Raw genomic sequence first — 144,179 nt, 5'->3', positions numbered from 1 at the left:
TCTCTGCAGGTGAATTGAAGGGACAAAAACTTTGCTTGGACAAATAAATCTTTCCAAACTGTCATGGAAGAGCTAAACAAAAAAGACGGATTCAGCTTTGGCCCCCAGCATCAAGGAGAAATGACGTAATTTCTTAATAAATGGTGAGCCCACAAGAAAAGGCCTACCTTTGCAGCAGTTAACTCAGCAAAGAAACAGTCTGTCCCTCTTCTCCCTTCAAGGATTAGTTATTTCAGAGGTTAATTGTCCTAAGGATTTATTGATCCAACAGCTGAAAGAAAAAAACAAGTAAACATTTCTGCCTGGGAAAAGACAGTATTTTTCGTAGTTGAGAAGCACTCTTAGCTGGCTGCTGCTGTGATCTATATCCTGTGGCTATTTAAAATCAAGGACAAGATTTTCCTTTTCGTCACTGGTGTGTTCACATAGTGTCTCATGACACAGAGCAGCCACTGAGGGGATGCTGTGCTTTAGTTGCTGGTGTGTTTCAAGGCATGGCCCAGCAGTGGGAAGCTTTGGAGCGTGGTGTGGTGGACACAAGGTTAAGTTCACACTGCTTCGTGACATTCTCCAGGTCTGACAGAGCACATATCTGGGCAGATGTGTGGCAGGTCTTGGCCAGGTGGGAGTTCTGAAGAGCTGGCCCTGGGATTCTCACATTTGCCTGGCTCTGTGCAGGCACCATGAATCCCAGTGGGAATAAGGCAAGCGAGCATCACACACCACCATCACAGCTAAAGTGGCAAATACCTTCTCATAAAATAGAAACAAGCAATTTTACCTTGTCCTCTTGTCAGGTTAATTTCAGACAGCTCTACCTAAAATTCTACTTCCTCTCTTTTATGCAGTCATTTCATATATTTCTTTGGGGGAAAATATTCCTAATACATTACAGGACATTTGCCTTTTTTCCACAATTATTTGGAAAATGTTTTTCTATGTTTATTCCTTTTGTGGAAAGTTTCTTGACTAATGATTTGGGCTGGGAGATGACAATTTGTGTTTTAAGGCCTTCATGCTTCTTCATCTCACTATTTTCCTTCCAATGGGCTCTACAAATCACAACTGCCCACCCTTCCTTATGAGGGTTTTTGATTATGTTTTAATTGCCAGAGGATTATCTAGGTAGGAATAGATTGACTCACACCATTGAAGACTTTTTCCACTCTTCAGGCTGTAACATTCAGGTAGTTCAGTCCCAGCCAGGAGGTTCAAACTGTAGCTAGGTGCCCTCTTTTCCAGGCTGTATAGGATCTGTACTCATTCTGGGACATGTCAGAGTCTGCATCACTAAACAGCTTCTCACCAGAGTAAAGTGATGCTCACCTCCACCTATGCTCATGCATCTGGTCCTCTGCCTTTGGAACTTGTGTGTTCAATTCTCCTCTCTGAGAATGCAGATCAGAGATCTTCCTCTTCCATTTCTTAGGTTTCTGCTGGACATCTGTCCTGGTTTAGGGCAAATTTGGGAGAAAACCTCTGAATAGGGTCCCTCTAGAAAGCAAATTCAGTCAGCACCTCCCCCAACTGGTTTGGGAAAAGATTTCCTTAGAGAAAAGTGGAAAAAACTGTTTGTTTAAGAGAAATTGAATAATATTAAACAATGAAACCTCTTGCTGTTCTAAGAGATGGCACATCCAGAAAGGTCCTTGTCCTGGGGTGCTGCTTGGCTCGCTCAGGTTCTCATCAGTCCCTCCAATGCTGGAAAGTGCCAAGGCCCAGGCCTCGATGGACCACAGGTGTGAGCTCCCAGGGTTTGTCTGAGTTTTCAATCCAGAGCAGGTTTGAACAGATCCAAGGGAAAAAACAGTCTGGGGAATTTCCCTGCCTCTGCTAGTTAAAAAAACTAAAGGCAAAGGAGGGCTCTGTCCCGCTGTCTGTCCATGCTGCAGACAGCACAGTCCAGGAGCAGGATGCAGGGAGTGAGTGCTGTTTCTCAACACAAACTGCAGCTTCTTCTTCCCACCCTTCACTCTCAGAGCCAGTCTTAAGTATGCAGAACTTAATATGTAACATAAACAAAGTGACTGGGGATACAAGCATCACAAAGTCACCCCATGACAACATCCTAACTTGCCCAAAGTGTCTCTGCACGAGCAGGGAGGGGCTGGAGTCCTAACTGCACCATTGTGCTGTGCTCCAGCAGGGAGGAGGAGATAAGCTGTTTAAGGGATTGGGCTACTACAAACTTGCTTCCTCTCTGAGCAAATTGGGCCAACTTGGGCTGTTCAAGCACATGCTGCATCTCTTGCTGCCCTGATCTGTATTGCCTGCATTCAGCCTCTGTGGTGATGTCATGAATTAGACCCAAATGCTGTTTGACAGCCACAAGGCTGAAAATAAAAATGCAGTAATAACGGCAGTACTTTGTTACAGCACTGTACACAGTATCTGGCACTGTGTTTGTCGTGGAGGATGATTGCAAAGAAATGTAAGAAGTTAGGATGGGTAATAATTTACAGGAGTGTCCTTCCCTGGCTCACATTATACCTCACGAAACAACCAGAAAGCACAAAGGGGAGGGATAGTGGAGGGTCTTTTACTCTGCATGCTTGGCTGAGCCTCAGACAGGGTGAGAGAGATCATGGCTGCATTGTCAGGGAGTTCAGTGAGAAGACCCTGTTGGCTCTGAATTTGCTAGTTCAAGGCCATGCATGTGTTGACAGGGTGCTGAGCTGAGCCCAAGCGAATACTCCTTGGCTGAGAAGAGAAGCCCATGTGTGTGTCAGGCTGATAAAGCCACTCATCCTGCTGCAAGTGTGTCTGCATAACAGCATGCTCTCCCACGGAGGGACAGTCCCCCTGAGCACTGTGCTCCGCTGGGCTCTGCCCCCACTTCAAACTGACTTGGGAAAGGGACAATTTGCTTGCTGTGAAAGGGTGGCTGCAAAGCTTTCTTTCTCCCACCTGATGCCCATTTAAACTGTCAGATCTATTACAGCTGTGAAGGGGTTGTACCTTGGCACATCTACACCCTTATTTCTCATAAGCATTGCTAATTCAAGGAATTCTGGAGGTGTTTATGGATGGCTGAACACCACAGAGCACTCTGAAGGGTCTCACAGTCATTGGACAAAATCCATGCTCTGCACAGCACATTCACAGAAATTCAGAACACCCTTTCTATTAGATGTGTTTTAAAAATCCTAGAGGAATGACCACACAAGGTATCTGAGAATCACAGTTTAACTGTTCCTTTAGTCCCACATCTGCAGTTCTACAAAGCTCAAGGCTTGGCTGGCTGAATGCTGCTGTGTAGCACCCAAAGTCTGTATTTTCTGGTATCATGAAAGGGGGTGTTGATCAAAATAAGATATTGACTTGGCACTGAAGATGTTAGATTAGGCTTTCACCTGAGCTCTGTGAACCTTGCAGTACATCTAGACCAATGCAGTGTGAGCAGGGCCTACAGCCAGTGGCTCTCAGGGTGCTGATGTCACTCAGATCTACCTGCTGGTCACAGAGTTAAATTCTACATATAGACTGTATGTCATCCGTCTATGAATCTTCTTTTCTAAATATCATCAGCGGGCCCAGCCCATCCAATCTTGGTGCTGAAATGGCCTTTTTTGTGCCGAAGTACTGAGCACTAAGGCTGGAGAACCCCAGCTGTTGTGTCCCAATAACATCAAACGTGCTTTTACCATTACATGTTCATCAAGAACAACAGCCACATTCACCTCAAAGCTAGGAGTGTCATCTCAGCCAGGCCATTGCTTCTGAAGTCTTCACTGGCAAAGGGAGAAGCTGTTTTGTGGGTTCATGCAGAAGCATGAGGAGGTGCAGTGCTGTTATGCCTCATATCACTATGCTGCATACAAAGAATTAGAAATGTACCTGACAACACTTAGCCATGGCAGGCAAAATGCCTGTGCCTTTGCTGTCCAGAGGTGCAGCATGGAAATAAAGCTTTTCTTGATGTGCTCAGCCATAGGAATGTTTTCCAGGTAGGCATGTTTCCTCAGCATTATATATAATTATTATAATTATATAATTATATATAATTATATTATATATATATATAACCAGGTGATTATAAAAATATCCCTTGGAAACCAAAGGGTCTCGGCAGGGATTTCGGCTGGTGGATTTTGCGGGAACTGGAAGCGTTTCCCTCGTGGTTTTTGCTGTCGCTCCCAGAAGAATGTGCATGCTTTCCGAGCGCGGCGGGCCGGGCGCTGTCCGTGGTGCTGTCCGGCGGCGGCGCGGGGGTGCCCGGGTGGGAGGGGTGAGCGCCTGGGCACGCTTGAGAGCGCGCAGGTGTGAGAGTGAGAGAGAGTACAGGGGCGTGCAGACTGCTCCTGCTGGTGGTGATGTGTTAGATGCATCATGGAATCACAGAATGGGTCGGGCTGGAAGGGACCTGAAAGATCATTTAGCTGCAAACACCTTGCCATGGGTGGGGATGCCTCCTGCTAGACTGAATTGCTCCAAGGTGCATCCATCCTGGCCTTGGACACTGACAGGGATGGAACATTCACAACTTCTTTAGTAAAACTGGTCCAGTGGCTCACCAATCTCCTTTTTATGATAAAATTTAAAAATTGTATCATTTTAACATGATTACACACAGTCAGGATCTCAGTTCAACAGTCACAAGTTCTTTAGAGGTCTGCAGTTTTCAAACCTTTCACAAGACAGATAAATCAGTATGGACCAGGGGAAACTGTATGAGTTAGTATTGTCTTCATATCCCTTTACTTCCCCTGCTAGAAATACCACACAGAGACCATTTTAAGAAATTGAAATATTTCAGAAACTTTTGAGTGATTCTGCTGATTATTTTTTTTTTCTCTGCTTGATTCTGGTAGAGAGCAGGATGTGTCCCATTAGTTATTGTAGTATTTCTGTCATATGATAGTAATGCTGCTGTTTATTTTGACTCTTCCTTTAAAAAAACACCCCTTTTTGCTACAGTCTGCCAAGCTTGATTCTTTCATGTGCTTATGGGAATAGACACCTCTGCCACTTGCAGCCCAGATATGGAAATTAATATTTAATATTTCTGGGGTACCAGAGAAATCAGTAAAATTGTTGGGCAAAAGCTGTCTTGCAGATGATGAGATATGTCCCATTGCTTCATTTCTGAGCAGCATTTCTTTTGATGCTCATCAGGTAGAAAACTATTCTGGATCTATTCAAGAGGCATGACCTCTTCATTCTGTCATGTTCTGCTGGTGGCAGGTACCTCTTGATGCTCATTCTCTCTTATAGTAGGTAAGCTGTGAAGAATACCATTTAGCCCAGAAGGCTTTTCACTGGCAGCAGAATAATGCTCCCCATTGTTAGAATATACAAATGTGGGTTTGAAATTCCATCCCTCCTTGGGGTGGTGGGATGGTTCTTTGTGCAGACCTCATGATTCACAATGTTCCTTTGCAACTCGCCCCAGGCAGCAGAGTTACCCAAATGCAATCCCAGCTAAGCCTCAGTGGAGAGGCCCAAACCTTTTTCTGTGTCTCTCTCCACGCGTGTTGATGGGGTCCTATGGTACCAAATCCTTTCCCAGGTTCTTAGAGTAAGGAATGTGACAGAACCACTAGGGGCTATTTTGGCTCACAGGATGCCCACAGCAGCTGCTCCAGCTCTGGCCAGCTCTGGAGCACCACAGAGGCAGCTGCTTTGCACTCACTGAGTATCTGGGGGATGTTTTTTCCATTGCCTCGTGCTCTTGGTTTGAACCTTTCAGTGTCTGTAGGCTGACCTTTGTGTACTTACCCTCCTCTTACTGCAGTGAAAGGAACAAGTAGTTCTTGCCCCTTTGTTTCAGAGAGCAGTTCATTGTCCACTCTGTTTTCTAACACAAAATAAATAAGGAAATAATTTCATCATTACTTGTTAGTTTGGCTGTTTTTTAATAGGGATGTAGGGCAGCTGCACGGAGCTTTGAGAGTTTCCTTAGAAAACCCCAGGCCTTAAATAACAGAAGCAAACTCTTGGAGAGGGTAGAGAATGACAATGTACTTCTCCCTCTGTTTGGCAGGACTGGCAAATGGATATATAATGTGTTTCCTGATCATAAGGAATTCTGTCCTGTGATCAATTATTCTTTAATGACATCACTTTAATAATATGTCATCTTGAATTTGTGACACTGTTGGGCAACACAAATGACCAGTGAGGGGGATTTGGCCTGTGTCAGTGAACAGCATCTGCTCAGCCCCATGCCTGCAGAAATGCCTGAGGGAAGGTGTGAGTTTAACTTTGTTCCCTTCCTCAGCAGATTCCTGTTTCTAGGCCGAAAACAAGTACAGGATGTAAGGAAAATCATAAACAACTGAAAAATCCATTCTGATTTACAATTTAATTCAGTTGGGTTTTGTTTTTGTTGGAAAACCAGAAAAAAAACTACCAAAACAAAAGAACGACAAAAAGTCCCAGCCCTTCTAGGATCCCTGAATGCAGGAAAGGTATTAATTTAGCTACTTACCTGGCCCATTGCCTAGAAACCTCACACTCCAGTGTTTTCTTCTCCACCACCACCACATCACAAAATGGGTGATTATCCTTACTTTACCGATGGAATCTGAAATAAAAGGAGGCAAACTGTAGGGTCAAATTGCAGGCCAAGGCCTCATCTACTTGGCTTTTCCAGCTTGCCTTTCACTATAACACACCTCAGTTTATGCCAACAGGACTCTCTTAGCTTCCTCCTTTTCCCCTTCCAGCTGCAACTTTTGTCAAAGTTTAGTAATCAGGGTATGAAAGGTAAATAAGGCTTTCCACCAAAGATCTCTGTCGAGATAAATGCCTTTCCATGAATCAGACTGACATCAGGAAAACAGCTGAAGACACATTCTGAAGCCTCAGCCCCACAGGATCGTTAGGAATATTACTGTCCCGACCTAATGAGCTACCACTGATCCTAAACAATGTCTAGGACAAAAGACTAGAGGGGGATTGGCTCCCCTCACCCTGCTGCCTGCAGACTTCTGACAACCCATTAAGGTTATAGCTATTCAGCTCTGTTCAGACAGCCCTTTTTTTCTTCTTTTTTTTCCCCCTAACAACTCCCAGCTAATGAGCAGACAGCGTTACTTTTATTTTGTGCAGGGAATGTATGGCTAAATAGGTGTCTGTGCATGGCTCTGGAAATTGGAACGAGATGAGGAAAGCAGAGGAAGAGAGACTGGAGGTCTTTTAGAAATGTCCCCATCGCCTTCATCTGTCAGGCAGAGACCCTTGGCTGAGGAGTCGTCCCCGCAGGGATGGGTTAGGATTTGAGGCTGAGGCTGTGACATCGGGCTAGCAGAGAGACAGCAGCCCAGTCCTGCTGATCCCTGGTTTTGCAGAAATGGGCAGGGGAGGCAAAGCCAAAAGGCATCTTGGCATGTGCCGTCGGCTCTAGACGCTCCTTGGACGCTGCCCTTGCCGTGCGCCTCCATCTACTTTTACTATAAAAATTGCCGAAGGTGCCACTCTCCCTGTGCCTGCCCACCCCCACTCCCTTTCCCTCGTACTTTGCTAAAGTGATTGGAGTTGCCCTCTTCCTTTTGCGCCTTCCCACCTCCTTCAAGCTCCCTCTTCAGCGACAAGCAGCATCACTAATTGCTTTTTAGGGTCTCTTTTCTGCTCTCTGTTCAAAATTCATGGGGCATTCCCTGGCCCCATTATGCTCCTTTCTGAACCTTTTCAGCTTCTTTTACAAACTTAGCACTTTCTGTGCTTCTCTTAGCCTTTGCAAAAAAAAAAAAAAAAAAAAAAAAATTTGGATTTTTTTTTTAGCAAGCAGGCCCCCTCCCTCTGCAGCCCCCCCTCCCTGCCAGAAAAGCACACGCACGGGCCCACCTCCCATTGAATGGTGGGCTTTGTGCAGGGAATTTCCGGAACACAGCCCAGGGCTGGAGGAGCAGTGTGAGTGGAGGGGCTTTGGGCAAGGAGCCTCCCTAAGCCCACCCCATTACCACGGTCACTGTTTGCCCATGGCTCTCTAAAAGGACTATTGTTGCCTGTTGCCAGGTATTCCCTAGCAACACTTAAGCCAAGCTGCCTCCTCTATTTATGGCAGAAACTTTTCAATGGTCTCCAAAACACGTGCTTGTCAACTTCAGAGAATACCTTCAAACAGACACAGAGGGGGAAAAAATAATCCCAAGCACTTGCTTTAGTTGAAATATGTGTGTTGGGGGTGTTTTTCGATTTCTTGTCATTTACCTTGGATCAGAAACCCAAACAATCGCAATTTGAAAAAAAAAATCCCTCCCCATCACCTTCTCCCAGCCCCAGTTCCCTGCACTGCTGAGCCTTTCCACTGGCAGGTGGGTGGGGGTCATTTATTAGATGGATGAGCTTTTGCTACACTTTGAATCTTTTTGCACAAAAGATTGCTTCATTATTTTAAGACAGATTTTCATTTCTTTGTGTGTGCCAGAGCCCTAACAAGAGCCACCATACTTCTTGTGTTGTCTAGCAGCAAATGACCAATTACCAAGGGGGATGTAGGGTGGGAAGGGGGTCACTAATATACCTGTACAGCATAGACATGGCACCAGCAAGTCACACCACCAAAGGGTTGAGGTAATCCCGTGAGGTGGACGCACACACCTGTGGATTTATTTCAGGAATTGCATATTCCTATGCTTGCATATCTGCAGTCATTTTGTCAGCTACTGACAGTCAGTGGTTCAGTCAAGTTCAAAGAGAGAACCAAGCTGCTGCATCTCCAAAAAGCTGCATACATATTTTGGTGATCAAGTGTAATGATGTGAGAGAAAAGCTTTTTACAGCAAGTCTCACTTGATAGAAATAGTCTTTGTTCCTTGTGTGATGTCATACAAAGAGTTCCAGCATAAATTGGTGTCTTTGCTTCTGTCACATTACTTGCAGATTGTTACTGCTAAAAAGCACTGAAGTCATTGTCACTTTTGGGAAAACCTTATCCAATAACCAGGAAATGTAAGTAAGGCCAAGGTTTACAATGACAGCTGAAGCAATGTGGCACCCAACTCATCCCGAATTTCAAGGACCATGAGCACCTCTGAGCTACCCACCCACGTATCCATGAAAGCAGTGGCTGCACTCCCAGTGCCATGGAGGACAACACACTGGTGCACTGTCAGCACCATGTCTGGAGTAATAATCTGAACTTTTCCCATCTGCAAATTCACATTGTGTTTCCTGACATGTCCTTTAAAGCTTCAGTATGTTAACATGTCATCCTGGGCCTGGGACCTTTTTCTTAGCCATACCCTCCACGCTGCTGTGGTGGCCCCAAGAGCTGAGCTTTCCAGAGCCATGCAGGAGGGCAGCCTGAGGCAGCTGCCTGTGGTGGGAGCACCATGGAGGCCTTCAGAGCTGAAGCAAAGCCCCAGGAGTGAGATGGGAATTGACAGGGAAATGCTGTGCTGCTGTTTGCTGCTCTCTCTCCCCAATAGATGGCCAGGGTCAAAGTTGCCTTTCTTGTTCTGAGCAAGAATCTGAAAATATTGCATAGATGTGACTCATTTTGTATATGACTTTGGGTTGTGACTCTCTGATGAGCAGTGTCAGGTTTTTAGAAAGATTAGAGCACATGACTATATGGTAGTTCTCTTTTATGACCTATAAGTACGGAAGCTACTCAGTCAATGAGAATGCATACTTACTCCAAAATTACATGTGGATTTTATGATAATACATCTTTTCCTAGACGTGTCTGCCAGTGTCTCTGCAGAGAAGTGAAATATACTATACCATCTATCTGCACTGGTGCTTCTGCATCTGCTGTGGAATAGCTCCTGCTCTCAGCTCAACCTTCAAAACTCAGTTTTGTTTCTGTTTCATAGAAGTACTGTAATTAGAAGATGCTAGATTTCCTCTGTTAACATATTCCCCTGAGGAGTTTGACATTACAGTGAATGTAAATGGTTTCATGAAGTGCAAGATTAGGGCTGTTTAAATAATTGTTGTAATTGGAAATATGTGTATTATTATGTCTCAAGATGTTTTAGATTAAATTAATGAAGTTCACATCTGGAAGAGCAGATATTAACCCTTTCTGTGTTTCTGATCCTTTATCTAGGTAATCTGAAGCTCAGATTTCTGGTCCAGCCCCTATAACACAACTGTTCTTAGCTTTGAGAAATACTGTGTTTTAACCCTTGATATTTATTCTATTAATGTCTGGATTACACTGCTTGTCTTAGAGCAAATACATCAAAACCTACCAGCTTGGTCTGTGGAAAGTCTGTCCCATAGTTCCTATTAAACCCAATGGAGTACACAAGACATAATAGAAATTTCTGCCTTGCCCTGCATTTAGTTAGCAATTATATGGCAAAATATTTCAGAAGGCCAAGATTTTTATTTCTGGAGCATTCACTGTTGTCCTACTGCATGACTAGAGGCAGTGTAGGAAAGAGGCATTCATGTTCCTTCTCCAAGTCTCTCCTAAGTTCTTTAGCCCTATGACCCCATTTAACCTATCTGTAGCACATAAAGGTGCTCAAATAACTTTAAAAAAGGCATGGAGAAAGGGATTCTCTATAGAGGGACTGATCACTCAATACTTTCTTTTTGTTTAAAAGGGTTAACTTCTAGCTCCTGCCTTTGCAACTGGCTGACATGCATCCTAAATGTGATTCTGTAAGCTGGGAAAAAAATTATGGTTCCCAAGTGAACAGAGGGATACAACAACTCTGGGCAAGCTGTTCTGTGGACAGGCTTACCTAGGAATAGCTGTGGTCATCCCTGCTTGCCTGTCTCAAATGATACAATTTTCACTTTAAAAGCAACCCATAAAAATGGTGTTTGCAATTGTCAGCCACTGTTTGCCAATGGCCAGCACAACTGTCTGTTACACCCATTTTGAATAAATGATCTACTAGCTGAGATAGTCACTGTGTGTTAGTTTGGAAACTACTCATTGATATATATGCCAGTGCTTGAAGTGATTCTGGGTGATTCTGGGGCAGATTTCTCAGCTTCTGATGGAATTCAGTTTTCTTGTCTCACTGACATGTGTAAAATTGCACACTTGTCCACATTCTTGAGGGTACAAAATTTCCTTTCATTAAAGGAGAAGTATGACTTAAGTTGTTCTCAGATTCCAAAACACATCAGTTTGCACCTTGAAGACTCCTGTAAAAGTTTCTAACTTCCCTAAGACTTAAATCCCAGCACTTGAACTCTGGCCCTCCAGGAATACTGAGCCATCATTGAAGACCACAGACTTTCCTTCTGAAGCATCTGGACTACAAAAAGATGCCATGAGCAAAGCTCATGCTTATTTCTCCTCTGTCCGTATACAAGTCATTCTTGGAATATAAGGTGTGTCTTTTGCATACCCAGACACCGTGGTCTTCAGCCACCCAGACCTCTGGAAACTCCATCCAGTTCACCTTTGAGCAACAGTTCAAATTAAGGTAACTAAAGAAACAGAAAGGGTGAGAGGTGTGAAATAAGGTTGAGGTCATCACACTGCTCAGCAGGCAGTTGGCTATCTCACAGGAAGCACATCCCACGTCTCTAACAGTTGGTTCCAGTAGAAAAGCCAAGGACATGGCTGTAGTGAAGACACTGTGTCCCTCTTAATGCCATCCTATACAGAGGATGGTGAAGGTCTGATGCCAGTGGGGACCCTTACCTTATTCCCATCCAAGTTATTCATATGGATGTGAACATCCCGAGGAAGCAACCAAAGATGCTTCTAAATTTGAATTTTTTGTTGATTTTTTCATCTTTCTCAGAATCACCTGTGGGCTCCCAGATGAAATATTTCCTCTGTATAGGCCTGCTCTGACCCTATTTTTATTGTATGGAAATTGCATACTTTTGTTGCCTCCTGACTTCAGTGAAGTCAAAGGAGTCCCAAACAGACTTGGAGACACCATCTACCTGAGACGACAGTCACTGATTTTCAGAGGCACAGGCAAGGCTGAGAGCCAGAGGCCGTGGTATGCTGAGAGTGAAAGGGCTCCCTGCTGCTGCCTTTGCTTCATCCCCTGACTCAGGAGGGTGGTTGTCTCACACAGGCCAATGATCCCACTGCAGCAGCCTTTTACCTCTCTGAGGCAGTATCTTCCAGCTAACAGTGGTCTCTGTCCTGCCTAACCCCTACTTTGGGGCTGATTAACCACAGACTAGAAGAGCATCACTAAAAGGTTGTTGACCCTCATCTAGTCCAATCCTTTGCCCTGAAGGCAGTGTCAGCTACACAACCATTCAGAGATTAATAGACTTATATGCACAGCAACACTATCATGGCTGTACAGCAGTCTGCTCACAGCTAATTTTATTTATTTATGTACATATTTGAGGCAAAGATTAGTTTAAAACCTATAAAACGGTAGGGCATCCACAGTGCATAGCTGTGGGTTGACTCTTGGCATAAGGATGAAATTCTGGATAAAGAGAGGGTAAATGCTGCTTTGCTTGCTTACATTCGTAGCTGGATGTTTCTTACTCCTCTCCCCTATCAGTAGGAAAGGAATGAGAAACTGTAACTGCTCTGAGTCTTCAAGCTGCATATTGTATTTTTCTTGGTTTTGTTACAGTGTTAAAAATGTGGGGTTTTTTTTAACAGGTGTTCTCTAACACTTTGGGCTCTGAGGTTTGTTACCTACAGTGGAATCTAAAAGGCCTTCTTCCCAAAGGATTGGGGACTTCTCTGTCTTCACTCTGGACATAAAGTAAACCCCGATTAATTTGCTTAAGCCTGGATGCAGAGAATCACTTACACTTGTACTTAAATCTGGGACCATGAAGCCTCTCTGCATTCAGGGTCTCAGGGCATTATGTACTGGACTAGGACACAAAGTTCTTTGTGGGACTCGGTGTTGTTATGAGGCTTCAATATTAGCACAGTGTTTAAAGCTCCCAATCACTTTAATAATAATAATAATAATAATAAAAACAACTGCAACAGTAGCAATAGCATGGACATGGATGGACATAGGTGCATGGACATGCTATATTGCCCCTCTAGTTCTCAATCCCTCTTGCCCACAAAAAAGACAGACAGAAACTAAAACTAGATGAATTATTAAACTGTATGTGACTGCAACCCAGCTAATATGAGAACTCTTTTGGTCATGGCGGAATTATTTGGGCTTCATGTAATAACTAACAATAGAAACAGGAACATATTTATATTATCCTAAAATTATTTTTTGGAAGATAACTTATGTCTGAAAGACAGACTCCATTAGTAGTTGTCTTCACTTTTCCTTTCTATATTTACTTTTATTCAAAACAACCTTATAAACAGAAGCTAGATTTTCCAAAATCATTATTATCAAGACCCATGCTTTGAAAAAAAAGTTTGTAGAGCAGTTTTCTACAGACAATTTTTAACTGGATACAGATCCAGTTGAAGTCTATAAATAAATCCCATAGCCTATTTCTGAAACTGAAACGGAGACAAAGCTTTCACTTCAAAATCTGCTTAGATTTTCAGATTTCATTTATAGCATGGGTTTCCAAAGATTAACTTTTTTGCTTTCAAACTGCATTAATAGCATTAGGCATCAATTAATCAGATTCAAAATTTGGAAACAAAGAAAGTATTTTGTCTGTATAATCACTGAGAGGCCATATACCAGGATCTTTTCTTACCAGCCTTTTTAATGATTATTTCAGTCCAGGTTTTTCTTTTTTTTTAAAGGAACCGCTAAAATCTAGGCTTTGAATTTTGTAAATGAGCCCGCTGCCCAACGCACTTCTCAGCAAGATAAGGGCAGAATGGCATTTGCAGAAATGTTTAGCTATCTCTCTAACAATCCTGCTTGGTTGTGGGCCCCTTGGTAACAGCTTGGCAAATCTGCAAAAGGAATGCGGCTATATAGTTTGTGTGTGGATTGTTGAGTCATTATAGCCTCCAAATTGCACAGCAGATCATTAATCATAGGCCAAGATAGGCAATCACTGCAGAAACCTGATGAAAAGGCTCCAGAATAATGCCTGCTAAATCATGTTTAACATGCAGACCTTGCCTGCGCAGATATGGAAAGGGGGAGGTAAGGAAAAAAAATTATTCCCCTTTTAGGAAAGAAAACTTCTACTTATCTTTGATTTGCATTCAGCCCTCCCTCAATAGTCCTTAAGCCTGTTATTTAATTCATTTTGGTGCCAGGTCCCATCACAAAGCGAAAACCCTAACCAGGACCTATGCAGTCTATGACCTCCAAACCCCCTGTCTTTTCTTGTCAGTTCTATGTCATTTGTGCAGTTGAACTCCACCAATTTGAAATGCTGACCTCTTCCATAGACAACCTTATTCTCCTTGAGTGAAAGAAAGGGCCAAGGCCTACAAACCACTCAAGCGAGAGATGGCAAGAAAAGAGAAAAGTGGTTGACTCGTAAATCAATTTCCACAGCCCACCCAAAACCCACATGAACAATAACAATGGTATTTTTTAAAAGTTGTGCTGTTGTGGTTTTCTTAATTGAGCTTATTCTTTTTAGAAAAATTTTTGAGCAAAGCAAAATTGTTTGTTCAGGGTGGAAAATTAGGCCAGATCTTGCTCCCCATCCACTTCAGACCAGGGTATATTTATATCAAACCTCCTTTCCCACCTGTCATCTGCACAAAAAAGGAGCATAGCCTCACAACAGGTCTTTGTCTGCACTGGAAGAGGTGGCAATATCTAAAGAAAGGGAAACATTTGGGGCATAAATATGTCTGTGCAGCACCAGTATGCAGGCAGAGCGATGGTACCTGTCTTTGTGCCACACAGCCTGCCCACATGGAGATAGCTGTGCAGCTCTGTCTTTGGGTCCTGCCAGCCCCAAGTGTGTGTCTGTGGCCTGTCCCAAGCCCCTGGTGTCCTGTGAACAAGAAGAACATGCACATGTAAGGGCTGCATCAAACCAAGTGCACGCACTGCCGGTACAGACACACAGGCGGGCGTGCAGGCAAAGAAGCCATCGAGAAATCTACCACCACACAGTGAAGCAAAGTTTTAAAGACCCATATTACACTCCCTGGGGGTCTGATTCTGCCTGTGTTGCTCTCTCAGGAAGGTTTCCTACTCCTCAGGTGGTCTCATTGGATTCAATAGCTGTATCTTTGAAGAGCAGATGCAGAAATTGCCTGGAGCATACCATGCCCCAGGCCCCCATCCCCATTAGCATCTTTACGCTTTTCAGAGGCCTGAATCTGGCTGTGCTGTTTCTTACTGCATAGTCACATCTCTGGGTTTAAGTCTGGGACAGCCTTAAAAGAGCATTTCTCATCTTCTCAGAGGAAAATAGACCCTCTTCCCTTCCAGACCTTCATTTCTCAGTCCTGCCCTCCCAAGATCATAATCTTCTGTAGCATGGGATGACTTGTTAGTGTCTCAGCAGAGGCAGATCCAGCCCTTAGGCTGAACATAACAAATTAATCTTTTAAATTTTCTCATTGATTTGGTTTAGTTTTATATATATCCAAAGCTTAGAGTCACTTACAGCATGTTTATGGCATGGCAGAAAAAAAGATCTCTGGGAGGAATTAAATACAGTATCACTGCCTTGGCTCCTCACATCTTTGAGCTGCACTACACTGAAGGTAGCATCACCATGTGCTTCCCTTTTGTTATTTTTTTCCTTCTACCTCTGGCATTGACCCTTTCTGTGCTATTCAAACCTTCCCTTCAGCCTCGCTTTCTTGAAACAGAGTGATGGTACTTTATGATCTGAACATTCTTGATACCTTACAAGCAAAATATAGTGTGATGTGTTGTTATGAAGGTTGGAAAGTTACTCCATCAGAAAAGAAATACCTACAATGACAGACTAACTCCTCCAAGGAACCTGGCCTATTGCATTGGATTTTCCCAAAATTTCTGTGAAAATGCTGGTGGGATGTGGTCAATGGGAGGAATTCCTCATCTGGGAGAGCAGATGCTCCGAAGGAATCTGCCTGTGGAGCCTGCTCAGCCAACATGCCCCCATCAGGTCTGTGCCTGCTTGCCCTGGGGCTTACCAGCTCCGAGCCCTTGGGCAGAAGGGAGATTTGGAGCTGTTTATCCCACTTGACCCTCCATACAGATGACCTTCCATCATCTGGGGCCAGCTAATGCTAAGCAGTAAATTAAATTCAGTGGCATGCTGTCTCAGTTCTCAATGGCGTTTTAGTGCGAGTGTCGGAGCCCATAGAGCAGGGCTCATTACACGCTGCTGCAGCAGCTGGAGCTGGGGGGTGTCAAGCTCATTACCTTTTATAATATGCCCACCGATGGAGCTAGGTGTGCTCTAGATGGATTTGTCAGAGGCCAGCACTTTTGTCTGGGAGTGAAGCATTGCGTTAATCTGACAGGCAAGGCTCCACATTATGCAAAAGGAAGAATTCAACAGGAAACAGATGCGTGTGGATAAAAATTAATCAATGTTTTTGCAACCTGCACCTCTGAATGCAGCATCTGTAGCAGTAGGAAGAATTTATTCTCTCCTTCCTCAAATCTTTTCCTCAGCAAACCAAAGCTTATGGTAAGCAGTTTGCAAAATTTGACTTCAGTTCTGTGAAATCCTTATGTGTTACTGAAGTTTTCAGCAATAATATTGTTGACTTTCTTTGTCAGCCTTGTCATGCCCAACAATTCAGAGATGATTTTGTTCCTGGATTTTTGAAGTAATTCACCAAAATCTTTATTTTACTGCTCTTATTACTATTCTGGCATACACTTCCGTTCCAAGCTTACCTTCCAACAGTGTTTTGTTTGGAATGCATTACAACATGTTTCAGTAGTCAATGTGCGTTCACCTAATTTGTTATACTCCAGAAAAAAATATGACATGTCTGTAAGGAAGAGAAAAAGGCAAAATCGATGAAGATAACTGGTGGTGCCCAGACTCCCTGGATAGATAAGGCATATCTTGGATCCATTCATTAAAATCTAGATCTTTGGGGGGAAAGAACCTCAGATGTATAACAACGAAGTCAGAAGTAAGAGGGCCTGCAGAGAGTCCCTTGCTGTGGCTGCTGTTCATACGGCACCTCAGCAGAGAGCTGAACTGGAAAATTTGAGTGTAACGCATTTTTCATTGCAGACTGTCTTCCTGGGAGCTTTGTTTCTTAAGATTTTTAAGGATAAAAAGCTCTTTCTGAAATTCTGAGCTCATTAGTACTTATTGATTACAGCCACTGGGTTACTGATGGTGTACAATGTCTCTACTAGAGGAGTAAGAAAAGTTTACAGAGCTAGGAGGAGGTGAGCTCAAGGGAATGCACTGACATTGTACACCTTGTCCTTCCAGTGCCCCCTGATTCACATTTCTCACATCCCTGTTAGAAGAGGTGGGCTGCTGTATCATAGAGGGGAATTTTACACAGGCCCAACACTGGGGCAGACCATTTTAATTTCCTGTTTTCTTAGAGAGGGAGATGGCAAGGATATCTGTGAGTGGTCTCAATTACAGCAGCAGCAGCTAGCAGGAATGCAGCATGCATTTAACAGTGGTGTTAATAAGGCACATGCTCCTGGTTGTGTCTCACACAAGTAGTTGCTCAGCCCCTGCTTCTTTTCATGCTGTGGTGTCATCTGGCACAGCTAGATCCTTGTTTGGGTTATTTAATTGCTTCTTTGCCTGCCTTATGCAAACTCCATTTGTAGCTGGGCTTTTGGGCACTCGGACTCATGACTGCACTGCATTTAGTAAGCACTCTACTCTGTCTGTAGCAGTATTTCACACAGTCACCCAGTGACTTTATTCAGTTTGCTGGTCCCCAAAGTTATTGTCACTCTGCATCATTTACCAATGCAATTTTCACAAACAAAATTAGTCATTGCAATGTATAGGTGTATGGAAGCTGTCCCACTCTGGAAGAATTCATTAAAATTCCCATAATAGTCTCCTTGTCAGGACTCTTGCCTGCTGTCTGGGAAGTATTTCAACAAGTCTGTCCTACTGTTGTGTTAATTAAACATTGTTCTATTTATAAATGCTCTGTTGGTCAGTAACAGCTCCCCACACAGAGAGAGAGGCTTAGTGGTAACTAAAAGTGAAGTGCCAAGAAGACGGGGGTTGGCCATGCAGGGAAGCCAAGGGACAACCCAGACTGAGCAAAGTGCCCCTCTTGGATCTGTCATTGTCACCTGCCCTGGGGCTGCAGTGGTCTTCTGACATTTAACTTGGAGTAGGGGAGGAGGGAAGGAGGTTTGCTCACTGCTTTCTCCAGGAGCTATTTATTTCTGTTTGTCTGTACATTGTAATTTCTTCATAGTGATTGCCACAGGGTCTTGGAGAAGGTGAAAATATATTGAAAATACGCCTGCCTTCAGAAAGAGACCAAGTAGCTGAATTAAGGATAAAGCCATTATCCTCCTGTGTTTGTTTCACACTCCTGAAAGTCCTCTCTACAAGCTTTTCTGCTTGCACAAACACATCTCTACTGACATATACATGAACACAAGAAGAGGGACCTGCAAGAGCCCTGGGGTGCTGCTGGCTGCTATGGAATAGTCTGGGGCTGGCAGTGCCTGGTGTCAGGAGGATCTTCTCAGCATTGCTCTTTCTATATGCTCCTATTTTACACATCAGAACCCTGCCCTGTGCTGTACACAGCACTGCAGTTTGCTGGAGCCCCCTCTCCCTGTCATGATTTCTGTGACTTTCCACCACAGCATCTTACACTGCATCCTCTGACACTGCAGGTTCATGCCATCCTCCTTTCTGCACTTGTAGAAACAATTGTCAGCATGTGTACCCAGCATTTTTTTCTACAGGATTGCTGGCCTCAGAGGCAGAAGTTGGCCACCATCCTCACCAGTAAGTCCCTAAGGGGCAGAAGCCAAATCTTGGTGAAGACCAGGGGGATTTGGGATTCAGGTAGGTAGTACCTGTTATTAGATATTTCTGAAGGCTTCATCTGTGCTTTCTTCTTGGTTTCCTGGTCTCCTTCCAACCCACAGTTGTTCTCAATATACAGTGCTAGTGAGAGATGTGGGAGTGCCTACATGAAGATGTTTGCAAATGGGTATTTACCCTGGAAGCCGGTTCAAGCATAACTCTTAATCTCCCAGATATGAGAAGTGGGAGGTCAAAGAGGTAGAAGAAAAGGAAGCAAAAAATTGAGAGCAGAAAGTATAAAGTTCTGCCAGGCCCATCCATGGATATACATCTGTCTAGAACCTTAATTGGCTGCTGAATTCCAACTTCAAATCATCGAGCATGCAAAATCTGTGAGAACCACTTGAAGCTCTGGAGCTCATCTGAGCAGCAACACAGTCGGGAAGAGGTGGAAGTATGGAGGTTGTGCCTCTTTGGTTTTTGTTTTTTTTTTCAATACCTCCTGCTTGACAGGATAGTTACTGAAATTGTCCTTCCTAAGTCAGGGCTCATAACTAGGAAGGCCCACATGACGTGCATTAGAGCAACCTAAAATGAGGTTTGCTGTGAAACATAAAACAAGATGAAGTAAAATGTGTCCCACTGCCTGTTGTTCCAGACTTCTGGATCAGCTGCTCCAAATGGAGTCTGTATGGCACAGAGGAATATATACACGTTTATATGTGCAAGTAAAGGAAACTGCAAGTAAAATCTTGGGTCTTTAAAGAATGCCCTTCATCTGAAAGTCTCAAAGGGCTGGTTATTAGTGGGTAAAGTGACCCTTTGCTTGTAAACCAACAGTCTAATACTTTTCCATTTATTCTCTTAAAGCTAGAGATATCCCACAGAGACACAGTAGTGCATGTAGGCAGGACTGTAGGTTTTGTGTCAGTTGGTCCTACCATCATTTGCTGCTGCATCCCCTGAGAAGCAAAAGCAAAGATCTCCTGCACAGAGAGAGACTAAAGTAGGTCCTTAAATGTGACTGCCATTTGAGAGGCGGGCTGGCTTCCTGCCCTGCTCAGGGAAACCTCCATGACCCTCTTGCAGGGTGGGGAACCTCTCTGTGCTGTTGCCCAGGCTGTGTTTGTCCTGGATGTGATGCAGGACTTCGCTCTCCAGCACTGTCAGGCGGGTGCCTTTCAGGAGCACTGTGTTCGCATCTACAAGTACACACATGAATTATTGTTTACTCAATAACAAATCAAACAAATTCTTTCCTATTCAGAGCAGACCACAATGATAAAGAGAGCTGATTTCCACTATTATGAGTACCGATTGATGTCTTCCCTTCTCTTGACTGTCTTTATTTCACATACAGGTGGCTTTTCTTTTTCTTTTTTTCTTTTTCATTTGAATATGTCATCACCACTTAATTAGCAATGCGTTGTTACCTGAAAGTAAAAACAAACCTATCTTAGGCCATATGGCAGGGTTTTAATCTGCACTGTCACGGTATAATCATGTCGAAATGGCTTCCTTGTTCAGTCAAAACTGCATTTCACACTTTACTAATATGGGACTTTTCCTTTCCTGTTCCAGACTAATATAGCCCTACCAGTCCAGCAAGTGCAAATTAAAATAGCTCCAAGCTGTGACCAGCAGCAGGAGGGGAGAGTGAGCAAGAGTGTGGTGTGACTGATGGGGAGGGAGGAGGACCCCATCCCAGAACTGGAACCCGTACTCTTTCTGTGATCTGCTTCTGTGAAATTGGACCAAATGAGTTTGAGCTGCATTTAGGAAGACAATTGCCTCCCCTAGAGCAAAGGCCTGGATTATGCCACTGGGGCTAGTTGCAGGGGGTCTTTGTGACATTTACCTTTCCTTCCCCTGTGCTATTGGGAATATATAGAAGCAGAAAGCAAGAAAGCTACATGTTTGTGCAAAGCAGCAGTGACCAGCAGAAACTTTGCAACTGACTGCTGTAGCTGTTTACAGGGTCTAAGAGAAGATTGAAATACATAGTTTGGTGGGTGACATTTTCAAAGGAATTATACTCCTAAGCAATTTACAGGTAACATATTGGACAACGCATGGATATTTACTCTGATGTTTTAGGATACGTAGCTGTCCTTTTCTGGGTAGTAGACAAAGACCAAAAACTGCACTGAATCCTGCTTGCAGTGGGATGAAAGGAAACACAGGTTGTTTGTTTCCCAGAAAAACGAAGCAGATTATTAGTGTGCATGGGCTCTTCCCACAGCACCTTGCACAAAGCAGGGTCTGGGTCAGAGGCCCCCTTGCTCTTGCCAGTTTTCTCATGTTCTCCCAATGCTGCATATCCCCAGGCATCTGTGAGGAGCTACTTATGATCTCTGTTTAGCACTTGCAGATCTCAGGTTAAAATGGATTAGTCAGGACAAAGTCATAGCCAGCAATGAATCTAGATAGCTTCAGTCCATAATCAACGCCCTTAGCTTCCCATGCCTGCATTTTAACCCATATTACGCCTCTGTAATTAGAATAGTAGGTAATAGGTATCCAGATAAAGGGAGAAAAAGTATCTCTTGAAACTTCTCCCCTCTCCTACCAGTTGCTTGTATTTCTCCAGGACAGAAGTGTCAGAGCCAGTGAAAGTCCCAGTGCCCTGCGAGGCTTTTTTTTCCGTGTACATCCTACAAGGGACATATCTGGCTCCAAAGGAGATCCCTGCCTTCTCTGAAGGACACCAGCAAGTAGTACCATTTCACCTGGATGTACTGTGCTGCTCCAGGGTATGTATGGGATGGAGGGCTGGGGTGCCTGTCCCCAAGGTTAGAGTTTCCTCCCCACAGGATGTATAGGAATCACACATGTCTCTAACTATGGACAATCTGATGTCTTTCACATGCTGTCTGAACTGTGTTGCTGAATCCCTTTAGAGATATAATCCCTGGAACACCTCAGATTGGATGATCGGAGGTACTCCTTTGCTTCACTCACTTTGTATATTGCTGGAATTTCATTTTTTTCAACCCCCATATGAATACTACAATGCATAGCAGCAATCTCCCCCATTCTATCCCACCCAGCAGAAGGCTGAATAGAGAAGCTGCTCAGTGCTGATCTGCTCCTTATCAGTTATTAACATATACATGTATTTGCAATGAGACAACAAAGGCAACAAGGGCAAAAGAAAAAAAAAGGAATTTAAGTGATGGTCTGAGGTTTTGCTCACAGTAAGAGATGAACCAGAGCTCTCTTGTTATTTAAATGACCGGTAAAACTCTGTGCTTTGGCCAGGAAAGTCAAAGTCTAGATGTTCACTTACAGAAATCAGCATCAGTGCAGGGGAAGATTTAAATATTTTAGTGTCCTTGTCAGTAGGTATTTAACTAGGGAAAAGGACTCAAGCATATGGGTAGTTGATCTGTCTAGTTAAAACTGTACATTTGAAACACATTTTCCTAAAAAATTCTAAAGAGTAAGACAGCTCTGGTGCTATACATAAGCACAGCTCTGACATGAAGTCCTTCAGCCCAGCTGCAGGTTGGCTGCACCATGCATCTGCACAGTTACAGACATGGAAGCTCAGAAATGAGGCTGGAGGGAGAAGAAAGCAGAAAGTTGTAACAGCTCTGCTGGGCTGCTGTTTCACCAGGTACCTCGTGCTTTACAGGAAAGGGCTGAAGGTGTAAAGGGATGGTGTGAGTGCGTGCGCATGTGTGTGTATGTGTGTGCAGTGGTCCTGAGAACAAATCTAATTCTGGAGCATGAAACAGAAGGATGAATATCAAGAGAGAACATCCAGCTGCAGGTCATTTCCCCTTCTTTTTCCAGCTTTTGGATGAACTGCAAAGCCGAGGGGGACTGTTAACTGCCTGGGCCTGTCCATTTGTCTCTCTCTCTTTACTTCTCTGTCTCTAGCCCCGCCTCTCTCTCCCTCCTGCAGCTCCGGAGGGTGGAGGTGCGATTCGCTATGCCCGTTTTTTATTTCCAGCACGCTTGACAGGCTGGGCGAGGAAGGCGTTAATGTTTTCTGACAGGCCCCCTCTAATTGTTGGAGCTTTTCTTCTCTGCCTTTTCTGTGAAATTCTGACTTAGGCGAGCAGCATAACAAAATGCTCTGGCATTGAAATGTGCGCTTGCACTATACTGGGCTCGGGGAAACAGCATTATTCATGAAGATTTTCAGCTGTTTTTGTCTTTTAACTAACCTTTGAGTTTGATCAGAGGCTAGCCGGGCTCCCTTTCTCAAAAGGCGGTCTTGGCAACCCGACAATGGAGCCAAACTGTTTTCCCTGTTAAAGAGATAACTATGCCGTTGAGTTGGTACATGGGGGAAATTAATCTTCAGGCGCATACAAATGATAGCTTTACCTCGGTCTGCAATCGCCTGCATGGGATTATTAATAGGACGGGGGTTAGGAGCAGGAGAAACTCAGACTGGGGCAGGGAACTTAAAAAAAAGAGAAAATTCGCAACCCCAAGCCCATCATCCCTTTTGATTGTATAAAGCCTGCGATTGATTCTTCACCACTTGCCTTTTGCAGCAGGAATTAGCCCCGCATTGTGCGGCCTGACACGCTAAGAACTCGCTCGCTTGGGAGCTGGAAGTTGCTGCGCTCTGGGACGAACCGGGAGGGGGGACGGGGCGGGATGCCACCGTGGGGGCGCTTCTCCCCTCTCCCCTTTCCAAGAGGCGAGGAGCAGGGAGACGCAGAAATCTCCCCACACTTCAAGTCGAGCTAATCCCTGAATGCACTGAGTAATACGCGCTGCATTACGGAGCGGCGAGCCAGGGCGTCCCGTGTGTGCCCCCCTCCCCCGTTCCACTCCCGGCCGCGCCCGCCTTTCCTTGGGCAGGTGCCCGCTCCCCTCGCGTGCTGCCGGCCGCAGCCGCCGGCGGGCCGGGGCAGCGCGGAGCGGCGCGGGGCGGGCAGCGCGGGCGGGCGGGCGGGCGGCAGCTGCGGCGGGCGCCCGCCGCCCCCGAGCCCCGCGGGCCCCCGCCGAGCCGCCGCCGCCGGGATAAAGGCTGAGGCACGACACGCGCGGGGACAGCGCTGCCCGCTGCCTGCCCGGCCCCCGCAGCCCCCCCGCCTGCCCCTGCGAGCCCGCACACAAAAGGCAGGACCTGCGCCGTGGGGAGGGGCAGGAAAGAAAAGGGAAGAAGGAGGGGGAACAAACAAACAAATTAAAAAGGAAAAAAAAAAAATAAAAAAGGGAAAAGGAAAAAGAGAGAGAGGGAAAAAAAAAAAAAAAAAAGGATTTTTAGAGCAGGGCTCCCCAAAAGCCAGTGCTAGCGGAGCTGGGTGCGGGCCGGCGCCTCTCTCTGAGGGGAAGGTGAGAGAAGGGCTGGGGACAAGAGGAGGCTCAAAGGGGCCCCACATCCCTTCCCGGGGACAGGGCCTGGGGGGCTTCCCACTCCGTTCTTACCCGTGCGGGAGGGGTGGAGGGCGCGGAGGCTCCGCGGGACCGGCCCTGCTCCAGCGTGCGGGAAAAAGTTTGGGCATGAGATGGCATCACGGGGGCGGGGGGCAGCGGCCGAGCAGGAATGGGGAAGTGAGGGTAAACCCCACGGCGCGGGGAGGCTCCCCCGGCCCCCGCCCGGCTCGGCGGATCCCGCGGGCCGTGGTGTGGGGAGGCGGGGGCAGCGCTGCCCACCTCCGCGGGCCTCGCCTGCTACCCGAGGGTCTTGGCTTGGAGGAGGGCACACACTCTGCCAGAGGCATTTGTCACCGGGACGCTATTCCTGCGTTACAATAAATAAACACACAGGTAGATAAATTAATAAATCCGTGGCCAAGCGACCTTCGTCTGCACGCATATCCCCTCTCTGCTCCTCTTCCCCCACCCCCCACCAAATCCTGAGTAGTTCTAAAACTTATACTGCGCCCAAAGAAGTCCCTGATTTATGGAGTTTACTAATGCTAACTGAATACTGTCTGTCAGGCAGCGCTGAAAGGCTCTCCGCGCTAATACAAGAAAAGGCTTTGTGTTGCTAAGCGATTAGAGCAGATGTAATGAGATTTACCCCAATCCTGCTTTGCCCTTTCCCTATCTTCAGTAAAATTGTGTGTGTGTGTTTTCTTTCTTTCTTTCTTTCTGGAGGGGGCTGAGGGGAAAAGGGAGGGAGGAGGTGGTGAATTTCTGAGCCTGTCTTATACATTGTAGCGAACAACAGCGTAACTTTGCCTTTAGTTTAATGAGTCTGGATATTTACTATTCAGAAGTGAGCAAAAAAGAACACCTGTCTACACAAGGAAGAGAAATTTCGCCTTTGTAACAGAATGAAACATTATCCTAATGTTATATTCATAGCTATAAATTACTCGCTACACTTTCTTTGCATACCTTATCTGTACACTTGCAAAAGTGGGTAAATAAAAAGGGAGATGCTGTAAAGGGACAGCGGATGGCGGCATATAACGGTTATTATTTTCATAACTAAACATTAGTTCCACGAGCGGTTAAAACAATGAGTGTTTGTGCTAAAGTAATGAGGGATTTCATGACCCCAGCGTGTCCCGTCCTCCCGTCCCGTCCTCCCCCTCCCCTCCCCCTCCCCCCGCGATTAAATCACGTATTGATCATTTCAGGGCGTGGGGGGAGGAGGCGAAGGGCCAAACGTGTGTATACTTTTAAAGCAATGCAGGAAGGACTGTGCATTGACATACACACGTATAAACGTTCATGTGTGCATATATATGCTTATATATTTAACTAGCTCTAGTTACACACACACACACAGAGGGAAAATTCCGGGCTCCTCCACCGAAGTTTTTTTCCTCTTCTTTCTTAAAAATAGCGCATCCCTCGCAACTCGACGGCACATTTGTAGCGGAGTGGACTAGTTTTTTTTTTTTTTTCTTTGTAACTCCGTACGGCACACTGGCTCTCCCCGGTCTTTGTTGGTTTTCTTTTTTTTTTCTTTTTTTTTTTTTTTTTAAATGCATTTTGAGCTTTGCTTTCCGCTTGGCTTGGTGCACGCAAACTGAATTTGCAAGTGATGCAGGAGCCAGGCGAAAAGAAGGCGAATTCTGGTCACGTCCTTGCTAACTGACAACAAGCAGGCTAGCCAAAAAAAAAAAAAAAAAAAAAAAAAAAGCGGAGAATAGGGGGAAGAGTCCAATTTCTTTTTGAGTCTTGGTAATTGGCTACTTTTACAGGCAGATCACGCTATTTAGGCAGAATAACAAGTTTGGAAAGACTAATACCTCTACGCTTCCACCGATTTCTACTACTTCATTTATTTATTTAATTTTATCTCCCTTCTCCTCTCGCTTCCCGTCTTCTCTGCGAGGGTTTTATTTCCCCAGCCAGTGTGTTCGCAGAGGCAGCACAGCGCCCCGTGTTTTGGGTGGCGGCGGCTGTGCCATCCCCCGTGTTTTCCTGCCCCGTTGGGTCAGAGGCGCGGAGGAGGACAGGGTCACACCGCCGAAACGCAGGATGGAGCGCCCTCTTTTTTTAAGACTTGGGCTTTTGGGGGAATTCTCTAATGTGCAGTGATTTCAGGAAGGACAATGCAATCATTAATAATCCCCTCGCCTTTTGATTTGGATACACATTTGCAACACAGAAGGGCAAGAAAACAATGGTGATAGGGCTAGATCTTTGCATTTTTATATAGAGATAAAGATATATATGTTACATCCATCAGATACAAACACTTCATATGCAACTTAGCTCCGGTATAACATCGGTTAACATTCTGTCCTTACATTCATCGTTGCCAATGGCAGAAAGAAAAAAAAAATTGCATGCGGTAGGCAGCTGATCATTTTAATTAAAAAAAAGTTTTATTATGAAACTAGATTGTATAAAATAGGGTTATACAGGACCTTTGTAAGTTTGTAATAAAACAGTAAGAAAAGGCAGTGGTGTGTGTGGGGGGGGGTGTTTGTTGCTTGTCTGGTTTTTCTTTTTTTTTCCTTTTTTTTTCCTTTTTCTCCCAAAAGGCAGCATATGAAAACAAATAGCTACCGTTTTGCGTTTGGACAATAGCTGCATAAACTTTGTTCACTTTGAACATTGTTTAATGACATTATTAATACATTAACGAAGTTTCTATAAAGTAAGACACATTGGTGCTAAAGTACATCTGGAGGAAATCCAAGTCCTTTACAAAACCACATACAAAAATGGCAATTGTAAGGTAACGTTGACTACGAGTCTAAACATGAGGAGGTAATAAGCATTACATATTAAAAAAAGTATCAAGATATACACATTTTAAACCATTTGTACAAAACCTCTATAAATCTCTCTCTCTCTTATGTACAAAAATAGCTTAATATATCCCCAACCGGGTTAGGATAGATACAAATAGATTTTCTCATCATAAAAAAATTCACAAAAAAAAAGATTGGAAGCATTCTATGATGGAAACAAGAGGAAAAGCTTGGATCGAGGGGAGGGAGAGGCACGGGGAGATGGGGGGTTGACGGGGATCCAGGGACTTCTTTGAGTACAGCATAGCTTAACTTCAGCATCTCCACAGACATCGGGAAACTAACTTTGTCCACAGGTGATGAACGCCAGTGTCTGAAGGGCCGCGGCGGCGGCGAGGTGCGAAGATGGGCCGCCTCTCTGCTGAGGAGGAGGAAGAAGAGGAAGAGCTCCTCCGTCGGCCGAGGAGCGCAGCGCCCTTTCCCGCTTCCCGGGGCTCCCCCGCCGGACACACCCGCTCCTCCGGGGCGCAGTCCGTGGCAGTGCGACGGAGTGCAAAGGCCGGCCGGTCTCCGGGGCCGGGGCCGACCGCCCCGACCGCCCCCGCGGCGCGCAGCGCTGTGCCCGCCCGCCGAGAGACGTGCCCGCACCGCCCTCCGACGGCAGGGGAGCTGGAACGCAACAGGTTCTTTTTCTGCGTGGATTTTTGTCTTTCTGTGTGTGACCTGTTTTTATGTGGGTGGTTTTTTTTTGGTTTTTGTTTGTTTGTTTCTTTTCCCTTTTGCAACTGTCCTGTAACAATAAAAGAGAGAAGAGATGAGAGCTGCGCCGGGAGCAGTGCCGGGAGTCGGGCCGCAGAGCCGCTCGTAAGTACCGCGGGACAAGCGGCGCCCGCCCGAGGGGCAGCCCCGGCTGCGCCCCCTGCCCCGGCGGCTGCGGCCCCGCCGCCCCGCGTCCGTCCCGCCGCTATCCCCCCCGGCCTTCCCCGGGCCTCCGTGGCGCCTACCCACCTGCCGGGAGGGCGGCCGGCCTTCAGAACCAGCTTGTGAAGTCTAGAAGCTCCTGCTCCTCGGGGCTGAGCGGGTCGTAGGAGCCCTCGTCGGAGGAGTAGGAGGAGACGGGGGAGCCCGCCATGGAGTTCATGTCGTGGGAGTAGCTGGGCGAGATGGTGGGCGAGAGGACGCCTGCCTGGAAGGCGGCGCTGACGGCGTCATGCTCGTCGAGCAGCTGCTGCAGGGCGCGGATGTACTCGACGGCGGAGCGGAGCGTCTCCACCTTGCTCATCTTCTTGTTGGCAGCGCCGTTGGGGACGTGCTCCCGCAGCGTGGCGAAGCCCAGGTTCACCAGCTTCACCCGGTTGCGCTCCCGCTCGTTGCGCCGCGCCACGGCGGCCGGCTGCTGCTGCGGCAGGCTGTACCCGAAGCCGCTGAAGTTGAGCCTCCTCTTGCAGCGCATCAGCTCCGGCGAGGCCGAGCGCTGCCGCTTGGCCGCCCGCGGCGCCGAGGGCTTGCCGCCCGGGGAGGGCTGTCCGCCCGCCGGGCTCAGCTGCGGCGGTGGCGCTCCCGGGGGCGGCCCCGGAGGGGCGGCGGCGGCGGCCCCCGCCGCGGCGAAGAAGCACGCCGGCTGCAGGAAGGGCGGCTGCCCGGCGGCGCTGGACATCCTGGCGGGGCTGCCGCTGGCCATGGGCGAGGGGGAGCCCTGCGAGGCGGGGGCGCCCGAGTGACGGTCGGTCCCCGTCCCCCCACCACCACCACAAAAAAAAAAACCAACAAACAAACAAACAAACAAAAAAAAAAAGAGAAAGAAAAAATAGAAAAAGAGAAAAAGAAAAAACTTGCCCGTTCAATTTAAAATTAAAAAAAAAAAATAAAAATAATGAGCTAGGCAACAGACGACAGGGGAAAGGGGAAGCGGAGACTAACGGGAGCGGACGGCAGAGCCGGGCGGGCGGCGGGGACGGCGGGCGGCTCTGCCCGCCCCCCTCCCTCTCGCCCTCCGTGCGGCGGCCGCGGGGAGGCTCGTGGCGCTCGCGTGTGCGCAGGCTGCTTTGCAAAGCCCCTTTTGCAAAAAAGTGGCTGAGGATTGTGTCTCTTATAAGGGGCGGACGGGGCTCGCCCCCCCTTCTCCTACACACACACGCACACACACACACACACACGCACACAGAGACAAACCTCCCCCCGCCACCCCCCGCGCTCACACACACGCACACCCTGCACCTTGCGCTTTCCACGCTCCCCAGCTTTGCCGGCCGCGATGCGCGGAGCGCCGCCGCCTTTTCAGCGCGGGACACGCACACCCACACAGACAGACAGACAGACACGCACACACGAACACACACACACGCACACACACACGCACACGCACACACACACGCGCACACACACACACACACGAGCCCCCACGCCCCCCGCCGCACACGCGCTGGCGGCCGCGCGGCCCCGCCTCCCCCCGCCGCCCCCGCCCCGCGCGCCGCCCCCGCCGCTCGCGGGTTTGTTGTCGCAAGTGCGTGCGCCCGGCGCGTGCCGCGCTCCCGGCCCTGAGCAAACACCCGCGCCGGGGCGCCGCGCGGGCCGGGGGCGGGGCGGGGGCGCCGGGCGTGGGCGCCGCGGGGGGGGGGGGGGGGGGGCGCGGCGCAGGGGCGGGAAAGCGTGAGGGAGAAAGGGAAAGGGGGGAGCCCTGGCCGCCGAGGGGTGTCCGAGGCGGGGTGCGGAGCCGGCTGAGGGAGAGGCAGCGGGTGGCTCCCGGCGGAGCCCCCGGGTGTGCGGGGCATCCCCTGCTGGGGCCACCTCAGCGGCATCTGCCGGGGTTTGGAGGGGAGGGAGAGCCGCGCTGCGGGATGTGTAGGCACGGAGATGTCCCGTGGCGTGGGCAGGCAAAGCGGTGCTCGCCCGCGGGAGGAGTGCCCTTGCTATTGCGAGATGCGGCGCGTTCGGGGAAACTTCGTGTGCGGGACATCGGCTCCTCCTTGTCCCTAGAGAGCACCGGGATGCCTGGTATCGCTCCCTTCGCTCACCGAGTGCTGCCAGGCTGAACTCCGTGAGTGTCCGAGCCCCACCGCCGGAGGCTGTCGTCTCCGCCCGCTTCCAGCGGCCGGAGCCGCGTGTGCCCGGCGCCGCGCACGCCCCGGACGGGCTGATGGCTCTATTAGCCAGCGACAACGGCGGGTGAGCCGCGCTGGGTGATAGGAGGAGGGCGGCTGAGAGCAGAGCAGGGTAGAGGCTTCTCGGGAGAAGTCACCTCGAATTACCCTTCTGGAATGTTGAGCACCACAGGGTGAGCCTGTCAGGAGAGAAAGGACAAGCCGCTCTTGGGCACGTCCCACGCGCACGGTCCAGCACGGGGAGGGAGGAGGCTTGCCTCATAAAGTAAGGGTGTTTCGGGCACAGTTGGCAGGTGTGGGGTCAGCCCGCCGTTCACTGCCAGATCCCATTTCCCAGGTCACACAGTCTGCTTGCTGGGCCCGGGGAAGCCACAGACCCCCTGCTCCTCCTGCAGCACCCTGCAAAGTGAAAGTATGTCACCGGCTTTCCAAGCAAGCAATGACATTGGCCTGTAACTGGGGAGTCAGGATAGACGTGGACTATTTTTCAGGGGAAATTATCACTGCTCCCAGGTGAAGTCTCACTTGTGGTTCAGGACCAAATGAGGAAAAGGAGCACTGAGGTGCTGAGAGTTTGAGGCTGGTGTGCCTTGGGGTCACACTGACCCTTGGGGCTGCAAGGGTGAAGGCAGCCTGGGGAGTCATGGACAGGCTCAGCACTGGGAGAATGCTGATCAGGGCATTCTGTCCCTGTCCTCCTGCCTTTCAGAGATCCATGTATTTCTGAAATCTTTAGCACATTTTCTGCCTTCTACTCTGTCTCATTTCCACTTCTCTCTGCACCTTTCCCCCCTGTAAACTCAGATGTGTGTGCTCTCTAACCCACTAAAAAGAGCACAGCCATGGTACCACAACCTTGCCATGGTGATATGTCCCTAGAAAGTCCCTGGCAGGTGGCTTTAATCCCTTATATGAGTACCAGCTCCAAAAGCTTCCAAAGCATGGAAGGAGGGGACCTGCACAGTCCATGTTAAAGTTTCAGTGGAAATGACTGCAAAAGTAATCCCTGTGCTGTTGTTGACCTCGATTACAGCAGCCTGGAGCTGCAGAAATCACTTCTCATCTGCCCCTGGATCTCTGACCCTGGCTGTGTGTGTGAGTTTAAGAAGTGCTAATCAGAAACATAGGACAGGAGAGCCTCAATGTGCACCTGCTAGCTAGAATTTTTATGATTTTTTAACATGTCAGCTTTAAAGGTGCGTGTGATGAAAAATGTGAAGTAGTTCCGTGTGGTCATATTTATTCTGGGGCCTCTTCACTGATCGCTGACCTGTTTCTGACTTCTAGCCTACTGGGAAGGGAGAAATCACATGGGAAATGTTTTAACTTATTTTATCCACTCCTGGGCACAACAGCCAGACCCTAGCAGGATAAAATGTTTGCTTGTACTTCCTGTTTGGGGAACTCTCCATGTTCAGTACCAGGTCTCCTGGATGGTTTTTTCAACATCCCTTGTCTGATGTCAGAACAGACTGCACTGGAAGCAGTTCTTGCATCACCAGCTCTGCATTGTGACTTTGGGAAGCGCAAAAAGAAATATCAAAGTAATTGCAGCCCTGTAAACTATATATATATATATATATATATTTTTTTTTTTTTTTTAACAGAGTAATTCTTCTTGGAGCAGCCCACTTCCAGAACTGGTATAGAAACACCGTATAGGGACATTCCTGCCCTTTTTCCTGGAAGAGGCAGAATGAGATTGGAGTTTCTGGGTCCCTTCTTCTCTGGTTTCAGAGGGCTCTTAAAAAGGCAAAGCCTGTGAGTCCCAGAGGTCACCGAGTGTAACTCACATAAATGTGCCTCTGTGGCCCTGTGGCCATTTGGCTACCCTGGGTCATGGTATGTGTTTGTGTGGGGGGATGGATGAGGGGGTCAGAGCCTTTTCCTCCCTTGTCTCTTTCTTCCCACTGCCAGTGGGAAACAAACTCACCCATCACGTCTGAGGTAATTCCAATCTCAGCAGCTCCTCTGGGTGCTCACTGCACAGAGTAAGGGCTCTGGGGCTGTGCTCACTGCATAGAGTAAGGGACCAGATTCCTAGATAATAAATATCATTCCAAGGTCCCCTGCCTTCACACACTCCTATGCACAGTCCTGCACCTGCGCCTTAAATTTCTTAATTCTAATATAATGATAAATTGTCCTTGCTCTTTTCATTTGCCACTTTTATTTCTGACTTATTTATTTATTTATTAATCTTGAACTGTCGTTGTTTTCTAGTGACATTTTGTGTGCTTAAATTGTAGCCACACTCATGAGATCTTTTGAAGTCCTTGCTTTTTTTTTTTTTTTTTAAAAAAAAACAAACTCTGGTATGCTTTTTTTTTTTTTTTTCCTAGACACTTCTTTTCTGTTTTAAAGGCCATTTACGTTATGATTAAATGCTGTCTTGGAAAAGCAGAACGAAAGTCGTTAATCTATATAGATCTTCAAAGAATTGATACATTCGGGACTTCTGTAGGATTTGTTACACTCCATTTTGTTACAGTAGGCAGCTCGTCTGGATTTGGGCACATGTGTTTCTCTCCCTCCCCTCGCCCTCCCCCTCGCCTTTCCAGCTTCCCCCCCAAGAGTGAAAATAAAGTAAAAGGTCTTTCATGGTAAACAAAACCAGCTTATTCTCCACATAGAACACATGAATAGCTGGAAAAAAAAACTTACAATAAATGGTGCATTTTTTTCTCTGCTGGGTATAGCATTCAAGATCAGTCCAGTATTCAAGAAGCAGTCCATTTTTTGCTCAGCAAGAGAGTTTAGAAAAGAAGCGTGGGGTCTATTCAAGGATCTTTTCCCCCTTCACAATTGCTGGGCTTTATGAAACCTATCTTCCATGCCTTGTCAGAGTATTTCTGGGGACCAATTAGTGCTTTGTTGCAAGGCTTCTTTGCTGAATCTTTGAGCAGCAAGAAAAAGCTCTCTTGAGTCTCCCCTTATTTTGACTATTTCAGTCATTACTCAGTGTAATAATTAATATGACAACTGGACGCTGAAGTTTGTATAGAAACACCTCGGCTGCAGGAGAGAGCGTGCAGTGGGTGGTAACAAGCTACAGATCAGACCGAGAAGCCACACACACAAGGAAGGGGGAAAAAAGAGAGGGAGAGAGAATAATGAATGAAAAGAAAGAGAGAAAGAATAAAGATAAATAAATAGTTGGTGCGGCCTGAAGAAACATAATACAGACTTGTAAAGAAAAAAAAAAGGCACTTAGAATGGAGTGGGGCAGGGGGGGCCATCAACCCCAGAGAGGTAAACTTATTTTGAAGCCGTTTCCATGTGAATATAATTTTCAAAATTTGCTACTTTCAGAAGTCAGAAAAGTGATTTTCTCCTGAAAAGGCAAGATGTTCCTTCGGATAAATAATTTTTATGGACCGTTTTGTTTGAACTTTTGCATTCTTGATAAAGTCTAATGCCTCTTCCTAAGCATCCCTTTATGAAAATAAGAACTGAACCATGAAACTTTATTCTTGAGTAATTGTTGCCCATCCTGCCCAGGGTGGAGAAGGCTGGTTATCCGGAAAGCAAGTTCGAGTTTTCTTGGTGTTGTATCATCTAAGAGAGGAATAAAGCCTGTGCCCCAATGAAGAATTAAAAATGACGTTTGATCAGGGACACTTCTGAATTCTCCTCGAATGGCGTCTTGGGATAAACACTCATCACTTTGCAGACATTTCTTGGGCTGCCAATTAGTGCATAATAAATAATTAGAAGTTTTAAGCATATTAGATACAGCTCATGCTAATGAGCTACATCAGGTCTTGTGCTAACCTGAAGTGACAGTTTGCATATAGGGCTAAAAAAAAAAAAAAAAAGAAGAAAGAAAAAAACCCCCAAAACAAAACAAAAACCCAAAACCAAACCAGCCACCGAAGCAGCTTTTCCCCCGCGGTCCCGTCCCGCTCGCCCCTCCGCAGCTCCCGCGGGTCCAGCCGGGCGGTGCCGCCCGCTCTCCCCTGCTCTCCTCGCCCGCCGGGTGGCCCCATTGTGCGGCCACGAGTTGTGCGTCCGTCACAGCCCCGGGGGATAAATCACACCGAGCTGCCCTCCCGCACACCCCCCAGCGCCGCTTTTTGGAGAGCCGAATTTCTTGGGCGGGAGGTGGTTTGTTCCCGGCCCCTCCGAGGCGGTGGTCCCTGGCAGGAGGGGCAGGAGAGGGTTTGGGTGATGCCTGCGCAGGCTGGGAAGCGGATCCCCCTCTGGTCCCGGCGAGGGCAGGCAGGGGGGGACAGGGATCCCCGCTCCCGCCAGCCGCCTCTGCCGTGAGGACACAGTGCCACCTCCCGGCCACCCGCGCCCAGCAGTGAAGGAGCCAGGGAAATCCGGGGAGGGATTGTAGCCTTGAGGTGTCAGGGAGCCCGGCTCTGCAGTGAGAGGGGATACGGCTGCGCGGCTTTGCCCGCACGATGCAGAGGGAAGTGCGAGGAAGTGCTGCTTGTTTGGGGTGTAAACGAGAGCTACAGCATCCTGAGACCTCTGGTAAATGCACACACGATATTGATAAGGGAGATGTGCCCCTGACATGCGCACACACACAAACTACCTAAGATACTCATGAATCCTCATCTGGAAACTTTTTCCACAAGCTTCTCTTTTCACTAGAAAATCCCCCTTCCACTGCTCACTGCTCCGTCACTGCTCCCTCATATGCACTGGGACATCCTGGACCAGCAGGGAAGGCAGGGAGCCGCCGGCCAAGGATAGGCCCAGTGTCCTGGCAGGAGAAGGGACATCCTCACCCAGACACAAAGACTCACAGCTCCAGGGAAGCTGCCACTCTGCAAATGGGCACCAAAGAGCAGTCTGAAGAGCAGCCAAAGTCCACGGCCCCTTGAACTCGCATCATGCCGGCCAGGGGAAACTGCCAACTTCAGTGCAAAGAGCTCTGTGAGCTGTGGCTGAGAGCACAGCCAGAAAGGACTACACGTGGTGTGTGCATACACAAAGAAAGTGCGTTTTGGAGGGAGAACACATGTTTTTAGGCAAAGGCAAGGTGGGATATCAGTGCATATTTCAACCATATCAATGGTTGAAAGGAGAGAGAGTGCATGATGCTGCAGCAGAAGTCAGGACTAACAGACTTAAAGCCGAGGTGCTCACACCGGCTCGGGAATCAGGCACATGAGGGAACCTGAAACACAAGTGGGAAAACCTGTTTGGCAGTGTCACTGCAGGGGGATGAACGCATGCTTGGCACGCTGAAGTAGTACTTCAAAGAGGACAGGGAAGCTCCAGCAGTTTGGACTCTGAAAGGGCCCAAGGTAACAGCTGCTGATTCAACTGCATATTCCTAGAGTAACATCACTGGGCCCACACATACTCACACACCCCCGTGTACCACTTCGCTCCAAAACAAGAGAATTTGGGAATTCCTCCTGGCAAGATGGAGCTTTGTTTCCTCCAGCCAGTACCTTTTGTGACCAGGCAGCCTCTGACAGTGCAGACTGATTAAACAGTAAACTGGTGGCAATACACTGGTGGTATTATTATGATTGTGTAACAACGGGGTTAAGAGATAGTCTTGCAAAATAAATACAAAAAGCAGGGGGTAGGAGGCAAAATAGATAATGACAAAGATTTGGCATGAGCAGTATTTTGGGTATTTGATATTTCACTTTGTCTTGCCACTACCATTGGGTAGAGGGTGAACAGGTATAAGAAAAGGGATGGAGAAAGGGAAGGAACAAAGACCCAAAGCATGTAAAAGCCACAAAGAAGTCAAAGAGATATAAAAGACTAGTGTAAAGAGAAGGAATGAGGAAAGAAAGAGGAAGGCACAAACAGAGGAAAGAATAGTTTATCTCACTGAAAAATACATCAGGTGGCAAGGCATGGTGTGTGGGGAAAGTAAACAAGACTAATTCCTGGAGTCTGTCTTGTCCTGCACATGGGCTCTAATCAGAGTTGTCACCATTCTCATCTCATTGTTGTTTTTTTTTTTCCCAATGTAGCCTTCATGTATCTGTGTCATGGATAGGGCTGTGCCTTGTGCTGCACAAACATAGGACACAAAATACTGGCTATTTAATGAATTCACTGGCTGAGTAGTTAAAAAAACAGTAGTTTTTCTACTCCTGGCAATTGCTGAGGATACTTTCTCCTACTGCTCTGTCTTTCCTTGCCCCATCCTACTGTCATATGAGCAGTGTCCAGTGTGTTTAGTGTGCATCATATTTGGCTATCTTGACCTGCCAGTCCATAACACAGGCTTGCTGATCACTTCAGAAATAATTTTCTGTTCCTACAGGCAGTTTCAGGATGCACAAAGAAGCAGCTCTTCTGAAAAAGGTATGTATTTGTACCCAAAGCACTGAGTTACTGCAGATGCATATTATATACTTGATAATTTCAGTGGGATGAATTCTGACTCCACAGTCATGGGGTCCAACACAGATTTGGACTGAGAACCATGGAAATGGCTCCACTCAGTTTCCCCACTGTAAGGCTGCTGGGTTTTTTGCATATGAACAATTTACAGTAAGTCTTTGCTAGTGTTCACCACTAGCAAAGGTGTGTGTAGTAGAGCTTCCCTCAAGGACAAAATAACTGTAAAGAGAATTTGTCTTCATCATGAAAATACAGCAAGATTACCCACCTTGGCACAATTTGTCTCTGTAAGACTTCACCTTCCCAAATAGAAAGATAGATACTTGCCTAGTTGCTTCATTTTTTCACCTGCCTTCTGATACTGGGCTACAGTTTTCTAATTTCCTTTACCCCCTTTGGTGATTCTTATTAAGCCAAATCTGGGCTCTTCCATATCAGTACTGTACTCACCTGAAATAATTTATATGTCCCACCCTGTTCCCCTTGTGCTGACACCATATGCACAAAAACACATCTTCAGTTCTTCCATATCTTCCAGTCCTGGAGCTCTCACCTACTCTTTCTCGCTCCTTTTCCTCCTTTACCTTCTTTCCTTTCCCCATGCTCAGGCTCATATTCCAGTGTGAGGTTCATGCAGCTAACTCCTAATTCATGTTTCCCTTGTACTGGGTGTCTCACTCCAGTGTCTGGTGAGCGGGGTGGTGGCTGCTGCTCTCTGACCTCTTTGGAAGCAGTCCCAGAGGCCCCTATTAAAGGACAAATCCCTCAGCTGCTGTGCCTTGCCAGAGCCTTCCATGGCTGATGTTTGACATCCAAAGAACACATCCTGGAGAATGTCTGATGTCTGTCCAAGGGAAGTGACTCCGATGGGAAACCCACCTGAGGCTGAACACGCAGCTGCAGTGGGAAGGAACGGGCCCGAGGCTGAACTGAAAACGATGTGTTGACGTGAAAAAATGAAAACAGCTGATGTTGATCAGGAGGAGGAAGGCTGTTAATTCAGAGCATGCTGCTCCTCCACGTTGGGTGCAGATAGAAACAATCTGCTGTAGGGCTGCTGCAGGCAGGCGTGGGGCTCACGGGATGGCCAACGTGGAGCGGCTGCTTCGTGTGCCAGGGGTGGGTGGGGGGGGGTGTGCAGGGAGAACGCCCCCTTGGCACGCTGTCCAGGGGAGGGAGCTGGGAAAGGGGGTGGTTTCGCCTTGCTTGCTCCACTTTAAATACCTTTGACCAGATTTCTGGCCACTGCAGTTAGGTCTGAAGGCTTCACCTGCTGTATTGAAGGGGCCTCCTGGTGTGGGCATTGCTGGCTTCTGCAACATGGACTCACAGCACTGCAAAATGAATGGTGACTCTTTCCTGGTAAGTGAGGGGGTCTGTGCCTGCTTTTTGTAGAGGTGGAGGGATGTCCTGCCTCAGTCCTGCACTCCTATGCTTGTCCTCCACTCTCTGAGAGGCAGTGTGACCCAAGAGGGGAAGAATCAAGGTGGCCTCTTGTGATGCTTTGCCATACCTGAACAGTTTTGGCAGCCCCCATACTCGTCTGCTGTTAATTGTGCTCACAAAAGGGCAGTGAGAATGCAAACAAACATTGCAACAGTATCCTTGCATACATGGCAAAAAAACAAAGCATCAGAAAAGACCAGAAGCTTACTGGAGGTCTTAAATGTGTGTGATGTAAGAAAGCTGTCTTATTTTGTTAAAGGAAAACAGATGAAGTTATGTGTTCTTCTGGTGGAGCTTTTTGTTAAATTTTGGGACTCTCTTGTCCTCTTTTTAAATGTTTAGTGACTGACTTTGAACTCTTTACTTTGGGAAATACAGGAAAGACCTGAAGTTCATGCCTTTGAATACAGGCACTGATGTTACTGCAGGGGCAAGTGATGTAACCTGAGGCCAGCATGGTTACTTATTAGGACAAAATTCTGCACTTGTGTGTCCTATGCAATGCTGCTGAAGCTAGAGACAAGCTGCATCAGATATGCAAAAAAAGGGGCTTCTATTTTTTTATAAGAGCAGAGATGCCTCTATTCCTACTGCTTTGTGTGCTGAGGCTGACTGAACTCCCACAATATTTCTCTAGGGTCTCACCTTGCTGCTTAGCCAAGCTGTGTAATTGCTTGGTTCCAATGAACTGCAGTGATCAGCATTTAAATGCTTAAGAAATCTGACTTGGAAAGTAGTTCCATGTTCACAAGTAACTTAGAAATCTTTTAATTTGAAATATTCCTGCCCCCTCCCCCATGTTGCATATCTAGTAAGTTTGAAATGTACAGCAGACTGGTGAAAATTTTTAATCCTGGAAATTACAGGAAAAGCTTTCTCTGGCTTTATCAGTGTTGGAATTCACTCTAAAGGGCTTTAGCTAAATATCTCAGCAATGGATTAGAAGGCTGATAAGATTGTGTTATTGACCCCTAATACTGCCACCTGTGTCAGAATGGCAATACCAGTCTATGTGCAAAGTGGCTAACTAAAATGCAGGCTTGTTGTGAGGTAAATTGCATCTACATAACACTTTCTTTGAGCTTGTATTAGGTCCAGGGATGGTTGTTCATGCTCATTAACTAGTTATTATTTTATTTCCTGGAAAAAAACAGAGCTGGAAGAAAATTAGAGATGAATTTACTGCACACTATAAATCACATACACGTATCAAAGAAACAATGTTTCTACACAATAAAATTATTTCTTCAACTCTGAATCATAATCACAATAGTAACAGAAGGGTAGAACTATCCCAAAGCTGCAATTCCTCCGTGTATGCTGAGGAATGAGAAGTTAAAGTCCAAAATAAGAATGGAAAAACTGATCAACAGTTAAAATACGCATAAGTACTACAAAAAGCTCAACAATAATGTGAGTTGGCTGTGTTTTTGCTGCTATCACCTCCAGTGCATGTGTTGAGGTTTATTGTCTGCAGTGTGTATTGATGCAGGCTGCCTCCTTATATACTGACGAGAACTGGGTACCATGAAAACAATCATTTTAGTCTTCTCCCCCTTTGCAATTAAAGATGTCACCTCTGTGACAGCCTCAGGCATGGACTGATGCTTGTTAAAAGGCCTTCCAGGGAACTGAGTGCATATGCAGATGTGCAAGAAGTTAAGCAAGTATGAGGCTGTTTACAGCACTAGTGCCTACTCCCTACTACAGTGTGCCTTTCTCTTGAGCACCAATATAAATCAATTTACAAGAATGGGAAAATGACTGAGGACAGATTGAAAGCAGCTGATCTCAACAAATCAAGGCTAGTGACCAATAAGTTTTGAAAGGTTTTTTTAAGGCTTTTTTGTACAAAGAGATCAGAATCATCAGAATTACCTTGCAGGACTTCAACTTTGCATTATATCCCTTGCAAGTATCCAAACCACAAATTCTTCATTTGTCACACACATTCAAGTCAAGCTGTCATATAAATTGGTCCTCACAGCATGACTTGGCAAGAATATGTTAAATATATAACTGCATGATTTTTAGAGCAGTTTCATTGCAGACAGTGAAAACCAAAATCTCGATCCATTGAACAGACAGTGGTGGAGCCAGTTCTGTCCTTAAGATCAGTTTTGGCTGTGGTGGGTGAAAACAGAAGGAAAAATCAATGCATGGACAGTATTTGAGATGACAGTTTTGGTCACGCTAACATAAAATTTCAGTACTACAGACATTTGTTTTGACTTTTGCCAGACTCCTGTCATCGTTTTCCCTTGTGGTTGCTTGAGGTGTAAATGGGTTTCATTAGCCAGCTGACACATCACTTCCAGCTGCTTTTCCTCTTGGTCCTCCCCATGTAGGAGCTGGGCTGACTCCCTGGCTGGATGAGGACTCAGGAGACACACAGATGCTGCAGGAAGTGTCACAACTGAACAGGTGGCAATCTTCCTTCTGGTGCATAAAGCCAGCACTTCTACTACAGTTCCCACTAGAGGTCCCTCATAAAACTGGAAGACATTTGGAAAACCTTTTCAGCCTCTGGAAACAGAGCTGGGTAGAAAAATGTGTGGCCAGTCTGTTAGCAGCTTCCTTGGAGATGGCTTGAAGAATCAGCATTATTTACTTTACAAAAGAAGGCAGCTCTTCATAGCTCTGCCTCAGGAAATGTAGGCCCACCAAGAACTTTATGGCTTCAGGGCAGCTGGGTTTGATTATTAATTTGTCTTCTGAAAAGGCTATCTCTACTGAGGACAATATTTGGGAACTGGGACTCTTTTTACTCTGATTTATATGTTTAATTGTGCAATAGCCATAATGAGGGCAAGCTCTGCCCAGAAATACAGATCTTTATAAGGAATATTTGAATGAGTACCTTGAATCAAGGTTTAGCCCAGGACTTGTTACACCAGGACTCATCTGTGTTGCAGATGTCTGGTGTGATCTTTGAAATGCCAACCACAAGCAATTTGTCCAAGGCCAGTAAATGTTTTTTTTTTTTAAATTAAATAAACAAGCAAATGAGATATTAATGTGGCCTCCAAAAATTTTTGGTGGTTGTGCATCAAATTTACTCTGATATCAGGAAAATTAAGTACCATGCCAAGTACCCAGCTTTTAAGATCTGCCTCTACTCCAGGGCTCAGTTTAATCTTTCTGAAGTGGTAAAATAGCTCTTCCCTGCTTAACAGGGCTTTTGTGAAAAGAAACACATGTAAAGACATGCAAAGACATTCTAGTAATCAGAACTGTGAAAATAACAGAAATAAACCTTTGAGAGTACTGGAAATTTCCTTTTGGAATTTGCACAGCAGAAAATCAATAAGAAAAAGGGAACAAATATAAATGAAAACACATCTTGCCCTAATTGAATCCTTACTCATTATGGGAATTAGGGAAGATCTAACTGTTTGCTTGAATAATTTTCTTTTTTTTTTTCCCTTTGGTTTTCTTTGCTTGATGTTATTTTGTTTTAAAATCACCTTCCATCCTTCCTGTGACTACCCCTCTCTCCTGGGGGTACCTGGAAGGTACAAGCAGAACTGAAGGGAAACAGATCGTGGTCTGCATCTCTGCACAGAGCACATCTACATTACTCTGCTTAACCCTGAGTGCTGACGGAAGGGAAGCCTGAGGGAAGGACTTTGCACTGTAGCTGAAACTGAAGTGCAGTAATATTTTCAGTCTTCCCTGAGGGGTGAAGTGAGGCAAGGATGGTATTAGGCTTATTTGCGTGTTCTTTTTGACTACCTTGCTCTCATGAGGGCTCCAGTTTGAAGGAAGGGATTTGTGTCTCTACCACCATAAATCAGAGCAGCCCCCAGCTGCTCTGCTTCTCACAGCAACGGTTGCCTTGATTCCCACTTAGAGCTGTTTTACACCCTCTTTACATCACTGGTGCTGTGCAAGAGGGAAATGGAGAAAGGCAAAACTGACTCCTAGGGTGAATGGTAGTAATTTTTGTTTGTGTATTTTTTTTCTTTCCTTTCAGGAATCTAGGTACATTGAAGACTCCCCCAATAAAAATGGTGTGATTTCTTTGATTTTCTCTCTGAAAGAAGAAGTTGGGGCACTGGCTAAAGTCCTGCGCACATTTGAGGTAAAGATTTTCCTTGAGGTCTTTACAATTTTGCATTGCAACCACATTTTCTCGGGGTCTTGGAGATTTGGTGTGTGATTCTATTTCATTGCTATTACAGGGGAAAGCAGCTTGCATTTCTTTTCTGGGCTTAAAATCCCTTAAAGTCTTGGAGAAGAGGTAGCTTTTTTAAACTAAAACCTCTACTTTTAACAGACACAAGGGTGGGAAAAAATGCATTTTTTCCACTTAAGAGGGAAATATTTAATTATAACTGCTGTAGTAAGAGGTAGGAGTAAGTTGGGCTGTAAGACTAAGATTGACTTAAAACAAAATAATTTGCCTTATAACTTGTAAGGCAAATATAATCTGCATGTGAGCCATGTGACTCACAATGCACATTGCACAAGGTAATTCTGCTGGGGGCAGCTCTTAGCTCTTGTCTACCTCAATAAATCTGATATAAAAATTTCTACCATCTCCCACTTTCAGTACTTCTACAGAGTGGGTAGGGGGTGCCTACAGAACGGCATAAAATGACAATGTTTTTTTTTACACCAGTGGGACTCAGTAACTTATGCTGGGTGATTTGAAAAGCTTTAGGGAAAAAAAGGAGCCATTTACCTTTCAGGACATTGTGTGCCTATTTATTCTTGCAGAAATATGTCCAGATGTCATGAATATTGTTTGAAAAGCACGAAACCCTTGCAATTCAGGATGGTTGTGTTGCAACACACACAACTGTGTACTCTGTGCTCCCAAGCAAATACACTTTTATATTGGTTCTGTGGCTTTTTTTTTTTTTTTTGCGTAATAATTGTGCCTGAAAACAGAAATTTCTTTCTAAAAAGTTGTGGCCTGCATATTTTCCATTCTTAAATTGAATTTACCAGGAAATGAAAGGTTATGTGTTATGGGTACAAAAGAAAAATAGGCCATATTTAATTCACTAAGATAAAAGGAAATTCACACCAACAACAGAAGAGCAAGTCTGAATCTACGAGCTGACCAGTAAAGTCCTGCAAAATGTCCATATGTCAGTGATGTGCATGTCTGTAAGTGAATTAATGAGACCAGATATTCTCTCATTAAATGCATTGCTGTCTACTAACTAAATTGCTGCCAGCTCTAAAGAAAAAAAATTTAGAGGAGCTAGTACAGGAAAGAGAGAAGTAACCAGTTTTTGGATGTGACTTTTCTTGCCCCAAAGCAGATACCTAAACTAGGCCATCTGAGTCATGTTTTTTCCCAGTGACCCTGATTGCAGCTGGGAGGCTGGGACTCGGTTTTCCATCCCAACAAAGCCAATTCTTTCTGTGCTAAATTGCAGCCTGCTCCAGCATCAGGACTTGACAAGAGACCTGGTGGAGCTGCTCTTATATTAGTTTTACATTTGGCATTGCAGTGGGGAAATGGATGGGTGGGTGGATGGGATTTAATGGTACGACAGCAGCTCCTCAGGGCTGTTGTTAGCAAATTCATGGTGTGAATCAGCTGCCTTTGGGCTGTTGTAACTCCATTCCAAGAACTGCACAGAGGTGTAAGTCTCACATACGTGCCCAGATGAGATAACCTTCCCCCCTTTTCCACCTGGGCCATAGCTATGGTGCCTCAGAGAAACAGACTTTGTGCCCAGTGACATCCACAGCACAGACAGGGAAAGTGGCGATATACAGGTGAAGAGTGGAAACACACAGAAAGAACTTCAGGGAATTGTTTTGTCTTGTACTCCTTCACTGCCTAATAACATTAACTGTGAGATGCTACAGGAGTTAGCTCAGATTCTCTGTGGGTGGGCTCCTTGGGCAGGGAGATACCCAGCCTTGTCCCCTGGTTTGTGTCATCATCTTGTTGCCGGCTTGTGGAAATGCGGTGGGTTTGTCTCAGAGGGGCCCCACAGGAGGAGATGTGAGGATGACTGCTCCAGCTGTCATTGACTCACACAGCCACATGCAGAAGGAAAAGAGAAAACTGACAAGCCACAAATAGGATCAGACTGTTTCCAGGAGCAGCTGTGGTGCTGCAATTATTGACTTTGTGGAGGGGGTCCACACCTTGTGCAGCTGCTGGTGCTGATGGCCACGTGTTGCATGTCTGTAAACTTTCTGCTCCTTGTTGAGGCTGGGAGCTGCCCAGACTCTTGGCACCTCCCTGGGCACTCATGCATGGGAACGCAGGGAGTGAGCGCAGCTCAACCCTCTCCTCCCAGCTTGGATTTGGGAGTGATTAAGGGACACTGCCTCCAGGAGTGGCTTTGACAATTTTTCCTATTTTCTAGACAGTCTGTAAAACTAGTCTGGAATATGATGGGGAGAGGAGGAGTGTTGAACGAGCTGTAAATATAAAAGACTTGAAAATTTGCCCTCTCTCCCAGGGAAGGAATCATGGAAGCAAGATCCAGGCTGAGTCATAGGGAATTAAGGAGATATCTAAAGAAAGGAGACATCGTGAGCTGCCATCAGCACACAGGATGTCTTTCTGTAGAGAAGGTTTCTGTATGAACCTGGGAAGGTTTATCCTCTTTGGTTTAAGAACTGAAAAAAAAAAAAAAATTGTTACTCTGGGAATGTTGTTCAGCCACTCTTGAGTCCCTTCCTGGGATGCACATCCTGCCCATGTCCCACTCCTGTGCTGGGGTGAAACTGCTCAGATTTAGCCCCTGTCACAGCTTGTTCTCCATGGGCAGCAAGAGCCCAAAAGGTGTGCTCTAGGCTGGGTCTACCCCTGGAAATGATGAGGTCCAAGACTTCTGGCTCATCAAGCATTGTGGCAGGTAGAATCTCTACTCACCCACAGAGCAAACCACCCAGGAAAGGAATTGGTGTCTAGACACGGCCCAGATGGAAGGGTTAAGACCCCATTACGGGAGCCAGGATGGACTGAAGGCAGGGGAGCCTCCCCCAGGTAGGTGGAAGCTCAAGGCTAGAGACTACAGAGTGTTCATGGCACAGAATTATGTCCTCTGAGACAGCAAGTTTAAGAGAATTTCAATGTGTTTTGTGGAAAAAAATAATGTTTGTCCTACTCAAACATCCCTCAGGTTGCTCATGCAGTTGGCAGAGTACTGCATGCTCTCACATTTGTTTTTTGCTCAAAGACCCAAACTCTAGTCTTCTGTTCATGTCCCAGTTGCACACAAGTATGTGGCTACAGTGACAACTTTTGTTTTTCCTGTCCAGCTTGAAAGTTTTTTTCTTGATCTCCTCAATGAACTCAGCTCTTTTTTTCTGTTGGATTTATGTCCAAAAAATATGTGATTAATTCCAATTTTTTCTCACGTTTACTCAGGAAGACTCATGTGAACACCAGACCTCAGTAGGATTCTAAGCTTTTCTGATCCCTGGCTCTTGTTCCTTCTCTCTCCTTAGAAAATCTTTGTCTGACTGCATGAATCTGTTCCTCCTGGACTGCTCTATGCCACTGCTGGCAGTACAGCCCCTACAGCCACTTCTTCACCTGTCCTGTGGAGAGATGTGTCCACAGGGCCAGATTCACACTGTGATGTGCTGTAAAGTGCTAGCAGCTCAATCATGCTCAGCAATAAGCAGATTGCTAAAACTGATTCCACTTTGCTTCTGCGCTGACTGCTCTGTTTGTATATTGGGATGTGGCTGACATTCACTTTTTGCTTGTCAAACCCAATTGTTTTGTACTTGAAAAGTCCCTTTGTTACCTCTGTCCTCATTGCAGGCTTGAGGGTGGCTGTAGGGACAGCACAAACCCACTAGCAGGGTCTTCACACCGACTTCATTTTAATGGGATCTGCTGTACTCTGAGGTACTCCTTGGTGCAGCCCTGTGCTGTTTGTGTTGTAGAAGATGACAGCTAGGTAGCCAAAAATAGAATAAATACCTTCATCTAAAACAGAACAGCACACATGAGTAAAATATCATGCTTAAAATCAGGAAGACAGAACAGTCATCGTGAAATTTGTTTCTTTTTTTGATTCACTGGACACATCAAATATGTTCTGAATATAAGCTGAGGAGAAAAAAAAGGAGAAATCTTCTAGGTTTTTATCAAAACTGAAAAAGCAAAACTGAGCACTTTGACCCAAGTGTTACACGTAGTAGAAATATTTGTTTCTCTCTAGTGATAAAAGCTTATTGAAATTGAGGTAGCATTTTAAACAACAAAGTTCATTCTGAAAGAAAAAAAAAAAGAAGAAAAACTCACATTGTTCCTCCTCAAAGACTGCCTTTTCTGTAGTTAAATTCATCATTAAAAAGATCAGAAATAAGGATTTTCATATAAAAAAGGATTGCCTTCGGTTTCAGTTGTGGATTTTCCACATAAATTTGTGAATATGCTGATCTTTTCTGAAGTTCTTTTTTTGATGAATTTACAAGTAGTAAATCATCAGCTCTTTTAGGTGGCAAACATTGGGATACATTAAAAGCTTGCTCAACCCATTGTCAGAGAGCAGCCTTCTATCTTTTCCTCACTGATTGGACCTTCTCAGATACAGAGCCGGACTTCAGTGAAAGGCACGGCCATCAATGGGTAGGGCTCTAGCTCAAAAGCAAAAAAAAAAAAAAAGTTGATTTGCACTAAGTACTCCTGCTCCCAGAGTAAGTTACTGTCCCATGGGGATAAGTTCCTGCTCCTGGAAGGATGGGATGGGAGTAAGAGGCTGTACTAAAGGAGACCTGGCACTTTCAGAGTCAGCAGAGGTAACTGCTCTGCTTCTGTTTAGGAACTTTATTCTGCAAGAAGTCCTACGTGACTGTTATCACTTTGTCCCCTACCTTTGGAAGGTATTGGCTCTGTGGTGGTTGTTTCCAAATCAGGGGAAGAAAACAGTCACTTTGGCCAGGGGGTGTGTTGGGAGTGCCTACAGCGATAGGTGAACAGGCCAGGCTTGCCTCTACCACAAGATTGTTTTTTCATTACACTGTACATATGCACAGTGATGATCATTTCATTACACTCTTCCAAATCCACATCCTTGGTCTTATCCCTCCTTTTCCCACAGCCATAAGAATGAGACTTCTTGATCTAAAGAACAAGCATGTGTTTAAAGAGAGGAGTGTCCTCTTCACAGGTACTTATGTAATGTCACATGCTGTCACGTTTTTGGTTTGTCCTGCTCCACGTGTTTTGTAGCAGATTCTGCTGCAAGCCTCATACGGAATTTCAGGGCTGGAGTAGACGTGCTGTGTGATGGACACCAGGGGCTGCTCCAGGCCAGCTGCCCTCTCATGCTCTTTGCTGGCAGTGACCTCTTCTAGGACACTTTTCCTCCAGGAGTTTGGAAAGAAGACCCTAGCAGCTAGGAAGCACTGTCTCCAGATGAGAAACAGGCTCTTGGACAGTAAAGCTGAATCAAATGGCTGTCTTTGCCTTTGCTTTGAGAATCCATGGCTGAAGGCACCACTGTAACTTTCTAAGTCCTCTGATACATGAAAATTAAACACTGAGTTTATACTTGTGCTTCTGAAAGTGTCCTCCCTCATGAAACCCTGAACTATACCATGGCAAAGATTAAAAGAACACGTAATCTCTTTTTCTTTGGTACCAGAAAGTGCAAGTAAAATCTTTCTTTTGGGAGATTTTTTACCCAAATTCTCACTTAAAGTTTATTAGTTGCACCATAGTGTGGTCAAAAGTTCGTCATTTGGTAACAGTGTGGGGTCTCCTGATGAAGCCAAACTTAATTGACAACAGTCATGAAAACAAACTGCAGCTGGATTTCACAGCTGTAATTAGTTTGAGAACCAGCTATAGGAGCATTTAGCAATTAGTGAACAGAAGGATGAGTGAGTTTCAGGGGAAGTAGTAACTCAAAATACTTTCAGAAGATATCTGTCCCTACTGAAAGCTTCCCTGTGTAGCTATGAACACCCAACTTTCCTTTTCCAGTGACCAGGCCATTAAACAGAGGGTGGGACTAAATTCTCTTGGCAGTGACCTCAGTGAGACTGCCAGTGTGGTGCAACACCAGTCTGCTTTTCTCTTGCTGGTGTGGGCAGCTGTAGCATAGGTGGTACTCAGTAAAGATGGAATAACTGGAATAACCTGGGCAAGGGGCTGGAGCTGCTTCACAGACTCTGAAAGGGAGCCAAGGCTGAAATCCAGCACTGTGAGGTAAGGCAGGAAAGGACATGGGCAATCTCCTCCCTGCATCCACCATTGTTTCTGTTTTAAATTGATATTTGTATCTCTGCCCCCTTCTAACTCGGTTAGAACTAATTCGAACTTGATTTTGGAGCTGCAAGAACGTCTTGAGACTTCCTTCTCTAATGGGAAGTGATAGAGGTAGAGTTAATTTGGGTGTTAAAATAACAAAAGCTGAGTTTTCCACCCCTAGGAGTGAGGGTTTTAAGAAAAAAAAAACCCTACAGCAGACACATGGTTGTATGACAGGATGTGTCCATAGGGGAGAGACTCAACCTCTCCCATGGTCACAAACCTGAAGAGAAGAAGTCCCAACCAGCTCTCCAAGTTCCTTGCAGCTGCAATGGGTGGTGGGATGAATTCAGCAAAGACATGTCTAATCTCACTCCATGGGCTCATCTGATTCCCACCAGCTCTAAAATAGGAAGGGCAGAAGAGATCCATGTTCATAATTCAGGTGGCAATCCAGCCACAAATATGTGACAGTTGATGTCTTCCAAAGGTGTTAGAAGTTAGGTTCCATCAACAAAAAATAGCTCATAAAAATGGAACAATTTTTATTAGCTGACTTTTGAAGACATACATTGTCAAGAGGTCAATCTCTACTTAAAAACAGAGATTGAAAACTGCTTAAAATGTAGAACTAAACCAAAAAAATACCTCTATTCTCCTTTCTCAGGTAACTATTTGTCTCCAGAAGTTGGAGCTTTAAAGAAAACATCAGCTATTGGGAGAAAAGTGATGCAATAGCAAGATTTGGCAACATCAAGGATACAAAAAACTCCCGAACAATGTGAAACTATGAAGATTAAACACTAGATGGAGTAGTTGGACTAGAATGAAATTGAGACTTGTATTGTAAAGCAACTCTAGTAACAGAGCCACTGTAAATATTTTGAAATCAAGGGTTTAGTAGCAAGGCACAGCACGCAATAACATTTCTCCAGGAGTGCCAGTTCAGGGAATTGGACATATGCTGCTGGATTCTTGCTCTTAAAACAGTCACCAGAAGGGTTCTCCCTTCAGTTTCTCTGCTGTGAAGTTCTGAAGTCTCAGCACAAACAGGTAACAGGTTGGCTCTGCACATTGCTGTGCTGAGTGGCAGATATCCCTCAAATAAACAGCAAAGCAGCTTGATACTCTGTGGGAAGGTGTTCTGCTTCTCTCAGGTGGAAGAAAGGAGGGAACTCTCTTTGTGGGCTCCTTCCTCCATCTACTTTCCCCCCCCCCTTTGTCTCACAGTCTTAGGTTGTGATAGTTTGAGAGGTATTGGTACTCCTGCTGCCTTAAGCGTGTCTCGTGCCCACCCTGCAGTTTGTCTCTTCATTCCCAGCCCCTGCATCATTCCATTCATTTTGGGGGCATTGCTGTCTGTGCAGCTGCTCACTGAGCCCAGCTCGAGAGCTGGTACAGTAGAATAATCACCTGATCAAAAAACAAAAGGATATAGTTTAAGGAGCTTTCAGCCCAGAGAAGAGAAGGTGCTGGAGTGATCTTATTGTGGTCCTCAAGTACTCAGAGGGGTCCTATAAGAAAGAAAGATGGGGACAGAGTTTTAGCAAGGCCTTTTGTGATGGCACATGGGATAATGGTTTTAAACTAAAAAGTGTAGATCCAGAGTAGGCATAAGGAAGTAAACTTTTAGGATGAGGATGCTGAGACACTGCAAAAGCAAAGCAGCTCCCTGTGCCTGCTGTCTGTCAGGAGCTCCCAGTGCCTCACCACACGGATGGGACAATGTGCAGTCTGTTTGGGAAATGGCTTTGGAGGCCTAAAACAAACTGTCCCTGGGGCCAAGGACAGTGCTGCCCATTCTCCCCCAAGAACAGCATCTCTCGAGAGCAGCAGTTGGTGAATGTGCTTTTGACCTTTTCAACTTATTGTATTGGTATCTAGCCAAACAGTTTGAGTTCATCTGTAGTGTGCAATGCTCAGGGAACAGAGTAATGACATATATGTTTCCTACCAAGGAATAAACTGCCTTTTGTGGAGGAGTAAATCAGTCCTTTGCTGCTGTTTGCCAGATGCCCTCCAGCGCTGTGCAAGCACTGAGAGGAGCAAAGAAAACCCTAAAGAGGCTTAGAAAGAGGGATGTACAGTTAAAAATCTTCCCTTTTTCTTCCTTGTAGGTCAAAAGTAGATCCTCACAGTGTTACTTTGTGGAAGAAATCCTGACCCCACTGTAGCAGGAGATTAGACATTGACACCAGCAGGGCCATCCCTTTACCTCATGGAGTTTGGAGTAATCTTTAGCTTGAAAGACAAAAACCAAAAGTTTCTCCAGGGATGCTGATCACCATGTGTCAGCCCCTCTTGACTCTTCTGTGGGTAATGATTCTATGATTCTGTGGCTTCAGGCCAGGCCCGGCCCAGATTTCTTCCAGAGATTTGTGTACTCCTCCCAGGGGACAGAAGTCCAGACCTGGCTATGGCATGCTGTGTCTGCAGCACCAGTGTGAGTGACAGGAAGGTCAGGTGGCAAAATCAACGCCCACAGAAACCTGTTTGAAAGGTTTTTCTCAAAAAAAAGAAAAAAACTAGTGGTTTCATATTCAAATTATAGTGCTCAGTAAAACATTTGAGTTCAGTTAACAGGGGTAGACTTTTCTTTTGGACTTTCTGTTTTTGTTTTGTTTTGTGTTTGTTTTCCTGAATTTTTTGTTCAAATGCTTTCTTGCAGTTGCAACTTACACATCAACATGGCAGCATGTCTGAGGTCAGGCTCCCACTGACTATAGTCGTGAATGCTACAGGTGCCAATGGTCTCTTTCTTCAGAGCTAGGAGACCCTGCTGATGGTTAGCAAAGATATTTGGTGAGACAGAGCTTGAATTTCTGAGATAAAATCCTTTTCTGTGAGGGTGATTAGGCTCATGAGCAGTTTTTCAGAGAGACTGAAGAGTCTCAAAACTTGACTGGACATAGCCCTGGGCAATCTGCTCAGGCAACCTGAGCAGATTATTGTACTTGCTGATCTCCAGAGGTCCCATTCAACATCACCAACTCTGTGGTTTATAACATCAACTTTTTATTTGTACAAATGTAGGCTGCCTTTTTTGGTGCAGATCCATGTTTCCCTTTGGATCTTTGCCCAACAGCTGCTCACAGCACTGGAAACTGTGCAGGTGGCCTTGCAGGTGACTGTGCAGAGGTTTGGCAGAAGCTTATCTCACCAGGGTGCCCAGCTGCCTGCTCATCTAGTCTTCTGTCAAGATGCTCATCAAGACAGCATTCAGTTTCCCATAAGAGGGTGCTCTGCAGGTGGAATGCCTCCTTCCTGTGTTGAACCTGGGGAAATGTCTCTGCCAACACAGACAAGCTCTCATTATGTGCTTGAGGTACTGGAGTTGCCATTTACAATAGAAAGCCTGTTTACAACTTATATTCTGCTTCCACCTTCCTCTAAGCCTTCAGTAGTGCCTAGTGTTTGTGATGGTGCTCTGTACAAGGGTGACTCCCACATATTTCTCATTCTTCCTTTCTATTTCTTTCTCTGTTGTGAAAGTCCTCAAGTCCAGTGGATGCTTTTGAGTTATTTGGATGGTACAGTATGGTTTGTTGACTGACACATGTATTTATTCAGTCTTTGTCTTATTCCTTCCCCCAAGAACTGTGGGATCAAAATTTCTCCCTCTTATAGGAAAAAGGTATAAACTTGACCCACATTGAGTCCCGACCTTCCCGTCTCAACAAAGATGAGTATGAATTCTTCATTAACTTGGAAGGCAAGAATGTCCCAGCACTGGACAAGATCATCAAGTCCTTGAGAAGTGATATTGGAGCAACAGTCCATGAGCTTTCACGAACAAAGAAGAAGGACACTGGTAAGGATATGCTGACAAGGTTAACATTGACACAGGCTATTTATGTTGCATACTGAAATTACTTTTTTTTTTCCCTGTAGTAAAGGAGATCCTCTTGGGTCTTTATGATTACATTTCTCTCTCTCTGCTTTTTTTATACTATAAGTTTTTCATTTGGAGATTTTACGTCAGTGTAAATTTTTGCCACGATTCTGACTACAAATCAGAAATGGGAAACTAGGAAGGCTTCACCACCCACTTTGGTGGGAACAGGACTATCTTGCTATTACTGTAAGAAATCCCAGGGAGGTCAGTTGCAGTTCTGCCTTCAGAGGGAAATAAGGAAAGATTTTGTGAGTTGTTCATGCTCCTAATTCTCAGAGATTTGCTGGAGTCGAGGCTGCTTGGTGCACTGGTGGCTGCTCAGCAGATAGTCTGAGACAGACTTAAATGCCTTTTCAGATAACAGATGTGATTTTAATAGGATTTCAGACTTTAAATACTTTAGGTCTGGATCTTCCTCTTCCTTCCTAGGAACAACATGAAAGGACATTAATACCTTCTTGAGATCAGTTCTCGTAATCCTTTTACCGTTTCCTTTGTGTCCTACCCATGACATTACACTTGAAGATGAAAAAGAAGAAGGCAGATTCTCTTTGGAGTCAGTTTTCTCCATTCATAGACAAAGGGACAAAAGGTTGATTAGGTGATTTATGATCATGTCAGATTGAAGAGATTCACTTTTGGGGGCTTTTTTATTTTCAGAAGAAAGATGGAGGACCTACTAGGGCTTAACATTAATTTTCTAGTTACTATGAAGAAGTTAATAATAAATTTTACTAAATAATAAAGTTGCCTATAAACATATGCCAGAATCAGACAGAGATACAGCTCTAAATATCATTGTGGAAAGTCTTGCATGTGAAATTCTGACCTCACAGAAGTCAAAACTCCTGTGGTCAGCTGTAGGATTAGGATTTTACTGCATGTTACTGTGTTGATCAAAGGAGTTTTTGAGCTAGATTATCCTGTCAGTGCTTCAAAAAGGGACTTGATCCTCTTCTGTCTGAGAGGATAACTTGTATTTGTTTGTTAGTTTCAGAAATAGTATAAAATGGGAACAATTTATTACTGAGGAGAGAGAGGAAGATTGATATTTCTTTTTTCCCTTTCTCTTTTTTTTTTTTTTTTTTTAAATTTCAGCTCCTCTCATGAGTAATAAGGGTCCAGTCCAGTCAAACTGAAATCCCTAAAGGACCATATTTTGAAAGGTCAAACAAGCCCTGCTTAGGGGATGAACTGTGGGTGGCAAATCCTGGGCAGAGGCAGCTACAAGGGCAGTGTGAGATGGGAGCAGCCCGCTCTGTAGGAAGTGTGGTGAGATGCTGTCCTTTATCAGCGATGGCATTAACAAATAACAGCCTTTGTGCTGCATTTTAGGCCAGCTTGTCTTTCAAATGTATTCTCCTGGCAAATCTGGTCATAGTCCACAGACGTGCTTATGTGAAATCTTATTCCCAAAACACAGAACAAGAGCACTATGCCTCCAGGGAGCAAAATCTCAGACAGATGGTTTATGGGGATGTTGCCACATTAGTCTCAGTGGGCAGGTAAAGGCTGGGAAGGTTTTACTTCCAGAGGCAGTCTGGAATCCCAGGGGACTTATTCTTTTACTGCTGCCTAAGATGCTCTTATTTCTTCCCTGCTAAAGATTTTGCTCCTGCTCATGATTTGAGGAAGAAAAACTGTATTTTTCTGTTTCCTGTGGGAAGTACACAGTCCCATTCTTGGGGCACTGCTTTGTGGGCACTCAGAGGAAACTTCTTTGTTCTGCCTCTTCTATATAGCTCAGTGTTAAACACTGTGTGTATGTGTTTTCTTGGGCTAGGGATAAAGGAATGGCTTCTTTTTTCTTTTTTCTTTTTTTTTTTTTTTTTTGGGTCACTTTAGCTGCTTTTAGTAGTTTTTCTCCACTAAATGCAAAATTTAATTGACACATTTAAATATCAGTTTTGATGATACAGTTACACAGTTACAAATATCAGATTTGGATCACCAGTGAAATTTTAGGTGAGAGTAGGCCAGCAAAGTGCTCTAAATCCAAATGTAGCTTTAGAACTTCAGATGAGAAGGACAGCCAGTTCCTGGGCCAAAAGCTCTTTGTGTAGATGGAAAGATTTGTTGTAAAATCACAGTGCATCACTTAATGTCTCTTTGTGAAAAACAAGATGGGTGTCTGCAGTCTACTTGGAGCCCATGAATAAAAGTAATTAAATATTATTCTGTTGCAGCATTAGGGATATGCAGACAATTTATTGCATTTCTGAAGCAAGCTGGGAGCTGAGGATCTGTAGGGGCCTTGTTTGCTAGACCCTGAGGCTGGCCAGAGCATTTGAGACTGTTTAAAAAAGGGCTAAACCTGGGCCTTGAACTGTTATAAATTGCATAGACCTGTCTTTGACCCTCCTCACAATGGTCCAAGTGGAGGATTCTGCAGAAATCCTCGCTGCCCCTGCTTTGCTGCCTCTCATATAAATGGCTTATTAGCATTCTGCTCAGCATTTGACCCCACGGTAATTTGGTCACCACTTGGGTGTCCAGCACCATCCCATAAATGCTGCTGCTTCACTTACAGACAAATCAATATTTATTACTGATCAGCCCACGTTTGCTCCTCAGACCTTCACAGAGGGCCAGTGTTGCAAGAGCTCGTCCTGGCAATTCATTAATGGCTGTGCAGACAGACAGCGAGTCTGGCAAACAGGCGGGAGGAGGATGTTGCAAACAAAATATGGGATAGATTTAGCCGGGGGTAATTTGATTTGATCTTTTGAATAGTGTCTGGGAGGGCTGGGGACAGCATCCTGGCACATCGCATCTAGGCAGAAGACCCACCAGTAGCCTTTTTTCACCCTGGACCTCGATGTGAGGGCTGTATGGACTTCATGAAGTGTTTGCCCCAGAACTGTGTTCAAAGTTGTTGATTCTTGCTTCCTTAAGAGCTGAGAAAGCTCAGGACTTTCCAGGACCCAACTTAACAACTTATGCTGGTGCAAGCAGCACTAAGTCTCCTTGGGATTTCCCTTTCACTGCCCACCACTTTCATCCAACTCTGCAAGCTCAGAGCTGCTCTTGTTCAGCTGCTGCTGGTGCTTGGGTAGGCAGGATCAGGACTGCATGCCAGGAAGATGAGTTGCTGCTCCTGTGTAGGGGAAAAGCAAGTCACCCATCTCCACACCCAGGCCTGACACCACAGCAGCCTGGAGTCAGTTTTTCCTCGAGTCTTTAATGAGGTCTGCACCAAGTACTAAGGCAATCTTGAGAATAAAATATTTAATGAAAGTAAGTCAGTATGGAAGGTAAGTCAGCAATGGTTCAAATCCTGCCCAGTGAGACCTCTCTTATTCAGGCCAGCAAAGCCCTGCAGACATCACTGCTGAAATCCAGTGCAGACTTCAGCCCCCACCAATTTTCTACACAGCCTGGACCCTTCAGGTCATGGTGCATCCCTGAGAAGGATGGTTTTCTCTACAGCACTGACAAATCCTTTGCTGTGGGGCTGCCAGGCAGCTTTTTCTTCCCCAGTGCCTAACACAAAACCATTCACCAGTGTGCCTAACCCCAGGCTGGTAGTGGGGAGTCTGAAGCACAGTGAACCAATTCCCCACCATCACACTAAGCTCAGTGATACAGCCAAGAGATAAACCCAGATAGAAAATGGGCAGGACATGGTGTAAGTAGTAACCATGGATCAAATGGATCTCTATGGATCAAACACACCTTTTTTTTACTCCCCACTGTGTCTAGTTTAAGTGAAGGGGTTGGAGGTGCAGGAAACTTTCTCACAGAGAGGGGAGAGAAAGTTTCTCGAGAAGCCAAGAGCTGTTTCTCGAGCGGCACATGTAGCAGCAGAGAAACCCATTTGGAGACCTTCCCGGGTCTGCTGCTGCCATCTAGTGACTTGCTCAGGTCTGGTTTTTCGGGCAAAGAGAAGCCTGCGCATCCCGAAGAGGGTGCAGACCAAATCCCGATTCTGCTGGGCGGGAGAAGGCAAGGCCGGGGGTACCGCAGAGCCCCGCTGCGGGTGCCTGCATCCCGGCAAGCTCCGGCATCCCGGCATCTTCCTGGCCAGCAGCCAGTTTTCCTGCTGGAAACAAACGTGAGGGCTCCCGGCATGGAGCCAGGCTGGAGATGGGACAGCAGTCAGGGGAGTGGGCTCTCTCTCCCTCTCTCTGCGTGGGGCTGAGCAGCGGCCCCCCAAAGCGAGCCCTGTAGAGCCGCCGTTGCTGCTCCAGCGCCCCGGTGCAGGTGCCCCGCAGAAACCCATTGCTGTGAGCACGGCTGGATAGTCCTGGAGACAGAGATCCTCTCATGCTGTAGGTGGTCCATCAAGTCTGGGGTGAGCCCCATCACCGAGGCAAGGCAGAGAACTCATTCAGCAGCTGCTGGCGGAGGAGCAGGTTCACTTGGCACAGCCCCCAAAATAAGATGGGGAGGTAAGGCCCAGCATGGGCACTCCCAGCTGAGCAGAGAGCCACGGAGAGGAATCAGCTGTTTTCCAAGCACTGGCTGAGCAAACAACACCCATTAGTACAAGAAAGTTTCAATGAATTGCAAACTTTTTACTGATAGAGGCTGCCCCTGTTCAGTATTGAATTGCTGTGAAGATGCTTGACTTACTCTTGTCTTATCTCAACACATTGCATCTGGAAATCCCTGTGATTCTTCTTTGTCCTTCACCTGATGTCCTTCTGTAACCAGAGGGTCACATGGGCATTACACTCTGTGTGGCCAACGCAGTCCCTTCTCACATGCTTGCTGTGCCCGAGACGGTGCGCATAGGATATGAGTTACAAGGCAGTAGAGAACCAGACTAAGGCAGTTAATCAAGTTAATGCATTATTGTGTAATGACTGCAGTGATGTGACACTAGTCTGAGGTATTAGGACGCAATTTATCGTTTTGTTTCAGAATTCTAGCTCAAGTGGGTCTTAGAGTGCTTCAGGCAGTCCAAAAATTCTTTATCCTTATTGTAGGGTTTCTTGTTGTTCCTTTGAAAGGGATGATTCTGGCTTATTGTGAAAATTTTCTGCATTTTGATAAGCCAAGAGACCAGAAGTAATAAACAGAAAATCATAAACATTACAAGCTAGCTCTGCACCAAGGGTCAGATGCTCTTGATGCTCTGTATTCTTCCAACAGTGTAAAACAATCACAAACTCAAGCCAATTTCTTTGGTTTGTTCTTGTTTCCTACTATGGGGAAAAGGATTGAAAGAATTTAGCCCCTTGCCTATGGTTCTTTATATATATGATGAAAAGATGAAAATGTCAGAAGGCAGCCCAAAATCAAGTAACAAAGAAGGATACCAGTCTATATTTATTTTCTGTTTTGCAGTACCATGGTTCCCAAGAAGTATCCAGGAGCTGGACAGATTTGCCAATCAGATCCTAAGCTATGGAGCAGAACTGGATGCTGATCATCCTGTAAGAATTATTTTTAGCATTTTTTTCTAATTATTGGCACTGATGTTTCTCTCATTTATATGTGCTTTCTTTAGTACAGATCTAGTAGACTGAATCTCACACGGTACAAGAAGGCTGCCACATTTCTAGGGTTATAATCAGCCCAATCCCTGGTTATGGAATAAATCTGAAATAATCAAAGGCTGCAGTAATTGAGCAAATGCCAGGAGATCTTAAAAGTTGTTGTGGTTTTCAGAGCACAGGGCCACTGCAGGGACACATCTGGTCTTCCCAGGAGGCTCTGATGTAGTAGTGATTTCAGGCTCACTTTATGTATCACTAACAAGAAAAAGAAGCAACATATCATAGCCCAGAGAAAGAAAGACTTTTTTCATCCTTGATTATGTACACATGACTTAGCTCAGTGTATTGTTATGTGGATGCTAAATCTCACACGGTACTTTTATGGTGAAATGCAACAAAAGAAAAGGTTCTTGGTTCAAAAAGTTTGTGGTTTAAATGGTAGCATCAGAAAGTTTTTTTCATTGACTTAGCTGATAAAAAAATTTGTTTTGTGGTTTTTTGGTTGTTCAGATACAAGAATATTTTCTGCCTCTATTCCCTCTCCAACCAAACAACAACTTATTTTCATTTGTCAAAACATGCTGAGTTCCATGCAGTGCACCAGAAATTGCTGCTATTAGTTTAATTGAGATAGGGTGATTATAAATAAATTACATGCAGCGCACCAAAAATTGCTGCTATTAGTTTAATTGAGATGGGGTGATTAGTTATTCACTACCTATTGCTTAATTCGAGATGTGTTATGTACCATGTACAATGATTCATGATGTTCACTGTGGTCATATGAAAGGCAGAATGAAAGGAGGTACACTGAGCCAATGGCCCCCTTGTGTGTCGTGCCGGAATAGACCAAGATTGTATGTGAAAAAAGAGCCAGAAGAAAAGAAAAAAATATATAAAAAGGAATGAAGCATCTCTCCTCCAGTTCCTAGAATTAGTTAGTGAGCACTTGTGCCTTAATAAAGAAAGCCAGCTGCTGGGGTAAATAGGCGTGACGGTCCATAAAGTGCAGAAAAAGAGAAATTAAAGCAGACTGTGTTTCTGGTAGCTAAGTGATGCATGGAATTTAATAACAGTGACCTCCATGACAGGTTAATCTTGAACAGTGCATTTTTTTCAGCAATAGGTTATCTTTTTTTGATTCACACCCTTGAATTTACACTCCACTTCAGCTGCCTCCTGTACTTGGTTGTGTTTTATGGCCCCTCAGTCCAGTTGTGCCATTCAGCACTAAGAGAAATGTTTATGGACTGCTGCAGCACCCAGGAGCTGTTCCAATTTGTCCTGCAGAAGGGCATCCTGGCTTGGAAGGAGGATGTTTCTGCACTCCAGCTGGTGAAGGCACTCCTGGTCCTGAGGATCTTTTAGTCTAAACAGCAGGCACACTGGGATAGAAGAATGGTTATCCCAGATGAAGATTTAGAGGTTTTATTTCTTATCCTTGGGTTTGTTGCTAATTAGCTGCAAAGGTCAAGCTCCCAGCCACAAGGTCTATTAGACAGTCTTTGTAGTCATTAATTGTCTTCAAATGGTTGAATTGAATGAATGAAACCATACAAATATGGTTTTTTGGCCTGCTAAATGGCTACTGATCCTCCAGCAGTTGGAAAATGAGCACTTTTAAGCGTGGTTCATGCTGAAAATCTGCCTAAAAGGTCCGATCGAGCCGATGTTTGTGTTTCTAATGTGTTTTGATTCTGCTCCTCTATAGCAGCCCAGCTGTGCCAGGGACAGCAGCAAGCTTCACAGGAAACCAGAAGGGAATGGTTATCCAAGCACTGATAATTCTGGGTTGCTCTTGCCAGGAGCACCTCATTGTTGCTGTAAAGGAACAGTTTACCTGTATTATAGGAAATGAGAAAACAAAAGGGCTTGGGGGACGAAGCTGTGGCTGAGTGGCAGCTCCGGTGGCTCTGCAGCCCGGGAGGGAGCGGTGCCCTGCGGGAGTGGAGCCTGGCAGAGCGGAGGCAGCTTTCCCACCCACCTTGCTGCGCTTGGATGCACCAGCCACACCCGAGGGTGCTCTCTGGGAGGAAGGCTCTTCACCTTTAGGTGAAGGGCCGACCGTGGGCTGACCGTGGCTGTTTCTCTTCAGGGGTTCAAAGATCCCGTGTACCGGGCCCGGAGGAAGGAGTTTGCAGATATCGCCTACAACTACAGACAGTGAGTGCCCACGGCATGGGCAGAAAGCAAGCCCTCATCTCCTGCCCTCTCCTAGGCTGCTCACCCTGATGGCTAGCCCTGCTTTTCCACAAGCATCCTCCTGCTGTTGGCTTTTCCCTGCCATGTGTTTAAATCTTCCTGTTCGTGCATTTATCCCCAAATCGCAGCAAAACAAAACGAAATTGTTCCAGGCACACGTTCAGAGGAGAAATCTCCCTTCTCTCCCCACAACACCCTTCTTTCCCAGCTTTGTTCCCTAATTGAGCAGCAGACTGTTGCTACTACAAAGACCTGAGCATTGAATAAATCTGGTATTCCCTATTAAACTGGGGCTGAAGGAGGAGTGCCTATCATTAACATTAAAGCAGGATCTGCATACACTATTAAAATAATGAGTAGCTTATGGTTCTGCTGCTAATCCTGTGTCTGTTACCCTACTTTTATCATGCCTAATCCAGCTGCAATCAGCAATTTAGGCTTTCATTTCCCAAGAAAAATAAATTAATAGAGATGATAAATTCAGTCAGAACAGGCTTATTTGATTGCTTTCAATGATCAGATCTGAAGGAGAAAAAAAAAATGTTCCCAGAGACACGTGTATAGGTCAATACTATTGGGCCTGATTCTTGCTGGACTAGTTAAAAGCTGTGTTTGTAAAGAAAAAATTAACATATATTGTAAATTTTGGGCTATGCTTTGCACAGGATCAAAAGATAGCCCCTGATCCAAAGAGCTAATAATGTAATCAAAAAATGAGAGACAAAATTGGACTGGTAGGTGGAAAGTACAAAGTGTCAGGTGAAAAAAGTCAGAAATCCAGTTTATAGCTAGAAAATTTGGATAAGATTTGGTGTCTAGATGTGAACAGATCTAATGTCCATTCTTTGATATCCCACAGAAGATACAGAGAAGTGGGCAGGCAGAGAGGCACAACCAAAGTTATCAGGCTTCACTGAAAAAGCAAGGGTTCTTAAGTTGTGAAGGTGCTACACAGCTGCAACAGTGAGATGGGTCAGTGCTTGGTTGTGTTGTATTCTTCCTAACATTAATTTAATCCTTTTCTGTATCCCTTCTTTTGCATCTTTTTTGTTCTCTTCCTTTGCGCTGTTTGTCTCTACTTCGCCTTCACTTTTTTGCCTCCTCTCGTGATAGATTTACCCACTGTTTTTGTTGAATGTTTAGTTTCCCTGACTTCTCTTTTCTTTGCTTTTAGCTTGCCTTTTCCCTCTGCCTTACTTTGCTTCTGGCCCCATTGACCCTAGAATTTTTTTTTAATTGAAATTTGAAAGGTTTTTAAGCCAGAGCTTCCCCCTGTATCCCTGGAAAGTGGTTGAGGATTATTTAGGAGTGTTGTAGGAACAAAAAATCCCCCAGCAATCTTCATAATTCAAGGTGTTTAAAGCTCCACAGATCAAGGAGAACTAATATAGAGAGACAGAAAGTGATGGTTCTCCAGAGGAGCTGCCCTGAGGCTCAAGAAAAAAATGAGGGAGTGGGAGATGGTGGGGTGTCATCAAGAATTTTACAATGGATCTTTGGAGCTTGGAAAGCTTCAGAGTTATTCTAGCAGTGCTGTTAACCCTATTAAGTTACTTAAACCCCTTTGATTTTTCAAAGCTGCTGGATTCACCTATGACCTTAACATTATTGCTAAGAAGTTGGTTATTCACAGGAGGCCAAACAGCCCTGCTAGTGATGTACAACTCCTGTTAGCTTCAACTAAGCACATGGAGGCCTGAGGGTGGGATTTAATTCATAAGTACTCCTTACAATTATAAAGTCCAACTGGCTGAAGTCTGTGCCTCTTATGGCACAGAGAACAGATCAGAATTTCTCTGCCACTGCAACAGTTTTATGGAGCTGATGGTTTCATGTTTTTACAAAAATAATTAATATAATGCTCACTAGAGCAAGTAAAACAGCTCCTTCATATCTAGAAGGAAAATAAATTGAAATCAACAGCCAGCAAGTATTTTAGAAGAATGCCTTTAAAAGCCAAAAATCACTGATTTATTTTTAACACAATAATGCAAGGAGCATTGTCTAAAGGCCATTATCTCAGCCAAGATCAGTAGAGTCCTTTCCAGCCAGTGCCTAGGGATAAGTGAGGCTCCTTTTGCACCTGCGTGGCAGCCCAAAAGTATCTCCCCTCCTGCACCAGCAGCTCCTCGCCAGCCCTAGTAAAGCTGCAACATGAAGAACATTTACATGTTTTGTAAATGGCAAGTGGGAAAGGACAAAGAGCATGATGTTGATGGAATAGGACATTTTCTGTGGCTGCTATTGAGGGTATCCATTTTCTTTCTAGTGGCCAACCTATTCCTCGTGTCACCTATACAGAAGAAGAAAAGAAAACTTGGGGCACTGTCTTCAGGGAGCTGAAGAGTCTGTATCCAACTCATGCTTGCTATGAACACAACCACGTGTTCCCACTGCTGGAGAAGTACTGTGGCTACAGGGAGGACAATATTCCCCAGCTTGAAGATGTTTCAAATTTCTTGCAGAGTAAGTTCGAAGCACCTAAAAGAACCAAATGGAATGAAAGGGCTCAACCATCAGTGGGGGGTGGTGCTTCCAGAGAAGGAAAAACAATCCCTGATTTTTCGAAGGTTCCCTATGATGTTTGGGTGCATCACTTAGCCTGTGTCCCAGGTCCTTCTCTAATGCTTCCAGGGGTACAATGGGACAGATGCTCAGATACTGTGCTGGTGGTATACCTGGGCAGAAAATTGCCTGCAATTAAACTCTATTTAACATAAGGAGATTAAAACTAAAAAACAAAACCAACCATCAGCAAATTTTTCCTGCTGTGAGGAGTCTGGAGAAGGATAAATCAAACATATCAGCTGTTTTTAAGATGCTGTCTCTCTGTCCCTTCAGGCTGCACTGGCTTTCGGCTGCGCCCTGTTGCAGGCTTGCTCTCCTCTCGGGATTTCCTGGCTGGGCTGGCGTTCCGAGTGTTCCACTCTACGCAGTACATCCGCCACGGCTCCAAGCCCATGTACACCCCAGAGCCGTAAGTACTCTGGCACACGAAGGGTGTAAAGCTGGAGCACACCAGAAGCAGGGTCAGTCCAACTGGGAATAACTGAGAGGGACTCTGCAGCACTCCTGGGAGCAGATTTAAGGGAGAGCAGCCAAGGCACTGCTCTCTTCTGAAAACACATATGGAGTGTTTCTAGTCTGTTCAACAGTCTGCATCCACTTCTGCAAGTTCTCCTGGGGCAGATGAGATCATTTTGCTAGTGAAGGCTTGCTTGTGTGGTGGCTGGGATGCAAGAGAGCAGTGTACAAGGGCATTTAGCTAAGCTACTAGCACTCAAGTAGTGCAGCAAGGACTCAACCTGTTGCAAGCAAGCTTCTGGCAGTAAGATAGGAGAAGCCCAGACCATTTAACCCATCTCTTTTTCATTTTTGGAGTGTTTCTCTCTGTCCCTGTCCATTGTCCTTTTCCACTTGCCATTTTTAAAACAGATTGCTTATTGTGCTTCATATTGTTGCAATTCCTCCTTGTTTTTTTGCTTCCTACTTTCCACAAACTCTTTTCCCTTTTTTTTTTTTCTGTTTTTGATTCTTCTTGTTTTCCTTCCTCCTTACCCCATTGTCATCATGCCAGGCTGAAACATCTTCCACAGACTTGGCCTTTTTTGGACATCTTACCCCTTTCCCATCTCACCAAATCACTTCCCTGTATTTGAAAAAGTCTAGCAGTCCCTGCTGCTGAGGGATGTATGACACAAAAAATACAAAACCCCTGGGATTTGCATGCCTTTCCATCACAAGAAAAGCTTCAGAGCAAAATGTTTTCCTGTGAATGATATCTGCTTTGTAGGAGCAAATGCACTGCACTCTTGACTGTGTGCTGGCTCTAGGGCATTCTTCCAGCATTGCTGGACTTTTCCTGAATCACAGTTATTCAGATGTCATGTTTTCCTGCAGTGATATTTGTCATGAGCTGCTAGGACACGTGCCTCTTTTTGCTGATCCCAGTTTTGCTCAGTTCTCCCAGGTAAGTTGCTTGGTGGTTATATTATTTATATAGTCAAACACACAGTAATTCAGAGCATGATCCAAGAGCTGTGAAGGGTGATGAAGAGCATCTTTAAGCTTTAAAGCTTTAACCTTTAAGCATACTGTGTAAGGATGGCTGAGATGGCTTGTTTATTGCTTGAAATCTGGACACAATTCACGTAGGTGAAATCATAAAGTCCTACTCCAAACATGATCTTGAGTGAGCTGCTTTTTGACAGGTGCTGTGAAGCCATCATCTTAAAACCTCCCTGCAGATGTTGATCCTTCTGAGTGAAGTCATGTAGCTCATGAGTCAGACGGATTGTTACCTCACCATGATATTCAAATGTTAGGGAAAGTGGAGATTTTGTTTTGTTTTCTGTTGAAGTGACATTGGAGGCTGAGTAAAGTGAGGAACTGTCTCAGCTGTTAACATGGGAGAAGGCTGGAGAGGAGATTGCTTTTTGGTAGTGTTAATGTCTCTGGAAAAGAAGCCAAGGCCTGGTGAAGCAGTAAACTTTTGGCTGCATCCTACCAGAAAACATGGAAATACACGAAGACAGAAAGGCATAAAGACAGAAAGACTGAAACAGAGAAGGGAGAGGGAGAGGGAGAAAAAAGAAAGAAAAGAAGGTTAAAAGAAAGAAGGAAAGAAAAGGCAAGAAGGAAGGAAGGAAAAGGAGGGAGAGAATGTAGGCTTGATGTAACATCTCAAAAGACAAAAGTCAGTTTGATCTAATTAGTAAGTTCTCAGTATTGTCTTCAGCCTTAGCCCTTTCCCAGAAATGGTGTTTCCTTCCAGACAAGCCCTACTGTACCTTGGCTTACTAGGATTTGACATGGTGAGAAGTTGGTCCAATGCCTGTGCTGTGTGTGGGGGGAACCCTCTGACTTTTGCACTGTGCAGTCCTCACTAGAGCAAATCAAGAAAGGAACCTGGTTACATGTGGTCTCATGTGTGTGTGTTTTGAATCCAACTGTTGCATGCCTCCTGGAAAAATATTTAGTTCCCAAGGTATGAATAAGCTCTTTCAAATCATGCCCTGTCATTCAGAAAAAAACAGCTCATTCAAGCCTCCAGGAAAGCTCCTTTAATCAGGACCCATCAAAACAAGGAAGAATATATAAGGTGTGTAGGTGTGATTGATTTGCCTCCTTTTGTCCCTATCATGCTCTCAGATGTTCATTGTAGGCTTGATCAAAAGCCTGTCAAAGCAAGAGGAAAATTTTATTTGACCTCAATGGGCTTTGTACCAGGCACAAAGGATCATGCCTTGTAAATGACATTTGGACAAGACCCTTTGTTCATTTTTGGAGAGATTTCTGGTTTAAAATTGATCTTGCATGATAGGAACATGTCCTGTAAACATTTGTGTGTGGCAGTAAGCAATGGTAACATTTAAAATGTGAGCAATTACATAAGACGGGGCAGGAAGAATGTTTGCAATAAACAGCTTGAAGAATAATGGTTTATTGTTACAGGAAATTGGACTGGCATCTCTGGGTGCTCCAGATGATTTCATCGAGAAACTTGCTACGGTAATTTAATAAATGAGGGCTCAATTTTCCAAAGCACCCTGTGTTGTCTTAATTCTGCTGCCACTGAAGTCAATGATAGAACTCCCATAGAGCTGAATAGGATCAGAGTGAAGACCATGATTGGAAAACCCCACCCTGAAACAGTTGCACTAAAGGAAAATAGCTTTGGCACCCCTTATTCAAAGTGACAGTTGTGATTAAACACAGAAGCCCAAACTAGATTTCCTCCAGCACAAACATATTGGGCAAGAAAAGATTATATGTTACTACATCCCCACAGGAAATTTCAAGAGGCAGCTTCTGTATTTGTTTTACCTTCAAGCATCTCTTCCACTTCGCCAGGCAGGCAATATCCTCTGTAGTCAGCATAGATCACCTGGGTGTTACTCTGAGACTACTGAGACCCAGAGCTGCAAACTTTGAACAAAACCAGGGATCTTCCTCTGAGATTAGTGTCCCCAGTGCCAAATGGAGGCCACCTGGGCAAAGAATTCCACCAACTCTGACACTTCTGATAGATGGGGCAGTTTTTTCTGAGCCAGGGCAGGTATCCCTCCAAAAGGACAGACCCAGGAGTCAAATCAGGCCACACTCCATCTTCCTTCCCTACGGCACCAACAGTGACTGTTCATGCCCCTGCTGCAGTCAGATGCCCTGTGTGAAGCAGAACTCTAATTTTTCTAAACTAAGGTTAGAACTTCCAGGGTTGGCCAGCCAAAGGAAAGCTTTGTTGCTATAATTTCACCGTCCCTGCTGACAAAGATAAGCACAGTAAAACACAACTTTGTTTGTCATGGAACTGAACTGATTCTCAGAAAGAATCTAGTGCTGTGTTTCTCCCAGGAGAAGAATTTTAGTCTGAATTCAGACATTTATTGCATTTATACACTTGAATTTGACACAGGGCAATATTTTACATAGAAATGAAAACTCCAGATGTATTCAAATAAAGGGTGTACACATATTACTTTCTATCAAGGAATTGTAAGTTTCTGTCTCATTTTCTTTCCAGGTTTATTGGTTTACAGTGGAGTTTGGACTATGTAAGGAAGGAGATTCTCTCAAGGCATATGGTGCAGGGCTTCTGTCTTCATTTGGGGAGCTGCAGGTGTGTTCTAGAAAAATATTTCAAATATGTTTATAATTATTCAAATTTATTTTCAAAATGTCTTTGGATCTTTGGTTTTGCTTCATACTTTGTGCATAGACCTAGCATGAAATGTAGTACTTCATTATAGAGCTCTGATATATGTGTAGGTGTATGGATACACAGGGAACTCGCATCTCCTTCTTTCCCAGTAAGTGACTTTATCACTGTATACCACAGGAGCAACTCTTCCCTGTCTGAAATGGGGTGGCTCTTTATTTCTTTCACAGCAAATTCAAACACTCTTACACTGAAATAAATTTCTTAACTTTTTGTTCATAGTATTGTTTATCAAGTAAGCCTGAGATTCAGCCTCTTGTCCTGGAGAAGACTTCTGTGCAGAAGTACCCTGTTACTGAGTTCCAGCCTATCTACTATGTTGCTGAAAGTTTTAAAGATGCAAAAGAAAAACTAAGGTACTCCAGTCATTCCAGAGAAGAACCCATTCTTGCCTGCTGCAAATACAGTGGATCTCATTGGCATAATGGGTCTTGGGTTGACAGTCATGTTTTGAGAGGCATCAGAAAAATTTGTGCAATACTTAATGATAACAAACATTTTATATCCTCAGAATCTTGGGGAAAAATGAGTAGTAACAGGAATATACCTCATGCATGAAGACAAGAATTTGTGCTAAGTGTAACTAAGAGCTTCGTCTGTCTAACCAAAATTCAACAAAAAAAGATTCTGTTCAACTGCAGTGATACCAACATTTAAGGTCAAATCTGGCTAACTAATGCAAACCAAGTAACTTGAGCCATTACTAGAATTAGCAGTTCTTGTAAAAAAACCAAAAATATCTTTTATTATCTACTTTTTCTCTGAAGTTATGTCCAGGTTCAGCTCTGATTCTTCAAACAGGAATGGCTCAGCTCGTGTTGGTGTTTAGCTTGGTTCTCACCTTGACAGCATTCCTATTCCTGTTGAAACACCAACACACCACCATATTTCTGGGTGTTAGTCAAGCCACTGGGGGTTAGCCTGGGTTCACACTAAACATGTTTTTCACTTGGAGATGCTGGACTTGTCCCAGACCTGCAGTCCCTTATCTTCCCCTATCATTCACAGATAAATTTTGCTACATCCCAAGATATTCTGCTACCTCAGGCTCCCCAGCTCTGAGGTCTTCCTAGCTCTCTCCCCTGCTGCTTCCTTAATTGTCATAAGTCTGCAGCTTTTCCTTCTGCCCTTTTCTCTGGGGAAATACCTGGGAAAGATGGCATTCTCTTCTGGGCTGTGCTTTCCACTTGAGGAAGTGGAAAATCCTGCTTTACTTAGCTGCAACAAAATATCTCGGAGCTTTTTTTCACTCGTTTCAGTGACCAAATTGAAAAAGTGGTTAAAATAGAGGTTCTGGGGGTTGGTCTAGTGCCTGTGTTAGTGACTTGAATCTAGACATGCATGTTTGTGGGTCACAGAATACCTTTCTGAAAAATTATTCTGAGATTGACCTAAAAGATCTCAGTTTAAGGCATCTTCTTCTAACTGGGATCTTCAGATGAGATTTAGGAAAGCCATCTTCTAATGTGATCTCTCCTCTCAGAAAAAATAGACCAATGCTGCTAAATTCATCATAGTCAATGTAATATTTTTTCACTCTCACACCTAGTGACCTGCTCATACTGAATTCTGTTTGAGACAATGTCCTTAGCTGGTGATAATAAGGTTTAAACTGAAGAAGCTTTGTGGGGGTGGCATCTAGCATATTCCACTGTTCTAGTTGTATGGGATTTACCCTGCTGAGCCACAGTCTGTGTAGTGGGGCTCCGTAATCAACTCCTGCGTGCTTCCCTTCCTCTTTCAGCAATAACTTCAGTAATCCAAAGCAGATATATAAGCCAGTATCCTGCTGGGGTCTAAATGGAGCCTGGAACAATAGCTCTGACCATCTCATCCCATTCAGAGCCCTTCTTTCCACAGTTCTGTGGTTATGCAAATTAATACTTTTCCCAAGACACCAAAATATTAATGATTCTGACATGGATTTAACTATTTTGCAACAGAGAATACTGCTTCATTCCCTTCACTATTGTCTAGCTCTTAAATTTCCTGGAAGCTGCCAGGTAATTTAAGAGCTAGACCATGTCAGAAGTTAGGTCTCTACTTGCTCCTTGACATGCCAGGATGGCATAGACCCTTGGCCTTAATTCTCCTGGAGCTCACACTTGGATTAGAATTCCTACATTTTGCAGTAACAAAAGGAAGATGAGGTTTTCAAGCTCGGCAGATCCCAGTTGCTACATAGCTGGCCTGTACCAGGAGCAATGTTGCCATGCCAATAGCTTAGTTAGTCTTACTCAGAAAAAAACAGGTGGTAAGGACAAATGCAGTTACAAGTGAGCTGCAGAACACTGTAGGTCTCAGATCAGTCAGTAGGAATTTCAGTTATTTCCTCCCATAGATTTTCTTATCCTCACAATCAACAAATGCACACACCAAGAAAAGAGTTAGTGAAAAAAAAAAATTCAACTGTACATTTGTTTATGTTTTTTCCCTCAGGAAATTTGCTCAAAAAAAATTTCAACTGTACATTTGTTTATGTTTTTTCCCTCAGGAAATTTGCTCAAACAATCCCTCGTCCTTTCTCTGTTCGCTATAATCCCTACACACAGAGGATTGAAGTCTTGGACAATGCAAAGCAGCTGAAGAACTTAGCTGACACCATCAGTAGTAAGGAACTGCAGATTTGTTACCTTGAATTCCTCAAAACTTGGGCCAGAAATAGGAACCACAAGATGGATTCCATCTGGTTGCATTTAATGCTCTGAGCCTATCCAAGATAAGGCAGCATACATCTTCTTTCTCATGAAAAAATTACTTCCCAGTTCCAGCCAAGCTTCAACAAGCTTGACTGTAACTTGTTAAATCTGAAAAACCCATTTTTGGGGGAGATGCTAGGAAAAGTCAGATGGCCTTGAGGTGGATCCTGACATGTGGCTCTAGCTGTTTTCAGTAAGGAAGAGAAGGAGAAGCATAGCTTCTTCATCTTCCCCCTCACATTGGCTGGCCTGCTGAGAGCCAGCTCCTCTGATCCTGTGAGCCAGCCTCCTATGGCTAATGAAGGCAAAGGATGACTCTGCAGACCTAACTCCAGTAAGAACCTAATAAACATGCCCAGTTCAGCACTTCTCTGCTCACCTCATTCTTTAAGAGAATGGATATTAAAGGGTAAAAACATACAGGAGTGTTAGAAATGTGTTGGTTCTGGAATTAACTACTCTGATTATTTCCTTTGCAGGTGAGATTGGGATCCTTTGCAATGCCCTCCAGAAGATCAAATGAAGATTTGCTGTAACCTGCTAGTGACTAGAAGCTATCATGTACAAGTGCCAGTCTTGATCTAGCCTCAGTCTATTATCTTCTAGTGTACTGCATTAATACTTACGTTATATATCTTAATTGTTAGAGATTAGCAGAGAAACAGACATCTATAGGAGACCCTCAACTCTTTTGGCCTTCAGACACTAATCCATTTTTTTCTCACTAATGTATAAAAATTATCTTTTTCCTGGGAATCTGGGAGAAGTCTGTATACATTTTGTGCCAAAGGCTAGCAGAAGGAGATCTTCCCCATGCAGAGCTATAATCTGCTGCACCCATGATGTCTGAGACCAGGGGTGGGATGTCAATGATGAGCAGATTGATCCTCCTTGCCTTCTCTCACAGTCACTCTCCCCTCAGTGCCTCCCAGTTGTCCAAGATTCCCATGGAGTCTGAAACTCTATACCTTTTGGGGTATACAGGGAGATTTTTCAGGGTACAAAGGGAGATTTCTCTTCACGGACATATGCAGCTACTCACAGTGGATGGCTGATGCGTGAAGGCCACATTTTTTTGTGTGTGTGTCCTTCCCTGAGAAGTGTCTCTTAACTTTCTGGTTTCACAAGGTGGAAACCAGCACCTTGGAAGTGGAGAGGAAGAAGCCTGTTATAATGCAGCTGAAGATGACAGAGCCTCCTAACTCAGTGCATCTGTGGCTAGAGTCCCCACCAAAGCCATGGAAGACCTGGGTCAGCTCTGTACCAGTCTAACTGCATTCAAACACAAACATGTTATCTTTCAAGACAGGTCCTAAGTAACAACACCTTTTTGTATCTCCACTGCCCATCTGAGCTTTAATCTCTCTTTTTTAGGTGAAAGCAGTTTTGTTTTTCCTGGAGTATATGTCAGCTGAGTCAGCAAATGGAACCAAAGGTGACTCCAGCTTAACTCAATGGCTGAGCATGGAGAGAGGAGTTTTGCTGTTCAGGAAGCTGTTTCTGTATTTATCCAATAAATTTCACTCAAATCAGCTAAATGCCCTCTTGGACTGGTTCACATTTTATAGTGTCTCCTTGTAGCTCCCTGGTTGAAGGAGGGGACTTGGCATTGGAGCAGAATGGAGCACAGCGAAGCTGAGCAGCGTTTCCAGCTTGAAACAATTTTGCATCATGACACTAACATGGCTCAGGGGTCACATTTCTGTTAGAGGATTGAAAGATGGAGAGGGATTTTAAAGCTCATGAGTCTCATACCTGCCATAGTACTAATTTTCTATTTATGGTTTGAAAATCAATACTGCTTTAATGTAGGCATCATCGTTTAGGAAGATAAGAAAGTATAGTTCTTTTCATTATATATAGTGGGTAATAATATTAATCTAAGATTACCAGCTGAAACCCTTTTCAATAGACATATGCTTATGCAAAATGGTATCATTTTGGTGCTTTGCAGTAACCTTTTTTATCTCAGCATCTTTTTATTCCTTTTTTTTTTTCTCATCACATTGTCTCTCTAGATCTTTCAATCCCACTTGACATGTATTTTCAGTGTGAAAGTAGCCCATATAATATTATATTATATTATATTATAATATAATAGGACCCATGAGGTAACTGTATGCTACAAAGAGACAATTTCATCCCTAGGGTAAAGTCTTTCAAACTAATCCTCAGACAGTTTTCCAAGCTCCTCTGCTTCTGGCTGTTGCTATGAATGACAGGGGCAGTAGTTCTACAGTGATATTGAGAGCCCAAGACTCATGATTTTCTTTTATGTGCAAGTGGAATGGTTAGAGACTATTGATGCCACATGTCTGGTTCTCTGTCCTTTAATGCAGGTTTAAATGAGCAATAGCTCCAGCCAAAGCAGCATAGCATGGCTGCTCAACAAGACAGATGAGAAAAAATTAAATGTTCAGCATTTTAAAAGCAGAGGAAATGTATGCAAAGTAGATTTTCTTGCAGAACAAATAATCTTGTACATAAGTACTTTAAATATTACAAATAAATCACATTTTAAATAGTACTCCTTAATGGGTGACTTCTTATTTCCAGGCTTAAAGAAAGTTCCAGCTATGTAGGAAAATGCTTTTTGTGTTATCTGACCAGTGTAAATCCTCCTTATATGGTAACCACTCAAGTCTACCAGAATTAAATACCCAGGTAGGACAGGATGCCCATCTGAGTTGCTCCCCAGCACAGAAAAAGTTTCTCTCACACAGGCTGGTTGTTACTCATCCAGCCAAGATTATGAGCCTGAAAGAAACCCTTCCCAATGTGTGCCTTTACTCAGAAATGCACAACAAAGCCCAGCTTGCTCTACTTTTGCATACTCTGTAAGTCTTGGAGTGCTACTCTGAGTAACCTATCCCCAGCTAAGCTTTTAAGTAACCTTCCTCTCTTCTGTCCCACTATGATGACATTTCTTGCTGTCCTCATCTCCAGCTCAGTTTCAGGTGATCAAAGAAGGTTTTCGTGAGACCCTTTCCCTTACAGGGACATTGGCCCAGGCCAATGGTTGTGACGGAGGGAGGACTTTTTGGCACAGGTGGACTCCTCTGGGTGTCTTAAGATGCCTACATCTGACAGCAGCCTTGGAGAAGGGACCAAAGAATTCCCCAAAGAACGCAGAAATTGTTGAAAAAGGGATTAAGCACAGGGGCAGTCCACAGGAATGCATTATTTTTGAACCTCCTTCTGCTGCTTCAAACCATGCTGGCAGCTGTCAGAGAAGACATTTTGATGTTCAGATGTAAACATCTAAATTAACCTAAATAAACTAAAAATATTAATGCTGCATCCATCTCAAGTGAGTGGTGCTTTGCTCATACAGGATAAAGATACCAGCAATGGTACCAGATTAACAAAAGGGCAGGTTGTTTGTGGTGATCAGACAGGGCCTTCTTCTCCTGTGCTCAGTTTTGCCACCACTGCTAGTGGAGGGAAGTGGGAGTGGGAAGAGGTGTTTTTCCTCTTGTAGTCCATTTCTCCACCCAACTAATTCAGTTGAAGCTGCCATTCAACTGCCTCTGAGGTGCTCCCTTGCCCTCCTGGAGTCACCTGGGACACAAGGCAGGCCTGGAGGGTGCTGCAGTGTGCATGAGGGATGGGTTCTGAGTCAGGGGTGGGCTCTGCATGGCAGACAGTGGCCTGCCCCATGGCCCCTGGGCATGGCTGGGACACCCCTCTTCCCAGGCCAGCACTCACCACACCCTGCAAAGCCCCCTGCACCTGAGGTCTGCAGGAGCCAACATTCCTCAGGATGCTGAGACCTCCCTCCTGGGCACGGTGCTGCGAAGTTCACCTCGGGTTTGTCTGTCAGTAGGGAAACAGATAAGGAAATCAAGACTTTCCCAGTGCTCTCTCTTAGCCCAAGAGAAAACTGGTGCTGTCGTGATCCTAGAGGACAAAATTTTGTTTATCTTCCATGGCTAGGGAAGAAGTATGAGCACAAAAGAGCACTTAGGGGTGTGACTGAGCCAGGATAAGCTACGGGACACATAAAAAATGGCTCCATCTGTAAAGGGAGGCCAGAGGGGTGGTCTTATCTCTGGACCTGCAGATGGCCTCCCCAGGGGGTCTGGCACACTGTAACTTGAGATTATGGGTGCTCATATCCAGAAATGTTTTTTTTTTTGATGTCAAGTGTAAGGGAAGGGAAGATGTGCCTGCCCTGTCAGGACCAGAGCTGAATTCCCCTGGAGCTTGTCCTGCCACCCACAGCAAAGATGTGACCCTAGTCTTTTTGAGAGCCTGTTTAACTGGAGATAAAACCAGGACAGAAGCAAGTTCCAATGGAGGAACACAGAGTGGAGCACTCCTCTCTTGCTGGGGTAGGGTAGAACAGATCCTGTGGTAGGAACAGCTCAGAAGTAAGCAATGAGTTCTGACTCTGGCTGAGGTCTCTCTGGCACCCCTGGAACTGTGTCTGTGCGGAAGAGACAACACTTGGATTGGGCTGTGATTTGGGAGAAGAGCCCATTGGTTCACAGAGGTTATAGACAATACAGAGAAAGTGCCAGTGAGGTAAGAGAGAGTGGGGATGAAGGACAGTCTCAGACATTGTGCAGGTCAGTCCAGACTGGGAGATGTAAATAGAGCTCGGGCTAATTGCCTCTCCACAAAGGAACCCCTATCCAGGGCTGAGCAGCTTGCAGACACCTTCAAACAGAGCAGGAGGACAGCACTTTGAAGTTACCCAGGGGAGGAGGGCCGTCTTGGGCTCTTGCACACATCCTACAGAGGCGGCTTCCCTTGATGTGTCTGGCACAGCAAACATAAGTGTCCCGACACTAATACGCAACAACCAGCTCGTGTCCCTGCCTCTGGCAGCTCTCAGCTCACCACACACTGCACCTCCAGTCCCACCAATTCCCCTGGCCATTGCTCACACACCCCCCACTCAATAGCTGGCTATTGCAATCCACTCCCCTATCTCCCAATGAAGACTGATTTGGTGGGGATGTCAGGCCCAAAAGAAGAGGCCAACAAGGAGGAGATGTGCGGTGCAGAGTCATCGAACAGTCAAGGCAGCCTGGACTCCAACAGGGAGGATGACAGAGCTTCTCTCATCCTGACCCTCACCCTCTGCAATGTGAGGAAGATTGAGCTCTCTAAGGCAGCCCAAGTCTTTGAGGTACAGACTTCAATATCCCCTTCCTTTGCTGAGCCCTCTCTTCTGTCCCTACTGCCTTCACGTCTCTCAGTCTGCATCTCTCCTCCTTCTCTCACCCCTCTCCAGCTCCCTGCCTGACTTACACCCCATGCTGCCTCCCCCCTTTCTCCTGAGGAAAGTCTCCTTGTCCTGGTTCGGCTCCAGCTGCTCAGAGAGGTTTTCTGGTCTCATGGCAAAGAGGGAGAGTGCTCTGGAGGGAGGCAGCATCTTCTTTCAGAAGAATCACCATTTCATGCAAGGGCTGTTTAGAGCAGATACCAATCTGCTGTTTCTTTCTAGCAGTTGTGGTGGCTGGCATTTCAAGCACTCAGACTGTGGGGATGTTAGAAGCCAGTGGATTTGGCAGGAGATACAAAGACTATAAGAGCTGTGAACCTCATGGGCATTATGTAGCCTGGGCACTTGAAGTACCCCTACCAGGTGCTCACTCTTATCTGGGAAAATGAATAACTCTAAAGTATTGTATTTGTTACTTATTTTTTGCAATTATTTAATGATTATGGTGCTATTTTGCATCAATAGATCTGCTTTCATTCTGGCAGGGTTTTAAGTTACCCAGCCACTCATTTGCTCTTTCTGCACAGATTAAATTCTACAGTCAACAGTATCTCATCTTTCATCTCCTTCTTTCTCTACCCAATGCTATAGTGTTTAGTCTTCAGCTCTGTCTGCATTTTAGCTCTTTGTAAACCAGACTTTATTTGGCTTCATTGCTTAACACGCTCTCCTAGTTAATATCTCAGTCATCTTTTAAAGACTTTGTAGAAATGTATCTAGACTTACCTGGATTTTCAGTCTTTGGAGAAGCTTCATCATATGAACACTTGGCTCTTGCAGGTGTTCGAAACTCAAATCTATCACTTTGAAACCCGTGGAGCCAAAAAGCCCAAGAACTCTGTGGATGATCTTGACATTTTTGTTGAATGTGAAGTTCACAGCGCTGATGTTGGTATCCTTATCACCTCCTTAAAGAGAGTAGCAAAGGATGTGAAAACCAGCAGAGAAGACAAAGGTAAGAAATATATGTATCTCTTAGTGCAGTTCTTTTGGACTAACTTTTTTAGTTTTAGCTTCAGCTTCACAATAATAATTATTCAATTTGGAAAGCCGGTGAGTGTGCATTCATTGTTTGTCTCTGCATGGATGCTTTCCATTGCCATTGGTGCAGAAAGAGAGGCACTCCATCACAGCCAGTGGAACTGAGGTGAAAAGTGTTCCAGCAAAGAGGGAGGTGAGAAGGATACAGCAGCAGAACAAAGCTGAGGAGGAACTAAAAACTCCTCAGTGACAGGAAGATTGTGTGCTGAAAGATGTGCAGATAGTTTCAAGACAAACACAGAGACAGACAGGTATTTTTCCTGTTTTCAGGCAGGAATGGGTGAATACAGCTGTTAGAGACCTTTAATACAGTCCTGAGGATGACAGAGGAGAAGGCTGAGGGTCCAGCTCACAGGCTGAGTTCTCTGAATACAGAATTGCCATGGGATTTCCCTCCCTTGACAAGGACAGACAGATATTCCCAGAGCACTTTTAACTTGCACAGTTCTGTTTGGGCACCTTTGGGTGTTTGAAATTCACTGTCAGGCTAACAGGGAGAGGCAGCTCTCCCACTGTTCTCAGGAACTGTGGGCATATCAAAAGGGCATCACTATTATCAGGGAAACTGGAGACACAAAGAGGGGTTTGGAGCTGGAGAAGCATTTCTTTAGGATTTCCTTGGGATTTGAGAGGTTTCAGATGTGCCAGGATTTGGAACTGCAATAAAAACAAAGGCCTGTTAAAAGAAGGTGTGTTAATATGTTTTTTTTTTCTGTAGGGAATAGGCAAGATGTGTATGGGGACACATTGGGGCAGCTGTGATCAGGTACAGGTTTTGAGGGGATATGGCAATAGATTGCAGGAAGGGTACCTTGCATGCAGAACCACTGGTACAGCCAGAGACAAAGGCTCGGAAAAAAGCTCTGGGTGCACATAAGGCATCTGTCAGACTGGTATTTCTTCCTACTTATCACAGAATTGGTTGTAATGTATGAAAAACCTATAATTTCCCCAACATCTGTGGGTATTTTTAGATTTGTACTCTCTAAACTTGATGTGCTTGGATGTAATATAATACAGCAAAAGTTACATTTACCATTCCATACAGAGACGTTTGATGTCTTGTCCAGTATGAGATTAAGGTGACCCCAAATGGATCTTTCTGAGTTGTAACACAGGAATTCTGATTATAGCATCAGTCTGACCTTGGAAATCAATATCAACTTTGTGGTTTTCCAGCATTTATTTTTTAATTAATTTCTCATAAATGCTGGCATTTAAATTAAAATGATCACATTTTATTTTAATTTTAGTCACTGGAAAAGCTTCCCACTTCATAAGAACGAAGCTGTTTGGAATTATAGCTGAACAATAATGTTGTTGTAAAAAAAATTACTCAGAAGGAAAAAACCTGAAGATTCCTTTTCACCTCTTTGGTTTCTAGAGATTTTAGAAATTTAATGTTTTCCTTTTAAAATATTGTTTCACTTTTAAAGGTATGAAAATGTAAGACTGCTTTTTAGACAAGATCAAAATATATTCTTAAATCCAGAATGTAGAAATAAATTTGCTGTCCTGTGTCAAACAGAAAGCATATTTAATCTAAATAATTATTTTTGCCTTTAGAATTTGTTTCTACTAATTAAAACTGAGAGATTTTCACAGCAAGTCAATTTCAAGTCAATAAAAAATTATCTAATTTTTCATGTAATGTGCCAATTTGGTCAGGAAATAAGTCAACTACTGAGATACATGATAATTATGGTAACATGTAGATATGAATATTCTTAAATATTGACGAAAAGTAAGTTTGTAATCTTTAGCACAGCTTTTATTTTCTGTGCCTTCTAAAATGTATTTGATTTTCTCTCATTGAACTCTCTGCTTTCTTTCCAGTGCCCTGGTTTCCCAGAAAAATTCAGGATCTGGACAAGTGTCATCATCTGATCACTAAATATGATCCCAGTTTGGACCATGGTCACCCAGTAAGTTTAACATTACTGTTATTTCATCTTTAGAAGACAAACTCTGTAGGGAGATTGTTGTAAGGGAAACTTCAGGAGTAAAAAAATACTCATGAAAGAAGAGGAAGAAAGCACAGGGGCAGATAAAAACTCATCATCAGTGGAATTGGGGACTGTGTGAGTCCCTGCAGGAATGGACCACAAGAAGGGTTTTACTGTAACAGCTTTATGTGTGCACTCTTAGCCATGCCCTAAGCACAAACTCTAGGAGAGGGGAAGAAAAATGCACTGTGGAGTCCTGCTCTAGTGATGATAGTAACACAAAGTCCTGGGAACAAACAAACAATCAAACACCCGTTTCTCATCAAAGTTTCCCAGCTTTAGTACAGATGATATGTGAGTTAGGCACAGACACAAAAGGGACTCCAAAGGGCTTTTACTCACTTGACAAGGCAGGTCACAGAAGCGTTTTATTCTGTCAAGCATCACACAGAAGGGATACATAAAAAAAGAAGGCATACTTTGCTCTGAGAAATGCAGTGAAGATGTAGATGTGTGCCAACAGAACCTACAAGAACATTTTTGTCGTTCCCTCCTCTACATGTCTAAATTCTATTTAGTCCCTTTCATTAACCTACACCCTGTTTTGTTGTGAGCTACATACAGTCCTGTGTAATACAAAATAGACCTTTCCATGTCTATAAGTCTATCTTCTATTTTTTGAGAATCACTGATTCAACGATAGTGCTCTAGGAGAGCTTCATATCCTCCTTGACCAGGACATCTTTAATTCTTCCTCACTTCTTTCTGATACAAACCATCCAAGTGTTTGTAATTTTCCTGAGCTAACTCTTAGGCTGTTTCTCATTAGATAAATGAACAGACATAGGGAATTATTTGAACTTAAGTTCCCCTCATCCTTTGCCAAGTATAAGGTGTGAGCACTGAAGAGGATGAGAAAAAGCAGCAGTGGTGCTGAGTTACTGGAGAATTGAGTGGGGATAAATCTAAATTGAAGAATGTAGAGCAATTTAGAAATACCTAACAAGTAGAAAACAAGTTACCTCTGGCACTGCACATCACTTGTCTGTGGCAGGAGAGAGCACAGCATGGGCTGATTTACCAGGCTTCTGAGCAGAGCTCAAAAATGGAGGGGCTGGAGGAAAGCACAAGAGAAGCTGGTTTGCAGGTAGCTCAGCAAAGATTTTGCATGTACATTTCCTACCAAATAGACCCTTTGGGTTGTTTATCTCCACACTTTCCATTTATCTCCACACTTTCCATTTGTTCTTTACTGGCCAAAAAAATCAAGCTGATGTCACTGTGACACTAATTTCTGGGCTACCTTGTCACTGGCTGCAGGTCCCCCAGGGGGCTCCTGCAGCACAGAAGGTGGGTACAGAGACCACAGGGACAAAGCTGGGATGTCACAGCATCTGTGTGAGCCTGGCCCAACAGCTCTTCGTGGGCTTTTCATGGACTTATTACAGCCACTGACAAGCAAGGGTGGCACCTGAATGAACGTGTCATCCACAGCACACGACAAAATAAACATGCTCTCGGGATCCAGACCTTTCCTCAGATTCGTGCACACAACACTCATCAACTGCAGGGTTACTGGTATTATTGCTACACTAAAAATTATGTGAATAAACCTAAGGGACAGATTTGGCTTCTGGTGTGCAAAGTGGTTCCAGTAAATTCTGAATATTTTAGGATAATAAATACTTGTACAGTGATGCTGATCAACGCTGTTTTCTGAGTTATATTACCACACAGCTCCAGATTTAAGTTTTAATTCCTTTTATGAACGATGTAAAATTAAAAAGAATGTGATTCCATGTCTGTATGCATATTCAATAGGTGGCAAAGCCAGCTTGAAGTTTAAATTCAGGCAGACACAGAAGGAGCAGAAAGAAAACACTGGTTTCAGTAGGCAAACTTCCCCTTTAAATAGATACCACTGAGTCTCTCTTTATCACAATGTATAATAAATGGGCAGCAAGAATTGGGTGGGGAGCCTGTACTTCCCACAGATCCAGTGGTGGTTCTGATGATTTCTGCATATGCCCACAGACCTCTCATGATGTAAAACATTTTTTTTCCTAATTATTTTCTAACCCAGGGATACTCTGACCTGGAGTGTAACAAACGGAGGGCATTCTTTGCCGACCTGGCCTTTAAGTACAGAGCGTAAGTACAAGGCTGCTGAAGGGAAAGTTTAATGGTCCTCGTGTGCTTCCATGTGCAAGAAATGTCAGAGATGTGATATTTTTGTCAATGTATCTTCACTTTTGAGACAACAAATTTCAGCCACAAAAGCTTTCACTCCATATGAAATAGACTTTTGTGGTGACACAGCAAATACATTTTATGACAAAAATCTTAAGATTGCATTCACATATCCCAACCCAATGCTGGATTTTGTTTTAGCAGAAGTGATTGAAGTATGACCCTTTGTTTCAGTTTTCAAGTTCCTTTAAGGACCCAGTCCTGAGCTGAGGCTAATCTTCTTCAAGGAAAGTTGAAGAGCAATGTTTATGAACATATTTTCGACATGTGATTTCGAAAGTGATTTATTATTTTTGTTATTTGCTTTTTTAAATGTTTCTGTCCATGCACACTAACTACTTAAAAATGTAAAAAGCTCTCAGTTCTTGTGTAAGTGATGGAAAATGTTTCTTTATGTGTAAACCTTCACCAGAACTACACTGCTTTCTGATAGGGTAAATCAAAGGTATAGGTACAACTGGTTGTGGATTATCAACTGCATGGTGAAGTCTCCAAAGTTTAGTGAGACTTCTGAATAGAGTTTTCTCTCTTCCATCAAGTATGAGGGTCAGCACAGCTCAGAACTGCCCAAGAGCAGAACTGAACTGACTCAGAGCTACAGAAGAAGCAGCAGTGAGCAGAAAAGACCACCCATCAGAGAATCAGTGCTAACCACGCAGCGAACGCCTGGGCAGCGAGCTCTCTGCTCCTGGGTTTATGAAAGCTTCCCAGTGATGGTACTGTGCTGATCACATCCTCCAGGGAGGGCCCCTCCAGGCACACACTGTGTGATGCTTTCTAGATTGCCTTCAGCAGAGGTGATGGCGAGCCTGGATGTCTCTTATTCCATCTGTGAGCCAGAGCACAGCTCCCGTTCTTCCACAGCCCTCTGTTTCCTCCCCACATTGTAACAGAAGAGAGAACACCCACATTAGAGCCGACCAAGACAAATAGACAGTTCCTTAATTATTATTTTGCTGTTTCTAATATTCATTGAGGCAAAAATTCATGGTGCAGGCAAAAAAAAAAAACCAAAATAACTTGGAAACTGAACTTGAAATCTTGAGACGTGTCATATTTCTTCTCTTCATTACAGAGGAGACCCTTTACCTCACATTGAGTACACAGCACAGGAAACAGCAACTTGGTGAGTTCGGTATTTATTCATTCCATAGCAGTCCCAGGAAAGACTGGCCATGTGAAACAGCTATAACCTTTTAAAAATTTAATAATTGATGAATAATTTAAAAATTATTCATCCCCCCCATTTTACTCTTTGGTTAAATGTCATCTTTTGGTCATTTGTTTTGCAGAAAGCCATTCTCAGGGCTGGTCTTAACTATTCAATTCCTAGAGCAAAATGCATTTTCCTGACTACCTCCCTGCCTGCAGATCCCATCAGGATACCAGAAACCAGAAAATACCTGGACCCTATAGAATAACTTCTTCTAACTCATCTCTAATTCACCATAGCTATGGTGCTGGCAGAAATACCACATTTTCAAATGTGTTACCAGGAGAAAATGCCCACTCACAGGACAGAGATTTGCTCAGAGGATATGGCTAATTCAGTATTCACAGGACAGAGGAGCCTTGCTTGCTCTCCTTCAAGTATTCATTGCTTTTAACATGAATATGTATCATTTTCTCAAACTGAAGGTAGAGGAGATTTTTAAATACCCTTCTAACATACATTATTTACACTGTAAAAAGGGCCTTAGATATCATATAAAATGATGGTAAGTTACTTTTGCAAGGGTGCAGCATTGTTTTACTGGGGCTTTGTTTCTCCTGAAGATCTGCCACTCAAAAAAAAAAAATCCCAAAATATCCCAAAACCCCAAAAAACACCCAAAACCCCACAAATTAATTAATCAAAATTAATTCAATTCAAATTATTTTTTTAAACATTATATGAAGTATGTGTCAGATTTGAAAGAGAGCAGAGTTCTAACTTCAAATCCCTCTGTTTCCACTGCCTCCCGCTAACTTTAAAACATATCAGTAAGGAGTAGTAATTTCACATTTGTGTGATACTGCAAAGCATTAATATGTCCAAAAGTCTCAAGTAAGAGCAGAGTGCTGGGACTGTGCAAGGTGCTGCCACACGTGCACATAAGAGAGAGTCTTTGTTCAGAAATTTAAATGGAAAGAAAGCCTAAAGCTGGGGGAAAGGAAGAAGGAAGACCACGTTTTCTAGCTGTGCAACTGAAAACACTAGAACTTAAGTATTTTGCCCTAAATTGCATGCAAAGTTTATTCCAATGCCGGGATTTAAATCCATAAAAGTAGATGTCTCATGCCAGAACCTCAATCACACTGCCATCCCATCTCTTTCAATGCTTACTTTATTTTAAATCGAATCTACTGTGCCACAGAAATCCATGGCCACATAAAAATCTTGCATCCAGCTCATCCAGGAGGACACATTTTTATTAAGCTCAAATAGGTTTTTATAGCATCTTTCAATAGTCAGAGATTGATGGTCAGTGTCATGCTCTTGATTACTACCACCAGCCAACAATCTTGGCATGGGATGTCGTGTGGGAATGTCATATTTAAGAAAATTTAATTTTGTGTTCTTTCCTGTTTTTCTCTTTTGTGGCCAACCTTCGTCATTCCAGCTCTTCTCCACCTAGAATTAGATCCATTATGGCAACAGAATAGGTTTTTAAAGGAGTATCTTCCCATTTCCCTAAAGAGCCAACCCCAGGTTGTCTTGTTATGTAAAGCTGTTTCCAAAATTAGCCTTCCCAACTGTTATCACAGCCCCCTGAGGCTGTGCCCTGAGGTCAGCTGCTACAGCACAACTTAACTGAGCACTGTGCAGTTGCAGGGGAAATTTGCAGCACGGACTAAATTCCCTCGGTGTCACTCTGAGGAGTTGCTGGATGCCTTCAATTTGCAGCAACATGGTTGTAAAAATGAGAACCAAGCCAGCCAAGAAATATGACTTTCAGAAAACAGAGGGTACAGATGATCTGAGCTTTAGTTTTCAAAACAACTTCTTGGAAGGAAGGCCCTGAAACTAAGTAGTCAGAGATACCACATGGGTAAAAGCTGTGTAAAAAAAAATGGAGAATTCAGCAGAAAATTATGGGGATGCACCTGTCACATCTTCCTAATGAAACTGAATTGTGCCATTTTCTTTTTTTTTCCTGAACAGTAAGGAAATTTACGTAAAATGAGGTTAGAATGCCTTTAAAGTCTTTCAAGCATCTGGCTCCATCTTTTTTTAGGATGCTGCTTTCTAGAGTATTTCATAAAGTGTGCTTCCAGCAGTTCTTTCATAGCTGCTATTCTCTTGACTTTGGAGAGTGTACTTAGATGATTGTCTTAGAGGAACACTTAGCTTTGGATAATTCATCACCGCTCTCTGGGACTGCTTGCATTTCTGTGGTAGCCAATGTTTGGACACTCAGCAGAATGACACTTTGATAAAAGAGAACATATGTGCAGAAGTGTAAACAAGCCTGCTCTCTCTAGGCTCCAGTCTGGGCATGGACCCTGTCCCGGTTCAAATCCCACGCAGCCCCACTGAAGTCAGTAGTATTCTATGAGGAAATAAGCCAGGGCAACACTTGAATGCTAGTCCTCCTCATTTTTTCCTAATTCCTCCATGGAAATGGCCCAGTCTCCCGTGGCTTTTGCAATAGTGACAGCAGCCACTGTTTCCCTCTGTTCTTGTAACTTTTTTTTCCTCCTAAGGTTTTCCTCCCCCGCTCCATTCTGGTTCATTACTCCCACACTGTGGAAGACATTCGTACAAATAAGGAGCCATTACCAGGGACTGGCTATCATCTCCATAGCAACAACAGCATCACAAAAAAAGAGAATAAATATAATAATAATAATAATAGTGAAAAATAAAAATAAAAATTACAAAACCAGTGAAGGATCATTTCCCGTACCCAGCATTTCCAAGAATGATCTCAATTTTCATAAAACAATGTTTATAAAGTTGTTAACACCCTAGGGCCATGTCTGAACAAAAATATCCATTTCTATAAGGTTCTTTGCCATCCTATTACTACTTGCTTATTTTGCAACAGCTAAATATATTCCAAACCACAACTCTAAATCCAAACACCATCAAGTTTGTGAGAAGCTTAAAGTCTGTGCCCAAATCAGGTTACATATATAATTTTCAGCTGGTGTCTTTTTGTGTACTGGGATAAATTCTTCAAGAAGCTGGCAAATCTTTCAAACACATAGACCATGCCAGGCATTTTGAATTGCAAAAATACAACCTCTTCACCTGTCCAGACATTACTCTTTAGTAACAGAAAAGGTGCTTTTTCCAGAGGTTTTAAGAGGCAAATCTAGGCTAGGCTTCAGGGTGGAAAAGGAGGGACCAGCATTTCAAGTTGTACCCCAGCATATAAAGGAGGGGAATGCCTGATTCATTCCATTCTTAAACTGAACAAGAGAATATCCCAGACTCAGCTCTCTCCCTGGGGTTTCCCTGATGCCTCCAACACCCTTAGAAAGAAAGTGCCTAATCAAGAAACACTTCTGTCCCCGAATTAGAGTTCTGTAACATTAAAGGACACCTTCTGAAGGAAAAGTGGAACAAAAAGCTGTAATGGTTTGCTACATCCAGCCAGCACCAGCTTTCAAGTGCCAGGTGTCCCAAGCTTATACCATGATGTGTGCTGGGGGTTTACCTCTCTCTGTGGATCTGTAGATGGTACAAATAAGCACTGTTTTACTGAGGTGTCTCATGATGTCCTGTTTTTGATTTTCAGGAGAGAAGTCTACAGGAAGCTGAGGAGCCTTTACCCTACTCACGCCTGTACACAGTACCTGGATGCTTTCCAGCAGCTCGAGAAACACTGTGGCTACAGAGAGGATAACATCCCTCAGCTTCAGGACGTCTCCAGGTTTTTAAAAGGTCAATCATTATAAACCATGGTTTATTCTAGGGCTCCCTGCATATGTTTGTGGACCACAAACCATTTCCTAGGGAGCAGGCTGGTGAGCAGAGCTGATGAGCTGTAGTGTTCCCTCACACACAGGGAGATGTCACATGGAACGCTCATGCCAGGCACATCCAGGGACCAAGCTGCAAGTTTGTGTCTGCTCTGTGAGGGGCTGCAGCTGGTGTGGCACTAACCAGCTAATCCCAGTACTAGCAGCACTACAGTCACAGCAGACCCTGCTCAGCACCACTTCCACACAGCCTTTCTATGGGTTTGGCTCTGTTTTATGCTTCGATAGCCATGCTGACAATAAAACCCAAACACAGGTACCTGGTACCTCTCAAGTACACTTTTTTTCCTGATCCACCAAGCACAATGGGGATGTGTGCTAGAGAAAATGATTTCCAGGAGATCCTGCTTATCAATCAGCAGTTGCCTTGAAACAGCTCTGCTTCTTTCTGTCTCCGTCGCAGCACTTGTCACACCAAACATTTTGGTGCCTACCTCGTGGCTGACAGGAGAGCACGAGGGCTGTGGTGCTGGTCCTTAGAGGCACGAAGAGGTGACCTTAGAAAAAGGACACACAGGTTTGCTAGGCTGACCTGTTAGCTGGGGGATGACTAGCAAGGAGCAGGAGAGTAAGAGAGCCTGCATTATTTTTATGAAGCCACAGGCTGCATGGATTCCCAAGGTCAGGTGCTTTCCGTAAACCACCTGATTATCAAGAATTACTAAAGAAAGGTGATCTCTAAAGCCTCCTCCTCAGTGAAAATATGTGCCAGAGAGAGGACATTATTATAATAAATAATTATTATTATTTATTAAATAATCAATGAAAAATATGGCTTAAATTTAAATAAATTGTATCAAAATAAAATACTCAGGAAATCAAGTTTTCTAAGACTTTGGCCTTTCTCATGAAGATAAAGCTACTTGATGACAAGGCTTTTATTGCACATTTAATGTAAGGGAAGGGAGGGTGGCCATGTGAAAATCATCTTCCATGAACACCACTGCACCCAGCTGTGGGAATTTTTCTGTGTAGGCATTATGTATCTTCTCATGTATTCTCACTTCTATTCAACTACCCATCTTACTCTTATAATAACCCTATATATATATATATATATGTATGTGTATATATACATTATACTTTATATATTATACATTATACATATTATATATATATATATAATATATATAATATATTTTATATATATATATAGTGTTATAATAACCCTATATATATCCCTCTTATATTAACTGGGCTGATAAATACTTTTTCTCTTGAAGTAGTTGATCTCATTTAATTTACACTGTAGCTGACAGCAGGGAGCTCTAGGAATTGTGATTCTGACTTGATTATCACAGATATTCATATCCTTTAAGTGAATCAGGTGATTTCAAAGTGGGAGAATTTAGGATAATGTAAGACTGTCCTGCCATAATTCTTTTTGTATTGCTTCTGTTAGTTGACAAGATTTAATTGCCTGGAGTCTGCTCACTTCCTTGACAGGCTCTGGTTCTAAATTTTCTCTGTGCCATAAACAAAACAAAACAAAGTAAACAGCAGCTCTGAAAAACCTGCCAATAATGTTTGGAAAGATGTCCTCTGTGAGTTTTAACTCATTTACTATAAACACAAGGTGTCTACTATAAGCTAATTGTATGAACTAACTGGGAATAAATATCAAGAATTTCAGAGACATTTAATTCCATTCTGAAATGGAAAGCTAAGGAAAATGTTGAATAGTTCTTGGGACCAGTGGTTCTACCCTCATAAAACTGCAGATTAAAATTGGATTATTTTAGCTTACAGGTTATGCATGACCGAAACAAAATTTTTTCAGAAGAGCTGTGTTAAGAGCTAGACACAATTAAGTGTGAGGAAACAATTTTAGTCCTATTATATTAGGCTTTGAATGGATATCTTGGCTTGCTTTCCTCTAACAAGGTCATTTCACTATGCAGAATACTTTCTAGAATAGCATGAAAACTGACATCATTGCAAGGCCCAAACTCAGTCTGAGTCAGAAACATCTGCAAGGTCTAAAATCTGACCAAAAGTTAAAGCATGTTGTTAAGGGCATTGTCCAAACTCCTCTCAAATGCTGTTAGGCTTTGAAAATTGGTCATTTCCAATTCTCTAGGGAGCCTCTTCCAGTGTTTGACCACCCTCTCAGTAAAGAAATGCTTCTGAATATCTACTCTGAACCTCATCTTGTACAGCTCTGAAAAATAATAAAATAAAAAAAAAAATAAAAAATAATAGGAGGCACAGAGAGACAGGGATAACCTGGAAAGAAAGTGATCGTGTTAAAACCAGCCAGATAAACTTCCATCTTCTCTTTAACTTAGCAGTATCTGTGAACATAAGAAAGCAATTCCTTTTGATTCAGTATGAGATTTGTCTGTTAGTAGCTATTACGCTGGTTTGAAGAGAAATGAACTGTACTTCATGAATATTTCCTAATTACTTAAAGGGAATGAAGAGGTTAACAGTGCTATCGTTTACACATGACAAGTGTTTTTCTAAAGGGTTAACTAGAGGAACCTAGGCACATCTTTCTTTCTAGGAAAGATGTTTGGATTTAAGCAGTCATTGTGCTCCACAGCTGGAAGAAATTACAGCCAGTGAACTCAAGCAAACTCACACTACAATGCACAGGCTGCCTGTATACACCGGGTTTTAGGCCAAGAATTAAGCCTTGCAGATCACTTTAGGTCAACTGCTCAAGACCTTCTCTGCAATGCACTTTGATTTCCCAGATCTTTGGGCAGCAGGTCCAACCAGCCACACCCCCAGTTCTCTACTGATTGCTGGTTTTATTGTGCAGTCATGAACTAGAAGTTCAGATTTTGCAGATATTACCTTCAGCAGATAACTTTTTCCTAGGGCTTTTCGAGGCAACTGGCCAAGTCTGTTCCATCAGCAGACTGTCTGATTCACTGGCCTCTATTTAAAAGGACATCTCAGGGAACACAAGCTGTAATTTTCATTTTCCCTCCTTCTCCTCCAACATGGATGCTAAAGCCATATAAATTCCCATAGACTCTTTCATAGTCCTTCCAAGACTGAATTACTAAGGTCTTGGTTTTCAATATATTTTTCAGCTAGTGCAATTTTCACTTCACTCAGAATTCAGCCCAAAGTTCACCGGATTCTGAAATTTTTATATTCCTCTGGACTGGATCAGAAAATAGATAAAGGTAGATATATAATCTCCATAGGGTTTTTTTTTTTTAATTGTTCATTTTTGAGGCAGTTCTGTACTAATTACCTTTGAATTTGAGTGGAGCAATAGAAGAAACTGTGACAAATGCCCACCATCTAGTCCATCACAATGTCAGGAAGAAGCACTCCTTGCTGTCCTCTCTTTCCTATATTTCTTCATATATTTTGTCACTTTTTTGAATTTTTTTCTCTTTTTCTTTCTCTGGGTGTTTTGTTTTGCTTTTTAATGGAAAAAATACTGATAGCCCGACAGAGTAAGACAAGAAATTCTGGAAGAAACATGAAAAAGCAGATCAAAACAAAACTTGAAAATGGCTTAGTTTCTGGGTGGGATTTTTTGTTTGTTTGTTTGTTTACACAAAAAAGTGGAAAGAAAAGGTTATAGGCTTCATGACACAATAGAATATGGATAAAGAATTGAGAATAAAGCCATTTCTGACTTTTTTTTTTAAATGCAGTGTTATGCTTTAAAGAAGACGAGATGTCATTTATGGGAACTGAGAATGCAGCACATTTTGAATATAGGACTTTGAAAATATTATCATTGGCTCACTTTGAAAGCAGTGATTTTCAATTTTCTTAGCTTTACAGACCACCAACATGTTTCCCATGGAAATGTAGTCTGAGTTCTATTGACCACCAGACTGGTTTTTTGTTTTTTTTTTTTTTTTTTGGTTGTGTCTCAGAGTCCTTCCTTGGTAATTCAGGGTGCTCTGGGGTAACACTGGATGTACAAGCTGAAATCACAGTGCAAAAGTGTTGCATTCTTTTGTCTTGTTTCATGGACTTGTGCAAAGCAAAACGCCTATGATCACATCACTGAGAGGCTGTGGAGTGAGTTCTAGACAAAGAAAATGGTAAAAAAAAAGAAAAAAATAAGGAAAAAAAGAAAAGAAACTCGATGCAGGTTCATCGTAAGGACCACGTGTGACCTCAGACACACCACTGTCATGTGGAACACAGATTAATTGTGTGTATATGTGCAAAAATGGGCACTGAGGTGGGCAGTACCCCCACACCTCGGGCCATTGCTATGTGAATACACACAGGATGGATGGATGGGTGATTCCATGTTGCAGGAACTGATCCTGTACCAGCACAGGGGCACATCAATAATGATAAGCCAAGGTGTGCCTGCGGTGCCTGGTGGAGGGAACTATTCTAACAGAGCAGGAAGGATCCCTGAAACTACTCAGCTAAGGTAAACGTGCTGTGTAGTTAACCCTAGAAACAGTTGAATTTGGTGTCCCTTCCCTCTGCAGAGAGAACAGGTTTCCAGCTGAGACCAGCTGCAGGACTGCTGCCTGCTCGTGACTTCCTTGCCAGCCTGGCATTTCGTGTCTTTCCGTGCACACAGTATATAAGGCATTTCTCTTCTCCTATGCATTCCCCAGAACCGTAAGTTTGATGCCCTAATTCGATCCTTCTGATTGTGTTTGGGATCATTCTCTAGGGACTGGCCCTGGACTTCCATCCAGAAGTCCACAGAATGAAACAATTTGAGAAACTGGTAGCCGGAGAGTTAGAAGGGGAAGTCATGCATGAGAGGGTGTGGTTCTCTGTCTCTTGCAAAGTTGTCTGGGGAAGGAAAAGACTGAAGAATATCTGGTTTAATCTTTTCATCCTGCCTTCAGTTACCATCTGCTGGGGTTTGATTTCCTGCTGTGAAACTCTCCCAGTAAGTGCTGGCCAGACAGCAGCAATTATATTTCATGAGAAATTACAAGTTCACACAGACGCTTTTGTTGTATGCTGGGACAAAACAGGGACCTTTCAAAGATGTTGTGACATAGAAGCTTAGTGCCCATGCCATCCCAAGGAGACAATAGACAAGGTGGCAGGGGGCAGCTGGCTGCCTGTGGCCCAAGGGAATGCTCTGATCCTTGCAGAGCCAGGAGAGGTGTGGAGGCAGCCACTGGAGCAGCACTCACACCAGCTCCCTTTGGGGTCTATTGGCTAAAGTCCTTCACAGGGAATTCATGAAAGGCAGGAAAGGAAGCCTTTAATAAACAAGAAGGTCACTTATTTTCCAGAGATTGCTGCCATGAGTTGTTGGGTCATGTTCCCATGCTGGCTGACAGGGAGTTTGCCCAGTTCTCACAGGTAAGAACATTTTCTGCTGGCTCTTTAACCACCTGCTCTGGACAGCAGGCCAAGGGTGCCTCAAATACACACAGCTCACCATGAAATGCAGTTCTAAGACTGGATTGTGCCTGAGTCACGACCTCCAGGCGTGGTGGGCTAGCAGCAACCTGGGTTTCCTCCAAGGGAGTGGTAGCACTGCTCCCTACAGACACAGTGTGAAAGGAAGGGCAGGCAGAGCTTGTGGGACTTCTCTGTGGGAGGGCTGTGTCACTCTGGAGAAGGATGCCTCTGTGGGGCTGGAGTCTGAGCTCTGCTGACCGAGCTCCCCTGGCTTCCTGTCCTACAGCACATGAACCTACACAGCACCAGCTGCTGAGCCTCCAAGCTGGTTCTGTCTCTGGATGTACGTTCTTGTCTCACAACAGACCTTAATTGTGTCCATCACCATGTCATTCATCAGAGTTGTTTTTCCCTTTACAACTCACCAGATTCTCACAGCATTGCTCACACTGGTGAGGAGGCTCCAAAAAGCAAGCAGAGCTTCTTTGTACAATAAGGGGCTGTTTAGTACGAGCAGCCAGTGTCAGACCCAGCTGAACTCAATGACCTCTCGTAATCAAAGACTCCAGAACTACAAATATTCCTGAAAACCATAGCAGGGGGAAGAAGATATCTCATTGTCCAGGCTTATCAATCAGTGGACAGTGTGGAAACTGATGATAAGATCAGAGATGATGTAGGTATCAACATGATGTAGCTCCCTGAAGAAAATATCTTTAAAAGAAAATCATTTCACCTCATATGATGTAGTTTCCAGTTTTATCAGCTTGAACACATGCCAGTAACCATTTTGTTAATAAATATTGGTTATTAACAGAATCAGAAGTGCAGTACTTTAAGTTTCCTAGTCATACATAATTTATTCAGGAAGAAACAAGTTCAGTTTGATGCTGGAACTTGAGACACATTAGAAAAAAGAGATTACAGCATCTTCAAAGCTTTCAATTTTCTTCTTTTCCTATCAATAACACAGACTATACAACATGAGATCACATTCAGTGAATTTTCACACTTCACTTTTTTGTCCCCAGAAAGTATTTTCACAGTTGAAATTCACCCCATGAACATTCTTTTTCACTCCATTCAATATGAGACGATGAATGGCGAAAATGCCCTAATTCTGTTTGTTTGTTGCATGATATGGCTCCTGGGATAGCAAAGAAGAGACATCTACAGATTCCTATTGTGAGAGTAACATTTAACAGGGAGAACAGATGAAAGTGATCATCCCTGATCCCTAACAGAATCACCCCTGCACAGATCTGACCCTCTCATAAGGGCTGTCAGAGTGAGGGACAGAAAGGTAATGGCAAAGATAAAACCCACCTTTGCTGTCCTTCCTTCTCATGCCCTCCTGTAAATTTTTGCCTGGTGTAGATAGTCCAGCATTAAGACAAGAGATGGTTAATTTTACACAGAGAACACTGAGGATTAAACACTCATCTAATGTGGCTCCCAGTGGTATGTAGCTGGGGGCCAGGGAGAGGTAGGCATCCTGGAAGCCATGGAAGGTCATTTTGGGTGACAAAAACAATGAATAGTTCATGCTATTCATGCTAGAAATGATGTGGCCCTCCCCCTTCCCCTCTTTCTCTCCCTTGGGCTGAATAATCACACTAGTGTAACACTGTCTGCTTGCTTACTTGCTTTAGGATATTGGACTGGCTTCTCTTGGATCATCTGAAGAGGAGATTGAGAAACTGGCCACAGTAAGTACAGATGGCCGTTTAATATTGGAGGCAAACCCCAAACGATTCACTGCATATCCCTTGCTGTGCAGGGAAGGCTCTTTTTGTGTCTCAGATTGACTGCAGAAACAGGAGCATCAGCAGGATTGTCTCTTCTCCTCCATAGGTTAGGAAGGTGCTGGAGCAGGGACTGGAATCCCTCTGGGGAGCTCAGAATGGTGTGATTCCATCAGGAAATGCTTACACTTCTTTATTTTATAAGAATATATTTCTTAAGCTGAGTCTTTTCAATTTCAGGCACAGGATGGTCCCAACTTACATTCCAGATTCACCTAAAACACTAGATATCCAGTGGGATACCTGTATTTTCTCCTACACGAGGTGCAGGAAACCATCAGAATTTTGTTCATCCCATATTCATTAACCTCACCAAACAGGTGAACACGTAAAAGCAATTTGAGAGCAGGTACTGCCACTGAGTTCTGAGTCACTAGGCTGCCTGCAATCATCAAAACAATTTGTACAGCCCATTACTGCTATCTTAGCTTGTTCTGAAAGTTGTCTGGAGGCCAGGTGATGTTTTCTTCCAATAATGGCAACCATTTACCAGTCTTGATGACTTTTTCAGAGGAGGAGAGGAGATGTACCCTCACCAAGTGAGACTCATTTAGTACAGGTAGTGAATGAGAGGAGAATGTCACTCCTGAAGTTCCCAATCCACAGTCCCACTCAGGAAGGAGGTTGTGGCTCACCTAAAATCCATCTGCACTTATCCACCCTTGGGTTAGGACTAAGTAAGACTACCATTATTTTTGAAGATTGCTACAAGTGCTGAATCCTTTATAACTTCATCCAGGTCCTGGGCTGGTGATGTGAGGAGACAGTGGCAGTGACAGTCCACATTTCCTCTTCTACTATCTGGGTCTAGAGAGGCTAGAGTAAGATTAAGATCCATGCCTTTTCTAGGTTTAAAAAAATTCTAAAGTCCTAGAGAGCCATTTTATATCATTCCCCAAGTCGTGGTGAGATTGGGTTAAGGCCTGTGGTTTAAAAAGCATTCTTCTGCAGGCAGCTCTTCCTGATCCCCAGCTGAATAGGCCTAGACAAGAGATAGGGTTAAAGTCAGTAGAATAATGGGTCTCATGTTTGAAACTTTGTATCATCTAGGATTTGGGGAGGTAGAACAAGGACACCTTTTTAAAGGGTTCCCTGCCATTCAGGGTCTGTGAGAATACAATTTTGTAAGTGTCGTTCAAGTATTCTCAACAGCAAACCTATTCTGGATTAAAATCTCAGTATTCAAATGTTTAAAATTTATATACCTAATCTAGTCTGAGTTCCTTTTCTAAGAAGTGAAAATAGAGAAGAATCTGAACTGTATTATTTATCCTGACATGACAATCTAACACAATTTCTGTGTTTATCTCTGGAAGTCCCTGTAATTCTCTGTTCTTCATAAAAATAATTTTGGTAACTAGCTTAGAAGTTTCTTTAAAAAACCACAAAATTTTTTGTTGCTATGGTCTAAAACATTTGTAAGACAAATTTTGAAATGCCATTATTTCATTCAGGCCCTTGACTTCTCTAAGCAGGTGGATCCATGCAGATGGGAAACTGCCAGTGTCCTTGTCATCCAGAGTGCCACTAATACATTTTTTGTACTCTGTTGAAACAGTGAGAGCTTAAAAGAACCTCACTAACCAAAAGCCAAATACAGGATATCTTAAGAAACACCAAAAAGAATTCCTCCTCCTCCAATGTCTCATTTTGCAGTCAAAAAAGCCTCCTGCAGAATGAGAAAATACTCAAAAGACTTTTCACTGTGAAATAATAAGAATCAAGATTATTAACAGAATATAAACACATAATTATGTGCTGAACTGTAGAGAAAGCAACTCAGGATTCTGCAAAAGGAAATGGCATGTTATTTCTTCAGTGATAAATTTGAAGGCTGAAACCAAGTCCTCATAATGAAAAAGTGTTTGAGGGAGGGTGTGAGAAAGAAAGATAATTTATGAAAATAGATGGAATAATACAGAGCTCCCCATAGTTTTACAAATTGTCTATGGTTCTTTAAGCAGGGTCCTGAAGATTCCATACCCATGAAGCCAAGTTCTATCCCTGTGTATGAGGCAGAAAAGTGCTCTGTGTCTCTAAAGGAACCTTGAAGAGTTGTGAAAAAAGCCATATTCTTGAAATGCCTCATTTACCGTATTTACCATGTTTTCCCTTTGCTCAATGCCTATCCAGCTTCTCAGGACACCAGGCTGTGTCCAGGACTTGTCCATTTCCTCAGATTTTATAATAAGGGAAGCACTAAGAGTTTGGCAGAGTCAAGAGTTGCTTTCATCCCACTGTTGTCCAGCAGATAAAGGAAGTATGGTCCTAAGTATGTTTTTATCACAAGAAAAGCCCAGAGAAATGTATCTTTGTTTGCTGCTGGAGCATGACTAACATATAATTGGCACAATATGGAAAAAAGCGTTCTTCAATTCTTCTGAATGAGATCATACAGACAAAGAAGGAGGGAAACTCTCCTTTCAAGTACCTTTCCAAAGGTCTTGAACCCTCTGTCAGGATCTACTTGTCCTTCTGGGGGCTGTGGGTGGAAATCTGTCAGCTTCCACTGACTATGGTGACACTCTGGGCTAAGAAGTTGCAGGGTAATTTGTAACATCTTCCAAAGAAAGCAAAGGATATGACTTTATTTACCCATGTATTATCATTCAAAATTTTATTATTTTTTACCAAGTGGGACAACAAGTTTTGAAAAAATACATGTTATGTTTAGTGTGTGTTATATGCTCAGAGGAAAAAATAATTTTCTTAAAGTATGCAACTATAAAATTTGAAGATACAAAGATATTAAGGAATGAGGATAAAAGAAAATTAAAGGAAATATGAGAAGCTTAAAAATTCCTGCTTCTTCAGACTTTTTTTCACAAGTTCCTCTTGTTCCCAGCTTTACTGGTTCACTGTGGAGTTTGGCCTCTGCAAGCAAAATGGATTGATCAAAGCTTATGGGGCAGGACTGCTTTCATCTTATGGGGAGCTGATGGTATGTGTCAAATGCATAGTATTGAAAGATTCCTATAATCCACTATCCTGAACTCTGGTAAAAGCAAACTGTGTTTTTCTACAAAAATTAATACGATTTGAAATTCAAATTTTTCTTTGACAAGGAAATAATTCTCCCTTCACAGAAGCTACTGAGTAGGTGGAAAGCTACTGTGGTATTGTACCTGTATTTCATCTAAGGAGACAAAATGCAGTGAAAGCAACCATCCCATTAAGTATTAGATTTACTTCTTCCTGCTTCTGCCAGTAGTAATGCAGCTGAGTTTGACACAAAACTCATGTTCCTTTCTGAATTACTCACTAGAGGGCAATATTATGCCTATTATGAGCTTGGCTATTTTGTCCATGCTATTGGCATTCACACACATATGAACCAGAAAGGCACTGATTGACTGGACCAAATGAAGTGCAAAGAAACTGGAAATAGCATGGACACTGACAGAAAGAAATTGCTTTAGTAATTTTCATTCCTAAATACATTTCAAAACTAATGTCAGCTCTGGTTTTACGTAGATCAAAATCTGCGAGCACAGATTTCATACAGCCTTGCTTAGGCAGATTGACTGTAGAAAGAGGACTTGTACACTTTTACAGAAAATGGGATTCCCCTCCTTTTGACCAAACAGCTGATAGGAGAGATACTGATTTCTCCTTAATTATGAACAGCACTGATGCAGGTGATCACTTTTTAATTGCAAAAACCCTAAACTGGTATCAGTAGGGCTCAAATGCTTCAAGCTTTGCAGATATTGGATGACTTTTTTTTAATTGGTAAGAGCCAAAGGAAAATATATACTACTCTTTACAAGCATTTTTATAAACCAAAAACTTTTTTTTATTTTTTTTTCATGGGAGATATATTTTAAGCTTAACACATAAACTCAGCAGCCTAACAGCCAGATACATGATACATTCACACAGAATTTTTTCTGAATTAGCATAGCTTGGACTCCCAGAACTGGAGATAGTTGGGTTGTCATGGCAATAAACATTTTACAAAACTCTCCCAGTTGTGTACAGGTCAACTCACTTCCCAGTCAATTGACAGGAGGGAAAAAAACAACATTTTGATGTATCTCAAGGCATTTCAAGTAGCAGTCCCCCCAGAAGGGCAGCTGAAATCAATATACAGAAAGGGGAACCTTCCCAGACATCAACCTTCACTTTTACCACTTGCTGAGTTTAGCATTGTCTTTCCTCACAACACCTACAATTTCTGAGATTTTTGTGAGGTAACTCTGTGGAGAGGTTTCCTCTCTTGATAAGCTGAAAGCTCTGATGTTCATTAGCCCTCTAGAGGAGCTAACATCACCTCCTTTCTACATAGCAGCCTGATCTTGGCCTGATTGCTCATCAACTCCACACTATGCACTGCTGAAGCTACTGTTTATCTGGGAATCTTTCAGTATTTCTTATATTCACTGACAACAAACAGGAAATGTAAACTTGTTTTTGTTTATCCAGTAAAACCAGAAATGTCCAGTCAAAGCACAAATCAAGGCAACATTTATTCTGCTCTGCCTGGCTTAATATTTTATGGTTTTAAATCAAGTTCATTTGCATGCTAAGCAGGATAATAAAGGGCAGAGGTAATCATATTGCTGATATTTATGTAGCTTTTATAGCAATATGCAAGACAAAATCTATCTGATGTGTTTACCCCCTTTTTCTGTTTAAGTTTGGCTCAAATGAAGGTAAAAATCTGATCAGAAATGCTCCCTTTTGGTGTCTGGAGTAAAGTGCACCAGACTTGCACACTCTCTCCTCTGTTTCCACTCTTTTCTTCCTCAGACACCAACAAGCTCTTCTGCTTTTGGTTAAAACCATAGGTGAGGACAGCTTGTGCACAAAACTGTGCTATATACAATAAAAAAGTACAAGTGAATCTCAAACTCCCTACCTCTGAGGCTGAGAGTGGAAGTCCTAACTGTTCCTGAGCTGATAAATGGCAGTTTCTTGTCATTACTTTTACCACTGGTAATTGTTGGGTAAAGCTCGTGGATAAACTTTTGATAAAGTTGGGTCTACCTCTGTGTTTATCCATCATATTACTGAAAATGCATGCAGAAGTGATAGCATTTATATTCAACAGGTAATGAATAGGATTATCCCCCTTTCAGCATGTTCACCTTACAGCACCTAGGCTGGAAGATGGGCAAGCAGTTAACCAGCAGTTCTGCTGTGCACCCAGCAGAATCCCCTTGTGAGCTCTGCAAGTTCCTCCCTGTGCATCCTCTGGAACAGTGGCTTAGTGGTTCTGTGAGCTTCACCTTGAGCTCCTGAAACTTGCTGTACACCAGTTAATTATATCCATGAACTTAAGTGCTGAAGTTTCCTTCTTTAGCTGACTGTTTCCATCTCATTGAATTTTACTGAGAACAAAACTGAAATATAGAAATATTTCCATTTATTCATTCTAGTCTGCCTGAACATCCAATTCTAACTTCAGTATAGGCGCTGGCAGTGTGGGTAAAGTGGTGAGGTTCAGTGCCTAAGCACTTGTTAGCAAATTGCAAACCTGTGGCAGCTGCTTCTTTTACAGCTGAAGAGAGAAAGTATGTGTAGTGCAGTGCCTGTTTCATAGAAGGGATTTTTATTTTTTTAAAATAAAGCAGTGTCTAGACAGATCTGTTAGAGAAGATGAACACTGGAAGACAGTGAAGCTCATGGTAGACTTCAGTTTATTGCTCTAGATAGGTTTTGCTGCTGCTCGGCAGAAAGCCATTATCCAACCTAATAATTATCTGCCAGTCTTCTCAGAGGGCCCAGACACCGACTTCGGCATGGACCTCCCAGACTTGATTCCCTATCATTTAGCTGATCAACATATTTGGCACAGGCAGTGAAGTTTTGGCATTTTGTTGGCAGTGAATATAGCAAATGTTGTAGGAATCTCACTGCAGGTCATGTGCTGAAGGAGACAGAAGGGAGGGGTTTCCTTGTACCTGAAGGCTTCTAGGCCAGGAGTAGCAGAATGATTCAGTCACCAAGGAGGGGATAAGGGCATGAGTTACTGAGGTTAGATGGTTGGCTACAAGAAGATAACAACTAACCAGCAGGCGAGGGCAAGAAGCAGTCATCCAGCTTGTTATATGAGAACTTAGCATCAGCAAGAAGCCTGGGAACATCCCTGGACTGCAGCCTGGACTGCCTGTCTGTGGGTGTGTGACTGTAACCAAGGGAACCACATCCTGACTATGAAATCTTCAAAACATTTCCCTTCTCTCCACAGCACCCACTCTTACCAGTTTGAGCCCAGCTTCAGGTAGATAATTTCTGTGGATGAGTTGATCCTGCCCAAACTCAGGGCATAATCTGAGGGAAAGACAGAGGATGAGAGGAAGAGCTTGACACACTCTTGCACTTGAACCCCTGTTATCTAACAAAGCATTTTGTAACAGCAGCTCAGTATCAGAAGGATAACCATCCCTGAGTCTAAAGTGAGCAGTTGTAATGGGTGTATGACTGCTGGCCAAACTTGCCTCCTCTGAACTGTAAGAATTCCTCCCCAAAAGCTCTCAGTATTGCACTGTTTATTTCACTATATTCTGTCAGCTGTTCTACATTATCCCAAATGCTTCTTCTGTTAACACTCAGCTGGACTCTGTCCTACATACTGTAAAATCTTATGGCTCATACCGCACTTCTGGCAACACTCAGTGCTACATATGCTTTTCTTGCAGCACACCCAGTACTTAACTTGTAGAGGCCTTTAAGGCCATCCGGTTTCAAGCTGAACTTCCACTGAAATCAATGGGATTTCAGTTCTGCTTCAACACTGACAGTATAGTGGGACCCCTGTCAGGTTTTGAGTTACTGAAATCTTTTCCCATTAGTTCCCCAGGGCTTCTAAGATTCTAAGAGCAGCCTCATGTTTGTGTACACCAACCATCTTAGATTGTATGAGTGCTATCCAAGGTTTACTCTTCAATTACACACTGCAAATGAAGAGCAAGAAAAACACCGTCTTTTATATATTCTTGGGGGGTTTTGGTTTTTTGGGTTTTTTTGGTTTGTTTTCTTTAAAGCCTGGTATTTAATTCTGCACCAGTTCATTGAAATGTCTAAATATGTGCTTAAGAGTACTGTCTGAATTTTTCCAGCTAGCAGACTGAACTGAAAGTCTTGAGCAGCATCACCCACTCTTACCAGTTATTTACAAGTAATACTCTGAGAGCTGACATTTGGATTATAAAATGGTGAAGGGAGCCTTCTGAAGACTGGGGAAGAGGAGAGAAAGGGAAAGAGGCAGATCTCAGAGAAGGGCGGGTACTAAAAGATTGTCCCTAGGTGACACTGTCCCTAGGGCCCACTGTCCAGTCTGAAGGTGGAAAAAAGGGTCTTGGCATTGATGGGATGCGTTCCTTTTTCCTTTTGGTTTGTACCCAGGACACTTCACCAACATGGCCAGCTGGAGGCCCAACCAGCTTTTAGGCACATCTGTGATACAGTTTGAATGTCAGTGGGGCTGAGCTAGGTTTAAAGTACCTCACCTGGGTTTCAGGGGCAGACAAAGTGTTTGGGAACTCGCTTTAAGCCTAAGCAGAGCTGCCTTCCCAGGACTCTGTGCAGGTGCCAAACTGGTGGCTGGTTTAAAGGGCATTTCCAGTATATGTAAACAAATGATATAGATGTACTTATGGACTGCAGTGTGGACAGAAGTGGCTTCTATAAGCCTCCTGTTTTCCTGGGGGGGACAATGTAAAAGAACTGGAGAAGAACATATAGAAGAACCTCTGTGGGCTCAAAAATACAAACGTGCACATGCAGTATGGTGTTTATTTATATCTTGGACTTCAGGGAAGATTTTAGGCTGCTATACTGACCTGGGAGCTGTGCATAAAATACCAGAAGCATTCTGTCTTCTGTTCTTTGTTGCAGCAGGAAGCATGGCATTTGTGACATGGGCTAGGGGACTTTAAAGTAATGCTAGACAGGTCTGCAAAACTTCTCTGATACTACTTGAAAAAAAGCAGCATGTTTTTTTTTTTTTTTTCTGGGTATTTATATTTTGGGGGGTGGCATAGACTTTCCCCTCCCTGTCTGAGAACATAGCTGTGCTATCCAGCTGTACATCACTGTAATACAGGAAATACATATTTCTTTTTTCTTTCTTTTTTTTAATCTTAAATACTTATTACTTGGTTTATTAACTGCTAATTATGAAAAACAGTTCTGACCTATGAAGGAACAGGACTTTATATTACCCCTAATTATTCACCAAAGAGAATTTCACAGCCCAGCAGGGACTAATTCTTTCTCTGTTCATTCACCTGCTCCAACCTGTGTTGTTCCTGCTACAAAGTATGCTTTGTCAAACAATCCAGAGTACAAGCCTTTTGATCCAGAAGTGGCTGCAGTTCACCCCTATCAGGATCAAGCCTTCCAGCCTGTCTATTTTGTAGCAGAAAATCTGCAAGATGCCAAGGTCAAGCTTCGGTAAGTAAAGAGTTTATGGGTATCTTCATTGTGGGGGCACACTGGGTTAATCCTTAATCTCAAATGCATCTATTACTATTGCAATAACCATGCCAGGCTATCTTGCTGCATCTGCATAGTGGCTTTTGTACAAGAAAAGTTAAGCAAGAGCTTGTGTATCTCAGAAAAGGTTCACAAAAATTCAGAATTTCTTTTTGCTATGCCCTGTCCCATGCTTCATTTTAAAAATGCTTCATTTTAGCACCTTCTGAAGTAAATTCTGTAGCTGAACTGTAAGAGTGCAATCCCACCCTATGTTCTAGTCCATACAAACAGATCGTGAAGAACTGATTTACCCAAGGTCACATGGAAATTTTACGGCAGTCGCTGGAATTAACATGGATCAGCAGGGGGCTTAAAAACAAGACTGCCTTTCTCCTCTGATTATATCTTTACAAGAATCCAGAATCAGCATTCAGGGGGCAATCTAATTCCTACAAAGTATCTGTCTGCAAATAACATTATTTCAAGTTAGCTTGAGGTGTTTCTAAACACATTTCCTTAACCATGTGATGTTGTGCAGTAAGGATTTGTTTTTATTATTTGTTTTTATTATTATTATTTTTTTTAAAGTAAGCAGGGTTTAAATTCTGGCCTTCATCTCCAACAGTTAGAACAACATGACCAATTCTGGCTGGAGGCAGGATGTTGGTTGTGGAGCTACTGGGGAGCATGCAGGAGCTGAAATGAGGAATTTATTAGAGGAAGAGAACCTGAGCCAGACTTTTCCTTACCCTCCCCACCTCTTCCCCAGAAGCACTGTCTGCTGGGGCTATAACCACGGCTAATTAGGCTCCTCATCTTAAATCCGAATGCTCACATTAAATTTTTAATACGTGTAAAAGCGCGGGTGAGAACTCACTGGCAGAAGAGAGAGGACTTGCCAAGCATTTGACTCAGGCAAACCTGCAAAGAACGTACGAGGACAAGGAATACACCACTCAGGCATGAAGCTTTTTCATATATTTTTTTCCAAGACAGTTGCACAGCCAAGGCTGCTCAAAATAACTGAAGGCACAAGAATCTGTCAGCACGGAAAACATAAGGCAACATCAGTAAAGGGGGTTCCTACCAGCGGGTACTTAATGGAAATACTGTTGAAAATGGCAAGCAGTCATGTTTTTTCTTTTAATAGAGACAGAAAAATAGCCCATGATGCCTAGTATCAACAGGTTTTTAGAATATTACACAGAAAGAGCTGCTCCAGGTTATTTCTTGGAAGTGAAGGCGGCAGACATGCTGTGCTCCTGCATTCCTCAGCTTGTGGTTGTAATAACTCTGAATTGTGTGAATGCAGAGCTGTGAGAGCACAGACGGGTCTCAGCCAGCCAGGCTGAGATGAGGCACTGCAGATCTTTGGGGCTGCAAGTGGTTCAGCCGTGGGCAGGATGTGCTGCACCAGGCAAGGCTCAGGAGAAGCAGTGAGGAGGTGTCACAGCATCCTCTGCTCCCCAGTAAGGCTGTGACTACACCCTGAGAAATGAGGTCCTGTGGGTTTTGCACTTAAGGAAATGCCTTTTGAACTGGAAGCTCTGTCCTGTCTCCCCACAGGAGCTATGCAATGAAGATCAAGAAGCCTTTTGGTCTGCACTATGACCCCTTCATTGGCAGCGTAGAAGTTTTGAACTCACCGCAGAAAGTCAAGAGGGCACTCCACCAGATAAAAGAGGAACTGAAAAACTTCTGCTTGGCCCTTGAAAACCTCTCTTAAAAATGCAGCAGTACATCTCACCTGTCACTGAGATACTTGTAGGTGGTGCTAGCACTTGAAAGCTTAGCAATGAAGTTGTACTTGCAGGCAGAAATCTTAAATGCTCAGATCAGCTCAGTTCAGGTCATCTTTTCACTGCAATTTAGGCTGCTGACATAGATGAAATAATGAGCTCCTGCTTAGAATGTTTTGACGACAAACAAGACTTACTCCAATTTTTGGTAGGTGATATGAGTTACACCTCTTTGTAGAATATTTATGAGTTATGGGACTCTTACCCTTTTTTTTTTCTTCCCTTGCCACCTTTTCAAGTTATCTTTCACAAAATAGCATGGTAACCTTTCATCCATACTCTGTTGTACTTGCTGCCTTAGTGACACAATCACAACCTCTTAGGCTGGCTGGCTGTCTCCAGTTAGCAGTCCTTGCATCTAGCAATTAGCATCAGCTATTGCCCACAAACTATGAATGGTCCCCTAAAAATATGTAAATAGAAGAATTTGTTAGAGGAGCACTTCTGCTCACTATTTAAGTACTCATTCAGTAGTCTTGAAATATGACAAAATAATTTCTTGTCACATTTAAGATCACAGAATATTTGTACCTTCATTGAAAGAAAAGGCAGGAAATAAAAGGTCTAAGATACTCTGCCTCTGTCACATACAAGGATGCTTAATTTGAAAGGGAAATTTAACTTCTGGGAAGGAAATACTTTGTGTAAAAGCCCTTTAGCAAATAGGCTTCCATTGCTTTTTTCATGGAATTCAGATTCCCCTGGATACCATTAGAAATCTTTGCCTCTTATTGATGTCCTGATGATTGTAGTAATGGTCAAAAGGCCAAGCCTATAATAAACATCCTGGAAAAGCTAAGATAAACCACTAGCAGCTGTATAGCTTTCCTATGGAAAAATACCTGGTATGTTCTATAATTCATCTCGTCTCCCTCTCCAGCTCCTGAGATGTGCCTGAAATTTATTTACATTCCACAGGTCACGTTTCCCAGAATCAGTTTTATTATTGTCTATTCCAGATTTTCATGCTGTTTGTGTCCCCTTCCTTCCTTTACAATGCACAAAAAGAGGGTAGTTCAGAAAAAGAAGATGGTGCTCCAGACCAGAAGGGCTCCCTCTGCTCTTAGCGGCAGTGCAAGACGGGATCGATGCAGGTTACAGGCATGGCATAAGAAGGGAAAATGTGGATCTCATGGCTCAAGCTGGGTGATAGTTACCTACAAATGTAAAGGTAGGTTTATCCCATGCCACTTAGAAGCTCTACTTATTTATTCAAAATTGTAATTATCACATGGCTGCCTGGTCCACTGCTACCCATCAGCTGCCAGTGTAGGGGTCTGAGCTCTGAGGAAAATGCGAGGTGGTTTGGCTCCTAATGGAAAAAGAGATATTGGAAAGTGAATTACCATCTCTGCCTGAGCTGCTCGCTGTGGGATCATAACACGTACACAGACAGTCACCACAAAGCAATCCACAGGCTGTTACTTCATACAGACCTTATCTCACTGCAATTTGTCCACTTGTCAGGCTCTACAGAAACTGTCTTACTGAAAGTTAATTGAATGCTGGTTCTTAAAGCTTCATGTCTACAGCACTTCCTAAAATTTTCCCATGAGCAGTAATATTCAGGATCTAGGGATCTGCTGCAACTGCTCCATTTTATTAAAATGTGGTGATGACTGAAAAATTTTGAAGTATCTTGGCAAAAATGGCTATGAGACCCCCTTCCTCTTAACAGCAGAAATATCCCAAGCTCCTTTTCTATTTTAATTTTCTTAAAAATTCTACTCCTGGAGAACACTTGCATATCACAAAACCCTGTTTTGCTAGAAATTCATCCACGGACAGAGCTGAAGTGAGTTCCTTTGCTTCCAGTGTATTTCTGCTGTGATGGAAGATGATCTCTCAGCATGCTTTTATGGGTTTAATTCTACTTATCCTGCTCATAAACACACACACATACAAATACCATGCCTCCTCAGAGCAATTTGTTTTCATACATATTGTAATAATTTATCTGTCTGCTTCCTGCCAATTGGTGCATAGGCAAAAATATTTGATAGCTCACAACAGATTGTTTTCAGAAGTATTATTTTCATCAATCAGTTCTTTTACAGTGAAAATTGAATCATGTGTTCCAATTCTATGTGTTTTCCTTTTCTTTCTTTTTAAGCAGAAGATAGTGCCAGAGCGGAAGAGCTATCAAAATATTTTCTATAGACAGACTCTCTGGACCATAGGGTCTTTTTCATGTATTCCCTCTGAAACGGTTGAATGAGGAATTTAGACTTGAGTTTGGCTATTACTCAGAACAGACCTATATTTGGAAGAAATGAGAGACCTGATGGATTTGTTTTGCCCAAGGCCTCACACTTTTTTTGGAGGGACTCCAGGCCCGCCCACACACCCTTGTCTTTTCCAGGTCCTGTAGCAAGGAGAGAAAAAGAAACCATTTTGGAGCCAGGTTCTCCCACCCTTACACATGCTGAGTAGTACCCAGCCTCTCAAGCAATCCCAGCGACAGCACTGAGCCTGTTTAAGGTGCTGCAGGCTGGCAATAAGAGCAATATTATCAAAACCACGGTGGGTGTACTTGCTTTTTCCTTGCTGCAGTGATAATCAGCCAGCATACGGGGCTAGGGTAGGCTGCAGTGAAACTTGGTGAAGCTGCAAAAAGTAATGGATTTGGCTACCTGAGATTTTAAGATGCGTGTATATTTTTCCAAAGGAGGTAAATCTTTCCCTCCTTGCTCAGGCAGAACCTACCCCAGGCTAGCCACGTTTGACACTCCCCTCTGAAAAGGTCCAAATTCTTTTCTTTTGATTCAGTGTAGTGACAAAACAAAAGCCTTCAGGGTTACATCCTTATGAGTTACATTTACTGGTCATTCTGCTCTCCAATAGTCATTCTTTCATTTCCTCACAGAAGCCAACAAGTACCTCATCCTCCTGTCAGTCTAAGGCAGCACTGATGGGAAAGGCAGCGACAGGGCCTCCTGATGAAACTAATGGCACAGAGGAAGAAGCACCAACCAGTAAAAATATGTCTTTTTGTCAGTTTGCGTTTCAGCAGTTTCATATTAATCTTGCACAAAAAGGTTCCAAAGCCAAGTAAAACACATCTTGTGACTTGAAACTGAACTGATGAACTCCCCATGGGCCCTTTGCTTATCCCGATAAACTTATTTTTCCTAGATGGAGTGCATTTAGAACAAAATAGTGTATGTTATTAAAACTGCACTGTGCTGTTCAGTTATACATGGGAGAGTTAGTAAATTCAGTTTGTGGGTTTGGGTTTGTTTTGTTTTTTTGGCTAACCAAGTCTGTCCTCTACCAATTTTGGTCCACCTTCAAGCCTCCAGCTGCTTCACTGCTTCCCTGCAGATTTGCTAGTGATGCCAAGGGTACCACTGTGTAAGGAGAATACACAGTTATGCAATTTGGGGAATTTGGCAGGACAGCAAGAGGAAATTTAGGCTGGCCTCCCACCCACTCCCATGAGAAATAGTATTGTATTACAAGGCAGAGCTGTCATCCTCAGAAAGACCTTCTCAATCACTTCCCTCTGGTTCCCTTAACATTTTGATCTTTGTACTACCTGGTGAATATAAACCTTTCTTAACCACTTCAAGAAATTCTGGGGTGGTGGGTTATGGTGAAGTAGGGGTGAGTAGAGGAAAAAAAAAAAAAAGAAAAAAGAAAAAGACCTTCCAAGAAAGGAAACTTCATTACTCCTCAGTCTTCTTTGTCTCTGCTGATCCATGAGGAAAGAAGACAACAAATCAAGTTTCCATGGAAAAGACAGTGTATTCCCAAAGAAACCTACATCATTAAATTCTTCCATGTACAGCTTCACCCATGAAGATCTCCATACACCCATCACTGAAATGCCATAACTCCCCCAGTGAATCATGTCCACCGATTAACTGAGCACAGAAGTGTTACACGACTTCTTGACTCAGGAGATGAAGCTACCAGGAAGAACCCTGCAGCAGCTTTGCCTTACGCACCTACTGCAAAAACAGAAGGTTCTCTGGAGTCTGCTTCCATAGATATCCTACAGTATGGAGAAATTCCAGTTGGCACAGAAACAGAGGGGTACATACACACATCCCCAGCAATCTCACCCACCACTAATCAGGAGTTTATACGTGGGCTTTGAGATTTAGTCAGAAGACATTACTTCGCAGCATTCTTCAGCTGGCACATGATCAGAAGTTGGCAGAAAGGGTTATTGGCTGTATCATATTAAATATACATTAGGTTTGGGTAAAGCTGGTGGCTGAGGCCCAAAGTGAAAGCAAATCTCTGGCACCCTCTCCTACCACACAAATTCCTCAGGGGGAAGAAAGACAGACTAGAAAAGGAGCAGAAAGGCTGACAACTGGCAGAGCAAAGAGATGAGGAACAGAAAGGGCCAGTAGATATGCCTGAAACATGTTTGCTTTGCATAGGCTGTTTCATTATATTTGAGAAACATTTCTGTCTGAACAGGAGCTTTTTCGTGTAAAGGATGAAATTTTATACCTGTGAGAGTGTGGAGGAGTCAAGATCACTTAAAGACTTTTTAGCCCTGCCTGAGGAATGTTAGCCTTATCTAAGGCATTTAACTTTGAACATGGGTTATAAAAGACAGAGAACAGAAAAAACAGATCTTTAGAAAATAGGTTTTTATATGTTGTGTGGAAAACAACACACCAAAGAAGGGCAACAAGTCTTGTGAAGGGTCTATGAGTTCCACATCTTATGAGGAACAGGCTAAGGAAGACTGGTTTGTTTGTTATCAAGAAGAGGAGGCCTGGGGGGACCTCATCCCTCTCTACAACTCCTTGAAAGGAGGCTGTAGGGAGGTGGGGGTCAGCCTCTTCTGCTGTGCCTGCAGTGAGAGGACCAGAGGAAATGACCTTCAGCTGAGACAGGGGAGATTCAGACTAGATATCTAGATTTGCTCCCTGCTAGGGTGGTCAAGCATTGAAACAGGTTGCCCAGGAAGGTGTTGAGGTCCCTGGAGATGTTCAAGAAGTATCTGGATTTGGCACTGGGGGATGTGGTTTAATTGTTCAGGAGTTACAATGGTAGTGCTGGGTGGACAGTGGGACTGGATCATCTTGAAGGTCTCTTCCAACCTTAACAATTCTATGATTCTACAATTCCGTGAAAGTTGAAGCTGACAAGGTCTTACTGCCTTGCAAGACACAGGAGGCCTAAATTTTGAGTGAAGGCTGCCTCAGGAAGGAAAAGTGAGCAGCTGGCCAAGCACTGCCATCTCAACAGAAGACTGTAAAATTACTGTTGCTGTAACTGTATGCTAGGTGCTGTCTTTTACCCTGTTTAACCATTTCATCAAAAGATTTTTTTATTTTCATTAGTTTAAAATGTTATTTATTGATCCCTTTGATTTGTGCTTGCAAATGGGAAAAATTAGCCCGTTGAACATGAGAAAGTTCAAGATTATTTTCCCAGAGTTTTGGGTGGAACTTGAGCAACACATGGAGATTCTTAGACTTAAACCTGGCCCTTGATGAAGGCAGTTCAGACCTGGCAAAATTGTTACACTTGGGTAAAGAAGGTGACAGCTACCATCTGATGTATCCAAAACAAATCTCTACTCCCATCCACAACCAGTGGTGTTAATCTTCAAGGTACATCTTTCACAACATTAACTGTGATAGATTTAAACACAAACATCTAAATATAAAACATAGCACCTAACACTTGCCAGGTACAGTAACAAGAAGGATCCTGCCTTAAAACAATTTTGGATACCATTTACAATGGTGTGTTTTGTTTCAGCTGTTGCTGAAGCTGTGGAGTTTGGACATGGCGTGCAATAAAACAGGATGTACTGCTGACTTTAGTGAAGCCAGTTTGATGTCACTTGAAGACTCAGAACCAACAGCTAAATTTCTGTTGAGCAGGCTAATAGCTAAAATGTGGAAGTAAAAATAGAGGATCCATTTACAGTCATATCACTGTGCAGATTTAGTACTTTCCTATTTACTGACAGAGAAAGAAAACCTCAACTGTCAGTTATTATGAAATATTTCTTGAAGTCGTAGACTGGCACACTTTAATTACTCTGATATAAACAGACAATTAAAATGAATTCATAGAAGGAAAATATCTATTAATCTGTTAATTAACAAATGCTGTCTTTCAATAACATCTCACAAGATGACACAGATGCTCAACGTGTTTTGTAGAAGGCTGTTAGGAGCAGTCTCAATAGAACCTGTAAGATAAAGAAAAAAAAAAAGAAAAAAGGAAAAAAAGGAAAAAAGGCAAAAAAGCCTGTTTTTAAGTATTTCCTGAATGAATCCCAAAACTGATGGGTTAGAAATGGAATGTGTGTTGGATGTTGATATGAATTTTGTACAGTGTTTAATTCTTGCACTTCAGACATTTCAATTTGGTTCTGACTCTTGAATTAGTTCATATTTCTTGGTTTAAATCTGAGTAAACAAAATGATTGAACTTGATTCCTGTGTCTCTAGTGTCCTACAAAGGCAGGCTTTGCAACTGAATCTGAGGTTTAGCCCCTTTGTGAAATACTGTGTGAGCTGCAGGGAGGCTGAGGAGGAAGGAGTGTTGTAAATTAAACTTGCTAGCCATTGTTGCTTAGTAACTTTCCTCCAATTATAATCTTTATCCTTGGGCAGAAAACAAATTAAAGGTCACCAGAGTGGGTTTTCTGTTACAAATTTATCATCCAGTATTGCTATCATGTGCATACACAGTGTGGGAATAATTCCATCCCATCACTAATGTGGTACTGGCTTTCTGATGATATTGGCTATCTGGGCAATTTCTCTGTACTTTGTGATACATCATTAATTTCTGTACTGCTATATTACTCGGTTAAAAGGAGCTAAAGATAGATTAGGGGGAAAAAAAAGAAAATCATGGAGAAAATTGACTTCCTATTGCCTTGACATCTCTATTTGTCCAAGACTGAAAATGTGAAGCAAAGAAGCAATGATGTCATTATAGAGAAGGCTAGAGAACACATCACTCTTTACTACTTAAGTGGAAAAGAAGGACTCTACAAAGAATTTCCTGATGAACTTCTGCAAATTCTTCCTCACATTCAGGAAGTTTACCCAAGCCTTAGAGTGTTGACTAACAGCTGAAGACACTAATATTATTACAGAGGACTTTGGGGTCCTGCATGATTTGTACTGATGGCTTAGCTCTGTATTAGGCTAACAAAAAGTGGTATTACAACACAACTTCAGAAGAGCTGTCTTAGGCTATGCTATATAGTGTGCTATGTTGCCTGAGAATTCAGGCAAGGAAGTTCAGGTCTTTTGCTTTCTAATATAGATTTGAAGACTGTGAAATCTTGTTTATATTTGTGTGTGACACAGAGCAAGATAAATTGTATCATTTAGGAAGCATGGAGCAAGACGAAATATTTTTTACATAAGAAGCAGCACTCATATAAGTGAGGAAGAAGGTACTCATGTAGCTGAGGGCACCAACAAAAACCATCAAGAACTGTTTTACTCTGAATTCCTCCTACAACGCCATCACAATCTTCTGCTAGCAATTTCTCTCCAGAGAAACAGGTTCAGCATTTGTCACATTAACAGACTTCCACCCTCAGCAAAGGAGTTATTTTGAGCATGACATAAAAATCTTTCACTAACAAGATCTTGGTAGATGAAATTAGCACATCTTCAAGATATGTAGTACACAACCTGTTACTCCACAGCAGCTCTGCTATTTCACACTTTTGGTCAGTGGAAGAGAAAAGCAAAAGCACAGCAGGTGGGAAAAAATGGGAGAGAGTCCTGGATGCATGGTAGTTCTGAGCAGCAATTTTGCTGTGCTTGAAGCAGAGTAAGGGGTATGTGATCTGTTCCTGAATTAAAGGACCACTCTCAGACAGAGCTGGAGTGGAAGAGTGCCTGCAGTGCACATACTGTTCTTCATGCCTCAGGCTTATCTTGTGCTTACGCCACAGAAAAAGATAATATATACTTTGGTATTTTCCATGTCCTTGTGAGACAGAAGCTGGGGACAGAGATGAGCTGTGATACTTCAATAAATTTCCTTGGGCAACAGGAGAAGCAGGGCATAGAAAGCTGCTGAAGAGAGCATGAGGATTCACTCATGTCCCACAATAACTGTGGGCTGAATGTTATCCTGAAAGCAGAATCAAAAGATTCGTCTCTGCCACAAAGAAAAAAAGAAGTTGTACATAGAAGCACTGGTCCTATCAGAACTGTGCCTGGAATAATAAGTTACTGCACAGAATCACAGAGTTTGGAAGGGAGATTGTCTGGAGATTGTCTACTCCAACACCCTGCACAGAGAGGGAGGGTCAACTGTTGCATTGTGTCTAGGCAGACATTCAATATCTCCAAGGATTGAGACTACACAAACTCTCACGGAAGCCTGTTTTAGTATTTGACCATTCAAAATAACTTAAAAAGAAAAAAAAAAAAAAAAGCTTTTAAAATTTGAAAGGAATTTCACATATCTGATTTTGCGCCCTTGACTCTTTCACAGGATACTGCTGAGAAGAGTATCTATCCTCTTTACTGTCTCCATCAGGTATTGATACAGAGATTGTTCAGATCCCATTGAGCCTTCTCTTTCCCAGGCTGAAAACAGTTCCAACTTTTTCAGCATCCTCCTGTATGTCATATGCTCCAGTCCATGGATAATCTTCATGTTCCTTCAAATCTTCATGTTCCTTCATTAGACTTGCCCCTGTATGTTTTTGTCCTTGTCCTGCAGCACTCCAGACGTTGCTTCTACACTGGTGAGCTCAAAGGAAGGTGCACCTGACTCCATCTGCCTGCAATGGTCTTCTTCATGCCATCCAGGACGCTGTTGACCATCTTTGCTTCAAGGGCAGATTCCTGGCTCACAGTCAATTTGTTGTCCACCAGCACCCACAGGCCATCAGGCCCTTTCTGCCAAGGTGCTTTGCAGCTGGTGGATCTCCCTGGTCTGTACTGGTACCTGGGGCTAATCACCATCAGGTGCACTGTCTCACACCAAGATTCTGGTTGTCCCATATCTCCAGCCAAGAAGTAATTGGTCTTTTCCACGGTCTCATTCAGCAGCAAGCCTACATTCCACTCCCCCCTTGCCCTTTTTATTTCCTTTTCCTATGAGTAAATACACTCATAGAAGCCCTTCCTGTTTTCCTTTCTATCCCTCACCAGATTCAACTCCAGCTGGGCTTTCATTTTCCTAACCTCATCCTTGCATGATATAATGTGTCTATATTCCTTATGGGAGATCTGAAACTAATTCCACCTCTTTCATGTTTCTTTCTTTTGTATTTGAGGTTTGTCTGCAGCTCCTATTTCATCCATGCAGACCTCCTCCCATCTTTCCTTGGCTTCCTGTCTGTCAGGATGGATCATTCTGACAGAATGATCTTGGAAGAGGCAGTACTGGACTAAATGGTCAATCTATCTTATGAAAATGAGGAGGATGGAGGAGGTGAGAGAGAAGGAAAGCAGAAAGAATTCTATTGCCTTCCACTAAGGCAACCTGTAGTCATGTTAGAGACCCAAATTCACCTGCTTACTCCAGCAGACACCTAATTTACCACGTGAAGAGGACTGCTCTAAATGAAGAGCAATTGAGAAAGGCTTGTTCTGTAATATCAGATTAACTGGGCTTATTGGACAGATTCTTTGGCTGTGGAAACCCTCAGTAAGATTTTGCATCACATCCCACCCCAGAATTTGGCATCCATATCAATCTGGAACTCTGGCCTGTCGACTAACAGGAAGCTCAGTTCCCCAAAAGCTTTTACCTTCAGCCAATCACAGAGTCATGGAATCGTTAAGGTTGGTAAAGATCTCCAAGATTCAGCCTTTGACCAGCTGTCACCATATAAACTAAAGCACAGCACTAAGTGCCAGGTCGAGTCGTTCCTTGAACAGTTCCAGGGCAGTCTTTGGCATGTAACAGATGTCAGAGAAACCCTTGTTTTCCAAATCCCTCTGTACTTATGTATGAGGAGGCATATCAGGCAGTACATCTGCAGAGTCTTAGATCTTCTGGAAGATTCCATCCATTTTAGAGAAAAGGAAGATAATGTTTTGAATACATCATCTCTTGGAATCTGTTAAGCACCATGGGGTGCTAAATCCTGAAGGGATGAAGAGATTACCAATAATATTCTGATTAATGACATATTCAATACTTGACTTTTAGGTAGCTTTCTTACTTCTATTCTTCCCTGAAGCACAGGACTGAAATTCAAGAGAGCTGTAGCAATCTTGGAATGTGGAGAGAAGACCATGGAGGTGTTGGTACTCCAAGGCAGCACACTGCCAAGGGACTTGTCAGTGGAGTTAGCAGGTGGAAGGAACTCATAAGTAGCTCTGAGGATTGTGGTTAAGAGCAGGCAGATCAGAAGAGTTACTTTATATAAAGACATTGGTACTCTAGTATAATAGGAACATGATTTCATCCTACTTGCTTCTCTTTATATCCCACAGGAATACCATTCTGTCACATCCCTTCGAAGGGTACCCTTCACCTGCTATCACACTTCAGAGCTCCAGCAGATTTTCACAATCTGCTCGGCTTCTCTTGGCTGCCCAGATCCCGAGCTGTCTCAGCCTGAAGGATTCAGGCTGTGCGGTCCTGGGCGAGCAGCCCGGGCCCGGTGAGCTGCCCGGCCAGCGCGGCTCTCGCCCCGCAGGAGCCGGTCCTGCGCGCCCCGCAGCTCCGCGCTATTTACCTTTCGCCCACAAGGTGGTAGCGCAGCATCAGAGTCATGTAAACACGGGGCTTGGCTGAGCTCTCTCACCTGGCACACTCCTGCTGCTGGACAAACGCGGGCAAGCCTCTTCCTTTTCACTGACTTTCTAATTAAAGAACAGCCCAATACATCTGTGAGAATAAATATTTGAGAATAAAGAAGATATATCTATTCCATGCCCCAAAGGGCTGTGTGGGAAGAATGAGTGATAGGGATAAAATCATGTAATCCAGCCTGGAGATTTTGACTTGTTTCCAGAACTGGGGAGGCCAGATATTATCAAATGCTGCTCCAGGGGAATGAACCAGTCTAGGCTGCAGTGGTCCCTATCATCACACTCGAGTGGTTGCAGAGTGTGACAGATTGTCCTTTCAAGGCCCACCAGAATCCGTGTCCAGCAGCTTGTAGGACAATAAGTTGGGCATCTCTCTAGTGAAATATTTGAGCTCTTTTCTAAAACTAGTTTAAGTGACAGCTTTCTCCTTGGCACTACTCCTACTGCTACTGGTTTCAGACAGCCCCATCTGAGACCTTCTCTGACTTTCCACCGCTTGTTGCTACACACCACACCTGGCAGCACAACTATGACAGAGCAGGAAACTACTTTGCCGTTATTATTCCCTCCATTATGCAAACTGCTTTTCCTCAACCAAATTCCAGCAGTCCAATGCAGATTCATGAATTGCTGTGCTATCAAAAACAAGCAGACTGTCTATCTACAGCAGAAGGTCAGGAGTGGGCAGAAACATTAAACCAGATCTAAGCCCATGAATCCATTTTATCACTGACCTGTGCTTAGTTTCAGATGTTGAACAAGCTCTCCTGCCAGGATTTGTGTCTTATTTTTCAGTCTGTTGTACTACATGAGGTAAATTTTACTTTAAAACATGTAATTTCCCTTAATGTTACAGAGATAACTACTTAGAAAGTCACTTAATAAAAATATAGCTATTCATTTTCATACCATAATTAAAATACAGCTAAGCCAATTAACACCTCATGAGGATTCATACATGTTCAAATCTTCTTCATAGAATTAGGTCACAAAATAAAAGTAAATTTTAAGAGTGTTTATTTGTAGGGAGTCTTTTGTTCAATGGAAAATCAGAGTAAACCCTTCAAGGTGACACCCTGCCCCAGTGAATTGTGCTCAATTCTGGGATATGTAACCTAATCAAGTAGTGATTTTTGCTGGAGACGAAGAGGTAGGAAGAGAGCTTTATCTCCTAATTAGCGTGGTCTCTCTCATCATATCACATAACAGTTAGGGTTGACTAGTAGGGCACTCTCTAGACTGTCTAAATTGTTCTCTCTTTCAGCAGGTCACTAAAGTGTTTCTAGCCTCAAAGCCAGGCTGGGCTTCCTACACAGGGTTGAGAGGAAATGGTGTATCAGCACCAAAGAGATCAAAAGAAGATTTTCAACCTGGCTGGTCCCAGAACCTAATACTGGAACAAAATTCCCTTCTTTGAGTTTATTTACCAGTAATTCTAGGTGGTCTCCCATTGAAGTGCTGGAAAGTCCTCCTCAGTGTCACAGTGATTGCCCACAGTCCTTACAACCAAGACAAAGTGTTGCACAAACTACGCAGGCTCTTTGTTCCCCAGGGCATCACTGCATACCAGGGGTCTGACTACAATCCTTCATCTCTTACTGTAACTGTAGTAGGAGGCCTTTATTTATGTCAGAGTACCCTTATAGTGTGCTGATAAAGTATTACAAAGTATTCCAAGGAATGGACATAGCTGTCTCCAAGAAATGGAACTGCTGTTCCAGTCTAGTGAAACTATCCAGTTGAGTGAAAATACTTGTACTGATAAAAACAGTTTTGCCAGTATGCTCATGCCACTGTTGGGGATCTCACACTCCTGACAGACAGAGCCTGGCAGGAATTTGGAGCATAGATGGGACCTAGATCAAATGAACAATTTGGAGTTAGAATCATATAGCAATGATCCTTTCAAAATGCTTTTATTTACAGAAACCCTCAACTGAAATAAAGTCTCTTAACAGGAGGTCTTGATTACTTTTCCATTTCCAAACCACACATCATAATGGGGATGGAATGTGGTTACCATAAATTGTTGGTTTACAAATCATCACTGACTTGTTAGCAACAGCTAGGATGTTAGAGTTAGAGCAACAGTTTGGATGTGATAAAATAGCAAGGGCCCATTTTTTATGGCATTGTTGGAAAGAATATAAATGAATTCTTCCCAGAGATTCATTGTGGTGGTTGTGGTAAATAACAAAGTGCATATTTCCTGCTGATGTTGAAATCAATGGGAGTTTTATTATTGGCATCAGGAGAAGCAAGATTTGACCTTAATAGAAAAGAGAAGAGGAAAAGAGAAAAAGATGAGGAAAAGAGAAGAATGAGATTGAGAGTTCTAAAATGACTACTGCTTCAGTTGCCTGGGTGGAGGCACTTCAAAAAGAGGAGTCTGAAAAGCAGAAAACTGGGGCCCCTTCTCATTTGGATTTTCATCCAAATTTTCCTTTGAATTCTCTGTTTGTGAACGTTGAAAGTGAAGAATAACCAGTAATAGTCACTGCTGAAAATGCAGATTTTCAAATTTTCCTTTTTCTTGGAAATGTTTCTGCCTCTCTAAGGGCACTGAGGAGTTCACTTATTGAGTTTTGGATGAATCCTATAAAAATCAGCAAGGGCATTCTTTCAGGGAAGGCAGCACAGACTTCCTCCCATACTTGTATTTAAGTCATGACACAGACCACTATAGGTCATTTAACCTTGCTCAAGGAAAATACATATTTGTTAATATGCAGGATTAGCAACCTTCCCTCTGTCATAGAGGCAAACCTTTACAAGAGAAATTCTGCATTAGAAATAGAGAAACTAAGATCTAGACCAAAAGAGGTCACTACACTCATTTAACTCACAGACTAAACTATACAAATTTATGTATTTCTCCTCAAGTACTCTATAAAAACAGATTAAACCAAACAAAATAACAATGCATTCTTACCACACGGGACAACACATTATGAATTTTCGTTATCACATGAATTCAAAGCACTCACCAGCATCACAATTCCTAAATATTGTTGCTTGAACATTTAAAAGAGCAAAACCTAGTGCTCTAAAGTTGACAGATGAATTTCCAATTTCTTCAGAGACCAGAAGAAAAAATTAGCTGAGTAAATTTAATATCAGTGGTGTTACATTAGTCTCTATTACCTGAACATTTAGTATTTGACCACTTTGATTTTACAAACATATAAGCATCCCTTCCAAAGTGTAGATGTCCTTAAAAATAGCTATTGGGGGTTGTCAATAAATATACAAAAAGCAAGTACAAAAATAATTCTTCTGCCCAAAAGAAGTATCTGTCCATTTGACTGATATTTTATCTTTCAATATTCACAAACCACACCTCCTGAAATACAAGTCTATATCCAAGGACTCTGATCTTTAAAGTTCACCAAACTACTTCTCAAGCAGTAATGCAAGGCGGGGTGAATTTAACCTTTGCTAAAACCCCTCAGAATCTGAAGTATAAATTAAATGGACCCTAGCACATGGAGAGGGGGAAGCCAAGCCCAAAACCACTTTTTTTTTTTTTTAATTGTAAAGGGCTAATAGAGTTCATTATTTCCCATCTGACATAATTTTTTGGTTATCCATGCAAAATTCTCATTAGTTGCAAGACAGCCCTTTAAATAGCATATGTTGTCCCAGTCAGAGGAGGAAGGTTTGTAAAAGAAAGTTGTGTCTAATAAATATCATTTTTCCCTAACAGATTCGGACATTGCTGAACTCGAGCATGTAGGAGCAGATGATCCAACTGAGATTATCACAGGAAGTCCAAGAGGAATTTAATCCAATCCTTTGAACTTTCAGTAAGATTACTTAACTGTGAAGTACACAAGGAACTATGTTGACTATTGTCCTATTTGGCTAAAGACCCCTCGTTTACCAAAGCATTCTCTAGAAAATGATACTTTATCCCCAAAGTGTTTCTGTTGTTGCTTGAAACAGACAGCAAATGTAACTGAGACTGATTTTGAAGGAAGTGCTTTTCTTGAAGAAAATACTGTGTTCTAGAACATCCTGACCAGTCAAAATTTCCCCCTCCTGGGGCAAAAGGTAGTTTATGCTTCTCAGAAGATGCACTTAAATATATTAGCTCCATTTATCTTTTGCCTGATAACTTACCCAAAATCTAATTACTGGAGTACACCAGGTCTCTACTGAAGAGGCAGCCATTGCCCATTTCACTAATGTAACAAATTTGTTTCTCATTCCTCCAGAGTGGAACAGAGGTCTTGGGTCCAAAATAACAAAATGCATGCACTCCACAGCAGGACAACTTTCCCTCATCAGTGCACTGCTCTGCAGAGCCTTTTAGGAAGAAGCATTTCAGCTTCACTACTTTCCCCTGACCACTGGGATGTTCAGAAGAGAAGCATTTGAACTGGTACCTTGGAGGTGTGTGGTCTCCTTTTTTTGGAAATGGATGTGATTGCACTAGTTTGAATTAATTACTGTGGCTATTTACACGCTGAATAAGTCTGGACTATGGTTTTACTAGGTGGTACAATTTCCCAGACTCATAATGAATAAAGGTACTGCTATTAGAGGAATTTCAATGTTTCAACACTTTTCTACGTGGCAGATGGAATGGTTTTGCAATGTAAACTTATCTAACCTAAGCTGCCTTGCTTGCACACCGGTAGCTGACTCACTGTGCCAGCAAGGAGCTTAGTCAGGGCTAATTTGCCCATCTTGGGAGAATTTTGCAGCCTCTGCTGAATTTCCTGCTCCCATGACCAGAATTGCCCTGCTGGCACTCATCTGCAGCTGGAGGCCAAGTCTGCCACCTCCACAATTCAGTGGAATCACAGCTCACTCAAAACTCTCTCCTAAGACGTCCTAGTATGTGTCACAGTAATACCAGTTAATAAAGTACTTGCCTGACCTATATCAGTTTTGTTAAGAGCAAAACAACACAAAAAAGCAGGCTTGGGACTCTAGGAAATACGGACCAGAATATTTAGAGGCATGCAGACCTTCTGCAGCATTCAAAGTTGTCTTTGAATGTACTAAAATTGAGGCATAACAAAGTAATTTTCTCTAACAAGGTGTTCAGGTCCAGTTTTCCCTAATTCTGTACTTTTCATATATTTATTTGCCAGTACCTGAACAGTTCAGATAATGACATTATTTCAGGATTATCCTTTTATCCACAAGCACTTCCACATCCCCTTTCAACTACACTTTTCTCCTTGGACTCAATTCTTGGTTAGAGCATTCTGGGGCTGAAGAGAAATGTGTAAGTGCTTCTTAAAAGCCACAGCTAATGCAGGGAACTACTCCCAGTTAAGCAGTGGGCTGGGAGAAAGGTTCATTGAGACGTCACGTTTGGGAGGCACTGAGGGAGGCAGCCAGCACAATCCTAAGGATGCCCAAGAAGTTGACAGACTGTAGAAACTCCTGTGGAGATCAGAAGATGCTTCAAACTGAGTGCTTCTCACATCCTGCTAGATGGATATAATAGCAACTGTTCAGGCATCTGGTAGCCTTTGGCTATGTGCTTCCAAAGGAGTGTGTAGTGCTGCACACTGGTCAAACAGCACAAAGGCTCTTGGGTCTGTGGTTTATAAACAATGCACAAGCCAGAATGTGGTATTTGGAAAGCTGATGTGTTTCTAATGTATGTAGACATTGTTGTAAGTAATATCTAAATTATAAACACTTCCCCCTCCCCTCCACCTTCCAAACCGAGTCCAAAGTACCAATCCTTGCCAGGGACAATAAAGTAACCCAAGTTTGGAGCTTTTCGGTCAAGATAGTTTTGAGTCATGACATTTCTTTAAAATAAACATCAGGAAATTATCCAAAAAAGTGATATCACCCTACTTTGTAAAATATCTTTCTATCTCCCAAATATTTTGCCTAGTATCAGTCACGTTTTCCTGGAAAATTGTAGTCTGACATAGAAGTTTCCCTGTGCAATTTCAGGTGGATTAATTTCAGCTTGAAAAAGTCAGGGTAGGGTTCAAAATTGACCTTAAAATGGAAGATCTTGCATCAAACTAAATTATGGAAGAGCTTCTCCATCTCATATTTTCTCTCAGCCACCTCACATTAACTATGCCTCTACTACCGAACAGCCAAGCCAAAAAAAAACCAGAAAGACAAAAGCCAAAGCCAAACCAAAAGACAAGAAGCAGAGACAGCAGAGAAGACAGAGAAAGAAGAAAACAAAACTACCTCACATACAGACCTTACTCTGAAAGCTCAAAAACAGCCTCTGTAAAAGTCAGTTTTAACATTAGAGATGACAGAAGCAGCAGAGGTGGCAATGCACCTAACCTGACCTACTGTAAAGGAAAGCTAATAAAAAAGATGGGAAAAATATGGGAAGCTTGTCACTTTAAAAGGAAAAGGTAATTTTTAATACTGAATGTATGAAAACCAACAAAATATTCAGAAGTTGGATCAGATCCATATCAAAGTAACTCAGCCTGTAATTACATGAGAATCAAAAAATGTGTAATGAAGATACTGTAGAATACTTCGTCTTCTGTGGAGCAAGCCCATTCATACCACCAAATAAGGAAAAAAAGTTAAAAGGAGTTCAGCTTAATGATTACTGAAAGGGAACCATAATGGATGGGAATGGGCAAGAACTGGGAAGGAGAGAAGAAAATGGGCTGAAATTAACAGCAGTAATGAGTGAAAAACATAAGGCAGCCGTGTATGAGACTGACACCTGAGAAAAATCTGTTATAGACAGTCCCATCTTGAAGAAATCCCCATATCTAAGTTTGCAGAGGAAGGTAATACCTTACATCAGTACAAATAATACCATTAAAAAAAGAATAAACGTGCCTTCAGAAAAATAGATCAACCTTCAGGTATGAAATGGGAAAAGGATTTGAAATGCTCTGAAGGTTGTCTGAATTTCCAACAATGTAAGTTGGAGTAACAAGCATACCACCGCTTCCCACATAATTAATTTTGCCTGTATACTTAACCCCTCCTAGTTATATCAGTAAGTCATTAGGAATCCCCAGAAGAAAGGGTCAGATGTGAATTGATCCATCTGCACTGAGTAAAGTGAATCCACATCTAATTTCGTCAGCTGATAAATCACTTCAGGATCCACCCAGCAGCAATGCTTAGTCCTAATTCCTTGACAGGGAATGCTACCAAATATGCTCATTACGTATCTTTGCTCCTATTGAAGAGAAAGGAAACCTTAACCTGTCATTTTGGTGGGAGAAGCCAGCTTTGAAAAATCATGCCTATATCAAAGAAAAAAATTCTGTGCCTTAAAGATATATCCCATCATTTAAAAATCAAACACCAGAGTGCATGAATTAACTCCTTTTTTTTGTGTATACAGCATCAAATATTTTTCACATTTCTTCATCAGACTTTGAACTGTATATCAAAAGAAAATAAATGGAGAACAAGAAAGCAAAGTTATCACTAGCTATTCTACCCAATGGCAAATGGAAGGATCAAGCCCTCAGCCAGGTAAAGCCTACTGTGTCTGCACATTTATACTAAAGGGACAGCGACCTTCTGTTCCCAGAAGCAAGTTCTTTTTCTTCTTGTAGACACCTCGTTTAATCTTGGAACATAAATAATAATCCTGAACTTCCTGCATTTCACCCTAGATCTACTACTGCCACCAATGGGAGCTTTGAAAGAGGAAGGCATAGATGCTGGAATAAAGCTTTAGGCTAAAAGATCTATGTCCAAGTCCATGCCATTTTCTAGGTCTGAAAAGTGCCCACAATTTTATGGGTAACCCATAAAAACAATTGAAGTAATTGTGGTGGTCGTACATTGTTGAGATTGTTTTCTTTCCACTCCCCAACCTCGTAATGTGAACAGAGCCATGACAATGATCTATTAGAGCTGGGGCCAGACTCGCTACAGAAAACTTAATATGACCTGAGAACCAAAATGCAGTCACAGCCCCAAACAGCTCAGGGGTGAGATGGATTCTTTGTCCATCCTGTATCCTAAATGCATCCAAATTTTCCAGTATCCATATATCTATGTGGACCACTTAACTCCCTCTTGAACTCTCCTTAGTGCTTTAAATTGCTTGTCAGCCACATGTGAAAATATGTAGCTCATCTAAAATTTACATTCCAGGGTTTTCTATAACTGATTTCTCTCAGCAGTAAGGCTTCTTCTGATCTCAGTGCCACTGAAATGGTGGGACTGAATTTTGCACAGATACTCAGAATTGTGTGTGGAGCAGAAATGCAATGAGCCCTGGGTCAGAATTTCAGCAGTCCCTTATTTAGGGCATCAGCATGGGGGAGGGCTAGCTGAGATAAAAAGGTAATCTGATTGCTGCTGCTGGCAAGAGGACAGATGTCAACATTGCCTCTCCTTTTCACGGAAACATACCTGGCTTTATGAAGAATAGGTTAGCAAATATTTTAATACAAATAGCAACCTCAGCAGAGCTGCCAAAGCAGGCTCCAAAGAGACTGACTTGTTTACAGTCTGGACCAGTGCCTTAAAACCTGACGTGCTTATTCAACAGAAAATTAACCCCAAAACAGGTATCATCATTACTGTAGGGAGAAGCTCCAGAAAGATAATATCCTAACTCACTCCAGCTGAACTCAGGACATTGTCCACTTTTTTATCACATCCAGTGCCCTTGTAGTCATTCAGAATAATCAAGTGAGGTATATCACATGTGATAGCTTGGTCACTGGGACTGCATGGATATTTGGATCTGGCCCAACATCCTGCCTTCACTTGAATTACTACTGTAATCTAACTTCTTGCATTGTTTAAAGAGACTAAATTGTTCTCTCTATGTACTTTGGTCATCCCAACTCAGATGTTATCTTTTTCTTTCCCACTCTAGTTTTTGGCCACAAAAAATATACATGAAGAGTGCTGAGAAGAGCCTTTCTTTCCCAGCTGCAGTGTGTGTATGTGTCTATGTTACTGTTCTCTCTGAAAAGCCTTTGACAAAAAGTGCATTTATGAGGTCATTTGTTTAAGAGGTTACTAGTGATCCCCATGAAAAAGAATTCTGATATAGATTTGACCTTGGAAGCAGCACTAGTAATACCAAACTGGTGTGGTAAAAAATGAGAGAAGAAATTGTTTCCAAAGCTACCGTAGACGTGCAGTGACAGAAGAAACTTCCACAGGGAATGGTCACCGCTCTGGAAAAGTCACTCCGCAGAGGCGTCATAATCTTTAGCTATCAAATTTCTTGGAAGATGGAGAGAAAGACTGGTCCTGGAATTATTATGCAAAGGCCTGTAATACTGAATTTACCAACAGAGACCTCGGTCAGCTTTCATTGCATAAGTCAGTTCATTTTGAGCAAGCCCATGGGGGAACAAGAGAGACAGCTGAAGAGGGACAGGTATGAGCCAGGGCCTTCCTGTGTGAGCTGGTGCCAGAACTCTGTGTCAGACCACACATTGCCCTGCATCCCAGCTCTTTGTGAGAAACTGACCACAGAGCTCCATAGAACCTGGAAACTAAAGTAACTAGATTTGGATTTCATGCAGGATTTAATTTTTTCCCCACAAAACTTTTACTGAAACTAAAAATAAAAGGTTTTTTTTTTTCTATCCCAGACCATTGGTATCCCAGACTACTGGGATAATACCACTAATATTAAGAGACAGTAGTTGTGATCTAGAAGAAAGGGTGAACAGAGGGAGTTATTACTTGAGATGGCCAAAGGGGATCATAATTTGTGATGGCCACCCTTGATGAGCAGCATGGAGGGACATGACTTCCTTGTTCAACTATTCTTTCAGTGAATTTGTAGCTGGACTTTCTGGGGCTGCAGCAGCATGCCATTTCTTGTAGGGATGGAAAAACAATCCATGTCAAAGCGGTGAACTCTTGAAGAATGCAAAACTGAAGCAACCTGCAGGTATCAGGCCACAGGAAGTTTTGTGGATCAAACACGTAATCCAGCTGGGATTTTGTGAGAACTGAAAGCACATACTTGCTTCCACTGAAAATACCTGCCAGCGCCTCCTTCATACTGAAAGTAGAACAGAATGCAATGAAAACTGGAAGGTTTCTCACAGTAACCTAAAAAGCTTTTTAAAAGAATTGTATCCCTTTTGTAGAATTCTGTAACTGTTTAAAAACAAAACAAGAAAAAAAACCCAACACTGCTTCCTCTTGTGTCTGTATTTTTAGAGTACTATCCACAGAAACTTATTAGAGCCAGCCCCACTAAATTCCTTACAATTGTCCCACAAGGGTGGTTCTCAAAGTAAAAAAGGAGAAAAATGCTGGCAGTTTATGTAATTTCTTTTTCACTTATAAAATCTGAGAAGATGTCTAAGAATTTTAGTGGTGTACAAGTCTCTGGTGACAAGAATTAGTCTGGAAGAGCCTTCTCTACAAACTCAGCCTTGTTTATCTGCCTGTCCTCTTGTACACCCTTGTCCCATCTCTCTCTCTGCTCCTGAGAGGACAAAAATACATCCTCTTGAAAATCAACAGACTGAACTAGAATGCAGTACTTGAATGACTGAAAAAAATTAAAAAAACCCTTATACATTTTAGAAGAGCTGATTCTGGGTCTGTTTTGCTTGAAACAAATATTTGCCTACTGGAAAGTCTGGTTGGGTTCAAGTGGCATAGTGAAATGTTCCCTAAATAATCCTAACTCAATTCCCTGCCTTTCCCATAAGAAGCCCAGTTACTTTAACTTTTTCTATCAAAACTCAGGAGCATAGTCCCCTCCTCTCTCCTTTGCACCATACATAACCTGGAATTCTGGACCTTCCAGTGCCCAACTTGTACCCTTCTCGCCATTTAGTGCGTTAATGACTCTATCCCTGTGCTCTTTTTCTTCCTTACATGTCTGATACAAAATGTTAAGCATCCTTGTGACCTTTAAACATCCTGCACAGTTCTCCAGCTCCTCTTTACATGATCCAGACTCATCTCCACCTCCTGTTAGAAAATCCTGTGCATGCACCTGGCTTGATTACATCAGCATATCTGCACACAGCTGAGCTAACACATTTCAATGAATCTACTGCAGAAGCAAAAGGAAATGAATACCTCTCCTTCTGTCTGCAATCCAACAGTTGCTCCACCATGGTATCAATTTGGCATTAAATGAGAGTTATCTGTAAATGCATTTCACTGCTACCTGGATGTCATGATGTGGAGTTGGAAAAGAACCAGCCTGACAAGATTTTGATGGTGGCCACTAAAAAGTAAAACTATTTCATTCCCCCACACTTGAAACATCACCTCTTTTTGGTATTATTCTTTTTCCTGCCTTTTTTACTAGATGAAGTAGCCACATATTCCCGGAGTAATATGTGAGTAAAGCAAAAGTTGTATGAGAGACACATACCTCTCCCTGAAAGCTGCTACAGAATTCACATTACATGCAGACAGCCCAGCAGTAGTATTTCTCAAGAATACTGCTACACATATGCATTTTTCAATGTTATTTTACTGTACATGAGTAGGTGATACCTCTTTCTTTAACCTGGACAATGAGCATTCAGGAATCACCAGAAGGAGTCACAAGGGTCATATAAATGCACATGCACAGCAGTGCATTTGATCTGTAATCCCGGTTTTCACTGTGCATCCACAGACCTCTTTCCTTCAAGGGCAGAGGCCTAATGGATTGCAAGGTTCTGTAAATAACTTCTGATTTCTGCTGAGCAGGACGAACCAGTGAACAGAAACACGTGTTCATCATAGGCACTGGGTAACTGAAGAGAGCAGCACTGTAGGAAAACAAGTGTTACTAGGAATAAAATGTCTGCTCCAGATTCTTGTTCTGAACTTGACACCAGAGTACCAGGAAAGTCTTTGTGGGAGAGTTTGGAAGACTTCAATTCGTGTCTGGTGGAGCAAACAGCAGTTGTAAAATCTCAAGAGATGAGGGCCACCCAGAGTGTGTCAGTTTATCAACTGGACAGCTGTGGTGTGTCTACAAATGCCAAACCATAAGCACATTGGCAGGGGAAGCAGGAATTGTGGCCAGCACACAGAGAAGTGGCTCCTGAGTTTCTGAATTGCCTGCCTCTCCGAGCACACTTATGGTCCAGGCCAGCCTGCCAGCTCCAGCAAGACTACTGTGCAGCAGCCCAGGGACATAAACACGCCTCACACCTGGCTCCACAGCCTTTGGGAAGCGCTCTGGATTACAGAGGATGGCAGTTTGGGAATACTGCAGCACTCAGCTCAAGTCCCTGCACTGCACAGGGCAGCAAGATAACAGCGTAAATGGAAAGACCTTAAAGACTTATTGCTCTCCAGCTCAAGAAGCAGCCTTTTGGGAGTTATGAGCAGCATAAGAAAGGGACTTTCTGGTGGTAAAGAAACCACTGAGAGACTTGATCAAATGCTTTGGGATCATGGGACTGGGAGCAGAGCAGTAAAGCCACTTTTATGCATCAAAGTGGTCTTACCAAAACAAAGAGAGACACGGGTTTTCCATGCAAAACAGCCACTTGTTGCTGATGGCCATATTTTACACCCAGTGGAAAGCTGAAAGTCAAAACAAATTACTCAGGAGAAGAAGGCAGAGAATCATGCCTCAAAGAGAAATTTGGACTACAGTGACAAGAAAACAAATGTCAACAACAAATGCCTGAGGAAAGTGAACATGAAGTAGATTAAAAATTGAATGAAGTGTTATCTAAAATATACATAGTCTTTTATATCAGTCTTAGGTGTCCTTCAGGTACTTTATAAGCTGTAATATTTATGATTATTGGTTATTTATAGTTGTAGCAGTAGCAACATTAATGTATCAATAGGCTGTGAAGAAATAAACTCTATTCCTAGTGTATTCCTAATGGAGTTCTAGTAAATCCTAGAGCATTCCACCTAATCCATTCTGAAGACATTGACTAGGGCTTAGTTTGTCAGGATTTTAAGCTCCTAACACTGGAAGCAGGGACAGAGGATTATCCAGACTTCTTAAAATCCTCTAACCAGTTAAAAGTTTGGCAAAGGCAAGGAAAAATAGATTCTGTTGTTGCTGATCCTCAGGCCTGGCTTCATGGGCTGCTAGATATTCTGGCCATAAGCTTTCTCTTGCTTTTCTCTACTTTCTTTGGAGAAGAATACAAACCAGCAGGCTGGGATACATCCTGGAAATGCCTGAAGCTCTTCTGAGGTTAAGAGAGGGAAGGGGGTCTTTAGAGACTGACCAAAGATCCAGTCTGCTTCTCCACTGACTTTGCTTTCCTAGTGAAGAACCAGTGTCCCAAGAATCCTTGAAATAACATAGACACTTCTTCCCTGCAAATACGGGAAAACAGCCTTGGGGTATTTATATCAACCAGGAATCAAGGACTGATGGTGCTGGATCCTATTGATAAAAGCTTGCAGCAATGACTCCAATGTCCCAAACTACAGCTTACGGTGACTACCATGACCACAACACAGAGAGCAGCATAGATGGATTTAAATTTATTTCCCAGAGAGAAGACAAATCAACACGTGGTCCACATCAGGTGCATTGAACTAAATGACCATTAAAGGTCCCTTCCAATTCAAACCATTATATGATTCTATGACCTCTCTAGTTCTTCAATAGGCATTCTGGAGCTAACAGTTTGAGAGATGGGCACCAGAGCCCATTAGGAAGCAAGTGTTGATTTGGGATATCAGGGAATCTCGAGGTGTGTGCTGCTGAGAGAATGAGGGCACCACCGACAGTTCTGCTTTTCTGTTCCTCTACACCTGTGAGATTTTGTGTGTATTTCTTAATAACTGAGCCCTGGCCCAGGCAGCTCCTTCAGGCTGGTGTGAGGGAAGGCAAGCAGGGCTAAGCAGGGTCCAGCTCTGGCCGTGAGCACAGCTGCCAAGTGGCACTGTCAAGGAAAATGTTAATCGCCTAAAAAACGTGGTCCTGACACTCAGCTGATGAATTCTTTCTCTCTGTCAATCAAGAGGATGTGGGACCATCAGACACAGGGTGACTCTGATCATCTTAATCCCTGGATCTCTCCTCATAATCACGGCAAAGCATGGAAAAAGGGGAAAAGTCACCACCAAGCCAACCTCACTTGTTAACTCTTTACCTGTAAACCCACACCTATTAAAATAACCTTTTGGCTACTGAGATCAGAGTGAACAGCCAATTTTGCCTAAAAAGTGAGAAGAGAATGAACTTCCCCTTTGAAACTTTTATGGGAATATCCAAGCACTGCCTTGCAAAAGAAAAAAATATCTATCTTATTAGCTACAGCTCATAGCTATGGATCTTGTTAGGACAGCTCTAACAGGACAGAAGGGGGAAAAGGTTGATGATTAGTCATTAATGAAATGCAGCCACAAAGAAGATGACAGCTATGACTCTAGCATGTCTTGCTAAAGAAAGGGAAGAATTATTGTCATTCCAGAAAGCTTTGGCAAGCCTCCACTCTGAATACAATACAATTCTGACCACCCATGTGTGGCAAAGATGTATTGAAAATGTAGCAGGTACAGAGAATGGCCAAGCAGCTGATCAGAACCTGCCTTGCAGAAGACCTAAACCAACTGTTTGCTCAGCCCAGCAAATCAAAAGGTGCTGAATGTCCCAATGACTGCAAGTTCAGCAGACATAAGGAGAAAAACTAGACAGAGAGAAGAAATTTGAACATCTAGACAATAACATAATAATAATAATCTCAGTGGTTGCACATTGTCTAGGACTAAAGTTAGGCTGGAAATTAAAAGGTTTCAAATTTCTGGAAGAGTAAATGGAGCTTTGATGCTCCTCTCCCTGCAACCCCCACTCTTTGCTGTTCATGGTCTCACTGAGTGGCTATTGATATTTCTCCTATGTAACTATGAGCCAAGATTACAAACTGGTTATTGGACTGAACAGGGCCTCCAGCTTCCATGGTTCCCAGGAAATCTAGTGAGTAGCAGCTGCCCTTCTGTGCACTAAGAGTGAGCAGGTTTTTCTCTATCTGTTGATCCATAGTAAAGTCAAAGGGCTCACATTCTATTCCACTCTTTAACACAGCATTCAGATTTACAGAGCAGAACAACACCTTCTTTTTTTTTTTCCCTGAAAAGGAAACCCCACAACTCTTGATGGCAAAACCACAATGTTTTTCCCTTTAACAAAATATGTTTCTTACTAACTGCTCCATACCAATTATTGAAATATCATTCATCCATTCCATGCACTGCTTTCATCTCTGCCACACATTACAAAATGTAATACCAAAGATAAGAAACCATCAACAGCAGCTCCACTGCTCTCAATAAATTTGCTTTCTACTCCTCTAAGAAACAACACCAATATCTGGAATAATCTTTAGTTATTTGCAGTAGCAAATCCTTATCTTTAGTCTGAATTCTGGAATAAACTCATATAAACAAAGACTAGTGTAAGAATATTGAAATGCATTTTATTTATCGCGTGGGAACATGCTATTTTACCCATAAACAAGGGAACTGTCATATTTAAATATTTCTCTAGTACAGTCATAAATCTCTCATAAATGAATGTCTGAGCTCTGTCTTTGAACTTTATCTTGCCTTTACAGAAATGTATTGTCTATGGTTTGGTCTTTTGATTTTTATTTTTTTTTTAGTCATTTGCTTGCAGTTTTGCCTGCTGTCTTACAGTTATCTGTGACTTGTTGAGTAATCCTATGTTATAAATGAAGATATTATGTCTACAAACATAGGTATATAGGAGGATTTACACTGGAAATGCTATATACTCATCATTCTTTTCCCAGGTCCAGTGAAGTTAGAAGCAGTTTTTACCCACTCCATTTATTTTTAATTAAGTCTTCTAAGAGAGACTGGCTTTTTTCCCCCCTCCCATCTACAGAGTTGATGTGTAATATAAAACTCAGGAAAGTTGTTAGAATGTGTTCCATAGGTCTGGTGAAATGCTTATCTCCATAGCTGAATACTATAGAAAAGAAAATAAAAGAAAAGAGAAAAAAAGAAAAAGGATTTTCACTAGAGTTTACTGGGTCTTGAAAAAGCTAGTACTGGAATCCAAGAATTTCACTCATTAGGCTGTGGTACTATTTAAAATACAGCAGCAAAAAGTTCAATGGTGATACAGTGCAATTTATTCTGTACTGCACCAATAACAAAAGCCTGGAAAGCCAGCCACTTAGAGGAAGGTTCTCCTCTAATCTGTGTATTCCATACATCTCCCCTGAAATCTCTAAAATTTCTATAGGGAGGTTGCACTTTCACTTTCTGTTCTGCTGTCCACAATCAAATGTTATAGTGCCAGACGTCATTGCTGGCCATGAAACGATTCGTATGTTCGAAAAATGAATGGATAGTATTGCTATGAGACAAAAAGCTGAAGGTGAGAAAAAACAACTCTATTAACAGCACCAGAGAAATCAAATTCCCAAAGGCCAGTATCACTGTAAACCCTGTTTCACCAGAGCTTTTAAAAGGACTGTATCACAAGACACTAGTCTTTGCCAGAGACAATCCCACTCGTTATCCAAGGCGAAGCCTGCAGGGAAAGGTTGGATAGACTCTGCTGGCTTACTGAGGTAAGTGCCTTGTTATCCATTCTGACATAAAGGAAGTGGGAGTGATCCCCCAGAGAAGGGCTCCAGAAGACAGACGGAAAAATCTGGCGGAAGGAACCCTACAACCAGACAAGCCTGGGGAACTGGCAGAATATACGTGAAATTATTGCTAATGCATGGATAAGTAACAAAAGCCCAGAACAGATGGACTCTTGGGATCCAGCTTCAGATCCAACAGGAGTACCATTCCCCATCCTCTAATCCCATGCCACCCATCCCAGGCACTTTGAGGGCCAGTAGGGTTCTCTTCTGATGTACTTGAAGCACATCCAGCCATTGTCACTTTCAATACCTCTTTGTAATGTCTGCAGCCCTAAAGTCACCCTGTAGGAAGCAGCTGCTGTATGAAAAGGGAATGAGCTTCCACTGGAAAAAAAAAAACAACTAAAAACTTCTATTATTGAAAATAGTCATTACTTCACCACTCAGCATGTTAAAACATTAAATACAGGAAACTGCCTCTCTCAAATCTAGTATTGCTAGACATATCAAAAAATACACAGTATTTGCAGGACTACATCTTTGCTGCTCTCAGTTTAAAAACCAATTTGGGCCCCCTGTGGAGGAAGCAAGAAACCCTCCGAGTACATCTAATGACACAGACAGCAGCAAGGCCAGTAGTCCGCAATGAAGACAATTAGGAAGGCCAGAAAAGCTTCATTAAAGATCAGGTCATTCCAATGGTGACAATCATGCCTTCCATAGAAGACCAGAGCCCAAGACAAATTTCATGCAACCATCTGTGTAGGACATCAGAAAAAAATATCAAATGACGCAACAGAAAACCTAGCACACCTTCTAGATCATCTCAAAGGAATTGTTCCTACAGTACTACCAGTGCCTTATCGTGATGTGGAGATCTTTCCAGTCATGCTCTCTAAGGAGTATTTACCTCAAAATGGTTATTGCAAACTACCACAAAGCACAAGCCAAAAACTGTGAAAAAATGTCAAAAAGAATTTTCCTCAAAAGGCACTAAAGCCTGAGTAAGAAATCCTTGTAGCTTTCTTTTCATCCTTTTCTTTTGGCCATGTTTCTAGGTCTTTTCCCTGCACATGAACTGTCTTAACTCAAAGCCAATGAATAAATAAATGTATGCGCACAAATCTAGTAGGGTTACTGAATGTTGAGGAGGGGAAGGAAAATTTATCAGGTCAAGTTTTCAAGTCAGAAACTAGATCTCCTTCTAAAAGATATCGCAGCGATCAAAATGAAGAAATATGTTAAATAAAGCATTTTTTAGGAAATAATTTATGGCTGGGATTATACAGGCGGGGCTTGAAATAAAAAGGAAAGATTAATATAGGTCAGTAAAGGGGGATCCAAAATCTTTTGCCTCTCAAACAGAGAAGATTCCATCCCCATGGAAGCTGGGGCACATGGTAAACTTGGAATTCAGCTGGATCCAAGAGCCAGTACCACTGAATCAGGATATGGCCTCTAGTCTGAGGCAGCTGTTCTTGATCCCCAGTTCCCTCTGAGGTCTCTGTCCAGGGAGAAAGGCAGCTGCTCCATGCCCTCTTAGACTAGAAGCAGCTCTTCTTTTGGGCACGTGGGTTCTGAGGTGGTTTTTCCATAAAGGAAAGCAGTGACTGGGCCTCACAGGAGTGTTCTAATAAACACAAGCACAGCCTCAGAGAAGCTCTGCTAAGCCCAGTAGCCTATCTCTGACAATAAATGCCTAGTTAACTCTTTAAATCGAAGGGAAAGTACACTGTATCAAACTCCCAGAGCTCCTTTCAACCTCAGCATTTGGCAAAAGATATTCTGATCAGTGATGCTCCTCAAAAAATACAGAACAGTACATATGGAAGAAGTAACATCTCTGAGCCAGCATGTGAAATTTCTTCTGTATAGAAGGTCTTAATGGGAGCCATCACTGAATCACTGAATTTCGGGGGTACTGCAAGAAAGATATCTCAAAAGAGAATACACTTGCATTAATAAAAAAGGAAACCAAAACACACCATAAGCTCCACAAACTTCCATACTCCCTTGCTGTAGGAAATCTGATTAAATGAACAGCAGTTGCTCTTTATGCTCTTCTGGAATTAAAATCTGTGAATTTCTATTATTTTTTCACCTTTTCATCATGAGATGTATTGAGGGGATTAAACCTCAGAAATCACAGGAATATTTTTTATTGAGAGACAATAAACGGTTTCCATTTCTTTACATATAACACAGTAACTTACCTCAGTCTTCCTGGCATCTGATCTCTATCACTTCTAAGTCAAGGGCCAAGTCTATAGTAGGAAAAATAGAAATCACTTTAATCTATACTGGAAGATATGAATATTTGTTTTAGTTGACAGGCTGGCAGGAACTCAGTAGACCAATATAAGAGACAAATCTCAGAGAAGGCTATTTATTCTTGTTCAACCACAGTACAAATTTCCTGATGAAGCTGGAGCTCTGGAATGCTTGACCAGATCTCTGTGAACCTTGTTACCAAGGTTGAAATTATCATGGATTACTGTTGTACTCAATAGTGGAAGTTTTTAGAGACATTAAGTCACCTACTGGCTGACCTTCTGAAGTAGTAGATTTACATTACCCAAGATTCAAAAAATACCAATATCAGCATTTAATTACTGAAGATTTTTATATAAAGCTTGCCAAGTTAAATCAAAGGATTGATTATATCAGTCTCAGTATTCACACCTGTTCAAAAACCTCATTATTGATTAAATTTTTCTACCTGGGTTTCCTTTTAATAAATTTATGCCATGTTAAAAGTGACAGCAATCTCTGATGGTATAATACAACTTCAATCACTTTTTAAAAGACAGCTCATTTTTGCATGCAGGCAGATGGGCAAAAAGAGCATTTGAATTGGGACTAGAAGCATTTGAAACATCAGTGGCCAGTTCTTATTTACACCTGAGAAAATGACAGTATAGGAAAGCTGAAGAATGCTAAGGGTAAAATTTCAGCCATACTAAGGTTAAATAACACCAGAACTTCTACTCTGAAGAAGTTTTTCTGCAAAAACTCCCTCAAAGTTTTGTAAAAATAAAAGTGGTGTGGTTATGACAGTTACATACATCTTAACAGGCAAGAAGTTTGCATAAATGCTTGAGGTTTTGGGCTAGATTCATTTGAAAGTAAGTAACAAAACTGGAACAATTAGTCCCTTTTCTTCCAGATCTCCAAAGTTCAGGCAGTAGTTGGAGAAGATCAGATCTGACCCTTATTTCCACCTTCACAGTGTAAGTTCTAAGTGTACCAAAGAAAACAACACTGCTCTTCACTATGATGTCTTAACAGATCCTTTCAATAACTAATCACATAGATTTCCTAGTGATTTTCCTTTCTATTTCTTTTCCTCAAAATGCCTGATATAACTTTGTCTTTAACTTACCCATAATAAAATAAACACGACTCCTCTTCCCTGGTGTTAGTTTTTAAAATTCTGCAGCTTCAATCACATACAATTCTCTGGCTTTCAAGCTATCAGCAGAATTTCCCTAGATGTGTACAGCTACAGCTACAGTATATTTTGTTCTTCATTTGTGTTGGACATGAAATATTCGTTTGGTGTTATGCATTATGGAGAGTCTGGAAGGGAAGGTTGTTCTCCTTGCACTTGGCCCTGAGGGTTGGCAGCAACACTGCAAAATGACTTTATCCCCAAACCAGATGTTCAAGTTGTTTTAATAATATCTTATGTTTCCTTCACAAAATAAAACAAAAACTCACTGTATCAGAATGTTCCAGTGTTACAGCAATGGGATTTTTGCTGTCTGCATTTTGCCCACCAGATGGTAGCACTGAAATGAAATCAGAACTTTTCTTATCTAAGCAGTTATCACCCTCATAGGTTGGACAAAATTCTTCTTTTGCAGCAGTGGTAGGATTTAATTGCAGGTAATTCCCTGGGGCACCTGTATCCTACAAGCTTCTGTATTATCTGACACAATACAAACATAAGTAAAATGGTGTAAGATGGGCTCTCTTCTTTCATGGATTAGATGTTATCTAGTTTACTGGCAGTTTATATCCTTATTTTTTTCTCTTCCATTTCAATTTTGTTTCTCATCATTATTAAAGAGACTAGCAGAAGGAGTGTTTTTCACATATTGCCATGGCTAATATTAGCAAACTTTAAATTCAGTAGAGTTGAAAACAGCATTGATTTTCTATGAAGACCTTGTTCTTGATTCAGAGAAGGCTAAAGGCAACCAGAGGACTGCTAAAAACAGAGTGTAATGTGTTGTCTTAGAGAGAAGCTACTTTTTATCTCTATGTTATCTGCTCTTGTGTCTTATTCATCGACTAAAGGTGCTATCCTGATTCACATTTGTGATAAGAACATTGCTCAGATACTGTGAAGAATAGTTTCTCTCAGCTCACAATGGATAACAAGCAGCACTGGAACCATAGGTAACAAAATTTCTACCTGAGATCCTTCAAGCACGTCTGTGCATATAAACTTTCAGTTAGAAAAGAGCCTTTAAATACATTTAGCAAATTTAAATTCTTACTTTTTCTTTTAGATGCTTCATTCAAGTGTCATCATTAGCAGATTTTCCCAAGAAAGGTTTTATTAAAATCATAATGATTTTTTTTTCACCTGGCTTAATTCCAAGTTAGTGACTACCTAGTTCAGGCTTAAGCACAGTACTCAAATTCTATGGGGAAAGCAGTGCAAACATTTTCAGTGAGATTTGAATCAGGACCATTTTCTCTTAGGAGGTTTGTTCTTTTCCAGCCTTTTGCTCTGTGTAACTGGCCAATAAATCATTGTTTGCAGACCCTTATCTAACACCGTTAAGTTTTAGCAAACTCATTTTTAGTCCACCGGAAGGATTATTGTCTCACATTTCACCATGAAAACAAGGCTCTCACATAGTACTGAAGATGAAGCGGACAACTGTCAACTGCTGCAAGAACAAGTCTTCATGAAGTCTATCTCTACCAAAATTACTGATTTGCTGCATATCTACAGCCTTGTCTTTTTACAGGCACTGTAGGCTGATGGTGTATCTTTTAAGAGAACTCTTGTACTGTATTTACTTTAGACCTTAGCATTTTGTCTCCTTTGTTGGGGTGGACCTGTTTGAAATCAAAATTCTTGAGAATAAAACACCAAGGAACACGGGAAGTCATGAGTTTTCTGGTAGGATCAACACGAGTCCCTGAGGTTTAAATGCAAATGCCAAAAAAAAAAAAAAAAAAAAAAAGCTAAAAAAGCTTAGCAACTGGTTTGGTGGAGAAGACTACAAATGTCTGGTAAGTATCTTGGTACTATACCATTTGAGGTAGCTGCTGGATTCCTGCCAGGCTTTGAAAGTGAAATGAACCTAGAGTACAGCAGGTTTAAAATATTTTGAATCTGTGCCATCAATCTGGAACTTGAGCAGTATTACTCAATTTTCCATACTTTCTTTCTGAACCTGGCTGTGCAGTAAGAAAATTTGAAGTGGTTTTCTATAAACCTGGGTGGCTTCATGTTTTTTTATATAGAAACCATCTGAAGTGTTGTTTTCCCTAGGTTTTGACCCCAAACCAGGCAAAAGTTGGTCATTTCAGCTGAATTTCCTTTTGAGGTTTTGGATTCCTTCCAACCTTAAGCTCTCATTCAGGCTGTAGAAGGTTCATATGTGCCTTCTTTGTGAACCTGCTGAGTTTACCCGTCTCACACAGTCAGAGCTCAGAGGTTCTACCAAGAGGTGAAGGGAAAAGATGTACAAGGAACAAACAGATCAAGCCTGTAGTCACTCAACATGCAAAACTTCCATTAATTTTGTTGAGAGAATCATGCAGGGTGCAGATCTAATCACCCCACCCCTTTGTCAGGAAGGGTGATGTCATGGGACAAGTTCCTGTCTCTGATGCAGACTTCCCCCACAGTTTTGGACAAGTCAGCCAGGGTAGAAATCCAGGTGACACGGAAATGAATGGCAAAACTCTTATTGACATGAGGGCATGATTTCATCTTAATCTACTTGCATTGGAGCTCTTGATCTTCCACCTGAAGCCCTTCATCCCTTTTTTTTGTCCCAGCCATTTGTGCTATAACATGAGTAAGTACGAGCCTCTGCACAATACCTAGAATCGGCAGGAGCTGATCTCAGGTGGGGCCTCTCGGTGCTCCTGTCATGCAGATGACAGTCAGTAATAAATGAGAAGCACATGCACTTGACCTGAATGGAAACAGATGGAGAGTACAAGGCCAGAGGATTTCACTGAACAAGATCACTTCACCGCACGCGCCCCACTGTTAAACTCTCCAGTGTCCTGCACACATGCAGGATCTTCCTGTAGACTCTCCTTGCTAACAGAGCAAAGCAACACTTCTGGCACAACAGAAGATGGTATTCATTGACAGAGTATTCACATTAAAAGCTGGTTTTAATCAATAATTTCTGTTAGCTGGCTGGCTGGATCTAGGTACAAAGGTATAATTTAGGTAAGCCAGTAAAACAAAACCTTTTTAAAATACATTAATTATAATTTTATAAAGCATTTTTCATCAATATGTCGACTTTAACTAATGCTAGCAGGAAGTGAAGAAAGACCCAAAAGCTTTGTACTTACTTCCAGGTCTAGTTGTACTTAACATCCAAGTACCTCCATCAGACAATCTGCCAATCTGCAGGTTCAGCATTTGCACATTTCCCACTAGATTCATGTTGCTTCTAGACTGCATGTTCTGCCTAGAGCAGCACAATTCACTACACGCGCTTTCATGAGCACAGCCACTACAGAGGATGATAAACAAGTAACACTGTCCACTCCCATGTCTGATATTCTGTCCCAGTGCTTACAAGCACAGAAAAGACCGCACATGCAATCACCTGTACAAATATAGCACTGATATTTTCATCAGTGTAGGCAATGGTCCCAGCATGTCCAGATACAGGTCTAGCTTCAGTTTAGTTCCCCTCCCCACTCCAGACTTATACACGCACTTCTAGTTTTGTAGTTTCCCATTCTTTCATTGCCTGGAGGTGCAATGTTTTGTGTGTGTCTTGTCTCTTCCCTTTCACATGTTTCTTCCTGAAGCTTTCTAACTCTACCTTTTTCTATCCAAAGGAAGGTGACCTCATTCTAAGCTAAGGAGCAACTGCATCCTCTCTTTTAAAGAGAAGAGACAATGCACTCTTTGGCTGCATCCATGCTAGTAAACTAAATGTGCTAAGGAATGTTCCCTGGCCCACAGCAACATCTGGCACAGAACAGGCTGCCTCAATCCCATTCACTCCCTTTACCCGCCAAACTGGGGCGAGTGCATCTAAACTGCCTACTGGGAGCTGCCCTTGGCATGCACTAACTCCTGAGCCATATTTGGGAATCATCTAGGACACTGCTACCTGACCTGGGTCAGAGTGTTGCCAGCATCCATGCTAAAAATTTCATAGCAAAAAGTGGTCTTCAGAACATTCCCTGGAATGGCCTAATTTGCTTGAGTCTGTCTAGGCTTGATTCCTGTGCTGTTAGCTAAGCACACACAGACGACACTGTGCACAGTCATATCTTTCTAGTGTCTGCACACCAAATCCTCTAGTGATAGGGATGGCTATCAAACCAACAAAGCCAGAGGTACAACAACATGGACAGGAAGAGGAAGATCAGATTGTCTGCAGTGGAATAAACAAACAACAGAGGAAAACTAAAGGAGAAAAAAATTGTTTCATTGCATGCCTTTCACCCAAAAATACTCCTCTTCACAATTCACTGTTACATATCACTGAGCTCCTGATTCTTTTCCCATCTCCATGCGTTTTCTGCAGCCCCTGCCACTTCCTCTGTGATCTTTTTTCTTCCCTTCACACCTACTCAAAGCTATTATTTCTGAATCAAATTTGACACACATTTCTCAAATCATTACTTTTCTTTCCTATGTTATGTTTCTCTGCTTTAAATTCTCCTCTCCTACATATTTTCCCTCCTTCCCCAAAGCTACCAAGAGCTCTTCTGTTGGATTCACGTACTCCTTTGGATTGTTTCCTTTCATTTCCTTGGTCATATATTGTTCAAAATCTAGAATAGTTCTTGAATTTCTTCCTAATCTCACAGTTACTTGTTGCCTTCTCTTGACACACTTTTCCTGTACCCATCCATTAAAATTCAGGATACCACAAAAAAATCCTTCCTGTTTCTTTCATGATCATAACCCAGTTCCATTGGCTCTTGTCTCGGTGCCCCTTGACTCTTAGTCTTTCCATTATCCATTCTCAAGTGAAAAACAGTAAGGGAGAACACCTAAGTTATTAAATTACTAGGAGGAGTGGAATAGAGCTTCTTACACCAATGCCAGTGGGTTCCATCATGATGGGACCATAGCACTGGTGCTTGCCAACTGGCAGGTTAGAAAACTTGGTAAACCTTGTGATTTTGCAGTGAGACCTCAGGGAGAGCCTGACTCATCCACAGCTTGACACCTATTTTCACCCAAGACCAGCAGTTATTTGTTATCCTTCTTTGGGGCTCCGTTTCAGATGTCCAGTTAGCATTCATGTTTCATTTGTGTTCAGCCCGCTGGTTGACTGTGGTCCCAGAGGCACTGACTCCTCTGACTGATATTTCACATTAACTGAGGTCTAGAGTCAGTGAAATATTTAAGCTTGTATCTAAAGATATCTCTGTTCAACAGTGAGAACAGCTGTGCAGACAGACCTAAGGTGCCTCAGGCAGGAGTTCATCTGCAGCAGACTGAAGTTCAGCACAGACAAAATGTCTAACCATCTACCCAGGTCCCTACAGCCTCGAATCCTGGTGTCAAACCCAGGTGTTTGTGAAGGACCCCAGGCATGTCTACAAGGAAGTTCAACCATTCCTGTGAGTGCCTTGAGAGCGTTGAAGAAAATACAGAGCATGCCTATAGCTCTCCAGTCATTCATTGCTGCACAGTGGCAAGATTATCAGTCAAGTTTCAAGTGGTAATTGACAGCATCTGCCAACCTTGGAAAGCTCACAAACAAAAGGGAGGTCCACTAGCAGTCCCAGAAGTCCCACATTTGTTGGGCACAGCAACTAAGCTCAAGCAGGAATAACTGGTAATGCTATGGTCTGCAATCTACAGGAAAACAGAATAATCTGATGGTCTGGAAAAAACATTTTGACATTGTTCGTTCATATGTGGCTCGAACTACAAAGCTTTTGTCAAATTTTAAATTACATTTCAGTTTTTGAGCCCATTCTTTTTCTTTGGACAACATTAATTTTATTCAGCAGAAAATCTAATCTGCGAATTTTCAAGGATTTCTCTATTTGTAACATTGAAGCCTTTCCAAAGCTGAGAAATAAACAAACAAAACCCCCCACAAAACAAAGAAAGAAAATCTTAAAAAAAATTTCAGGAGTGAACAGTCCCTAGACATTAGTCTTTACATGCATTCAGAAGCAAAAGAAAGTAGGGTGCAGGGAGGGAGGAAAAAAAATATTAATAGAAGAACAAAATATTTGTTTCCAATAAAAAAAAAAAAAAAAAGAAGAAAATGTAGAAGGAACTGAAAGCTTTTCCTGAAAGTTCTGGTTTTGGAAAAAAGCCATTTTATATTGAAATGTTTTACTCCAAATATTTTTTCCGTCAGCTCTAGATTAAACTGTTCGAGTTGAACTTTTGCTTCATTAGCTGTTTAGCAGTTTCAGGGCAAATCAACAAGACACAGACAAGTCTTAGTAATCACCCCAAGTATTCTTTTGTGGTCCAAACAACATTTTTTTCTTTGTAGGATTTTACTCCTCCTCTCAATTTTAAGAGCACTTCATAGATTTCATCTGATCTCCCTTGGTCTTTGGGCTCTCAGAAAAAAAAATTGTTGGAACTATGTGATAGAAAATTGGGGATTTGGCAAGGAAAACAAACAAGACCAACAACTTTTCACAAGGATACATGCTTTCTGTAGGGGATTTTTTTTCCCAAAAAATATATATTAAAAATGCATCCAATTTTCTGGCCTAAATTCTTTAAAGGAAAAGGATATCCAACAGAGCTACTGAAATAATTGCAATGGTGAGTTTTTCATTACAAGTTAAAGAATGTGTTTCGACAACGACAATTTCTGTCATAGGACATGCTTTCTTATTTTTATAAGCAACAGAGTCCCACAGAGATCTGAACACCCTCCATTTCAACTTCACTGGGGGAGAGTTCTCAGTCATGCTACAACTCCAGGCATGTACAGGAACAGCTACTGGCTTAGCACAGACCACGCTTTCTTCGCCAAAGAAGTGATACCAGCACACAATGGAGGGGTGAGCAATTCTGAGAGATAGTAACAGACTCGGAGCAAACCCACTCAAGATAAAGTGCAACACGACTTTCAGAATCATGCAGGTTATGCAAACTGCTGACTGCAAACTCTGCCAGTCTTCTGTTGCATTCACTTTGTCTTGCACTTGTTCTCTACTGTCATTAAAAGTTATGCCAAAGAAAATTTCCAAGGAACCTGGGGACTGCATGCAATCTGAGGAATTTCAGGGTGGAGTTAAATAGTTTAGTTATCAGGGGCTAAGATCTTATGCTTGGCTGGTTGTTCTTACAGAAATGGTGCTCCACAAGAATGGAGGGGCCTGAGAAGGTCAACCTACATCCCAATTCCCTCATTTTCTTCCCCCTCAGCCCCAAAACGCTGTTATTTTGTGATTGTTTACTCTTCTCATACAAGTTCATTTTTGCCCAGAGGTGGATACAGCTGTAATATTGCTGTGAGCACAGTGCCTCAGACCTTCTTACCAACCTTCAGACCAACCACAGCCAGGATGGTACTAGTGAAGAGAGCAAAACATCCGTCTTTTCCCTCAGAAAAAAGTTACAAGCCCCTGCTTCTTTTGCAGCTACACAAAAGTGTAAAGAAGTGAAAGTTATTTGCCTTTCTTACTTTATCTTCTCGTTTCAAATACCAAATGCTTATGATGTCTCCCACTTGCTTACAGGTCCTTTAGGACTGTAACAACCCAGTGATACACCTCAGTACCCAACATGCAAAAGTCTTTTCTTTATGCCTGTGAGAGAGACCTTCTCTCAAAACTTTGTATTATTATTTTTTTATCAAGGGCATGGAGTTGCTGAGTCCCATCTTCTTGATTTCTTTGCTTGTAGCCAGAAACCTTTTCTGGCTCCCTACCCAGCCAGCCAGCACTTATTCTCTCAACAGCAATAATCACATCCAAATTAGATGTGCTGTTAAACAATATCCCATTTCTTTCAGAAACAGGAAAAATGAAAACATGTATCGGAAAGCCTTTTTTCTTATTTACAGCAACAGGATGTGGGGTTACCATGGGTCATGCAAGCATATGGTGCAAAAGGTGAATATTTGCTGAGAATGTTTGCTGTTGAGATCAGACTGTAGAAACTGCATTTTCTCCATAAGGGTTTGAGCATTCCTACTGGCAATGACTATTTGTTTCAATTCACACAAAAATTAGATTTTGGGCTGACTACAAGTACTTGTTTTGGGTTCAACCACTGAACCTTCCTCCACCAGCCACAAGTAACATTTGGGGGAAAAAAAAAGGGAACAATCTCTATAATTCTAATCCACAATGTTCTTCCTAGGTCAGAGTTTCACACTGCTTCATCCCTCTAAAATAAGGAGTTCATCATCTTTCTTCCTTTTTATACCCAGCCACTTTTCCTCTGAAAAATTCAGGCCTGCACAGTGACTTGGAAAAGAGAATTTGGATTAGTCTTTGCTGTAGACATTTCTGACAAAAGAGCTTCTGCCAATGTTTGAGGAGAAATCTAGAGCTCTTCAGCCTTGAAAGAGACAAATGGGAGGTAAAGACATGCAAAAGCTTCTATAAAGTCACTTTTCTCACTGCTCATAATGAAAAAATGAGAAGTCATCAAAAGAGTTTTAAGAAACCAATTGAAGTAAATGAAAAGTATTTTAATTAAGAAGGTGTAATTTAACTGTGAAACTGCTTCATCACTTCTATTTTCAAGCAGAAAATACCACCTGAACTTTTTTATTTTCTAGGAATATAATTACTACAGTTCTTAACTAGAAAGTTTGGCTTACACTTTATTTAAAAATAAATGCTTTCTTCAAAGGTGAATGTATACACATACAGAAAGAATGAGATTTCAGCGTTCTGCAGTAGACCATTTATAAGAGGGCACACTTTATAAAGCAACTTTTATTGGAAAATACTGCAGCAGTCTCAATACATTAAAATACTGATCAATAATCCAGGAATGTTTGATGTGCAATAATTATGTCCTAATAGATCTTGAAAATATTTTTAAATATTTCTAGGCAAAGTTATTTGGATCTGAGAACCGTCACAGACAAAACACAACTGAAGGGTTAAACCTGACTGGTATTTTTTCAGATAGGTTCATTGCTTCATTGAAAACTGATGTGATGTGCCAGAGGAATTACTAAGAGTTTATTCACACAAATATTAATGGTAACATGACACCAGTAGTACTCTTTGAGTGGGCACCAGTAATACTGGGGCAACAATAGATTACACATTAAAAGAGCCCTATTAGAGTTTGGAAGGTGGGCAAAGATTCTGAGCTGCAAAGTGAGCATCTCAGCCTTTAATGATGTGCATAAAATTACTGGTTATATGACTTATCTGAGGAGCTGCTGAAGGATTGTTTAATTTAATGAAAGACAATATTCTTTCAGCATTTTAGACCTTGCAATTTAACAAAAAGGAGTGCTTGTATTTCTGGCATTAACCATAGGATATGGGCTGGGTCATAAAAGACCCAGGCACTGGACTTACTAGCTAAATTATATCCCCTTACACTACAGATATTGTTTTAATCTTGGAAAATTAGATAAGAAAAGCAAACATTTCAACCCAAACTAACAACTACCATAGATGAATTCAAGCAATTAGTAAGAATAAATCAATAAGTATAGGAGAGAAGACAGGGTAAACTCTCAGAATAACTCTCATAAGCAGATTGTAGTGATGATTTTGAGATCTCTGTTAGCAGTAATCACCTCTGTTCCCCATGGTTTACCATCAGAGTGTCACCACAGTGCACTCTGAAGCTCATGAGGCTGCCCAACCAACTCTTTATGTGGGAACATTCTGGAGGTTTCGACCCACAGTTCCTGTGGCTTTCCATTTCTAATTGGCTTTATATTTGTTCCCAAGAAACAGAAAGCCGGTGACTCCTGAAATTCTCTTCTGAGAGCATTTACCATCACGAGTACTTATGAGAAAGGGCATTGTTAAGATCATCAACTTATTCCCTCAGCAGAAGTCCCATGGATTTGCCTGACATATGCTCTGAGACATTAATGTAACTATTGTACATTCTTGGAGTTCATTTTCTGCCCAATTCGTCATTCTTGATGTATAGTACTTTTGGCTAACCACAGTTAACCACCTTTGGTTCAAGAAAGCCATTACATTCTGGCACTGAAACCTCTGTTCTTTTGCCCTGAAGTCTCTAACATCATCTCTGTGCAGCGAGATGTATGATGTTTTGCAACAGTGCTCAATGTGAATAAATTTGTTAAACGCTCCAGAATATATTCTCATAACCAAACTATTTCTGCTAACCCATGCAAATATTCATAAAAGGTTGGCTGAAAAGAGTAGAAATTTATGGACTGCTGAACACAATTGGTTATTAATTCATCTGGAATCCTGTATGAGGGGGAAGGGAGAATATACTACAAATTCATAAGTGGTTGTTTTCTGAGATGTAACATACAGCAATTTAAATTTAAACAAAACCTTTCTCATTAAAAAACAATGTAATCCAAAATGATAAATCAAATTCAGACAAAAGCAAGCAAGATCTTCCTATTGTTTCAACTTCTTGTTTGTTTATCAGCATTCTGTTTCTTAGAAACCTGTTAATACTTAAATTCTGATAATGTACTCAGGTCCTTGGAGCAAAGAAACTACATATTATGAGACCTAAGGAGCAGAAAAGATTATTTAAAATTCCATTAGCACTTCCCCAACAGTCAGCACAGGGACATTTTGACACTACCTAGTGACACCCTCCCGATCTCAGCATGTTTCATTTCACTTCCAACACCTTTGCAAAAATATATGCTTAGGCAAGGATCTCCCTGAAAAGAGCCCTCATAGACCACTTCATGCTTCCTCTCATAATCATGCATATTCTAATCATGTCCTTTTCAAATTGAAGGCTTTTATTTTATCAATTTCATGATAAATGGACACTTTCTGAGGCTAAAAGGGTGATCTGTGAAGTAATTTCTATTGCATAGATTCCCATGGTAATATGGGCTGTTTTTACCTAAAGTGATTTATAAACGTATATAGGACACCACTCCTAAGTCAAACTAATAACCAGCAGTTGCATTTTCCAGTCTGAGCACAGCTCCATCACAGTCAAATCTGTGTGTTGAAAGGATATGCCCTCAGACCATCTTGTTCCAGAAGTGCAGTCTCTAATCCACATAAACTTGTGTCATTTTGGACTCTTTCTTAAGTGAAGAAAAATTAATTTGTGCTCCTCTGTGGCTGCCCTCTGACTCCTTCCCCTTGTGATCACAGTTCACTATCATCCCGTAGCAATATGCTCAGTGGAATATTTATAATAAATCAAGGACTAGGTTTGCTTAGAAATAGTGATGAGGCTGTGAATCTCTGGGTGGCCTCTCTCTTTTGAAGTTGTTCCACTTGTCCAGTTACCTTACTGATGTTGAGTCAAATTCCTTTGTCACGACGCACAAATCATGGTAGGTTTCCTAAATAACCAGTCTTACTCATCCCAATTGGATATTAGTTCTCACTCAATTTAAGGCTTCTTTTTTTTGCTTGGCATGCATTGCATAGATTTTTATAACACATAATAATTTCTGTCCCAAATAAGCACATCATCAATCATTATTTCCAGTCAAAGAGATTTTGGTACATCTTATGTGTCAGTGGAATCCTGCAGTGAAAGCACTTCAACTTATCTGCCCAAGGAGAAGATTCTAACTCAACACGCCAAACCCATAGGCTGGAGGGAAAAAAAAAAGTTAAAAAATAAAATAATTTAAAGAAATAATACAGGTTTGGCCTTTCCAGCTTTTCTCACAGACTAAGAGATTACTTGATAGCTTTGCCTCCCTTCTAAACATATACAGTGGCTGTACCATTACTCAAGTTCACTGACTTCTGACTTCATTTAGCACATTCTAAGTCGGCTAAGCCCTTTAACTTTATTCCACAAGGCTCTGAAAGGATTATTAGCACTGTTGTATGTATGTTTTGGAAGGATCTAAAATTTTTGTGTTACAAGTTTGGAACATTTCTCACCATTAAACGATAATTATAACTTATACAATTATAAGACTATCTATGCCCTATCCAATAGACATGCTAAACACCTTGGTGGTTATCAGAATGGCATTCAACTGTTTTAAAAGCTGAGTTCTGGTCATTTAGC

At 42.8% G+C, this 144,179-nt stretch overlaps 3 protein-coding genes across 4 annotated transcripts; 2 read left to right on the top strand and 1 right to left on the bottom strand.

Annotated features, from left to right (window-relative positions):
* Positions 1-27,485: 27,485 nt before the first annotated feature.
* On the bottom strand, positions 27,486-28,497 carry ASCL1 (achaete-scute family bHLH transcription factor 1). Its single transcript, XM_005527877.3, has 2 exons — positions 27,825-28,497; positions 27,486-27,606 (listed from the first exon to the last, which is right to left on the bottom strand). The coding sequence occupies exon 1, from the start codon at positions 28,495-28,497 to the stop codon at positions 27,847-27,849; it is 651 nt and encodes a 216-aa protein (XP_005527934.2). The 3' UTR covers positions 27,486-27,606; positions 27,825-27,846.
* An 8,972-nt stretch (positions 28,498-37,469) lies between these two features.
* PAH (phenylalanine hydroxylase) lies at positions 37,470-70,381 on the top strand. Of its 2 annotated transcripts, XM_014256897.2 has the most exons (14): positions 37,470-37,609; positions 41,670-41,777; positions 51,513-51,696; positions 57,073-57,161; positions 59,320-59,387; positions 61,696-61,892; positions 62,268-62,403; positions 63,327-63,396; positions 64,881-64,937; positions 65,950-66,045; positions 66,367-66,500; positions 68,639-68,754; positions 69,323-69,404; positions 70,218-70,381. In XM_014256897.2, the coding sequence occupies exons 1-13, from the start codon at positions 37,568-37,570 to the stop codon at positions 69,364-69,366; spliced, it is 1,341 nt and encodes a 446-aa protein (XP_014112372.1). In that variant the 5' UTR covers positions 37,470-37,567; the 3' UTR covers positions 69,367-69,404; positions 70,218-70,381. The 2 variants fall into 2 exon arrangements, with proteins under 2 accessions (XP_014112372.1, XP_005527935.1); XM_005527878.3 differs by having other exon boundaries at positions 69,323-70,381.
* Positions 70,382-73,785: 3,404 nt separating this feature from the next.
* On the top strand, positions 73,786-101,549 carry LOC102108161 (tyrosine 3-monooxygenase-like). The gene is made up of 12 exons (XM_005527942.2): positions 73,786-73,980; positions 74,857-75,031; positions 76,954-77,042; positions 79,147-79,214; positions 80,389-80,439; positions 84,041-84,186; positions 88,712-88,847; positions 89,483-89,552; positions 91,247-91,303; positions 94,245-94,340; positions 99,666-99,799; positions 101,390-101,549. The coding sequence occupies exons 1-12, from the start codon at positions 73,786-73,788 to the stop codon at positions 101,547-101,549; spliced, it is 1,377 nt and encodes a 458-aa protein (XP_005527999.2).
* The last annotated feature ends 42,630 nt before the right edge of the window (positions 101,550-144,179 follow it).

This window comes from Pseudopodoces humilis, chromosome 5, assembly GCF_049639895.1.
Source record: "Pseudopodoces humilis isolate 2021_Gansu_Grassland_sample_001 chromosome 5, ASM4963989v1, whole genome shotgun sequence".
Lineage (NCBI taxonomy): Eukaryota > Metazoa > Chordata > Aves > Passeriformes > Paridae > Pseudopodoces > Pseudopodoces humilis.
Note: the sequence above shows the minus strand (reverse complement) of the source record. Positions and strands in the feature narration are given on the sequence as shown.

Bases quoted from the DNA above. Each gene is read 5' to 3' on its own strand.
- PAH (XM_014256897.2), top strand. From the start codon at position 37,568: ATGGACTCACAGCACTGCAAAATGAATGGTGACTCTTTCCTG. The intron at 37,610-41,669 runs GTAAGTGAGGGG...CTTTCCTTTCAG, and splicing joins TGAATGGTGACTCTTTCCTG to GAATCTAGGTACATTGAAGA. The intron at 62,404-63,326 runs GTAAGTACTCTG...GTTTTCCTGCAG, and splicing joins CCCATGTACACCCCAGAGCC to TGATATTTGTCATGAGCTGC.
- ASCL1 (XM_005527877.3), bottom strand. From the start codon at position 28,497: ATGGCCAGCGGCAGCCCCGCCAGGATGTCCAGCGCCGCCGGGCAGCCG.
- LOC102108161 (XM_005527942.2), top strand. From the start codon at position 73,786: ATGAAGACTGATTTGGTGGGGATGTCAGGCCCAAAAGAAGAGGCCAAC. The intron at 84,187-88,711 runs GTCAATCATTAT...TTCCCTCTGCAG, and splicing joins CGTCTCCAGGTTTTTAAAAG to AGAGAACAGGTTTCCAGCTG. The intron at 99,800-101,389 runs GTAAGTAAAGAG...GTCTCCCCACAG, and splicing joins GATGCCAAGGTCAAGCTTCG to GAGCTATGCAATGAAGATCA.